Source organism: Polypterus senegalus, chromosome 6, assembly GCF_016835505.1.
Source record: "Polypterus senegalus isolate Bchr_013 chromosome 6, ASM1683550v1, whole genome shotgun sequence".
NCBI classification, from domain to species: Eukaryota; Metazoa; Chordata; class Cladistia; order Polypteriformes; family Polypteridae; genus Polypterus; species Polypterus senegalus.
This window is the reverse complement of record NC_053159.1, coordinates 152,395,583-152,510,060: the sequence shown is the minus strand read 5'-3', so window position 1 is coordinate 152,510,060 and position 114,478 is coordinate 152,395,583. Positions and strand designations below refer to the sequence as shown.

At 37.4% G+C, this 114,478-nt stretch overlaps 3 protein-coding genes across 3 annotated transcripts; all 3 read right to left on the bottom strand.

The window, feature by feature from the left end:
* Window positions 1-735: 735 nt before the first annotated feature.
* si:ch73-71c20.5 (DUF4748 domain-containing protein) lies at window positions 736-9,296 on the bottom strand. The gene is made up of 3 exons (XM_039757384.1): window positions 9,198-9,296; window positions 2,239-2,428; window positions 736-1,191 (listed from the first exon to the last, which is right to left on the bottom strand). Exons 1-3 carry the CDS (start codon window positions 9,244-9,246, stop codon window positions 1,017-1,019), a joined length of 414 nt encoding a protein of 137 aa, XP_039613318.1. The 5' UTR covers window positions 9,247-9,296; the 3' UTR covers window positions 736-1,016.
* A 10,296-nt stretch (window positions 9,297-19,592) lies between these two features.
* Window positions 19,593-40,921, bottom strand: mcm6 (minichromosome maintenance complex component 6). Its single transcript, XM_039757382.1, has 17 exons — window positions 40,735-40,921; window positions 40,218-40,364; window positions 35,803-35,913; window positions 35,389-35,638; window positions 35,086-35,251; window positions 33,929-34,074; window positions 33,315-33,465; window positions 32,928-33,069; window positions 31,682-31,823; window positions 27,656-27,763; window positions 27,189-27,344; window positions 26,973-27,101; window positions 26,074-26,235; window positions 23,053-23,200; window positions 22,601-22,747; window positions 20,430-20,569; window positions 19,593-20,296 (listed from the first exon to the last, which is right to left on the bottom strand). Exons 1-17 carry the CDS (start codon window positions 40,830-40,832, stop codon window positions 20,177-20,179), a joined length of 2,463 nt encoding a protein of 820 aa, XP_039613316.1. The 5' UTR covers window positions 40,833-40,921; the 3' UTR covers window positions 19,593-20,176.
* Window positions 40,922-48,869: 7,948 nt separating this feature from the next.
* On the bottom strand, window positions 48,870-111,422 carry dars1 (aspartyl-tRNA synthetase 1). The gene is made up of 18 exons (XM_039757383.1): window positions 111,226-111,422; window positions 95,492-95,591; window positions 92,074-92,103; window positions 90,245-90,302; window positions 84,754-84,846; window positions 80,237-80,339; window positions 65,470-65,572; window positions 64,484-64,564; window positions 62,881-62,940; window positions 59,660-59,771; window positions 55,349-55,483; window positions 54,375-54,522; window positions 53,996-54,142; window positions 53,333-53,375; window positions 50,205-50,285; window positions 50,003-50,114; window positions 49,540-49,611; window positions 48,870-49,319 (listed from the first exon to the last, which is right to left on the bottom strand). The coding sequence occupies exons 1-18, from the start codon at window positions 111,246-111,248 to the stop codon at window positions 49,228-49,230; spliced, it is 1,593 nt and encodes a 530-aa protein (XP_039613317.1). The 5' UTR covers window positions 111,249-111,422; the 3' UTR covers window positions 48,870-49,227.
* Window positions 111,423-114,478: the final 3,056 nt, after the last annotated feature.

The window sequence follows — 114,478 nt, the reverse complement described above, 5'->3', positions numbered from 1 at the left end:
CCTTAACCTGAAATTGCTGAGCGCTTTGAGTAGTGAGGAAAGTGCTATATAAATGCAAAGAATTATTATTAAGGTAGTCACCTTGGCACAACACTTTCTATTCAAAGTACTCCACTTATTTGTAAAATGCTGCCAAAAAAAAAAAAAACCACAACCACGATGGGCTGCTAGCAAGGACATGGGAGTATGTGGCTCGTCTTGTCTTATCCAGTGCTCTAGTGTAACTTCAGCACTTCCCCACTCGCCATATACAGATACAAAGTTTGCTAGTCTGCAGTATTTTGGTGAAGCTGTGCACTTTGCCACCTTTGTACAGAGCGAACAGTAAAAACGTGCTACGATGTCACGTGTAAGTCCTGCTATTCTTCTACCTGTCTTTAGCCATTCTGAACTAACTGCAGCATGTGAAATGTTTCACGGTATTTAAACCAACTCTTCATGGGTCTTCATGCTGTCATATGAAAAAGTTATAAATTTTTAGTTCTCCACACTTGTGAAGTTGACGTGGAAGTGAAATGGAGAGACCCTGCTGCGTGACGGATGATATTTCATCTGGTATTTTTTTTTTTCCTTCACCAAAACAATTTGAATAATATGAAATACAAAACACGTGAGCTGTGGCCTACACAAATAAACACGCGCCATTAAAAGAAAAGTCCGTTCATTAGCAAGAATTCCTAAATAAATAACAGTAAAACTATTTTAGGTTTGTCATAGAGTAAGTAAAATAAGAGATCCAATGGGAAAAATGTTTTATTGGAAGACATTTTGGTCACCCAAGCACACCCTTAGTGTAACATATAAAAACATTTCAAAACACTTTCACTGACATTTCAGATTGCATGTTTAAATGCGGACTTTACTGCCAGTTGCACATTCCAACAAAATGCATGAGAGATTTATGGGACATCAACAAAAGCCTTGACTTGATTCACTGTATTTTAATACCTTAGCTGTGTACCAGGAGAGTTATCTTAGGAAAAGTCATGAAGTTCAGCAGGGTCTCCAGGATATGCTCAAGGTCCAGTGGGCCGCTCACTCTGTAAGGGTGTCCTGTACTGGTTAGGATTATACAAGCCTTCATTGGCCTTCTTCATCCGCTGTCGTATTTTCAGCTGCTCTGCACGATTTTTATCTACTTGACGCTTTGCTAACAAAAATCCAATAATTCCAGAAGGAAATCCGATAATCCTGAGAAGAAAAGATGAAAGAAAAGCTTTTGAGTGTAAATACACTGGCTGAAGGATTAAAATAAAAAAAGCAAATGACCATTATACTCCAAACCACCAAGTGACAGACTAAACTATGGTTAACCCATCTGAAATGATCAGTTTTTATTATATTTGTTAATAAACTGCTGCAATAAAAACACAACTGTAAAACACCAAATAAGCAACGGCAGCGTTAGATGACAGGCATGGCAAAAGTGATCGGGGAGGAGACGTCAGTCAGCGGTCATGTGACGGCTCTCTAAGTTGCTTCATTTTATGTTTAATTAGATGGCCTGTCCAGCTGCTGCTGGAAAATTAATAATGAAACTTGGGTTTACAGCATTTCAAAATATTACTTTTCAAGGGAGGAAGATTTACTGTTCACAAGTTAAAAAAACAAAAATTGGTAACTTTTAGTGTTTACACAGAATATTAACACTTTCAGCAATAATTCAAAATACTGAACATCTATTTTTGAATTTTAACTGAATTGTGCCAGGAATAGAAATTAATCAGTTAAAAAAAAAAGATGACTGTGAAAACTGTTAGAACGTAGATGAGGTAACAAACACGTTGTATTTGCTTGTTCTGTATTTGGTGATTGGTTTCGTCTGTTCTTGCATTTTGCTTACACAGTAAGTTTTGGTGAGGACCGCTGTGCCAGAACAGTCACATGGCGTTATATTTCTGAGGTAGCCCTGGTAGACTGGCCGCCTGTCTCTGTGGAGAGGACTACTGGTTCTCCGTTTTGTGTGTTATTTACCCAGTTTCTTCACACCCCCTGCAAGGGAGCCACTCTTTCCAAGATTCCGTCCATTTTTCCTTGCAAGGTCATTTGTTTTTTTTTTTTCTTTTTTCTTGTCTTGTTAGAGAGTCAAGACTGGGGGGCACATGTAAACAGGCCTAACTGTTCATCACAAATGGGTATCCATTATTAAATGTAATTAATCTAATAAGGGATCACGGGACTGGCGTCTCTCACATCAAAATTAGGCAGAAAGATGCAATATATAAGAAGGTGCTTTACCAGGCCAGGGTGACTTTTCTCATTGGGTTTTTGGCTTTCCTTTTAGGTATATACTCTGGTCCTTCTGGTAATGATTGTCCTGCTTCTGCTCGAACACCTCCATGAGAACAGTGGAAAGATTTTAACTGTTGAGAAGCGTTACTTGAACTTGAAGTTCTGTGGGCTATATTGAAGCTTCTGTTCCACAGCCCTGCAGAGGAAAAAATATTATTTGCAAAATAATGTCTGGAGTATCGTACCTTTTTTCAATTTGCAGTAAACCAGTTTACAGTTTCAAGGTGCGGGGCAGGAAAACTTTTATGTAAGAAAGACACACATTTTTCCTGTATTACAAAAAAATGACTTTTTAGTCCATCCATTATGCTATATCCTAACTACAGGGTCACGGGGGTCTGCTGGAGCCAACACAGGGTGCAAGGCAGGAAACAAATCCTGGGCAGGAGACTTTTTAGTCTCCCACCATAGTGACCTGGTTAGGATGACATGGAGAACAAATATTAGACTTCATTTAAAAAGCCATGAGGTTCTGACATGGACTCCTTAACCATTGGAAACATCCCAATGGCCAGTAATGGTTTAGGAGACCATAAACTTCCCAGTTTCATCCTTAGTTCTCACTAACTCTGAACGTTTATGAAAGGTTTTTTTTTTTTTTTTTAGTATTGCTCAAATAAAATGTTTTGCCTTACTTATAACATGCCCTTTTATAGCGGTGTCAGCGTTTTCATCATAAACCCATCAGACTGGCGAATAGGTGGTTGTCACAGGGGGTCAGACCTGCCAAAGTGAGCTTAACAGAGATGACCAGCAGCTGTCCACTACTTTCCCGGCCTGTTAACAAATCAGTATAATACCAACAGGTTACAGTATTATGGCCTTTTGAGGCATGTAATCGGTATGCACCTCACCCACATCATCAAACGTTACGCACATGACTTTGCCAACACTGACTTGGGCCGTGAATTTTTCCGATGTTGGATTATTATTATGCCCCCATTGTTTTGAGTGTTGTTTAGACTTTGGGATACAGAGATGTATTATGAGTTTCATACACGTTATGAGACAGTTTAATTTTTTTCTAATATCAAGATTCTCTTTGAAACACAGATGGTGTGAGGCTTCATCTCAGAAGTTCATATGTTGAACAGCCAAAGTGCACAGACCTTGTTTGTGTGCAAATAAATGTTCATAAAGAGCAGATTTAACTGACATTACTAATCCTTAGTGTCTATTATCTCATTCACCATCACTCTTTGATTCTCCAATCACTCTTCTGTCATTGATGTTGAATACTGGGGCAGATCCTGGGTCATGTTCAAGAGACATCTTGCTAGCCATGACAGAATTCTGTACCTTAGCATCTCCTGGAACTCAATGACTTGACTAGGCAAGAAAGAATCACCAAGGGTTTATTCTTCTCCAACATTAGAAATTCAATGACTGCACCGCACTTGATTTTGTGTATTTCAGCATCCATGCTAACTTGGTTTTGAATCAAGAAGCTTACACTATAAATCACAAATGCTAAAAATTTGTAATTCACAAATTTTAGTACACAGAAGCAAATTTGTAGCCACTTATAAAATCAGCAATGTACCCTCTTTGTTTAAGTTTCAAAATATTTTGATCATCCTGTGTCGTGAATGTACCTAGTCAGATCCTAAACAACTGCAGTTAGTTCCCGTAAAGCTCCTTTGGATGACGCGTCTTCACTACAAAAAGACAATATGAATTTTTTTTTTTGTGGGCAGCGGATCTTGAAATGGTGCGTAACAGCTGCATTACATTTTTCACAGTGGCATACCAGAAGAAAACGGCTGTGCACCACTGCCTCTCACTCGGGAGTTTTCTGATGTATTTCATTGTGATCAAACCTCTGAGGGGGAGGACCTCCTCATAATTTGATTAAGTAATCGAGAAGTCAACAAAACTGGAGAGTACCGTTCAGGCACTGGTGGGTGGCCTAACGCTCAGCAAACTTGTGACAGTAGCCTAGTGCGAGTGTATGGGCGAGTAGCACTCCACCGATTGTTTGTTTCCAACCTTCCATCCACAAGTTACACGACACAACACGATATTAACAGGACACAGTATTACTGCTTTTTGAGATGCTGTTTCTCCATGGCCTTCAAGTCATTGTGCATGCCCTAGTCTTACGGTTATGTCAGGCTTGCCAAATGCAGTTGCTGATCTTGTTGGCAGACCATGTCCTTTTACATGACTGAAAAATCGCTGGGCATGGCAAATTATGGGACTGCATGACAACTTTCTACTACAGTCTTGCTCAACCGTTCTTCTGACAGCCAATAGTGTGCAGTTTAACAGAGTCGTACTGAAGCTATGGCGACTTAAGCTGCAATCTTGAGAAATCATGAGACATCAGACAGACAAGCTTCCCCTCTGCCCGAGAGGTCCAAAACTGCCACATTCCTTATTCCTTGTCACCACTATATGTGCATTGTACTTTTGAATGAGCATTCATTGATTGTCAGCTCTCATGCACACAGATCCCCCCAGCACGACTAAAGAATAATCAAACCTGTTGGATTCTATCAGGGTGAATTGCCAAATAGTTGGACTGAGTCGCTGGGTATGTCAGACTACACTACCGGCGTGCCCTGCTATCTGCCTCCGACTTGCTAAGACTACATAAATTAAGGCAAGACTGAAAATCGTTGGAATGGTCACGTAACGTGACAACACTAACCAGGCTTGTTATTTTTCAGTGAATAACCGCGTGGTTAGAGCCATCCAACACCAAGTGCAGACACAGTTACAGGACCCTGTGATAAATTCTCAGCCTGGCCACTGTGCATATTCCTGTTCTTATAGCAAAGTATCCAGCTTTTTCTCATCACTCAGCTATAAATCTGCCAAGAAGTAGCCTGGCATTTCCTTTACGACTGGTCTGCGCCATGTCCCTAACACTGTTTAAAGAAGCACCTGGCAAGTACTGCCAAGGTTGAGACATCATTGCACAGCAGAACAAAATTACATTACCTGGTCCAATTATGTGCAACAATAGACAACAAAAATAAACAGAAACAATACGATTAAACAACCGAGAATCGCCAATATATTGCACTGTATTAACGTACTAGCACTATATTACCAGACTGCTTATTGTTTAAGAGTCTAATAGCTTGTTTGAAATCTGGTAGTTCTGCGCCATATACTTCAATGCTGCTGCCAGAAAGCAAAAGGGTCAATCCACGTGAAATAAGCAGAGGCCAACTGAGTGATCATCTCCAATTTGTTTAGTATTTTTGTCTTTGGGTACAACACCGTTATTTCTATAGTGTGCACAATTTTAGGCTGGTGTCCTCATTAGTTTCTGAGATATGGACAAGTAAGGAAGTGTGGCCCTAATTCCACTAAAAATGAAAGCTACTAAAAAAAATTACAATTGAACTGTTAATTTTAGATGAATAAAAATTTCACAGATTGTTCTTAAGGATTAGACATTTTTACCTTCCACAGTGGCATATTTGCCAAGTTATGGCTTGCTGAAAAACTGTAGAAGTAAAAATTTAGACTGTGCTGTTGAGCAACTTTGGCCCTCCAGATCTCTACACCAAACCTCATCAGTGCCTGTTATTTATCAGGTGTCTCAGAGTAGCAACCCTGTCCTGACTGTCTGAAAATTCTCAGGGTGACGCAAGTGTGTCCCTACTCTTAATAAGGGCAGGAGTAAAAGCATTTTAGAGCTTGTGTGTTGCTGTGAATCACTTAGCGTGCCAAGAAGTTGGCATTCAGGTAGAGATCAGCACACACATCCCAGGAGAGGCCGCCTGTTTTGGGAACACAGAACAACAATGAACTTGACAAAGGATGGATTTTTACAGAGATGGAATAGTATTCATAGAAAGTCTTCTACATTATGTGATCACTCCATCTCTACAGAGAAGCCTCGTACTGCGAGCCAAAATGAAAGTGTAACGTGCCATGTAAAATACATCTTTGAAATAGCGATGATTTGATTAAGTCAATTGCTCACATTTTTCATCAAACTTTAAACTCTGTTTCAATGCATGGGGTAATACACAGATACTGTATATACTTTTCCCTAACACTCCACGTTATGTAACGTTAAAGCAAGGTGCATGCATTCGCACCGACACAGACATAACGGTCATTGCCCCAAGTGTGGATGGGCACGCATATGTGAATCACAGGCAATACTCACAGGTGGTCCATGGGTGCAAACTACTTTGTAGCGTCCTGAACATAAGCGAGTGGGTGACTGACAATGAAATGCCAAACAGGCATGCCAAGCTGTGCATTCCACAAACTTCTGGAACATTCCTGGTACATTTTTACAAGCCTGGGAAGGTTCAAGAAGGCAGGCAGAGAGTCCCGGGGCACTGGATAAATAAAGCCTTGCACAAGATAATGGGGGATCATGGTGGCTAGTTTCAGTAACTGTTTCTTTATGAGGAGTTTCAGTGCGAAGGTGAATCATCTGAAAGCACAGCTGTACATCATCCATCCATTTTCAAAACTGAGCAGGGTCAGGATAGGCAGAAAAGCAGGCTCAATCTCTGGAGCATTCCTAGTTACATAAATGTGTCCAATCTCATTCAGTACACACGTCCATCCCGGTACCCTTTACAGTATTATTCTTAATTGTTGTTGCAAAGTGGCAACTATTATGTGCATCTCTGAGTAATGCCCTAGCTTTGTACACTTTTCTTCTTCGACTACTACATTGAGTATTGTAATTATTATTATGTGTGCGGTGCAGCCATACCATTAGTATCAGAGAACTACAAAACATAATCATGACTTCCAGTTTGAAACTGGGGGTGTCATGAGGTTGTGACGTCACCCATTCTCTAAGAAACACAAACACTCACTCCTAGCTGGGAGTCATGGCAGGAAGGCTTCAGAAATCACTCTTACGTCCCACTCTGAGGAAGGACAAATTCTTATCCTGCTGTGACTTTTAGTGCAATTCCTAGGGATAAATCGGAGCTGCTTGATCAATACACATTTTGAGAGGTATTACTATGTTACAGCTCTGCTTCAGCAAATAGGTGCCCATCTGAAGAAAGACAAACAAAAAAAATCTAACTTTTGCTTTATGAGGCATTAATAATGGAAAAAAAATAATTTCATGTTGATATTTCAAAAGCATACTGGCCGTATATGACAAAGTCTGCCATTAAAATAAATACAGCAGTGGAAAGGGTTTGTTTTAATTAGCAAATGAACAAAACAGAAAGTCGGTACCTTCAACCAGAATACTTTTACAAAAGGTATCAGACATATTATGCTTTACTTCAAAAGGAAATATAAAGTACAGAAGAACTCTACTTAAAATATAATCACAGACCCGTGTTGTACAATTGTAAAAATGTATCACTGAATTCATATATGTACAGTATATTACGTCTAAATAGTCAATGTTTTTATTCTGCTGAACGCAGTTCTATAGTTTAACCAAACGGGAAAGATATATTGTCTGCTTTAAGAGTTTAAACAATGCACAGATGCCCTTTTCATGTCATTTAAATGTTTATACTGCCTGCCCGTTGATGTCAGCGGTGCATCGGTGATCTTCAGGGTATGCACAAGAGGGACCCCCACAGATACCCTCTCTCTTGTAAGCCTTAGAGGGACCATGAGGATGTAAATATAACTTGTACATCTTATTCCTCCTCTGATGTTGTGTGACTGTTGGCAGCCCACCATTGTTGGTTATAGGCACACATATACACTACTACCTTTAAAAAAAAAAATAAAATAAGACTTGAAAAGAACATTTCTGTTTGCAAGTAGTATAACTTGAATACCTTAGTAAATACAGTTTGGTGCAAGGTACCAACTTCATATTGTGTACATTTAAATATTAAACTATACACTTTCCAGGGGTATAATTCTTTCTGTGGTAGACTTTGTCAAACATGGGCAATATGGATTTGAAATATGGACACGAAATGATTTTTTTTCTGTTTTAACGCCTCATTTCTTTCGTGCCTTGATTCCTTTCAGACAGGCGCCGAGTTATTAAATAACAATTATAACAGGAGTAGCACTTAGCCAAATATGAAAGATCTGATGTAGTTTAGTGTGGAGATACAGAGAGCCAAAGTTGTTTCTAAAGCACAAAAGAAGATTCTGTTATACGATTGTCAGCGAGTCATACAGTACATTAGCACAAACGCCAGCCGTGTTAACTTGGAATTTAAAGGCATCTCGTGCTATGTCAAGCGTTAATTATTAACAGTTGAAAAGTTATGATTTCTGTAACATTGTCATTTTTAAGCGCCTTTTTTTTTGCAGTAATATTTGAGACACGCACCCTCTTTTAATACCTTTGTATCACAGACTCTAATGAAGACACAAGCCTGAAGTTCTGCACACTGCTGCACTTATTGGGTACAATGACATTATTTTCAGCAAGTATGAAGCACATTCTAAAATCTGTTGATCTGACACGGAATGACTCGAGCAGTACGTGGTGGGGAGGGGGGTCTCCTATTAATCTCGGTGGTCCTATTTTGGCAGCGCTTGCTGTAGAGTTCCTGCTTGGAAGAGACAGATGTCCCAGTGACATCTCAGCTGAAAATGTACCAACACCTTCGAGGCGGTAGTATTTGCTACTTCGTCACCTTTTAACAAGTCAGTAATAATAATAATAATAATAATAATAATAATAATAATGCACTTCATTTATAAAGTTGTTTGTTCAAAGATATCAAACAATACTGGTAAGACACAAGGCACTGGTACTGAAACGTTCACATATAATGACTTACATTGCACCTGTTTATTGCACAAGTATTCACGTTACAAGGGCATCGTCACATCACGCCTTAAACACTAAAGCACAGAATAGCCATGCATTACATTTAAATTTAAAACAAGTACCAAGTAGTAAGGTTTGCTTAAATGTTGTAATGCCAGAATTACGTATCTATTTAAAGCTGAACTCCGTTTTTCTGTCACTACTTTACCTTTCAAGCCAAGTAAGCTCACAACAGGAAGCCGACACAGTGTAGCCATGTCTACTCACGCGGAGGCACTCCCACAATCCCTGGCGGCACACGAGCAGCATTGTTTCTTGGGAATTGTAGTTCTGATGACTCAGCTTCCTTCCGTAACGAGATTTGCTGCTACATTGATTTGAGGCTTTAAATGCGCTTCGTCTAAACATAGCCTGTAATGGATAAATGGCAGCTGTAATACTTTAACAGAGTCTAATAACTCGCCTCTTCTGTCTTTGATTTTTAATCGGGTTTAATTGTAACTATTTGGGCATTCACGTGGTGTGTGACAGAATACAAGTTTTTCAGTGAAAAGTTTCAAGTGAAGGCGGCTCCAATCGAGGTAGGCGATCTGAGGCTTAATGTTTTTCTGTTTAAATGTTTCAGCGGTATAATATCGTAGAGCCAGCACCGAGTACAAGAGCGGATCCTTTTTCCCTGTAGACGACTATTTGGAGATGCTAGCAGAACGAATATGTTTTTCCCCAGTTGATTCAGGGGTTCGTCAGGTGTGTGTTTTTGCTGCTACTCTGTTCAGTGCTTGCATGGACTGTGTGTTGGGCAAGGTCATGGGGTCCAACATCTGTGGGGCATCTGTTGGTGAAGAGTCACTGATGTTGACCTTGCTGACGATGCTGTGATCTTTTCGGAGTCAATGGAGGCTCTAATTGGTGCTCTGGAGAGACTGAGCGAGGAGTCTGAGTGTCTGGGCTTGCAGGTGTCCTTGATAAAAACCAAAATCCAGGCCTTTAATGACCTCCTTGGCACAGCTATCAGCAGTGTGTCTGTCTGCGGAGAGAGTGTCAACCTTCTAGAGAAGCCTGAAGTTCTGCACACTGCTGCACTTACTGGGTACAATGACATTATTTTCAGCAAGTATGAAGCACATTCTAAAATCTGTTGATCTGACACGGAATGACTCGAGCAGTACGTGGTGGGGAGGGGGGTCTCCTATTAATCTCGGTGGTCCTATTTTGGCAGCGCTTGCTGTAGAGTTCCTGCTTGGAAGAGATAGATATCCCAGTGACATCTGAGCTGAAAATGTTCCAACACCTTACCTCAGCAGTGACATTCATGTCTATGGTGACACCTTCAATGAAGTCAGTAGATGAATTGGGAGAGCATGGAGGATCATGAGGTCACTGGAAAGGAGTGTGTGGCGCTCCTGCTATTTATGCAAAAGGATAAAGGTCCAAGTCTTTGGAGACCTGGGTCTTCCTGTTTTGCTATATGGTTGTGAGACATGGTTGCTATCCAGTGACCTGAGGAGGAGAGTGCACTCCTTTGGTGCAGTGTCTCTTCAGAGGATCCTTGGGTTCTGTTGGTTTGACTTTGTGTCGAATGAGCAGTTGCTCACGGTGTCCTGAATGGGGCACATTACCTGCATTGTGAGGGAGTGCATCAGTTACGGCACTACGGCCATGTCGCACAAGGGTGATCTGGCGCACAGGATCCTCGTTGTTGAGGACCTGAGCAGCTGGATGAAGCCAAGGGGATGCTTACATGACACCTGACTGCGGCAGATAGATGGTAATTTCCAGAGGGTGGGACTGCACCGTGTATCTGCCCGAGGGGTTGCCAACTAGGATCCCAAGCTGTTTTGTTGTTTGGTGGGTGTGGCAACGCCCTGTACCAGTGCATGCTCCCCAACCTAACCTGACCTGTGACACAGAGAAGAGCATTCCTGGTGCAGGTTTTAGATTTTGAGACTCTCCCTCCATTGCTGCTCTGCAACTGTTCTTTGATCTGCCTCGTCCATTGCTTGCTTAGTTTTACCACCAGCCCTGCTTCATATGGCTCACCTGTGGTCAGTGGAAGTCCATGGAGCTAGTGTTCACTCACCTTAACAGATGGAGAAGCATTGGTGGGGCTGCAGATGTAGCAGTCTCTCTACACTTCAGATCCTGGATCTCAGCCTCAAGACTCTCCAGCACCTTCTCCAAAGAGCCAAACCATCCACTGCCATCTCCATAATATACAATTGCTCCTTTTCATCCTGTTTCCCACACCCATATAGCACAGAGCTCCAGCATGGATCCTTTTGCTCTTTCTACGGCTCATTTAGGTGGCTTGATATCCTTAACAGGCCCGCTCACCGCTGCCACACTAGATGACATGCTGTGTCATTGCAGACTTGCCATTTTCATAGGTGTCCCTGCCATTGGTGATGGAATGACAGCTCATAGGATGGGCGACTCATCCCTGCCTAATACCATTTGTCTGCACTGTTTTTGCTACAATTAAATAAAGCTTAGCTGACACTTATATGTAGACTCAGGATTGTTTTCAAATATTCATAACAGAATTGACTCCTTGAATATTTAGTTATTTTGCTTTGAAATCTCAGCGGCACTTTATCCAGGCCCAATTGCTGATCTCTACCTGCTGGTTTCGGTGCAGGAAAACAAGGAACCACCGCTTACTCCAACAGCAGAGTCCCAGAACCTCCCCGAACTGCGTATTCAATTCCTGCCTTTCTCAGTCTCTGATGCTTGCTTATAGTCGTCAATGCCTACGGACTGTATACGGAGACACTTTGAGGTCCTCTGCTGCTTCTTCTTCCACACTATTCTTGCTGATGCACGACGTCTGGTGATGGCACCTCTGCGTGGCATCACATTTCACTGTGTCGCTCCTGGCTGCTGGACCAAGCTACCCACCTCTGTTCAAACATCCGGCTCCCTCACGGTGTTTAAGAAGCACAGGAAGGACTTATTTGGTGAATTTCTGTTTAACTGCTATTAGCAGAAGCTTTTTAGATCAGCTATTGTATTTTATTCTGAGCTCATTACTTGTTATGACCAATTCTGTAACTTTGGTCTGTAGCACTTGTTCCCAAACAGCCCCCCAGACTGATGTTTACTCGATTGCTTTGGCTAAAGGCTTCTGCTAAGCAAATAAATGTGTAGCACAATCAAGAAGTGTTGACGTGCATATCAGTTTCATACAACACACCACACATTCACGTGGCTTTTCCTCCCTCGTCTCAAGGACACCTTAGGTCAATTGCTGATTCTAAATTTACAGAGTACAAGTAAGTGTGAGTTGAGCGGAAACAGTGCTGTCGCCATAAGTGGTGTGCTCATCCAGAGGCCTAGCGCACTTTCCCTAAACCTCACCTATTAGTTCTCAATGCAGCCAGTCTCTTAACTGGAGGCCAGCGTAGGCCTTGTTGGGTTTAATCGTTTCATGGTTTATATTTCCTCAGCGTTACTTCAGTTCTAGAGTTTCAGCTCATGAAATTGTGTCTTGTGCCTGAAATTCCAGTTCTGTCAGAGGGCTGTTATTGTGTGCTATGGCCAGATGGGAAATTTAATGAGAACAATCTAGAAAGTGATTGCTGCCAGTGGGGCAATTCAGAGACAGCAAGCTACCTAAATTAGCCAAGTTGTGACGCATCATTAACGGCGTCTCTCACTAATATAAAATAAAACAAACTGCTCACTTAGAAATTGTATTTTTGTGGTTGCTTTTTATTTGTAGTGATGCAATACAAGCTAGATACATTTAGATTGCTTCTTATTCTCAAAAAATAAAAAAGTCAGAAGTGGTCTCCCATAGATTTTCTCGTATGCTCAGATATGGGGATGGATATCTGAAGAGTAAACCGCAAGACAATGATTATATTTTTATACTAGCAAAATACCCGCGCTTCGCAGCGGAGAAGTAGTGTGTTAAAGTAGTTATGAAAAAGAAAAGCAAACATTTTAAAAATAACGTAAGATGATTGTTAATGTAATTGTTTTGTTATTGATATGAGTGTTGTTGTTATATCTATCTATTTATATATATATATATATATATATATATATCTATATCTATCTATTTATATATTTATATATATATATATATATATATTATATATATATATATATATATATATATATATATATAGCAAAATACCTGCGATTGGCAGAGAAGTAAAAAGAAAAGGAAACATTTTAATAATAACGTAACATGATTGACAATGTAATTGTTTTGTCATTGTCATGTGTTGCTGGCATATATATATATATATGTGTGTATGTATATGTATATATATATATATATATATATATATACACACACACAGACACATATATAAACATATATATATAAAATATATATATATATATATATATATATATATACACATCTATACACATATATATATATATACAGTTATATATATACATATACACACATACATATATATACATATACATATATACACATACTGTATATATACACACACACATATATACATACTGTATATACAACATATACATATCTACATATATACTGTATATACACATATATATATACAAATCTACATATATATATCCATATATATATATATTAGGGGTGGGACTCGATTAAAAAATTAATCCAATTAATTAGAGGCTGTGTAAGAATTAATCTTGATTAATCGTATGTAATCGCACAAATTTGCCCCAAATCGCAAATGTTTTTTTTTTTAATTTAAAACGGTTTTAGTGGGCGACAGAATCAAATAATAGACATGGACATGAATATTGTAAACTGAAGCTGTTTTAATTTCTGAAAAAAAACCTTTAAACTGCATTTGAATTCAAAACAGAAACAAAAATATCATCCCTGGTTAAAATTGGGCAGACTTAAAAATAAAGTGGTAGTTTAAGTACTTTAAGTAGATTTTCAGAATAGTATTGTCTTTAAATAATAATAACCAAAATTTCAACATAAAGTGCAGTTTTTCTTCTTAAAAAATAAGTCAGAAACATAAAAGGTAATTTGACCAACTTAATCTTTAAACTCTGAGTAACATTAGCCAAAATTATTTTGTACATTAGGCTAAAACAGTGTGATCATTGAACATTTTGTAATTAGATGTATTTAGAATTACTAACGGTCACGGAAGTCCAATGATCCCCAGTAAGAGCCACAAAGTCCGCTTTCTGTAATGCATCTAATTTTGCTTGCTTTTCAGTGTGCACAAAACCATGCTTTTATCAAGGCTTCGGGTAGTCGAAATGATCAGTCGTAGGAACGCGCTTTATTCCGACTCTAACATTTTTGTAGCTGTGATGTGTGCATCAGTGTAATGGATGTACCAGGAAATCATGCATTGACAAAAGTTCCCGTTTGCTTGGAATTGAAAGTGTGATTAAATGCGTTATTTTTTTAACGCGTTATGGAGTACATGCATCGAAGCTTCTCAGCTGTGCTTGTGCTAAGAAAGGGAAACATTTTAAAAATAACGTAACATGATTCTCGTTAACCTAATATTTTTCATACGTCCCAAACCAAGGAGATGCGAAGGTAAAATGAATCGGTAGCGGCATACATAGTCAGTACATCCCTCTCGAATCGAACCTCGGCATTAGAGGCTTAAGACTCTACAATTAGCCACAGCGTGTGGCTTGTCTATGCTAGAGTATGTATGTAGATCGGGTATATATATACATTTATATATATATACCCGTATCGCAGTGGAGAAGTAGAAGTTATGAAAAAGGGAACATTTTAAAAATAACGTAACATGATTGTCAATATACAGTAATTGTTTTGTGAGTGTTATTGAATGTTGCTGTCATCAAGGATTTGATTATCATTATTTGTTTCAATCAGGTCGTATTTGTACGATGTGTTGTGTTCAAGTTACATTCCGTGTTTGTCAATCGTTGTAAAGATAAGAGGTTTCATTCATCGATTAGTTTCTTACTGCATCAATAAACAGCTTTTCTTCCTCTTTATCTGAGACGTGCAACACTGCATGCACGGGTTTGTTTTTTTACACTGTCTTCCTTTAGCAGGACATTCACTTTTTCCACCGTGTGCTTTGTTTCGCAGTAGCTGCACTTATGAATATGATTCTATGTATCAGACGCTTCATATTTTTTTGCTGCCTTCTCAATTGTGTAATTCGGTTTTTGTTCAGCACTCTTTGGAACTGTTGCTTTTGTCTGTGCACGCGCCAGTTCACGTGAGCCGCTTGGTGTTCTTGCATCGAAGGTTCCCAGCTGTGCTGGTGCCATCTCGTGTAATGTCAGCTAAGACCCGGCACTTAAAAGTTTCTCTCGCAGTGTTGCTGAGTTTGTGCCAAACACCACCCTGACCATCTCATCTTCCTCTGCATAAGCACAGTCCTTCACACGTGAATATTTACCGGCAGTGTTTGTATTGGATTGCCGCTGATGGACGGCCTTATATGGGCAGGCACTAAATTACAAACGCTAGTGGCAGCCTGTCTATGAACTTAATTTAATATAAACTTACGGTTCACGCCGTGCTTTGTTTCCGCAGTAGCTGTACTTATGAATATGCTTGTATGCATCATTTGCTTCATAATGTTTTTCTGCCTTCTCAATTGTGAAATGGCGTTTTGTGCTCATCGCTGTTTGGAGTTCTTCCTTGTTCTCTACATACTTACGTAGGAGGCGTGATGATGTCACATGAAACTCCGCCCCCTACGGCCATCTCCAACTCAACTCCATTACATTATATGTAGAAAAATAGGTTCCAGTTATGACCCTTACGCGTAGAATTTCGAAATGAAACCTGCCCAACTTTTGTAAGTAAGCTGTAAGGAATAAGCCTGCCAAATTTCAGCCTTCTACCTACACGGGAAGTTGGAGAATTAGTGATGAGTCAGTGAGTGAGTGAGTGAGTGAGTGAGGGCTTTGCCTTTTATTAGTATAGATTATGGACATTAATTTGTTGTTGATGGTCCTTTAAATTAATAATATATCAAACAATTATTATAAATGTGAAGTTGAATAAATCGGACTCTAGAGCTGCATGAATAAAAGGTAAAGTACCACTTCCAGTTAACGGAAATAACCCAAAAGTTGATAGAAATTAAGTTTTGTACCTAATTGTTGTATGCAAAATTTGGTTGACTGAAATGAAAGCATACTCAAGTTATCGTGTTTACATACACACACAATTCCAAAAATATTTTCGGACTCGGAGGTCTAAAACGTCAAGATTCATCAAAATCAAATCTTCAGCCGATTACAATACTTTCTCTATACTTCGTATACGAGAAAGTAAAAAGGAGGAAATTTTTGTATTTTTTTTTTTGTATCGACAAAATAGTAAAACAGCAGCTACCCCAGGTGTCTCCTAAAATGTCATACCAGAAATTCTCAGCAAGACGTCACAAGTGGCAAGTCAAAAATTCAGCAGAAATCTCAGTGTTTTAAACTTTCCAGTGAAACGAGCATAAAGTCAACGGTCAGCTAATCAGTAAAGGAAGCTCTGACCAGACAGTAAATGCCCAGTTGAGATCAATTTATCCCAACAGCACTGCAAAGACTCAAAGCTCTGCAAAATTAAAGTTTAAAGAATGGGAGAATCACATATTAACCTGATTATGAGGTCTGCATTTTTTCTCTTAAGGAACAGAGCACAAATTATATCCCTTATAATATCACAAGATTGTTTTTAGTGGTCTAGATTATCGTAATGGGCTTCTAACAGGACTACCCAAGAAATACGTCAATTATTTGTAATTAGTGCAGAAGGCAGTGGCCAAAATCTTTACTAGAAAAAGAAAATCTGAGCACATCTCACCGGTTTTAGCGTCGTTGCATTGGTTACCCGTATCATTCAGAACGGACTTTAAAATATTACTAACTAGCCAACCTGCGGCGTACCATATATACCAGTTTTTTAATGATTCTTAAGCACAGGGAGAAAATTAACATTTGAAAGATCGGTAACTTAATAAATCAGCAAGAAAAGCAACATTGTAACAATGCACGGAACGAACCAACACACAATCGTCCGTGGCTGAAAACTGGCGGACCGCCATCGCGCCTTCTCCTGCTAGACGGAGGGATAGTGGTGCACGGCGCTCAGGCGTGGAGGGTGGAACGGGAGGAGAGGAGGATGACGTCCATTCCGCTCCCTCCGTCATGCTAGTCTGCTGATTTCTCGTTCAGTATGCACTGCCCGCTCACGTGCCCACCTCCAACTCGTCACTTGAGTCGTTGTCGTCTTTGCACAGTCCAGATGCACCTGTGACTCGCGTAGACGTTTCATTGCTCTGTGCGTTTTTGGCTGCTTTTCTATATATAATCCACCAAGACACCCAACCACAGTAGTAGCGAGGTGGGAGAGGGCTGTGTACAAAGGGTAGGGACATAACCAGTGAGAGCATATGAGTCGCACTTAGTGGGAATTCCACGGTTTGCAGCCTGAATGGAATTCAATGTCTTACCCACGCCTCTCTGCGCCGGGTAGACACACGCTCAATCTCATGCATAATTATTTATTGAATGCTAAACACTTTTGGAAAGACACGGTTGTCTAAAACGGGTTGGTGTGAGAATACAACAGTAAGTGAATGAAAAGATGGAACTCTGGAGAGAGCAAAATACAACACAATAGTGAACCCGCATAACAAACGCGCATAATTATTTATTGATGGTTGAACACTTCTGGAAAGACACAGTTGTCTAAAAAGGGAGGGTTTGAGGATACAACAGAAAGTGAATGAAAAGATGGAACTCTGGAAAGAGCAACATATAATTGTCCGTGAGTGAAGAAGACGCAGGTTTGTCTCGGATGCAAATTGCTGTATGTAGCGTGTAAAACAATTTGCTATGGTGCACGCGGTCGTGCGTCGTAACCGAAAACTCGATTTTTAAAGACCGCTTACTTCATTGTGTTTTAACCTCAGTTGTAAAGGATTGTTTTAAGGATCCCACGGGATACCCCTCGCAAACCGTTTTACACGCTGCATATGGCGATTTACCTCCACGAGAAACATGCCTCTATGAACAGTCAACGTGGCTCGGAGGTACATGAGGCCTCTACGACAGAAGAATATAAATGACGCTGTTTTTTCTGTGTCGTCGCGTCCGAGTTGGTGGGCGTGGCTCTGTGAGTTGTCATCATATCCAATGATCTTGGAGTTGGTGGGCGTGGCTCCTTCCTGCGTGCGCCATAGGTGTCTCACTTGTCGGCGGCTTAGTGAATCCACACCCCTTCCGGCGTGCTTTCCATGGTTGTCTTGCCTTAGTGAATTATAGATAGATAGTGCCCCCAACACCCCAAGTTGTACCCTTAGATCTTCTAATGGTGGTCTGCTTATAATTTCAAGACTATAAGGGCATAGAATTATATTCTGCTGGGATCTGCATATCCGTACTAATCTTTTTACTACCTTCTGCTGTTTTTTTTTCCGTTTTTCTCTGTGCCACCACCACCCAATCAAATATCCATGCAGCCCCCTTGTATTAATAAACTGAAGGTGGGTATCCCAGCAATCCACAAGACCAGCATCATCAATGTCATCATATAGAGCCTGAAAACAAAGAGGACTGTTTTAAGAACATTTATGTTAGGTAGAATGCCCAGTGGCGGCTGGGTGGTCTTTGTGCCCTTGGAACTCCTGCAGGTTTTATTTTTTTCTCTGTCCCCCGAGCCATCTGACGTTACCTTTTTGCCTTTGTTACTTATTCCTTATCATTACCTAAACTTATTTGTTTTTCATTTCAAGTAACTTTCTTTTAGCTGTTTTGTAAAGCACTTTGAGCTACAATCTCCTATATGAAAATGTGCTATAAAAAGAAATGCGGTTGTTGTATGCGGCGTTCACAACTCGGAGATTTGTAGCTCACAGATTGGACGTGTCACCTTCCCACTCGGTGCATTCACGTCACACTATCGGGAGAAACGTGAGGATGCTCTCGATTTGTCTGCAAAACAAGCAATAAATGTTTCTGTGAAAATTAAGAGCAAACTAAACATATTCAATGCATGCTACAAAAATGGCATTTCTAATGGACTTGTGTTAGGTCTTTATTTATTTATTTTATACAACCGACTAACATAAAAGGTCAGTGTTACATTGCAAGTCTGAGAATTCAGGTCCCTTTGTTTCTTCCAAACTGTCTGACATGTCGCTTGAATTTCTCTGTCCAGTAGCACGTGAATGCAGCAATAGACAAAAAGGCAAGCGGACAATGGCGTCCAACTGCAATCAAGAGTCAGCCTCTGGTGAAGTGAAAACCTGCAGCCAATGCCTCTTACCATGGACTGGGGTGCAGCAGAGATACTGATTTACTACACTGGGACAACAACTTGAAGATTGTCACTATAAAGAATGAAATATCTGGATCTCCGGAAAAAAAAACAGTTTTCCAAAAAATTACACAACACACCTTCTGTTTAACACGTCGTTAATTCGTATTGTCTTCTGATATAAAAGTCACTGTACATGCATCACGTCTATCTGGGGCCTTAAACACACACAAACTCGCCATACCAAGCCCCATATTTTATGGTTTTCTTATCATGCTTCACACTTTAGGCCTCCACCAAAAGACACTTGTTGGCCAATTATAAGAAAACGGAGACTGAACCGGTCAAGCCAGCATGCAGGAACAGACAAAGTTGGAATCTTGGCAAGTTGAAATTTTATTGAGCATTTACTAAATGGAATATTAAAAACATCACCCAACATGATCTTCACCTGGCCACTGTGTTCAGGTGTGACCTATAAATAAGTCATTATTAGAAAAATACGTTTTACTTTTCTGTTCTGTGTAATCAGAAACAAGACTTGAGTGTAAATTTACGCAGTTTCAGCTCCTAAGTCAAAAACAGATTTTTGGTCAGTCTCGAACGAATATGAAGATTTTTTGCTGAGTTATATGACAAACAGTACTTTATTCTACAGTATTATGCTACATGATAGAAAACAGCTTTATTATGCGGATAAGGAACGCTTTGTAGAAAAATCAAAGCAAGAAACACAGGCAGCATGTAGTCTCCTCTTTTTCAAGGAAACAATCGATACCCAGCTTTTCTACTTGCATCAAAATACAACAAATGCAAAAAAAGTAAAGCGGTCAACTGCTGCACAAACACCAAAATGTCACTCCTTAATAAACGTAGAAATCTTTACAAGTCCAACTGTGTGGTCAGCAATAAGTCACTAAACATTCAAGGAATGAAAATCGGAAGGAAGTCCTCCCTTAATCTTCCAAAGTATAGTTTGGATTTACAACCAGGAATGGGTCTGCCTCCGCGCTGCCTTCCGATTCTTCTGAAGAGCCTTTCAAGCCACTCTGGGTCAGCTCAATCAGAATGTGATCCTGCAAAATAAAGAAGGAAGGCCAATGGAATTACCAGGCACAGTCCGCACCATCACAGGGTTTCTGCCGTTATCTGCAAGGCGTACTAAATCAAAGTAGAAGGAAAAAAAACAAAACAAAACTGACAACTTACATAATGGACAAGCCTATGAATCACTTTTTCAATAATTTTCTTCTTGTTAATAAGCTCTTCCTCCGAATCAATTTCAGCCTCAATTTCCTTCAGATACCAGTTAATAAGTGCATTTTTTCTCAACACTGAATCATCGTCCTCTGTTAAAAGAATCATGACATTTCAAAATTAGATCAGAATCGAGAAGAGTCACAGCAGCTCTAAAGTTCATTTTCAGGGACTAAAAGCCATGGAACTAATAGGCAGTCCTTCATTGGGAAACAGCTTACATGTATCTGAACCCAAAACCTTCACCCAACAACTAAAGCAAATCTTTCCTTTAATATTTTTTATATGAAAAAAATGAAGAGTGGGGTGATGTTCATTATTGAGTGTCTGGTGAGCCAAGAGCCCCAATTTGGTTCGGCCTAAAAAAAAAAAGTTGAGAGCCCACATGGAGGCTCCGCACAAACTCCAACGCAAAGGGTGGAAAGCCAGTCAAATGAAATTAAATCGTATGTGACATTAGGAATACATGCCTAGGTCTTGGTAAAAAGGAAATTAGAATAAATAACTACAAAAATGCACTATGGTAACATGTGATAAGAAAGGCACTATATAATAACAGTTCTCCATCGTACAGACTGCCAGCTACAGTCAGTCTTTATATTTATGTCAGCTAGTTATTTTCCAACCTGCTATATCCTAACACAGGGTCAGGGGTGTCTGCTGGAGCCAATCCCAGCCAACACAGGGTGCAAGGCTGGAACAAATACCGGGCAGGGTGCCAGCCCACTGTAGGGCACACACACACTATTTAGGATCACCAGTGCACCTGACCTGCATGTCTTTGGACGGTGGGAGGAAACCCAAGCAGACACGGGGAGAACATGCAAACTCCATGCAGGGAGGACCTGGGAAGCGAACTCGGGTCTCCTTACTGCGAGGCAGAAGCGCTACCACTGCACCACCATGCCACCCTTATATTTATGTGCTATATACAATTATCACTTGTATGGGGGTGTAGTCTGGGTATATCACTAGGACTCTCTGAACAAGACAGAGGAGTTAATTTTCTCATTTTCACAGGTTATAAAAACACAACATGGCTAGCTTCCAGCTGTTTGCACCCTGAACACTTTTTTGCTGTTTTGAGCTACATAATTTGTAAGAAAATGAGCTATATAAATAAATGTTGATGGTATCAGCAATGGCCATCAATTTTTTTTTATGATCCAATTTATTTGTTTCCTATGAAGCTCTCTGCTCTCTTCCCCCTCGATTTAAAGGGCACACTCTCCTATGAAGAGCTGCCTGCCACCAGGCCCAGTAACTAACTCCAGTAATTAGCTCCAAGACATTTATAACACTAAAGCATGTTTTCGAAATATAGTATTTTCAAGTGGTTGCATGGGGTTAATTAGGCAGTCACCAAAACCCATGGAACGGTAGTATTTTGCCACCAGGTCACAGTTCCTTGCTGAATCCACTTACACACCCATCCCCTGTGGGCAAAAATGGAGTCACCAAGTAACCTTAATCTGCATGTCTGTGAGGGCAATATAAAGCTTTATACGAGGTCTGACAATTAAGTTCACAAACTTGCCACCGTGTGCTTACATGGGCAGCATTGCATAAACAGCTCGGTAAGGTTTCAAAACGTTGGCATATCAGCGTCTCACAGCTGTGTTCGTGTCGACATGTGGCGGGGTCTTGCTGAGAGGCGTTCATTATTACCGTTGCGTGTTCTTGTGTGCCGTCGTGAGAATGTCGTAGCTTGCATTAGAGCAACGAACAAACACCAGCTCACAAGGCACTGTCTGTGAGGGGAGTTTTTGGCCAGTAAACACATAACTGTATTGGTACACCCTCCCTACTCTCCTGATCTGCCCCCCCCAAGGACTTTTTTTCTTTACCCGAAGATAAAGGAAATATTGAAAGAAGACATTTTGATGACATACAGGACATCCAGTGCAATATGACGACCGCTCTGATGGCCATTCCAGAAACAAAGAGTTCCAAAATTTCTTTGAAGGGTGGACTGGGCAGTGGCGTCTGTGCATAGCTTCCCAAGGGGAGTACTTCAGAGGCCACTCGTGCATCATGGAAAGTCCACAAACCCCATCCATAATGCTTAAATAAAATGTAACACTCGATTAACAGTTAAAAATCATAAATGTGAGTGCCCTAACCTTCTTCTGCCTGCCTAAGATGAAGAACAAGGAGGTTAGAAATCCGGCGGTACTCCGAGAAGGACAGTCTGAGAGCTGGCTTTGCTGTTTCCACAGTCATCTTTTCAGGGTGTCCATTAATATCGCCATTTGGAACATCAGCATGACCTAAAGATAGTGCAAATAAAGGATATCAATATCGACAATTTCTATAGAATATAAACATTACAAAGAATAAAGCTTTAAAATGGAAAGAAGGTCTCTGCCTTATTGCAAAACATTTATAGTCCTTCACCAAATGACGATTAAAGAAGATGTTGGACTTCAGGCTCTAAAAGCAAATAGCAGCAGACAGATGATAAACCAATCTGACAACACACACGCAGCATGAGTCTTCCTTAAGTGCGGTCTAAAAATTTTCTTATGGTAAAAAAACATTTTGATTAAATGTGATTTGCTTTAAAAATGAATACCATTTATGCCATTAACAACAGGTTGCTCTTCTGCCTCATTCTCTTCCTCCTCGTGGTCTTCTTGATCTAAGTTCACATCTGGAGTCTCCACCCGGATGATGGACTTGTTGAGCAATCGGAAAGCTTCTTTCACATGCTTTGGTTGTACCTGAACAGCAGCGCAAGACAAATTATAAAGTCACTTAGGTACAGTTCTCTGCAAATCTCAATGAACATTTAGGGGCCATGGAGGCCAAGAGCAGCACATAAAGTACACCAAGCGCTCAGTGGCTTTAAAAACAGGCCAGCAGCTCGAATTAAAGCCAAATGGCACTTGGACACCAATTAATGTGAAAGGATCTGTGACAGTTTCACACTTTATGAGCCAAAAAAACGGCAGGGTTCTGTAGAGGCGCCAATGCATATGCCCTTCCATCGATTTTTACTGGGAAGTATTAAAAAGATCAATGCATGCTGCAAGAAATCTTACTTTCCCCTCCCCAAAAAAACCATTCACTTTCAAAATAGGAAGATTACACGGTGAGGGGTGGTCTGCATTAACCAAAAAAAAAAAAAAGTGGAATCATGGGGGGAAAAAAAAAAAAAAAAATTCCATGCACCACATTCATCAAGTGCCAAGACGAACAGAGGTGCCATACACAATTCATCCCCCATTAAACAAATTGGGACAGAGTGCAGTAAAAATGAATTGTCTCAGGCACACCATTTTAAGCAGGTTGTGACGGTGCCGGTCCCCTCCAGACTCGCTCTTCACATATGGGAGTCTGTAGAAGCCAACACTGTTGATGGTTATGCCTGAGCTGAACTGGCAAATGGGGACAAATCTCAGATGAAGCATGGGATGGAGGAAAAAGTGCTCAGGTGCTTTTATTAAAAACAAAATCAAAACAAAAAAAGTGTCCACAGCGCCTTGTTCTAAAAGAAAAACCCTTAAATAAATCCATAAAACCAGGTGAAAAGTGGTTAGATAACCATGATAAATCCATTAAAATCAGAGGTTAAAATGCAGTCTTCTAAATCATCCCGATCTCAGCACTCCTCCATCTTTGTGTTCCCAACTCACTCACGTAGCCAATGGAGACTCAACAGCCATGAACTTCTTTGTGCCGACCCCCGTCTTGGCTGCCTACAGAACTGCGCACCCAGACCGTCTGAGGTTGGCTCTCCTCCAGTCTTCCTTTGCGCTCACTCAGTCGCACCTCGGATGCCTAGGCAGGTCATCTGCCTTGCTCACTCCACTCCACCCAAATATTCAGTGGGGTGAACTAGCCCCTAGAGCTCAACAGCGGACACTCCTTCACGGGGCCCCAAGCTAATACGACCTTCTCCTTCCAGGTGGCCAGCTTGTCCTCCCAAGCCTGCCTTTCACATCCTTTAACCTCCTTCTCTTTCTTTCAATCTTTTTTTTTTTTTCCTTTTTCCCCCTCCTGATGCCCCTGTTGCCGGCCCATACTTATACGTCTCCGTGGGCACAGCGCCTTAATCACACATCGCAGGAAGCCGATGTGGCAATCGAGAATGACCCCACCCGCATGTGCGACTCACCTCAATTACCTCATTAATTCCCTGTGATCGTGCAATTGAGCCCACAAAGACTGACACAGCTATCTGGATTTAAAACTGGCCATATTTTTGAAGCCGTGGACCCGTTATACCACACAGGTCATTGCCAAATTATTTTGAACCTAAGCCAGATTGTGAAACAGGAGGTCATGGGTAGGGTTAGGCAATGTGTAAAATTCTCAAGTCGTTCAACTGTCCACTTCAACACTGCCAAATGATATTATTGGTGATCGAAAAGTATCTCAATACAGAAAAGGACAGCTGGACTAAACAGTGGCCAAGAAGAAATCGACCTCGCCAATATAGCAACACTTTGGCTCACCATACTCACTTGGTCTGAAGCCAAAGAATTTAACCAATGGAATTTGTCAAGTAAACAAGAAGTGTGTTGCTGCATTTGATTTACAAATGATGTATCTGCATGGTCATTTGTGTATACACCATCTAGGCTGGCTATGCAGATTGAGGCAATGCTGCTATTTAGTGGTACATCTGGATTTGTTAAAAACACAAACTACAAGAATTTTAGTGCAAGATGGGCACAACGAACCACAGCCGTTTTGTGTTATTTATGTGAATATATGTTAGCAAATGTCGTCTGAATTTACGTGTTTACTGAAGAGTGTTTTAAGGTACAAGTATTTTTCTTTTCTTTGTCAGCCTTCAAATCCTCCCAAATGGCACACATACTGGCTATAGAAAGTGATCAGTTATACCCCAGCACAAAATTAGGTGGTATCCCTTTTGCTTGTAATAATCCTTGTCCAATCTTTGGAGACAGAGATGGCAACATGCAACTTATTAATTGCACTCCTTCATGGAGGAAGACTCCACTGTTACCTCAACCTCCAACTTCTTTTAAAGCCACCCATAATTACACCGAGTTGCTTCCCTTGTTTATGTACGTCACCCACAGAGCTGATCAGACAGCAGAACAAACTTCTCAAACACTCACATGCTCACTCACTGATGGGTTTATTTAAAAATAACTGGGCAAGGTGTTAAATCCTGGACTGGTGACACGATATAACTATGTTTATTTCTTGTTCTGTTCTTATTTTCATTATTTTGCACAGAATGATTTTAGAATTGAAAATTGATTACAATGGTCCTTATGAATAACTGTTAACCTATGAACCTGGGCCAACATAAAATACCTAAACTGGAAAGGTTTTTCTGAAAAGTACAGTACATACATTATACTGTGGATATAATACAAATGATCACGGTCACAATATATCTCTCTCCCTCAATATAAATTTCTGGCCATACTACCCATCCCTACAATGAGGCTGGTTATTTATTTTATATTCAACCTTTTCATTATGGGTTGCTTGTGCTTGTTGTTACTATGCAAAGTAAACTGACATTTACTGAATTCACAAAATGACTCAATAAAAAGCAAGATGCAGCAACAGTGTGCAGCTTCCCAGAGACAACGAAAAGCAGGAAACCTACCTCATCACAGCAGTGCATCCTGGCCATGGCCTCAGACAGACGAATCATGCTTTCCAGCTGTCTGACTGTGATCCTCCATGAGGATTTGCTAACTCCAGAGCCATCTCTCTGTCGCAGACGCTTATACTGTTCAACAATGAAGTCTTCAGATTCTTTAGATATCTAGGAAAAAGGATAGTAAGAAACATGTTAATGATTAATACAAGGTGCCTTCCAGGGTGGAGAGTCTGGTGCGTGGGACAGTAAGGAGATTGCTGATCGAGGACCTCAGAGAGTGACCAGGAGTGTAAGGAGCTGAGTAAGGTAGAGGGGGGCAAAATAGCACCATACTAGTGAGAATTTACCAGTAAGTAAATATTTCTTGAAGAGGCACAGTGGTTTGCCCTGCCGCTTCACATCCCTGCAGACCAAATTATGCTTTAGGTACTGCCTGCGTGGAGGCTCTACTTTCTCACTATGTTTATTTAGATTTTCAAAAACGTGAGGTAAATTAGCTGGAGACTCTAAAGTGGTCCAGTATGTGGGTGAGCTCTTGGATTAATACTCTGTTTGGAACCGATTGCTACTTTGCACTCAATAGTGCATGGACTTCACAGGACTGCAAAACTGATAAATGGAGTGGAAAATGGATTGACACATTTGTGTGTACATGTCTGAATTCTCATTTCAAGCTTTGCAAAGCATGTACTGTATTTCATAAAACGGATGTGCACTTCTGTTCAAGTTCCTAAACTATTTACCTGCTTAAACTGTCAAAACGGTTTGCTCTGTATTTTATTTAGCTGTGCAACACGCAGTGTATTTCTGAAAATGTCTCTCATAGAAAAGTGGGCTTGAGAAAGTTATGCTATTAAATAGGAGTACCAAAAGAATTATGGCAGTACAGAAATGGAACTCACTCTGGGTTTAAATTGTCTGGCAAAAAGCAAGTATCTGCGGATTTCATCCAGTGTGTACATTCTGTCAATAGATTCCTCAATTCTTGAATGGAGATCAACTATACGTCTGGCTATGGCGTAATCTGTGACCTAGAAAAATGGGAAAGACCATGTCAGAAAGCAAACCTAGACATTACAATTTTCCAAAACCAGGTGTACTTCATCAACAGCACATACCTCATTAGAATCATCTACAAGAATGAAGAAAAGATCAAATCTGGACATGATGGGTGCTGTCAGATTGACATTCTGCTTCAGTGATTTGGATCGGTCGTATCGCCCACCAATAGGATTGGCTGCTGCTAGGATGGACGTTCGTGCATTCAGAGTGGCCTAAAAGAAATTAAATGGGTTACAGTTATTTCATCACAGCCACTCTTGTTCCAGCTACTCTAAGTTTACTCTAAACTTGAAATAGCTGAGGTTTCTCACTTCATTCTCAAAATGTGAAGGCTATCACCTAATCCACAAATAATAAATGTCAAACCTTAAGTGTAGAACTAAGCAATCAAAACCAAACATTTAATTAAAAGAAGTCAAATTACAAGCAAATTTCTCAATAAGCAGTTAATTTAATGTACTGTACCTAGTAGGCATTTGCTTATAAGAGTAATTCCAATGCTAAGTCTAAAAAGCTTACTCACCTTGACACCTGCTTTGGTGATGGAAATAGTCTGTTGTTCCATGGCCTCATGGATAGCCACTTGATCCTTCATGTCCATTTTATCAAACTCATCAATGCAGCAGACACCCTATATACAGTATGCAGGAAAAAAATAAAGCAAATAAGATCATAAGGTAATTTAACACTAGTGGCCTCACTTAAGCTGCAACAAATTTTTCAACCCATGTATTAGCTCCGATGTACATCTGGTTTCCTGCTACACTTTACAAAAGCAAATTCATCCTTAGGTGATAAGAGAAAACTACAAGAGACATGCAACTAGAAGAACAAACATACATGTGTGAACACTGAATTAATACAATACAATTGCTGTCCAGGTTTAAAACAAACTAAATAAAATGTTAAAATGGATATGAAAGCTGAACATTTTTACTATGCAGGTATTTAGTTTTGTTTAATCATATACCCACTTGGTTTACTCCATGAAACCATATACCGTATATGCTCCAATAAACAATTGTCGTCAGTCTCTAATAAGCGCCAGGCTTCAGAGGGGACGCAGCCAAATAATAGCCGGGTCTTTGATATTTGCCAACTAGCGTACAATGTAAGCGTCTATCTTTATAGACGTGTGTAATACATGTGCATGTCAGCATGTTGCATATATAAGAAATACGGATATGCTGGTTTCTAAAACTGCTTAATTTTCGTGCCGAGTTGACCAAAATATGGACAAACCTGGAAGAGGAAGACGATAGTGAACTGGACAACAACGAAGCTGTCATTGAGGATTTGGATGACAATTAGCAGCGAAAGGTACAGAAAGACATTACCATTTATCTTTGAGAGTCTTATGCAGCATGTGAAATTCAAATAAAAATACCGGCAAATATTACAAACAGCTACTTTGCGTACCTACCTGTACCGACACACACAAAAAAAAAATATTGCGCTCTGAAGGTTTTCGTTAATAATGGCCAGTCTCTAATAGCAGCCGGTCTCTATTACGCGCCGGGAGCCGAGGCTAGTTTTGCAAATAAACGCCGGGGGCTTCTATTGGAGCATATACGGTATTTGAGCATGTCAACTCAAGCCTGACCGGCTGGGCAGGTGCCTTCATACTACAGAGTTTCAGTGCAGATTTCGCCAAACTTTATAAAGACTTTACTGCTACATGACCATTATAACAACATCTATTAACAAAATATGGTATAAATCATTGATAAAAATCGTTTTGAAGATGAAGGATGCAAGAGTATACAACACTGGTTCTCAATCAACTTTGGGGCACAAACAATTCTGTGCTGGGTCAGGAGTACAAGATGCTCATTAAAATTAATGTGCAACATAGAACTGCAGAGTCCTCTGCTGTCAGCTTTGTGCAACAAATGTCAGATTTAGAAAGGGATAACTAAAAAAAAACACAACCAGTGCAGGCCATAAAAAAAATAAAAATAAATAAATAAAAATGCTGGGAGAGGATGTTACTGGGCAATATCTTTATGTTAGCTACAGTACTTGCTCTGGGAAGGCTTATCTAGTTTGCCACCCTGTTATTCCACCACCCCTGAAAACTACGCCAATTAGATTTAAAAAAATGCACCCATTATTTAAAAAAAAAAACAAAAAAAAACCCACCAAGTATTTTATTAATGGGAGTAACAGGTTACTGGTTTAAATTAGAAATCCAATATTTTAAAAAGATGAAAGGCTTAAAGTATAAATTGTGCGTGCGTACAAAACTGTTGCATACTCTCATTTCCGGCCTCACTTTGAGATGTATAAAAACTGAACTTGGCCTAAAGCCATGCACATTTTCACGGCAGGGTCTTCCCCCTTGCATACGCACGTTTCTGCTCGGTTTTGCAAAATGGTGGCATCTAGTGTCAATGCAGTGCTACTGTTTCTGTGGTCTGCTTTTCTTTAGATTCACATCTATGATGTGGGTTTTATCAAACATACTGAAATTAACTGCATATCGCTTACAAATTTAATTCACTCAATTGTAATCATTCTGTAAAAATATAATGGTGCGCGGAATGGCCAAACTGTTCCAACTACCATGGCTGCTTTAGCGTTATTATTAGACATCACATATTGAAGAATTAGAAGAGTGCATGTATTTACAGATGATGACAATTGGTTTCCAAGTCAATATCGATTTCCAAGAGCTGTCCTCTGCAAGCTGTGTGTTGAAAAGGACCCACTTTACAAAGGCAGACTTTTAGGAACTGTGCTCTACCTGCTCCTTTAAAAGTTCTGTCCACGCTCAGCTTTTTAAGCACAGGAGCTTTTCAATGTGAACTTGCTGACCAAACAGATATTTCACAAACATCACTGAGTTGCACCAAGCCAACTGTATAGGAAGGTATTACCTGCTTATCACCCAGATAGATAAAAATTCCTTAAACTGTGGTTGAATTGGAAAACATAAATGCGCAATTCGCAGCAATGTTCGGTTTTCCCAAATGTAATTGGAGTGGTCAACTGCATGCACATTGCTATTGCAACAGCGCTGGACAAGTTACCTCAGCTAGGGATGAATCACTAAAAGAATGAGCTAAAATTACATTGTCTATAACTGGAGAACCTATAAAAAAAATGGCAGCTCCCCCCACTGCAGAAGATTTTTCCAACTAGTGAGGCAAAAGGCGAGCAGTAATTTTAAGGATAACGAGTCACTTCAAAGTAATGAGCAGAGAATCAATCTGTTGTGGCGGCTGGTGCCATCGCTACAACATAAAAGCACTAGCACCTTCAGAGAATTAATTTTCTTATGTAAAAAGAAAGCATTCCCACACAATTAATGTGCTGCTCTATAGTGCACAGAAAGTGTGTTGCAGTGTGCAAGCATGCACCCGAATGGATGCTCTATGATGAACCCGATCCACCAAATAATCAGCCAAGTAGGACAGCGTTACAACTTTGTTTGAATGTAATCAGCTGAACATAAAAACAGGTAGTCTGATGCAGCATATTATTTTTTTAACCAGTTAATTAAATTTGTGCTCAATATCACATAATACAGCCCTTATTTTCCTTAGTTTATTGGCCACATCTCTTACAGCACCCACTATTGCATTTTGTGACTCCATAACAGTCCATTTGCACACAGCTAGACAGCTTTCCTGCGGTTTCCAAAGCAGACATATGTGCGCAGCCAGTGCCCGAAGACGTGCTTGGCCCAGCAGCACCATCACCGCCTGAGCATTGCACAGGAGACAGCTTTTGTAATATTGTCTGAAACAGAAGACGGTGGGCTGTGACTCGCCATTTCATGCCGACTGTGATATCTGACCACTTCATTTTCTTTCGGGCACTGTGCGACTTTCTGAACTTCAACTTTCAAGTGTCTCCACCACACTTTTGTTGCTTATACCACTGCATAAAGCCAACAAATAGTATTCGTTGAAATTTTTTTTTTCATGTGCCTTTTTCATTGTTTTTTTAACCAAACACTGAACTGAAGGGGATAATATAAGATAAAATATGCAAAATTCTAGGAGGAGTTGGGTTGGGGCTGAAGGCACATGCATGTGTTTTAAGTTTCACATTCATTGGGATTTGTAAAGAGGAAGTGCGTGGAACTTAGCGTATGCACAGATTTATGTATCTGGATTTTTGTGTACGCACATACATTTCAACTTTTGTCTGAATGCCACGTTTTAGTGTGAATTTGGCATTATACATGAGGCCCCAGGTGTAAATGATGATGGTAATCCTCATTTGCCTTACTGTAGATGCTGAGTGGGTCACAACTGATATACTCTTACAAGAGCAGGTGCATAGTGGGTAAAAGGTTGAGAATCATTGGTATAAAGATTGCCCAGAAACATTTTAAATATAGAGAAAACACAATTTAAAAAGCAGACATTTTGAACACTTCTTCCCAATAATAAGAGGAAAGTATTTAAAAAAAAAAAAACCAAATAAATAAAAATAATCAGCCCCTAGAGAATTTGATACTAAGACATACAGTAAAATTTAGTATCAACAAGCACATACTGAAACAGTGAAATCAGTTTTGGAGGCACAGAAAACTCACATTGTCAGCCAACATAAGGGCACCGGCCTCAATAACAAACTCATGAGACTCCTCGTCTCTCACAACTGCAGCAGTCAGACCAGCAGCACTTGATGCTTTTCCACTTGTGTACACAGCTCGGGGGCTGAACTCCTCCACATGCCTGAAATAAAAGGACACAACTCACTGTAGAGATCGAGACACCCAGGACATCAACACTTGTGTTCAAAACGTCCCCAAGAAGATGTGGTAGATCTTTGTGTTCATTCAGCTTTTGGCAAGCACACAAATAACACAAAAATATGCAGTTTTGTATTCTCACTACTGCCTACAGCTATGAGTGTTTTTGAGATACACTTTTGGATTAAATCAACACGCTCTTCAAAGCAGTCACTTTGGCAGCAGAGTTCAGCAATACCAATATTTATAACGTGAAATGTATATTTCCACAATTCTGGATCGATAATGCATGAATACAAAGCACCAGCTCTTTATACTGCAATATGAAAAACACCTGCCTGCAAATGCAAAAATCAAGTAAAGAGGCTTTCTTGACATACCAAGTGAATATACAAGTGATAACTGTTCTCTTTAATATTCCTTCAAAATTAGCTTGTGCATTTAAAAATGATTAATTTTGTAGAAAATAGCCCAACATGCTAACAGATACTTAAGAAAAAAAATATATATGCCCAAACTGCATTTAAAAATAAATGTTTAAGGATATACTAGAATGTTTGGGAACATCTTATGTTACATTAAAACTGTCCTCTTTTTTCCTTTATTTATATACTGTATATAATGGCAACGTAAGCAAGCTTTAAAATGGTGTACATATACATGGTGAACATTTAGGTGTACTACGTTTAATATGAATCCCTGATCAATAAACTAACCTATAAAATAAAGAAATCCCTTGAGACTCTTTACACTAATGAAAGTCATGGCATATTTACTTTTGAATATTCATTTACATTAAAAATTGCTAAGCAGATGCTTTTACCCAATGTAATTTACAAAACAGGTCAACATAACTAAAATTAATTGCAAGGGGAGAGATCAGAACAAAATGCAAGAAAGTTACAGTTCCTACATAATACAAACCTAACAGCTAAAATAGCCAGACAGATACGCTCCCAAACAAGTTGAATGTTCTGTGAATTACAATCAAAATTACATAACTCTGAATGAGTTCAAATTTTGGCCTTTAATACAAAAGGTGTTCACTATGAAGAAATGCTTTTCAGCAATAGTTTTAATTACTTACTTAAGAAATTGACTCTTTGCCGTGCTAGGATCACCCACAACGCAAACATTAATGTCTCCTCGCAGAGAGGTGCCTTCCATAGTTGTTTTTGGAACACCTCCAAAAAGCATCAGTAAAATGCCTCTCTTTACCTCATCATTACCTAGTGTGTAGAATAACCAAATAGAAAATTCATCAGAAATTAAAAAAAAAAAAAAAAAGTATCTCAGTTAAAGGCACTTCATAATATCCCAGCCATTCCTCTTTATCCATTTGTTACATTATTCTAAAGTAAATTCTTGACCGATGGAGGTACTCCTATATAAGGTGTAAAAGGTTGTTAAAGTCTTTTTGGCTTCACTGGCTTTCATGAAAGACTTTGTGCTTGCAGTTTTAACTCACACTTACCATGGATGGTGGGGAAAAGGCTGGTGCAAAGGTTGTGGTAGAGATTCTTATCCTGACTCATCTCAAACACCTTTTCCCACTCCTTTACAGACATTTGGTTTTTAATACTCTCTGCTGTCTGCTCTTCATCTCTGAGCTCTTTGCCACCAAACTAAAAAAGCAAAAATATTTTTGTTTATTCACTAGACAAACATTCTCAGACATTTGGGAGCAATGAGCACAATGTAGGGAGTAACCATTAATAGAGCAATAGCCCATCACAGGGCATAAACCCACACAAGAAGGCAATTTTAACATACCAGCTAACTTAATACGCATCCATTGGTATACAGGAGATGAAAATAAGTGTACACAGAAAAAAATTCCAATCGGACACCAACAAAAGGTGGAGGCTCCATACTATCACTGTCCAGCTTAGAATTTGAACCCGGTACCATAGAGCTGTGAGGCTGCAGTGTTAACAATTGCACTTAACACAGTAAACTTTTTGTTTCGTTTTAAATGAGGGCTGCATATACTAAAAACTCAAAGCCCACTCAAAAAATACATCCATTATCCAACCCGCTATATCCTAACTACAGGATCACGGGAGTTCAAAAATTTCTTATACATACCCGTGGGCTTGTAGGAGCAACATGACATGCCAGGAAGGATAACTTGTAGGACAGTTCCCTCACACCCAAAGCTCGCAAACCCCGAACTCCTTCATTCTCATACCCTTCGGAGCCAGCGACGCGAGAGCTCGTTTCTGCCCGTGCACCTGAAAACACAAAAGTAAAAGTTACAGATTAGGTCATATTGCAGAACCCGTGTATTTCATAAATAAAATGTAGGAAGAAGGAAGTGGATGTGAAATTTGCATACTTTGTTAGCTTCTTCACCCTAACTCCCACCCAGAGAATTGACTAAATAAAAGAAGGTAAACAAACAGGAAATCAATACTGAAAAAGAATGGGGAACTTCTGATTGTAATTGTTTAATTTTGCTCCAGCTTTAAAACATTACAGTCACTGAGGAATTCATAATCTGTCTCGTAATTTTGATGGACACAGACAGCTATAAAAGCCTTGCCAGTTAAATATTTAAGAACTGGAGAGATGTGACAAACAGAAGAAACCGTTCAGTTCTTTAAGCTTATCTGGTTATCTAACAGGTAGTTTACGCCAATATGTATCTTATCAGATAATTTTAATAACTGCTAAGCCTTTCACTTCAACTATGTAACTTGGTACTTTACATTCCCATGGCTCCCTGTGTAATGAAGTGCTTCGTGGCTTCAGCCTTGTCCACTTAGGCTGCACTAGATGTCCACTATTTGGCTGGACCAACGTTACATATGCTTTGAAGATTTCTGAAGGCCTCAATAAGTCCCCTGCAGGGCCATTTTTGTTCAGTACTAAAAATGAGACAAGCTTACTTGCACCACAGGAAGTGTTTTAACATAACAGGTAATGAATAACATTACATTTAAAATAATATCAAGCTGTAATCATATATGAAGTATTTTTTAAGAAAGCAATTGTTTTCATTCTTGCCATTAAAAATACATACTTTGCTGAACCACAACACCACCAAATTTTTATTTTTATGAGTCTGAAATCAATGTTACTTAAACTATAAGTACCTTTATGCTTGCTTTGAATTCAGTAGCAAGCATAACTGACATGCTGAATGCTAAATTAAAGAAGAAAGTTGCATTTTGTAGTCTTCTCTATCGCTGTCTCACAATCAAAGTCACACCAAGAAAAATTAAACACTTTAACTAAAATACCTGGAGTGGTAAGCTGGGAAACATCTGGAACAACTATCAGACAGCCAATAAAATCACACTTGTCTCCAGCCTGGGCTGATTCAACTGCTTCAGCTCGCACAATCACCTCCATGCTACGAGGGATGCTGCCACGGGGCAATTCGGCTTGGGTCTCCTGAATTCGGACCTGCAAAAGACAGATGCAGGGTGTAGTAGTGAGCAGCAGGAACTTTTAGCATTTATAATTAGAACACCCTTCCTTTGCAAAGCAAAAAAAAAAAAAAAGTTAGGAAAACAATAACTGAACAGGAAAATTGACCTGACCTTCTGAAAGTCGACAAATCGGGACTTATTGGTGTCCAGCATGAAGCGCCTCCGGTTGTTGCAGACCGGGTTACGGCATATGTTGGGCTGGGTGTATTTGAACTGCTGTTCTACATCTTTAAGAACAGTCTGGCAATCCAGGCACAGGAAAGTGCCACTGACTAACTCTGGATGCACAGGGTGAGTTCGCACCACCTGGCCACTGATGCGAACTAAAGTGCCAACTCGGGCGGTTGTTAACTCTCGGATTCTGTATGGTGGGTAAAAGATGACAGAACGTGTTCATGTAATAAATTAAGTTTAACAATGAACTGACACACGTATTTAACTGGGAGCAGCAAAATAAGAAAGACTGACCATCAAATAAACAACAACAATGTCTGCACGCCCGACAGGAAGGTAAGAAATTCTTACTTGTGTCTGGAAGGGAGATCCTGGATGGCAACATAAAACTCCTTATTAGCAGGAATATTTCCATGGTCACGTGCAAAGTTCCTCACAGCTCGACAAAGATACGGATAGACTCTAGAAGAAGAAAACAAAACCAACCACATGATACAAACACCGATAGGACCTTGATGACATTTAGCATATTTGATGGGAAGTGGCCCTTACATACTGCAGGGCATGTCTTCTATCTTCAATACATGGTGTCATTTTAAAATTAAAAAGGAAAAAATAATTACTGCATATATACTGAAAAAAAAATGTCAGTCATGTCTAAAAAGAGTGAGAGTATCTACTAGGGAATGTTAATTAATTAAAAAAAATTAAAAAGGCAGTAAGTGCTACTAGTGAAGAGTGCCGTTAAAATGGTAGATAAGATTAAATGACCTGTCGCTAAACTAAGGCTACCTCAAACATCGTGCATTGTGCTCTATAATTCACATATTGGATCTGTTTATCAGTTTTTAAAACAGTCAAGTTGAAGAATGTGCGTACAATTCCATGAGGCACTGGCCAGAAATGACACTAAAGAATCTAAAAATACGACCAACTTATTTTTTTATATACGGACACAAAACCAATTCTCGTACACTCCACTTGCAAGTTCATGTTAAATGTCACAATGACTGCTGCTCTTTCAAGATGTTTTTAAAACTACTGTATATTCCCCATGCATGTGTTTGGGGTCACCTACAGGTTTTCATTCCTTGGACCTCCAATGATATGAGCCTTGCAGGATTGTTCGAGATGTGCTCTTCATGAAAGTTGCCATACAAAAGTGTTAGATGACTATAGTCAAGCAGCAAGCCACTTCATAATTAGTATGGAAAAGAGGCTGAGCAGAGTTATCTAGTGGTTGGAAGCACTGGACTTTAAAGCACAAGGACGTCAAAAAGAAGTGGCCCTGAGCAAAGTTACTTAGCCTGCCTGGGCCCCAGTAGTTGTTACATTTTCTAACCAGTCTGCACAGTTGGGAGTCGGAGTTATAAGAAGACAGTGCCTATTCGGACAGCTTTATGCATGAACACGATGTCTGGAGAGGATGCAATGTCCATTACAGGACACATCCATCAGCTCTCTCATATACAGGGCCAATTAAAACACAACTCAGTCTTGTGGGAAGAAAACTGGAGTAGACGGGAGAAAAAAAACCTACATAAAATCATGGGGATAATATGCAAACTCCACATGGATGATGAGGATGATAAGGTGTGAGATTCAAACCCTGAGTATATCTGCAAGGCACAACTGCACTAAGCTCTATTAACACATATGGAGCACACACAGTGGACTTACAAAGTATCCAGACCTGCTCACTTCCTACATATTTTGTGCTGTAGATTTACTTTAAATTAGATAAACCTGTTATTTCTGACCATCATTCTACAATTAATAACCCATAATGACAACATGAAAGCACGTTTTCCCTTGAAACATTCTTGTTAAGTATTCAGGCCCCTTGCTATGTTGCTCAAAGGTGAGTGATAAGGTGCATTGTGTTTGCTTAAATTCTCCTTCAGGTGCGTCTAGAACTTGACGGGAGTTCACCTATGGCATTTAAAAAAAGACAGACGCCTGTGTATTCAAGGTCTCACAATTCACAAAGCATGTCAAGGAAAAAAATAAATAAATAAATAAAAAACAAGGTATGAAGTCAGAGGAACACGCTGTAGACGTCTGCGGTCAAACTATGATGACGAATGGATCAGGATAGGGGGGATAAAACTACTTCTAAAGCTCTAGAGTGTTCTCTGGAGCACAGTGGCCTCAATAACTGAAATGGCAGGTGTTTGGAACGACCCGTAACCGGAAAGCCATGAGGAGAAATATTCTCTGATCTGACGAGACACAAACTGAACTGTTTGAGCAAAAAGTCAGATCAGGCACTGAACATCACCTGCTTCATAACATCAGTTAGGCGAAGCACGGTGGTGACACAATCATCCTATGTTGGAGCTTCTTAGCAGCAGTTAACAGGGAGACTGGTCAGAACGGAGGGAAGGATGTATACAGCCAAATACAGGGGTCTCTGGAGAGTAAAACAAAAAAAAAAAAACCCGCTCTAGAGTGCAAGCCACTTCAGACTGGGGCGATGGATCACCTTGCAGTGTGACAGAGTCCCATAGCATACAGTTAAGGCATCACTGGTGTGACTTTGGGACAAGCCTTCAACTCCCTTGAGTGGTCCAGCCAATGCCGACATAAACCTCATTGAACATCTGTGGAGAGACTGGAAGATGGCAGTTTGCAGACACTTCTTGACTAATCTAACAGTATGAAAAGATCTGCCAGGAAGAGTGGAGCAAACTGGCCAAATCCAGGTTTGCAAAGCTTCTAGAGACTTAACCCAAGAAGACACAAAGCTGCAATTACTGCCAAAGGGGTTTCTACAAAGTACTGAATTAAGAGTATGAATGCTTACATAAATGAGAGATATCAGATTATCTTTTAATAAATTTGAAAACGATTCCAAATGCATGCTTTCACTTTTTCATTATGAATCGAGTGTAACCCGATTGGCTGACATGTTAAATTTATCCATTTAAAATCTACAGCCCAATAAAATATGCACAAAGGGAAGGGGTCTGAATACTTTCTGAATCCACTGCAGATACACACAAAAACATAGGAGAAGCCATTAGCACAAGTACAAGCCATACACACAGTAGCAGAGAAGCAGTTTTCAGCTGAGAGGCCATTTTTGAACTGGTGCTACCTCTGTGAAGCAGCAAAACTAACTGTTGGTTCATCCACTATTGTACATGCTTATAAATAAATTATCACAATGGCATTCTGGGGTTTCAATTATTGACATCAGATCTGGACAAAGGTGCCTGTTAAACATACTGTATACCAATAATAGTCAAACTGCAGGAAAGGCTAGCTGCCACCTTTGTGAGAGTTGTTATCTGGGTCAGCATGTGACATATTACTTACAAATAGTGCTTCCCATCAACTGCATTTTTTCTCTCCTGCTGCCCTACTAGCTATGCTATTTCTAATATGAGCTGAAATCTAAGTAAGCAATATAAACCTCAGCATGTTCAGTGCTAATCTATTGGAATGCATTTTAAAATACATGTAGTAATAAAACACACTTCAGTTTTCATTCCAACAGATGGCACATCACAAACATTAGTACTGCTTTTATGAACCCATACCAAATGGCATATAACAGAGACAAGGCAAATCAGACAGATGCAAATATTTACAGACACACACAGACCCTTGTCCTTTCATTAAGGTGGATAGTTTTTATATATATATATAAATATGCTTCATGGTCCACTTTGACCTGCCATACACCTCACTATACATGCACACACAAAGCAAATTCTCTACAAATATAAACGCTTCATGGGGAGAGATATGTCTTTATATCTACAAACCGTGTACTACAATCTACATACTGTCCTCGCACGATCAATTCAAGGTTGTGAGCGATCACTGCTTATCCCAGCATCAACGGGCACAAGATAGGAAACAGCCCTGGGCTGGGTGTCCATTCATTAAAAGGACCCACTCAGTCACTCGCACGTTAGCTCAAACCTGGATTTGTAAACATAACCTGCACATCTATGGCTGCAGTTTGGTTCTCATCCAGACACTGCATGTTGAAACTGTGTTATTTGATGACACAACAGCTCTCATACAACAAGCCTTCAGCAGTTTGCATTGGGGATGGATGTTATTTACTTCACAGAACACAAAGGTCTAAATTTATTTATACAACTCAAAACAATGATCAAATCTGGTTGCATTTCTGGTCAGTTTCATTAAGGTTCATATGGGCTTGGGATTTAATAACAAGTGCTGGCCACTGAAATGTGCAGTTTCTCCATATAAACGAGATAAAGTCCCAAACTGCTTGTAGCACATTACAATTTGTAATAGATAACTATGGTAACATTTAATTACTTTTGTTAATAAGTAATATAACTTTCTTTTGAAAGTAATGTTGCCCAGCACTGCAGCAGAAACAGGAAGAAAGCACAAACTCGACATGGACAAAGCCGGGATTTAGGAAACACCAGTGTTATCCACAGCTGCTCCTTCGAAAACAGCAATGCATACCCCTACACACAAAATAACGAATTTGCATGAGCACAAGTACAAACCATACACACTTGCGTGGAGATACAGTTTTCAAGTCTCCTACCCGGGAATGGCAGGTGTCAGACTTGTTAAGTATAAAAGGCTGCACGCAGCCGCTTTATTTAGCGCATCCAGTCACTAATGTAACAACAGAAAGTTAGATTTCTCACTTATCGGAATTAAGGGAAATAAAACAAAGCCACTTTTGTGTCCTTGAATATTTCCTAATTAGGGGGTTTCCGAGCTTTGCAGGCTGCCACCTTGGTGCTCGTTAGTCGTCACCTTACCTGTAAAACTCCTCCTGGATGGTGGTTGAGAGCTCCTGGTTAAACTGCTCGAGATCGCCGAAACTGACGAGCAAAGTGTTTCTCTCGGGACGGATCAGCTCCTCCGCATCTTGCAAGTATTTGATGTCGCCATCACTATTCTGAAACCTGAAAGAAGTAATACAATAAAATGTCGAGGCGATGGCATTTATGAAATCACTCGGCCGACACAATGCCTAAAAAAGTATACACAAATATACGTAAGTTTAACGGAAATGCATTTTTTTGTTTCAATGCACATGCGAGAAAATATTAAAAGTGACGTCTTGTGAAGTAAAGGTAGCGCTTTGCGTGCAGCTTTTAAACTTCCATTTAAACTTTCCACTTTGAATTAGGAACACTCAAGAGTAAAACCGGGCTTTCTGCGAGAGTTTTGGGCTTTGCAGATAATCACTCAGAAGAAACAGCAACCCTCCTTCCCTCCCCGACAGTCTCCACGTTGCCGCTCAAGTAATAAGCGTTTACGTTTTCCACTTACTCTTCCAAAAAAGCTTGAAATAATTTCTGGCACTTTTCTGACAGCTCATCTTTTACTTGCTGGCCAGTGGCTCCCACAGCTGGTTCCGGAAGGTCCATACTTTAAATCTTGTAGTTAAACAGATACAGAAAGCTGCAGATCACTCACAGGCTCCCCCCTCGCCCGTACTACACTGAAAGAATTCGCGCCAATCCTAAAAGTCACATGTGCACTTTCGCGCCACTGGCGTCCAATCCATAGCTTCTTCGCTGCTCTGTGGCGTCATTAGGCGATCGGCACGCATGCGCTTCAGAAAGTGGGCGGAGCGGACTCTTAAAGGAAATGGACGACTGTGTCCTCGTGCTGCGCATTGGACTGTGCAGTAACTACAGTCAAAACAATGGAGAGAAATAAGAACTGAACTACTAACGGAAAAGTGTCGTTAGTTTAGACGAAATTTATTGACATACCTAATACTTCACGATAGACGGATGCATACATTCGGAAGCAGGATTAATTCTGCATAATAATGAAAAGTATAGCATTAAGACAAGGGATAGCGTGTTAAAAGGTGTATATACTAGAAAAATGCTTTCTCAGCACTCACGTAAATCCCCATACTTGCAAAACATTACTAAAAATGTGTTTTTAAAATCAAATAGCGGCGATGTTTTGTGTATTAGAAGTGATTATTGTTAGTCTTGATAATGCGTTCGTGGTACCCAACAAATGGATAACAAAACTTGAGTCTTCCCGGTAAAAAAATGTTCAGTTTTACAAGTGAGGCATCTTATACACACGAGAGGCGTTTTATCTTGTGACTTTTGTTTTACTGCCATCTAGTGGCTTTTAAAATGTATCACAATAATTTCTCCGGGATAAAATACAGTTCTACTTATCTGTCGACATCTGGATCTTGCATTTCAGCCAGCAGTGGCAGAAGGTTGAACGTTTAAAAAATACATAAATATTTGATTTCTTACCTTATCCCATTACACAAATATACCCATGCAACATAACAGCAGAAGTGGAAAATTCAGAAATATACACCCTGAATTAACACGGAAATATAAAAGTCCTCTTGTGCATACCTTTGGATTTTACAGCATTCGAAAAGCATACATGCAAGGAGACCAACCCCACATGCTAGGATTTTGCTGGCATTAGGAGAAAATAAACAGGCCTTTTGTGATTATAATGTATAAACTATGGTATAGTTTCGGTAGACATTCAAGTTTGGGTTACACACACACACACACATACTGCTGAAAAAAAATTAAAGGAACACTTTCCAATCAGAGTATAACATCAAGTCATTGAAACTTCTGAGCCCTGTGCTCATTGCCTGGCAGCATGGAGCTTGACGCAATTGGCAGGTCCACCACTGTGCCTTTCACGGGTGGGAGCAGAGTCACCCTGAGCACTTGACAGACGTGAAAAGGGTCTGGAGAAGCTGTGGAGAACGTTATGCTATCTGTAACATTGTTCAGCATGACTGGTTTGGTGGTGGGTCATTGATGGTCTGGGTAGGTATATCCATGGAGGGACGCACAGAATTGTACAGGGTAGACAACAGCACTTTGACTGCCATTAGGTATCAGCATGAAATCCTTGGACCCATTGTCAGACACTATGCTGGTGCAAAACAATGCTCAGCCTCATGTGGCGAGAGTATGCAGGCAGTTCCTGGAGGACGAAGGAATTGATACCACTGACTGGGCCCCACGCTTGCCTGACCTAAATCCAATAGAACACCTCTGGGACATTATGTTTCGGTTCATCCAATACCACCAGGTTGCAACTCAAACTGTCCAGGAGTTCAGTGATGCCCTGGCCCAGTTCCAGGAGATCCCCCCAGGACACCATCCGGCGTCTCATTAGGAGCAGGCCAAACCCAACCTCACCCCGATGTTGTAAGGCATGCATACAAGTACTGAGTACGATTTGGAGTTGCTGCAGTGAAATTTTGGCAAATTGGACTAGCTTGCCGTTTAATTTTTCACTTTGATTTTCAGGGTGTCTTTCAATTCAGCCCTCTGTATGTTGATAATTTTCATTTCCATTAAACGATGTAGCATCCTTTCGTTCCTAACACGTCACCCAGTCCATATCAGTATAGATATTCAGCAGGATTTTTTTGCCCATTGAGATCTGACATTTTCAAAGTGTTCCTTTAATTTTATATATATATATATATATATATATATATATATATATATATATATATATATATATATATATATATAGTGCATACACACATATATATGTAACTGTGAAAGGTTAAGTGAGCAGAAGATGAACTGATCACCAAAAGGCATAAAATTAAAGATGACACATTTCTTTAATATTTTAAGCAAGATTACATTTTTATTTCCATCATTCACAGGTTTCAAGAAAATGAAAGGGGCCTCAAGCAAAAGTTTGAGCACCCGAAATGGTCAGTACTTAGCAATGCCCTCTTTAGCAAAATATCACGGCTTGTAAATGCTCTTTGTAGCCAGCTAAGAGTCTTTCAGTTCTTACTTGGGGTATTTTCACTCATTTAACCTTACAAAAGGCCTATAATTTTGCAAGATTTTTGTGCTGCCTTGCAGGCACTGCTCTTTTGAGATCTATTCACAAATGTTCAATGATGTTTAGGTTGGGGGACTACTGTGAGGGCCATGGCATAACTGTCTGCTTGCGCCTCTTCAGGTATTCCATTGTAAATTTTAAGGTGTGTTACAGATCATTCATCTTGTTGCAGGCCCCACTTTCTTCTTAAGTTCTATTTTTTTTTTTTTACAGATGGTGTGATGGTTGCTTCCAGAATTTGCTGGTGTTTATTTGAATCTATTCTTCCCTCTACCAATGACATGTTCTTTGTGCCACAACAACACAAGTCCAAAGTATGATCGATCCACCCCCATTGCTTAGATACGTGTCCTTTTCCTGGAATTTGTTCTCCTTCTATCTTCAAACATACCTTTGCACAGTGTGACCAAAAATTTCTATTTTGACTTCATCAGTCCAGAGGACTTGATTTGAAAATGAATCAGGCTTGTTTAGATGCTCATTTGCAAACTTCAAGCATTGAATTTTGTGGCTAGGATGCAGGAACAGTTTTCTTCTGCTGTCTCTACCATGAAGGTCATGTGTGTTCTGCTGTTGCTGCACAGCAGAACAGTGCACCAACACTCCAGAGTCTGCTAAATGTTCCTGAAGGTCTTTTGCAGTCATAAGGGGTTTTTTATTTGCCTTTGTAGCAATCCAACAAGCAGTTCTTTCATAAAGTTTTCTTGGTCTTCTGAACTCAACCTGTCCTCCACTGTTCCTGTTAACTGCCTTTTCTTAACATTACGAGCTGAGGAAACTGCTACTTAAAAGCACTTTGCTATCTGCTTGTAGTTTTCTCCTGCTTTGTGAGCATCAATCATTTTACTTTACTTTTCAGAGTGCTAGGCAGCTATTTTAGGTCTGAGACCTCAAATATCTTGAGGTGCCCAAACTTTTGCATGATGCTTCTTTCCTAGTTTTCAGTGCACAACTATGAAAAACAAAAACAATACACTAATCCTGCATAAAATGCTGAAAAGAAATGTGTCATCTTTAACTGTATGCCTTTTGGTGATCAGTTCATCTTCTGCTCGCTTAACTATTCATAGTAACAGACATTTTAAGCAAGGAGGCCCAAACGTTTACATGCCACTGTATATACAGACATACACACCGTGGATTCAGAAAGTACTCAGACCACTTTACTTTTTACACATTTTGCTCTTCTTTTTTTCCTCCTCAAGCAACACTCAGAATGGCAAAGTGAAAACTGGATTTTAGAAATTTTCCAAATTAATTAAAAATAAAAACTGAAATGTCACATTGACACATGTATTTGAACCTTTGATTCAGCACTTTGTGGAAGCAGTTTTGGCAGCGATTACAGCCTGAAGTCTTCTTGGATATGATACAAGCAGCTTCCTGCACTTTTGATTTGGGATTTTCTGCCATTCTTCTCTGAAGATCATCTCAAGCTCAGTGAGGTTGCATGGAGGCCGTTGGTGGGCAGCTACTTTCAGTTCTCTCTGGAGATGTTTGATTGGATTTGAGTCCAGGCCCTGGTTGGGCCACTCAAGCACATTCACAGAGTTGTCCCTAAGCCACTCCTGTGTCATCTTTACTTCACGGTCATGTTGGAAGGCGAACCTTCAGCTCAGTTTTCACTAGGGATGCTTCTGTACTTTGCAGCATTTAGTTTTCTCTCAACCCTGCTTAGTCACAGAGTTACTGCAGCTGAAAAATAACATGATGCTGCCTCCACTGTGTTTCATCGATGGAGTGGTATCAAACATGATGCTAATCTTGGTATCATCAGAGCACAGAATCTTGTTTCTCACAGCCTTTTTGCAAACCCGAAGTGGGATTCCATGTGTCATTTTTACTGAGGAGAGACTTCAGTCTGGCCACCCTGTCACAAAGCCAAGATTGGTGGAGTGTTGCAGTGAGAGTTGCCCTTTTGAAAGTTTACCCCGCTCCACAGAGGTTCCCTGGAGCTCAGCAAGAGTTACCATTGGGTTCTTAGTTACCTCTCTCCCCATGGCGCTTTTCTCACAATTGCTTAGGTTGGCAGAGTGGCCAGGTTAGGAAAAGTCACGGTTGTTCCAATCTTCTTTTATTTAAGAATTATGAAATCAGCTGTGTTCTTGGGAACCTTCAATGCTGAAAAATTACTTATAGCCTTCTCAGAAGGTTGGCATCCTTCAACATCTGCAATAAGATGCTGCAGATGTTCTACCAGACGGTTGTAGCGAGTGCCCTCTTCTATGTGGTGGTGTGCTGGGGAGGCAGCATAACGATGAAAGACGCCGCACGCCTGGACAAACTTGTTAAGAAGGCAGGCTCTATTGTAGGAGTAAAGTTGGACAGTTTAACATCTGTGGCAGAGCGACGGGCACTAAGCAAACTCCTGTCAATCATGAAGAATACACAGCATCAACTGAACAGTGTCATCTCCAGGCAGAGGAGTAGCTTCAGTGATAGACTGTTGTCACTCTCCTGCTCCACTGACAGACTGAGGAGATCGTTCCTCCCCCACACTATGCGACTCTTCAATTCCACCCGGGGGAGTAAATGCTAATTGTCTTATTGTCTGCTTTTTTATTTATTTTATTTTTTTTTTTTCATTTTTATTACTATTTAATAAAATTTTTTTTTTTTTTTGTATCAGCAAACTGCTGCTGGATTATGTGAATTTCCCCTTAGGATTTATAAAGTATCTATCTATCAGATCTGTCTCTAAGCTGTGCAGGGAATTCCTGTAACCGAATGGCTTGGTTTTTGCTTTGATGCACATTGTGAACGCTGGCCCCGGCACAGACAGACGGACAACATAGTTCCACCACACACTGTTTATTTACACTATATTTACGTGCACTCACACAAACCCCAGTGCCTTCAGCACCGATTCCCCCAAGTCCAGGCCACACAGTCCTTTTGCCTTCCTGGCCACCTCCAGTCCTCTCCCCAGCTCCGTCAATACTGCCTCCCGACTTCCACCGCTGACTGGAGGGAGGCGGCCCCTTTTATGGGAACCCGGACGGGTTCCAGCTGCTTCCCGGCACTTAGCGATGGCCACACCCCTGTGTGACGGAAGTGCCGGCTGCGCACTCGGAAGCCGTCCGTGTCTCCCCGGTCGTCTTCCCCCCGGCACTTCCTGGTGTGGCGGAAGTGCCGGGCTCCCGGGATAAACAGGCACTGGGCGTCGCCTGGCGGTGGCCACGGGTCCCTACAGGGCTGGGCTTCCAAGCCCTGTACCCGAGGCCCCCTGCATAACCAGGATGGACGCCCCCACTCCGTCTGGAGAAGGCACATGCCCTCCTCTGGTCCTCCAAGGCGTCCCAGCCGGGCTCCATCCCCGGCCAAAGACCACACGGGGTAAACCGGCATCGGGGCGCCGCCTGGCGGTGACCACGGGCCCCTACAGGGTAGGGCTTCCATGCCCTCGACCCGTGGCTCCCAACAGAACCAGGATGGACGCCCCCTCACGGTCTGGAGGAGGCACAAGCCCTCCTCACGTCCTCCTGGGCGTCCCAGCCGGGCTCCAGCCCCAGCCGGGGGCCACAACATTTTCAGCTGGCGGCCCTTCTACACACAGATGTGTGCCTTTCGTAATCATGACCAATCAGTTGAAATGACCACAGGTAGACTCCAAACAAGGTACAGAAAAATGTCAATGATGGTCAACAGATGCGCCTGAGCCAAATTTCAAGTGCCATAGCAAAGGGCTGAAATACTTGTGTCAATGTGCTTTTTCCAAGTTTTTTTTTCTCATAAATTAAAAAAAAAAATAATAAATAAAATTCTGTTTCTGTTTTATCATTCTTAAGTATTAAGTGTTGCTTGATGAGGAAAAAAATGAATTTAAATTACTTTAGCACAAAGCTGCAACATAAAATGAGTAAAACATGATGGGATCTGAATACTTTCTGAATCCACTATGTGTGTGTTTGTATGTACACACACACATTATAGACGAGAATCTCCCCCTGTAAAAAATATTCACATTTTGTTGTTCTGCAGCCTGAAATGAAATCACAGCTTTATTTACTCAATGAAACCTTTAACATCAAAGGTAGATAAGCAACAGTTCATAAAAATAATTATAAACAATAAAACTGATAAAGTTTCAATTGATAAATAATCACTTATGCTTTAATTACAGAGTCTGATGGGATACTTCATTACCAACTTTGCACATCTAGAATGAGTAATTTTTAAAGAACTGTTCAAGCTCAGTCAAATTGGACGGTGACCGTTAGTGGACTACAAACTGCAAATCATTCCCAAGATTTTCAATAGGGTTTAGGTCTGAGCTCTGACTAGGCCTCACAAGGACATTCACTTTTATTCTCTTTCAAGCACTGTGTGGTCAGTTCTGCTGTGTTTTAAACTTTCTGGCAGAGAGCGCAGGTTTTCTTCAAGAATTTGACGATATCTTGCCCCATCCATTTTCCTTTCTACCCTTACAAGTGCTACAGTCTCTGCTGCAGAGAAACACCCCAACAACAAGATGCTACAGCCTCCATATTTTACTGTAGGCATGGTGTATTTCGGATGGTGAGCTTTATTGGCTTGTCCACCAGATGTACTGTTCATGGTGCTAAGGCCAAATAGTTCAATTTTGGTCTCATCTCACCATAACACCTTTTTCTACTTGGCCTCAGAATCTTCAAGTTGCATTTTGGCTAAGGTCAAACAAAATTTAATGTGGCTTCTTGAGGAATAGATTTTTTCTTGCAATCCTCCTATATAAGCCACATTTTTGGAGTGCTTGTGATATTGTCGTCACTGCACACAATGACCACTCTTTGCCATAAAGTCCTGTAAGTCCTTCTAAGTTGCCATTGGCCTCTTGGTAGCCTCTCTGACCAGTTTCCATCAAGTTTGGGGGGAGGGGGGTTGGCCTGATCCAGGGAGGGTCCTAGTAGTACCAAATACTTTCCCCTCCTTAATCATGAACTTTACTGTGCTCCTAGGGATTGGTAGACCTTTTGCAATCTTTTTGTACCCATCCCCTTGCTTGTGGCAGTCCACAGATTTATCCCTGCGATCTTCTGAGTCCATTGCTATCCATAGTGAATTGTTTGGTTTCAGTTTCAGTACCAAGCACTGGAATGCTCTAGAAATAGCTGTTTTTATGCTAAACTAATCACAATGATTAAAACAGATCATAGGTGGAAGCTAATTACCTTGGTATACAATGGAGGAAGCGATTACTTACACCTGACTGAGTTTACAGGTATTATTTGGGGTTGGTGGATTGGGAAGGGGTGATCCTTTATCAGTTTCCGTGATTCCTGTTTTTTTATTTATTATTATTTCTCTGAACTTTTGCTATTATATCTTTGACTTGAAAGTTACAGGTTGCATCATGTAAATTAAGCTGAAAAAATATTTTTGTGTGTATTTTAGAATGTAAAGCAACAAAATGAATATTTTCAAAGGGGGTGATTCTTTTTCTATACTCACTGTACATACACACACACACACACTGTATAAAACAGTATGATAATAAAAAGGAAAACTTAACATTTGATTCTGACAATGTTTTCTTTATAAATCATATAAAATATATTGGCAAAAGTTTACTGTATTTTGAAAATAATGAAGGGAACACAAAATAGCAGCATTTATTTTTATTGCAGTAAATCACACATTCATGCCAATTTTAATCACTTCCATGCTCTGCTGATGAAAGGCTTTAGGTTGCCTACTAAGTGTAAAAACAACAGTCAGCTTTTGTATTTTGAAAACATGGATAAAAATAAAAAATACATGTGTTAAAAAAGACTTTCATCCTTATAAACATTTAACACATATGCGGTTCCTTTTGCAATCTAGATTAGTTCACTGTAGAATTGTATATTAACATTTTAAGGTTTTTCTTTTAGAATTTGTCTATTTGCACTTGATTTGCTTGACTGTAGTTAAAAGTATTTACTGTATAAATACTGTAAAATATCAAACTAGTGCACTTCTCTATGGAGTCAAACGTTTTGGATCACGAGGGAACATGGACGTCTGGCGAACATTGTGAAGTCCAAGATACAGCATTGTCACACGCTCCAAACCTGAAAGAAACAACCTATTAGATTTGAAGGACCCAAGGCCACAGTCTAATTCCCAATGAAACAAGCAAACAATATTTGTTGTACTGGTTATCAGTGAAGCAGAATTTCTTAAACTGTCAATTTAATCTTTAAGATTGGCTAACACACACTAAAAAACCGTTTCACAATATGAAGAAGTACACCACGTGCATGACCAAAATAAAATATTAAAAATCATTACCTATTCCACCACCAGCATGGGGAGGAGCTCCATATCGAAAGGAGTCGATGTATGCTTTAATTTTCTCAAGATCTGAAAGTGTCAGACGGCAAGTTAATTTGCACATTATTTTTCTTTACTTGGCAAAAAGACACAATTTGCTCTATGAATCTCTTTGTAATGTGACCAGTTTTGAGCTGTTTTAGTACAGCTCACTTTAGAAGACACATGAAAAACAAAGAAATAATATGCTAGTGCCTAGTAAACCCAATTGCTCTATTGAAACAATGGGCATAGATGGGATGGGGCAACAAACTTCATGACAAATTGATTCATGATTCACAGACAGTGAAGAATTATAGACAATAAGCACTTCAAAAATAAAATGCTGAATTGCAAAATATTGGTCTCAAACTTATTAGATAATTATAATTATATTTATCTGGTTAAAAACCACTGACAATTGTAGAACATAAAAAATTACCAATATTGTGATGAATAGCCCTTTCTGTTAAAAGATCTGGATCGTGGATTCTTTGTGCTCCAGACAGGATTTCTTCTCCTCTCATGAACATGTCATATGAATTAGAATATTTCTGAAACATTACACATACTGCAGGTTACTCAGACGAAGGAAGCTGAAAGTAAAAAAAACAAAAAAGCCATGCAAAAGGATGTGGACTTACAGCATTACTGGGATCTGGCATAGTGTAAAAAGGTCTCACTGCCAGGGGATACTTATCAAGAATGTAGAAATCTGTATCATACTGAAAATGAAAAGAATTATTTATTTCCATGAATAATCTATCATTAAAATGTGCATTTCACTTTATTTTGCAAAACTGGACAATTCCTAAAGTAAAAGATTCTCTGGCATAAAAGACAGAGAACATGCATATCAAATATAACTTAATATTACACAAATCAGTTATATTAAGACCAAAAAAGAGCAACAACTGTTTAATTAGGCATTTTCTTTTTACTTAAAAGCAAAATTTAATATACAGGGTGGGCCATTTATATGGATACACCTTAATAAAATGGGAATGGTTGGTGATATTAACTTCCTGTTTGTGGCACATTAGTATATGTGAGGGGGAAAACTTTTCAAGATGGGTGGTGACCATGGTGGCCATTTTGAAGTCGGCCATTTTGGATCCAACTTTTGTTTTTTCAATAGGAAGAGGGCCATGTGACACATCAAACTTATTGGAAATTTCACAAGAAAAACAATGGTGTGCTTGGTTTTAACGTAACTTTATTCTTTCATGAGTTATTTACAAGTTTCTGACCACTTATAAAATGTGTTCAATGTGCTGCCCATTGTGTTGGATTGTCAATGCAACCCTCTTCTCCCACTCTTCACACACTGATAGCAACACCGCAGGAGAAATGCTAGCACAGGCTTCCAGTATCCGTAGTTTCAGGTGCTGCACATCTCGTATCTTCACAGCATAGACAATTGCCTTCAGATGACCCCAAAGATAAAAGTCTAAGGGGGTCAGATCGGGAGACCTTGGGGGCCATTCAACTGGCCCACGACCAATCCACTTTCCAGGAAACTGTTCATCTAGGAATGCTCGGACCTGACACCCATAATGTGGTGGTGCACCATCTTGCTGGAAAAACTCAGGGAGCGTGCCAGCTTCAGTGCATAAAGAGGGAAACACATCATCATGTAGCAATTTCGCATATCCAGTGGCCTTGAGGTTTCCATTGATGAAGAATGGCCCCACTATCTTTGTACCCCATATACCACACCATACCATCAATTTTTTTTCCAACAGTCTTGGAGGGATCTATCCAATGTGGGTTAGTGTCAGACCAATAGCGGTGGTTTTGTTTGTTAACTTCACCATTCACATAAAAGTTTGCCTCATCACTGAACAAAATCTTCTCGTAAACTGAGGGTCCTGTTCCAATTTTGTTTTGCCCATTCTGCAAATTCAGTGCGCCGATCTGGGTCATCCTCGTTGAGATGCTGCAGTAGCTGGAGTTTGTAAGGGTGCCATTTGTGAGTAGCTAATATCCGCCGAAGGGATGTTCGACTAATGCCACTCTCCAGTGACATGTGGCGAGTGCTACTCTGTGGGCTCTTGCTGAATGAAGCTAGGACAGCCACTGATGTTACTTCATTAGTGACAGTTTTCATGCGTCCACATTTTGGCAAATCCAACACTGAACCAGTTTCACGAAACTTAGCAAGCAGTTTGCTAACTGTAGCATGGGAGATGGGTGGTCTCATAGGGTGTCTTGCATTGAAATCTGCTGCAATGACCCGGTTACTGCATTCACCAGACATCAACACAATTTCTATCCGCTCCTCACGTGTTAACCTCTGCGACATGTCAATGGCTGTAAACAAAGAGAAACTTGTAAATAACTCATGAAAGAATAAAGTTATGTTAAAACCAAGCACACCATTGTTTTTCTTGTGAAATTCCCAATAAGTTTGATGTGTCACATGACCCTCTTCCTATTGAAAAAACAAAAGTTGGATCCAAAATGGCCGACTTCAAAATGGCCACCATGGTCACCACCCATCTTGAAAAGTTTTCCCCCTCACATATACTAATGTGCCACAAACAGGAAGTTAACATCACCAACCATTCCCATTTTTATTAAGGTGTATCCATATAAATGGCCCACCCTGTACTTCCACGTATAAGCTCAGAGTGCTGTACACATTTCCAAATACAGTTTCTTGAAAAAGTATTCAACACTAAACTATTTTCACATTTTAGTGTTCTTAGATTCTAAACTTTCAATATTTAAAAGTAAGGATTTTTTCCAGCTGTTCTACAAAAACGTGTTCATCATGACAAATCAAAAGAAACAAACTGAAAACCTTTAAGTAATTTAATTAAAATAAATTGTGAGATTCAAAAAGCATGTATCCCATTTGTAAATATAAGGCTACCTTTTGTTCAGATATGATTACTTTAACAACTCACCCAATTTATTGATGGTCTCCACATGTGTAGGAAGGTGTGAATGGGTGTTATGAGATGTTACTGATTAACTTTTTTAGGATAAATCTCCCCTTTTCTGACATCCAACAATATAGTAACGTTTCCAACGTGAAGATAAAACAGTGCTCAAGCAAGGCGGGAAAATAATTCTTGAGAAGCATATATCTGGGGATGGGCCCAGGACCATCTCAAAGGCTCTGAACACACCTCTGAGCTCAGGGCAGTCCACCATATGAAAATGGGAAAAAATTATATTACAGCCCTAGGTCAGGCCGTCTCTCTAAACTTAGTTGCTGTATAAGAACACCAATTGTCACTTTGAGTTAAAAACATCAGAGACTGCTTACAAGGTGAATTTAAATGATCAAAAACAAATAGATGCAGGGTGAATCAAGCTATTTCATTCTCTTTGCTCCTGCCATGCACTGCATGAGTAAGAGACTGTGCACCAACAGCGAGTGGGCAAAAAACAGAAAAAAAGACAGCAATACCAAGCAGGAGAACAGATGGTACACGTCTTAAACCCCAGCTCCAAATGTTTAACCGCCACACACCTGCATCAGCCTAAATATGGAATAAATTACACAGACTTTGTGGTCTATGTGACCTTCCAGTACAGTACTTACCAGAATTTGCTAATAAGAAGACAGACATTAAATGTGCATATTCTGAGTTTCTGTGATTTGACATTAATAAGTTCAGATTCAAAACATTTATCAAATTTCCTAACCTTAGTAAAGAGCTCTGTATGAGCAGTGCATCGAAAATTGTCACATTTCAGAGTTGAACATACCAAAGACATAAAGCGGACTCACTCTTTTAAATAAACTACTGTACATTACCTTTTCTTTCACAAGGCGACCCAGTAGCTTTTCATTAGGAGTGCTAAAAGAAAAAAAAAAGTCTCACATTTAATCAACAAAAATGCTTTTCATAATAATGACATTTATGTATTTATCATGCTAACACAAACATGGCATATTTCAAATAACTAATAAAAACGGAAATGAAGTAATTCTAACTCCCTTTTACATATTAGCATTGAGAACACACTGTTAATGGCACAGAAGTGATTGGACTGGTTTTTACGAAGACAGATTTGAAGTCTGTTTCTAAACCTTAGAATTAACAGAATAATTTTTTATATTACACAACTAAAACTAATTTAAAGTAACAGTCCACAACTGCCAGTATTACTACTTTGCAAAAGCAAGGAAAGTAAACCCAATTAAGCCTATACAGAGTTAATTCTGATAACATCTAGTATCAACTATATCAATATACAATTACAACCAAAATGAATTATTTACATTGTCAAAAACAAGACACATTTTGTCAAAAATTAAAATTAAAGTATTTTACAAAATCACTAAAATCAAAGCTGAATATTCAAGTTAATGTTTGTAAGATGAAAATGAAACTGTGCGACAGACTTTTTAAAAACATTCTGTTCAAATGTAAAGTTTAACTGATTAAAGTGATTAATTGCCAATAATGGTAGATACCTTAGGTCTTCCTCATCACCCATCTCTATTCCAGCTTCCCTCAGCATGGCAACACCTTCTTTATATTCAAGCCTCAAAGTGGGTTCCAAGAACTTGAATGGCTCACTTGGATACTGTTTATTTACTGTTTCAATCTCTGTTTTAAAACTTAAAATGACACAAAACAGAAACCACAGTAAGCAACGATAATCATACAAATCAAATGGAACAGTTTAAATATAGACACTTCACAAAGTAATTCAACAGAGCAAATTCAATAAACTGTAGCATTATTTGTCAATTTGTGAAGATTTCTTTCAAAATTTAAAAAATACTTATTTTAGTAATATTTTTATTCCTCCATTAAACATTTGTGAATGACATGTTAGCTGTTTCCTACTTGTCTCTGAGACCCTTGAAAATCTGCACCATAGTGTCTGCAATCTGGTCCACAACTTCATGATAATGATAATTAAAAGCCATCTCTATGTCCAAGCCTACAAATTCTGTAAGATGACGATGTGTGTTTGAATCCTCTGCACGGAAAACTGTATAAAAGAAAAATAAGAAATTAAATTATAAGACAATATAAAAAGTATGGTGGTTTACAACATGTTTAAAGTGTAATGTGGAGGCTAAGGCTAAGGTCTTTAAATTCCTGTCTGCCTTGCTCTTTGATCCAGTGTGCAATTAATTTAATCTGCTTGTGCACCAAATGTAAAAAAAAAACTATGGAACACTACTGTATATATGCTGTAAGATGCTTTGCATAAATGTGTCAGACAATTTTAAACAAAATAATAATACTGAAAGAAAAATTTGCTCAAAAACAAACTGAAGCAAAAGATTAAACACCAGGGCTTTGTATACTTGCATAAATTGATTTTGTACAGCTAACAATATTTTAACAACCTAAGACTAAGCCTATATTAAGCTTGCATAAATTATTAAATCAAAATATTGGAATCTTATGAAAATAAATATTAATAAAAAGCAATATATGAACCTTTGCTAGATACGATTAATAAATACCACTAGGGGCCACCACTGAGACAGTGAAACATTTTCTTCAGTTGATGAGCTAAGCATTCTGATGCTTGTCTTTGTTTTTTTTTTTTTTTCTTTCTTTCTACATTAACTACACCAAGGCAGAGAAGTAGTGGGTGGCAAAAAGTTTCACAAATCACACCCGAAACAGCCTAGGGAATTATCTGAAGTAAAACACGAGTATAAACTATATGCAATTAAAAGATGTGAGGATATTTCATTTTTTTGCATGGAAATAACTTTTATCAATTTTACCTTTCACATATGCACAATGTACAGTTTGCAAACTATACATTGAAACAAAACAAAAGTTAGATTAATTCTTACCAGGCCCGATGCAGAACACTTTTTCAAAGTCAGCACAGATGCACATCTGTTTGTAGAGCTGTGGAGACTGAGCTAAGTAGGCACTGGTCTTAAAGTAAGAAACAGTGAAGACATTGGCACCTCCTTCACTAGCAGCTAAAAATACAAAATTGTAAAAAGTCAGAAAAACATTAGTAGTAAAAATTAACAATTTATACATTCTCTAAGTACAGAAAATGACTGAATTTCAGCTATGAAAGCATTAAGGTTTCCCGATCAGCTAACTTGCATCATATAGAGTATCTGTGAATCATGTTGCACATTTTCAAAACACAAACCTGACATGCATATAAGTACATGACAAGTCAGTCATCACACTATCACATATTTGAATGTGGCCTGGTTACTACCAATATGGACGTGCAGAGCAAAGGATGCTTAACTTTGAAATTTTATGTAATATACAAAGGCAAGGCTGTTTGATTATATGTAAGTCTTGAAAGAACACAAATGTTCCTTGATGTTACACTTTGCATAATAGCATTTAATGATACAGCATGTAACAAATAGTTCAAATTAACAATAGCCAAGAGTTTTTTAAAAACATATAGTAATGATCACCTTTTCTGCAAACATTTGCTAAGTTTTTATAATATAAAAATTTTTCAGAAAATAATTAACTTTATTACTATACTTTGTACTATACATATATACGCACATATACACAGACTTGCATAAAGCTGAGGCCAAAAATATTGGCATCTTTGCAAGCACCTCACATTATATAAACTTACTCTGCAATAAGTTAATGTACTACAAAATGAGTCTGAAGCCAACAAAACCTAGTTTCCACAGTTTATGTATCTAACTATAAACTTTACAGAACTTTGTTATTCCTTTCAGAACTTAACAATTCTTTTCAGATCAGAAAAAAATTGCAATGACAAAATTAGACACCCTTGGTAAAATTAATAATACATTTTACTCATATAGCACCTTTCCCATGCCCAGGTAGCACAAACTTTGGAATGAATAACTATAATAAAATGATTCCTATAATCATGAATGAATTTTCTACATCTCTGGATTGATGGTTTAGACTGGAGATAATCCATGGTTTATTATAATTTTCTGTCTCATTTCTCTAATTTTCTTCCTTTCTCCATGTTCATTGTGGTACACTTTGACACAAAATTACAAAATGACAAAACACCTTTTCTCAGTTCAAAGTACTTGAACATGTGTAACACATCACAGGTGAGTTTATTTGCAAATTGGAGAAGAATCATCTGCTTGAAACCCAAATACTTTTTACAAATTCTAAAAGGAAAAAATAGTTTTGTTCACTTCAGGATTTCTATGTAGAATAACATTTGGTAGTTTTCTGGAACTTTGTTATGTTGCTTCATTGCAAGCCAAAAGTAAATACCAAACCATTTTTATATTCTAACCATTTTCTAGAATTGGTGCTTTTTTTTTTGAAAAATTTGTAATGGTGCCAATATTTCTGAACATGCCTCTGTGTGTGCATATTGTATATAGAATATACCAGACATCACCTCTTACAAATGCTTTGTGTTTATGGAATGGATAATTATCATTTGTTTAGTCTGCCGACATACCAAGCATCAGGTGGCTCATGAATTTTAATCCTGAGAAAACCTTCTATACTGAATTCCCAAATAAAATTCCAGTGTTGCTACTTTCCCACAGTTTTTATTTTTATTTAACTAATCAAAATAGACACATTTCCAACTGTTCACATAATTTTTTTTTAATATTTTTAATAATTACGTTGTTATATACCATACAGAATATTTCTTTAAGTATACTCTAAAACAAGGTTGGACAATTCAGATTTTGAAAGACTACAACAGCTTTAGGTTTTCATTGCAATCATTCTCTTAATTTATTGGCTGGTTTGTACCTTTTTTTGAGCTTCAGTTTTAAATTACCCAGTTTATTAGTTTCTGAACATACTAGGGGAGAGGTATTCAGTTGAAGTCCATTTGCTTCAAAATGTTTTAAATATAACCACAGTTGTGTAAGATAAATTTAACGTTTAACTTGTTGCTGAAATGTACAGGCATTGTAAAAATGTAAAATATACACAATCTTTTTCACATATTTTAATTGAACACATTAATTTAATACAGAAAAACAATGCAACTTTTTTAACATTGCAGTTTTTACATAACATTTTACACACTTGATTATCAGTTGCTCAGAGTCAGAAAATCCCCACAAAAGAATATGGATAACATTCAGAATTAGGTAGACACGTGGCAAATATAGTATAACAAAGTAAATATTTATTTATTTAGTACAAGTTATTTATCTATTATTTCTTATTACAAATTTACTGCCTCCATGGGGAAATCTACTCAAGAAACAACTATCCCTCTCAAACACACACACAAACAAGAATTACAAAAAAGAAAGGGAAAGAAAATTTCTGAGTTGGCCCTAATAGTGCCTTCTTGACACACTTCTGCTGAATAATCCATCCATCCATTTTCTAACCCGCTGAATCCGAATACAGGGTCACGGGGGTCTGCTGGAGCCAATCCCAGCCAACACAGGGCACAAGGCAGGAACCAATCCTGGGCAGGGTGCCAACCCACCGCAGGACACACACAAACACACACTAGGGCCAATTTAGAATCGCCAATCCACCTAACCTGCATGTCTTTGGATTGTGGGAGGAACCGGGCGCCGGAGGAAACCCGCGAGACACGGGGAGAACATGCAAACTCCGCAGGGAGGACCCGGGAAGCGAACCCGGGTCTCCTAACTGCGAGGCAGCAGCGCTACCACTGCGCCACCGTGCCGCCCGCTGAATAATCTGTAGGCTAAAATTACTTAATGATAGTGTGCCATAGAGAGAATATATGTTTGTATTGGCCATCAGTTTTGTCTTCAGTCTCTCCAGTAGGTTAAGTGTTTGTCTCATACCAGTGTCTGCATTCTAAATTAGCTTGTTGTTTCAGTGGGACTCTCTTGAAGTGATGTTACTAGCTCAGTACACCACGTAAAATCATACTGGCCGTCATAGGATGTCACTATCCACATTAAAGACACATTACCTGGTTAATGACGCCAACTGAAAATAATATTTATTGGACACATAGAGTAGATTCAAAATTCAATGTCGCACACCCCTAAAACTTTAATTTGCCAAACTTCTCTGTCATTTTTCTAGTAGTCCTAGCTTTAAGGCTACCTTTATGAAATCAAATTTGTAAAGTGAACATTAACAGATTATGTCAAAATTTCTGTAAAACAGCAACTGTTTTCTTGTTTTCATGGCGGTTCACATAAATGATATCAGTGTTGTATTTGTTGTGTACAAATCCATAATTAGCCACTGAATTGAACTAACCACAACTTTAGTAATGACCTGTAACTGTGGACTGCATCCTATTCACTTCCATATAATTCAAGCATATGTCTTATATTCTTTCACTACATTTGCTAAATTTTAATAGCTCTATTAATACACATTAATTTGCACTTCAAACGCCAATTGAACTACACAAGGTCAGTGTTTGCTGATTCATGAAACTGAAGATGTTGTCACTTCCTCAAGAGAAAGCAAAGTTTGGTTCTCTGACAGCTTTTAAAACATGTGGCAATGCATATTTTTTGGATGCATACAAGGCCTGGTATAGATACAGCCGCAGCGGTTGTGGCCATTTCTCTTGGCAATGCTGATATGTAAACTGGAGAGTAATAATAATTCAATCTGAGTCATGCCATAAGAGAACCTTTTTATTACTCATGCAATACTGTAACTTCTTAGAACCCAGTTCAGAAACAAGTGATAAAGCCTTGTCCTTTATCCACCATTTCATACCACCCCCCCAAACCCACCGCCGTTTAACCTTACCACTTCGTCGTACTACACTTGTGTCATTGCCAGCCTTAAACAACTTAATCAATTAATTCTCTAGTGGAGACTTTTGCATCATTATCACAGTATGCTTATGAAGACTGATACAAAGTGGGTTGCTGATGATAGATTAACACTCCACCCTACTTGCATATCATTAGTAATTACAAATATCCTATTACACAATATGCTAAAATATATCCAAAATAAAAAGGTCCTTTGCTGCATTTTTAGAGGATAGTTTTTTAATAAAAGTGGCACAATTGGGTTTGAATGTTTTTATTAATCTAAATGACCTATACTGTAAATCTGGAATGTTGTTAGAAAACTTTAAAGCCCTGCAGTGAGAAAGAAATTCAATAGTTATGTAACTGTTCAAAAAACAAAAGTACAAAGATCACATTTTTGAAGAAAAGATTAAAAAAAGTATCATAAATTACCAGAAATGATTTTTGGAGTCTGGATTTCCACAAATCCTTTTTTTATGAGAGTGTCCCTGAAGAGGTGGCATATTCCAGATTGCAACCGAAACACAGCCTGACTTGTTGTCGTCTATAGAAAAGCAAGCAAATAAACATAATTGGCTCCTCATACATATCAATTCTAAAACAAAGAGCAAGTGTGAATTGTTGTTTTATGTTTTATACTTGTAACTTTTTACAATCAAAGGATGTTGGAAGATGAAATTCATGGGATTTCCCAGTAAAAACAACTTCATTCTTTTCAAGTTGGAATACAATAAAAAATGAAACATACTTGAATACAAATATATCACAAATTATATGTGAATTAATGATGGAAAAAAACATGATAAAGTAGCAACAAATTGAAATAGAAGGTCAATACATATTAAGATCGAAACTCTGTGGTTTACTGACATTGGTGAAAATTTATGAACCCATACACATGTACTTTCTAATCAAAAACCTATTTAAAGTCTGCCAGAAAGAAAGAAAGAAAGAAAGAAAACCACAACATGATTTGAAGAATTTAAAACATGAATTGTATATTCATATCTTAGTATTAATAAGAATAATATTTATTTTTTTTATATATTTTACAAAATTGTCTGCCGTTTCTTTTATAGAATTTGCTAATGTTAAACAAATGTTATTCTTACAGAACTGCCTAGTGTTTAAATGAATACTGTTTTTTGTTTATAAGGTTGAAATCTTTCTCACAATCAGCACTTCATGCCTAAAATATATCCCTATAAAGTCCGGAAGAAACTACAGATCCTTCAGCCATTCCTGTTGCAAAGTACGGGAGTTCAAAAAACTTCATTTCATCAAATAGCTAAAGTCTGCACAAATCCTGAAAAATACCTACTGACCCGTTTTCTTTTTTAAACAAGAAATCCTGAACACTGTGTGAATTTTTTTGAAAAATAATACATTCTTCCAGATCACATTCAGTAAACCGGCTGTCAAAGAATCACATGTCTACTTTAAATGAAGACTGAAATTACATCATTAGTTTCTGGATTGATGAAAAAAAAAACCAGTTTTACTCAAAATGATAGCAGTAAATATGATGATCTGGTTTTATCTGTTTTTTTAAGCAGTTATCTATAAACTTGGCATAGGTACTGCCTTTTTCATTTTTTCTACAGTAGTTTCCAATATGACACAGTAACACATTAAAGCCATAATAAGAAAATCATCTTACTTCATTTAATAGAAGCAATGATGGGAAAAAAAAATACTCTCTTCAATCAGACTAACTGGTATGAAATATATATTGATCTTTAATCAAGCTTGACTGAACTCACAAAATTAAAACACTGTACACGCATGCACACACACGCACACACACACACACACAGTCATACAGCAGTTCTACAATTTAGGATAGCAGCATAATTTTACACTGAGAAAGCCATCTGGAATTCAAATGAAAAACAGTTTGAAAATAACATCTCATCAAAAACAATACATGTAATTATATTCATTATTTTATTTATAGTTATATGTATAAAATATGTTATTACAAATATTTTCTTAAATTACAATATCGAAACCTTTGTAAGCTAGACATTTAAAGGGGGGAAAAAAGACATAAGGCAAGATAAATAAATGGCCATGATGTGAACTTAAGAGTATATCAGAATATAATAAAAAGTATTTCCATAACAAATGCAATACTTTTTATCATGAAAACACACAATTTTTTTTTACCACCTTTAGCCACAATGTTTCAAGTACAACAAAAGCAAAGAAACAAAGTTTACTTATCAAGATGAGTTTCTGTTTACAGCTGGGTGGTAGACACAGATTACAGCATGGAAACTTGTGCATGACTATTTACGTCAGTTCTTTATTTACTTCTATGTTCTCTTTCTTCCCTTATTGAGCTGTGGTTTTTAGTCACAATGACAACCTGAGTGGTGTTACCAAAACTTTCACTACACACATTTCTTGCAAAGCTACTTTTGTTTTTACAAACACAGCTGTATCAAATCAGTGAAAATCCTGAAAAGAAAAAAAAAACACAAACCCTCTAGCAGTTTGCCCTTTCATCCTGCAGCACACACAGTCTTTGACAACAACCATTTACTGAAATGCATGTTTCTATTTTTTATCAGTCTATAATTACCAGTAAATATGTATTGCTATTTACTTCTTGCACAAGGCAATTATTCAACAAATGAATTATAAATATGGAATTATAAACGTGGCACTATACTCTTTTCACTGCAGACTACTGGTCACATATGACATTTTAGAGAGCCCAATATTTTACACAAGCCAAAATGACTGGGAGAATTTTAAAATTCCAACAATGTATTCTGTGCTACATGAAAAAGTACTTGTCCCTGGCATTTTAACTTTCCTGACTACAGTACGTAAAAGAGAAAATACACATATAATGTCTATCAAACTCTGAAGTGAGAAGCACAAATCAATCTCACAAAACTTACCATCACGCTGGAAAATGTCATGCTTTACTTTTAATAATTGGCTATTACCAGAATTGAGTGAAATAAGAAAGGCAACTACCTTAAGCATATCAACAGTCTCAAAAAATGCATACTAAATCCCAAGGTCAGAAATAGACAAAGAAGATTAATCAAAACTATATATGTGTTGGAGAACAGTGAAGCTGTCAATGGTTACCAAGAAGGCAGTCTGTAAATGCTTAAAATGTATAAACTATAACACACATGCAAAATTTTTGTACATTACAATAGTTACACATTACAGTATCTGGAAAAACCAACACATCCAAATCAAAAACCTTATAATTCTATATACAATATGCTAATTAAAAACCCCAAAATTCTTGAAACACTTTCTAACACTTATTTTTGAGATCAGTCTAACCCTAGGAATCTGAAAAAAATGATGACAATGTTTTATTTTAAAAATATTATTCTATTTGTTCATTAAACATTTCTGCATGAAATATGATTTAAATTGCACTGATTTTTTATTTTAAAATTGGCATAAAGTAAAGCATGCCACCAGATCTTACACACATGATGGTCAGTTTTTGCCTTCTGAATTATATTTTAATATATTCAAATTATATCTGAGTATTGAAACCAAAAAACAGCAATAATAATACTTTTATAGCACCTTTCCCCTGCTCAAAGCACTTGAATGTGGCTGCCCTATTGACTAGAAAGTTTATTCATAAACGTGCTGAGAGATCAGCTTACCCTAAGATCAATAACTCTGTTATCCAGTCGAGTGTCTTGGTTCACAGTAGCTCTTCCTTCCTTAAAGAGACAAAGCCATGTAAATTAGGTAAATTTTTGCATCTATCTACTATATAATAAAACACTAAAGTCTGTGTGTCTGTGTCCAGGAAGAGTGAAAGATGGAAAGAATGAAAGCAGACAGAAGGCAAGCAAGACACCTTGAATGACAGAGTCTGAGAAGCAGGCTTTATGGGTACACACTGAAGAGATAGAGCACCGAGCAAGAGAGGTTGAGGCACACAAAGATACAGAGGAAAGGCAATGAAGTACATGGGCAAGCCAAGAGATATCAAATATTTTCAAATTTATTCTATTACTTTTTTTATAAAGTGGCTAGTTAGCTCTAAAATCTGCACTATACTTAATACAGATACAGTGAAAGTAATGACAAATGTGAAGATTTAAGCAGTGGCTGCACGTAGTAAGCAGAAACAGCTTATGCTAGATTTGATATTATACTAGCCAGTTAATACATCAGTGAAAGAAAAAAATGTTTTAAGATTTTTTTTCCCCAAAAGGTGTGGAATTTTTAAACACAAAACAAGTGGGATATAAAAGATGAAATATGCTAATTTAACATTACAAATGTGTATGGCAAATTTCAGAATACAAATGAACAGCAGCAAGTAATTTGTTTCAGTGAAATCATCATTTAGTCAGTTATGTCTCCACCACTTTAGTCAGAACATATTTTATTTAATACTTAGTGTTCCCCATTGTGCTGCATGGAAATCTACCATCTCCACCTAATAAATATTTTGAAAACTGTCCATGATCTTAATTAAAAAGAATTTTCCTGCTCCCCCCAAAAGTGAAAAGTTTATCTACCTTTTTTATTTTTGCTATATCCATATAGAACATGAGAATGTATGGTTAAATCAAATGGAAGAAACCAGATTAACAGTAAATCAAGCCTTTTTTATATAGTACATTTGGAACAACTATTCTGAAGTGCTATACAGGACAAAAGTAATTTACCAAAAATACAATAAACCAGTAAATAATAAAAGGTAAAATTAGATAACACAAAATTACAACAGTACCAAAAGCCAAAAAGCAATTTAACAAAAATCAGTTTTTAAATGTATTTTGAAAACATTAACTATAAGGAGCAGATCTAACATTACAAAGCAAACTATTCCAGATTCTTGCACCATCTACAACAATGGAACAATCATCCTTGAACTTATAGGACACAGTTCAAAGACCTAAGTGACCTAGAGGTGGAGTGAGGAAAATGAAGATCAGAGGTATATGAGGGGGGCCAACCTATCAAAACAAACATTAAAATGAAAAAATCCACCCTATCGTTAATGGGGTGCCAGTGTAAAGAGGACATCACCGTAGAGAAACATAATCTGGTTATGAGGCAGTAAGTTGTGTATTAAAAAGAAGCAGACTGGAGTGCTTTGGGTGAGAAACAGAAATGACTATTTACTTGAAAGAGCTATCAGTAGAAATGGTGGCAAATGACTAGGTAAAAATAATCATTATGATTTGCAGTGAGTTGAAAGCTTATGTCCTTTTTTAAATAGCTAAGCATGCAAATGAAACAACTTACTTCATCACCAGCACCCTCAGGACGGACAGCATCCTCTAGCTGCAGGGGCAGACGTGGTTCAGCCAAGCTGATCACAAATATCTAATAAACATGAAACCAAAGAAATTTGTGAAAAAAAGTTTCCTTTCAAACATGTCATACATTGAACTTTACATGAACTCATTTAAAACCATACAGCAAACTATCAGTAATCATTTCTCTCCATTTTTGGACTCCCCTAGAATAAAGTGTGAAGAGCAACAGATTCTAAATTTCATTAGTCATTAGACACTAATGCTTACATTAATCAAACCACATTACAAGCACACAATGATGAAAGAACTTTAACAACTAATGAATTATATAAGAACATACTTTCCAAATATTTTCTTATGTAGTAAAATGATTGGCAACAAGCTAACCTATCCATCTATTGAAACCTAATGGTTAACAGTGTTGACTCACCATGTTTAGAAAATTAACCTAGCTTTTATAATATACAAAACTGAATAACATTAGCAGAAAAAATTGAAGGAACCCGTGCTTACACCTAACTAGTTCAAAATGCATGGGTAGCTGCATACATTCTACATAAACTGATTGTATGTTTAAATGCTCAAGCCACATTTAAACCATGTAATTTAAACACCACTTGACATCAGCTCAGATTTCTTCACTAATTTTGATTTGGGCCTTTACATCTAGTGATAAATCTGCTTCAATGTGTATTTATGAAAAAAAAGATGGGGTAAAGATTAAAGAGGCAGAGAAAAATTGGACAAATGTAATAAAGGCTAAAAAGCTAAAATGTTGAGTCTTTTGAATAAGTAAATACGCTTGACCTTGCATTTGCCATCTGTATTATGATGCAAGAAAGAATACCGATTCCTTTTTTTTTTGTTAATTTAGAAAACTTTTTTTAGGCTCTCAAAGACAAATAATTGTAATATTAGGTGCACAGTTTACTACTATTTCTACCCTAGACTTTTAAAGGATTAAACACTTACTTTTTCAATATGCAGCTCCACATCTTGCTGGGTGCAACTTTCAATCTTCTGATCAACCTTCCTCACCACTCCCTCTACATCAACAATGCTTTCCTTGTTAATACTATATCATTTAAAACAAGACAAAAATGTGTTATTTCCAACAGCTAACAAAAAATATAGCAAATAACACAGAATACATTTAACGATCAGTACAAGGTAGATTTAAATTTACTACTATCTAGATAGAATAAACACGCTGGAAATAAAATTGTTTAATTGTTTATCACTTCCACTTAAAAAAGGCTTTATTTAAATGACTTAAAATAACAATACAGGTATTCCCCAAGTTATGGACATCCGACATACGAACGGGGCCATAGCTGCTCCTTCATCTGTCTGGGGGACGCAACACAGGCTCCTCAGTAACTAATGCTCCGTCATCTCCAGCCTGGGGATGCTGCAAGCGGTGGCTGAACGGAGACTGGAGGGGGAAGGTTTTGCTGCTCACGCAGTGTAGTTACCCTCGGGCGGTTCCGGTTGATGAATGGGGCAGTGGGGGCCGTACTCCATTCATTCTCAGTGGGCGGCTGAGTGCATGGCAAGCACTCGTGTGCAAGACGGAGGCTTGATGGGGTGAAGGGGGGCTGTTCAATGCCCGCCCACCACGCCACCACAGCTACTGCTCCTGACTAGACGGAGGCTGGATGGGGCAGAGGGGGGCGTTTCACTGCCTGCCCACCACACAGCCTTACAGTTTCCTTTGAACGGCTGCACCGTTCGTTCTCGGTGGGCGGCTGGTGATGCTGCAAGCGGTGACCCGGTTGTGCTTGAACGGAGGTCATTGAGGGTGAATGGGGAGGCGGGGGGCAGCATTGTAGTGTGCCTCGGGTGGCTGTCTGTTGAATGGGGGAGGTGGTTGGCGATTCATTACCTGCCTTTGGCCGCACCCCGTTTGCTCTCGGTGGGCTGATGCTGCAGGCAGCATACTGCATGCAAGTGGAGGTGACTGTGAGGTGGGCTGGTGGAGAACCGCCCCTTGCTGCCCCCATTCATTCTCAATAGAAAGCCTGCTTGTACTGTTACATATATAGCAGGAAGTGGTCCCTCGTTCAGTACACCAGACGTGTTGACGACTGATGCCTTCCAGCTGTGATAGCGTGTACAGTGCTGTGCAGAAGAGCTCATCTTAACCTTTTGTCTTCACCCTTCAACAATGTCTCTGAAACACAAATCTGATGCAAGTGCCGGTGATACAGTAAAGAAGAGAAAAGCCAACACCATGGAAAATAAAGTGGAAATAATAAAAAGGTCAGGAGGGGGTGAAACTCCATCAGTCACTGGCAGAGCACTTGGTTACAGTTGGTCAAAAATAGCATTTATTAAAATAATGTACCTGTTCTGACTTACATACAAATTCAACTTAAGAACAAACCTACAGTCCCTATCTCGTACGTAACTTAGGGACTGTCTGTAATCAGGGTTGGGGTGGAATAATGGTAATTTATTGAGATATAAAACCATAGTTGATATTCTTTTACCCATAAGCAACTGTTTGGTCTGATTTATTGTCTACTGAAATGGAAGGAATCAGTAATAAAAACAAGAAATATAACTCTTGCGTACTATTATACGACAAACATTTAGAAACTAACATATTAAAAGTACTGAACACAAGACAGGGCATAATACAGTGCAAAGTGGTTTCTTCTTTCAGACTATCAATAACACAAGGGGAGTTCCAATTCAAAATCATACATATGTATTTTCAACCTGTGTGATTACATTCATTTTTAACACAGTATTTTAACTTTACATATTGCAGCATACTTTTAACATATCTATCTATCCAAAACACCTGTTTCTGCTAGGAATGTTAAAAATCCAAGAAATTTGGTAAACACTTATAATAAAGAATCAGAATTATGTAAACAATTACACTGAATTCTGAACTGTGTCAATTTACAGCAGCTCATAATTTGCACATTTAAATTTCAGCATGTTTTTGCATATTGTGCTCTGCTGTGGAAAGCTCTACTAGTTATTTTCTATTTTTCCTATTCATTATTTCTGTCTCTCGTCCCATCAATGCTAGTAGATGGTCAGTCTTTTTATATATAAAAAAAAAAAAAAAAAACACACCATCTGTTAGATTTGCATGCCTTTGGATGGGAAGTTTAGCTGCCATTTCATATACTATATGCCAGTATCAACTGAACAATTAAAGGAATTTTACACAGTACTGTAGCTTTGAGCCAGATCAGGAGATGATTAGCTGCTTTATTCCAATATTCAATTAATTTGGTTGTGTTTCACAAAGCAAACTTTCAAGTGAAGAAACATAACAATAAACACCCTGTGGATGTGTCATTGGCTTCTTTCTTTATTTATTTCATTTTTTTTCATTTAGAAATGATTTTTTCTAGGGAAAATTTACCAGGGATGACAAGAGTTGTACTTATGCATCACTGCATTTACAATAACTATGCGAGTTGTTTACCGAATATACCGTAGTTCTGTAAGCAGAATGTCTATTATCTGATCATTAGAAGAGTATAAGAAAATGATACACTACTTTGCATGCTACAGAATGGGCACATTTCATCTACATTATGTACGGCCACAAAAACAAGCCATATGAAGAATGAATATTCAGACTCACAATACTAAAGTAAAAAATCGGAAGTGGTCTCCCCTAGACTTTTTCGTATACTAAGAAATGTGGATGGATATTTGTGGAGTAAACTGCAGGACAATGATTATATTTTTATATTATTTACATTAAATGACCATCAACCACAAGTCAAATCAAACTAATAATATACTGAACAATTATTATAAAAGTAAAAGTTGAATAAATAGGACTCTGCAGCTGCATGAATAAAAGGTAAACTACCACTTCCAGTTAGCGGAAATACCCCAAAAATTGATAGAAAGCTACGTTTTGTATCTAATACTTGTATGACAAATTTGGTTGGCTGAAGTTAAAGCATATTCAAGTTTTCACATTCACACACACACACAATTCCAAAAATGGCATTTTAGGACTCAAGAAGGTCTACAACGTTGAGATTCATCAAATTTTTTTTTTAATTTTTGAAGGATTGCAATACTTCCCCTAAACTTTGCAAATGAAAAAAGTCAAGAAGGCTTAAAACATTGAGATTCATCAAAATATCAACATCGAATTTTTGGATGATTACAATATCTTCTCTATAGTTTGTATACATGAAAGTAAAAATGAACAATATATAAAAATAGGAACTTAGACTGCAATTATTTAATACAAGACAAAATCTGAACTGCGTAAGCTAACACTGAATAAAAAGGGGGCATCCAAGGCCTGAACTTTAAACAGTTTGGGACTATAACATTTTAAAACAAACCATAAAACTGCTAGGCATTTATTTAAACTCTAAATCTCTTGCACTTACAGTGGGATGCAAAAGTTTGGGCAACCTTGTTAATAGTCATTATTTTCCTGTATAAATCGTTGGTTGTTACGATAAAAAATGTCAGTTAAATATATCATATAGGAGACACACACAGTGATATTTGAGAAGTGAAATGAAGTTTATTGGATTTACAGAAAGTGTGCAATAATTGTTCAAACAAAATCAGGCAGGTGCATAAATTTGGGCACCACAAAAAAGAAATGAAATCAATATTTAGTAGATCCGCCTTTTGCAGAAATTACAGCCTCTAAACGCTTCCTGTAGGTTCCAATGAGAGTCTGGATTGTGGCTGAAGGTATTTTGGACCATTCCTCTTTACAAAACATCTCTAGTTCATTCAGGTTTGATGGCTTCCGAGCATGGACACCTCTCTTTAACTCACACCACAGAGTTTCAATTATATTCAGGTCTGGGGACTGAGATGGCCATTCCAGAACGTTGTACTTGTTCCTCTGCATGAATGCCTTAGTGGATTTTGAGCAGTGTTTCGGGTCGTTGTCTTGTTGAAAGATCCAGCCCCGGCGCAGCTTCAGCTTTGTCACTTATTCCTGGACATTGGTCTCCAGAATCTGCTGATACTGAGTGGAATCCATGCGTCTCTCAACTTTGACAAGATTCCCAGTCCCTGCACTGGTCACACAGCCCCACAGCATGATGGAACCACCACCATATTTTACTGTAGGTAGCAGGTGTTTTTCTTGGAATGCTGTGTTCTTTTTCCTCCATGCATAACGCCCCTTGTTATGCCCAAATAACTCAAATTTAGTTTCATCAGTCCACAGCACCTTATTCCAAAATGAAGCTGACTTGTCCAAATGTGCTTGAGCATACCTCAAGCGGCTCTGTTTGTGCTGTGGGCGGAGAAAAGGCTTCCTCTGCATCACTCTCGCATACAGCATCTCCTTGTATAAAGTGCGCCGAATGGTTGAACGATGCACAGTGACTCCATCTGCTGCAAGATGATGTTGTAGGTCTTTGGTGCTGGTCTGTGGGTTGACTCTGACTGTTCTCACCATTCGTCGCTTCTGTCTATCCGAAATCTTTCTTGGTCTGCCACTTCGAGCCTTAACTTGAACTGAGCCTGGTATCTTCCATTTCCTCAATATGTTCCTAACTGTGGAAACAGACAGCTTAAATCTCTGGGACAGCTTTCTGTATCCTTCCCCTAAACCATGATGGTGAACAATCTTTTTCTTCAGGTCATTTGAGAGTTGTTTTGTGACCCCCATGTTGCTACTCTTCAGAGAAAATTAAAGGAGGAGGGAAACTTACAACTGACCCCCTTAAACCCAGAGAGAGCTGAAGCAGAAAAGATTAAAAAAGAAAACGTAGGGTAGTAATGTGATAAACAAGTTCACAAGCCACAGCAAAAGCAACCTAATATGCGCCCAGTGGCTTCGGAACCCCTGCAGATTTTATTGTTTTTTTTGGCCAGATTTTTTTTTTCTATCGTCCTGGCCATCAGACCTTACTTTCTTCATCTTGTAAAACACTTTGAGCTACATAATTTGTATGAAAATGTGCTATATAGATAAATGTTGTTGTTGTCGTTGTTGGAAAATAACATTTTAAGTTCATTAGACTATTGGTATTCAGATTTATTGGAGGCAAGATAAAGAAGGTAGGAAAGTGAGGTGAGAAATCTCCTGGTAACAGAGCTGCTAATGAACTCAAGCACAAACAACGTGAACAGATTTTTAGTACCAAAGAGAATAATGTCACTCATGTGCTCTCTTTAACAACCCCAGAAAATCAAAAAAAAAATTGCTTAAGAAAGATATTGCCCAATATTAGCAATGTGCTTATGCATCCAAGACAGATGTGTACTTTATAACATTTACAAAATAGACTTGAGTGAAGAAACACATTTTATTAAAGTGTAAATGCAAAACCTTTAAAACAGTACATCAACAAAAATGTATAACTTACAACTTAGTGTCTGATCACAAAATTACAATATTTACAAATCAAATAAAAACAAAGTTGAATACTATTATAAGCACTGTGAATTTCTATTTTATTTAAAATGTATGCAAATAAAGAAACATACTACCTCTACAGAAGGCAAAATGTAACACTATTGAAATTGCAAAATTAATAAGACATGTATCAAAAGGTTACTAGTGAAATGAAAGAAATGTAAACATGAAATTTGTTCTTATTACAAAAAAAAAAAAAAAACAAAAAAAACACAACATGTTGTAATATATTGCTCAACCAAAAACCATAAAACCCTTTCTAAGGTTCTACATTTCTGTTCCTTTTCTAAAATCAACATATCATGGCTGGGCAAGGTAACCAAAATATTACATGTATAATACAATGTATACCGCCTTACTCATTTACCACAGGAAACTTTTCAAATCTCTACAAAAAATAGAGGTCAAAAAAATTTAATCAACTACAAGTTTAGTTACGTTAAAAAATGCCAAATTTCTAAGTCAGTAGCTAAATGTGTGCAGTTTCCAGCAATAACACCAAAAAACTGCTAAAAAAACAAAACATAGATGTAAGAGGCTAATGACAATGACTTTGGAAAAAAAAAGTCACCAGATCCTAGGGCTGCATTTACATGATGAGATGGTCAATTAGATTTTACTAAAAATTATCTTGAGAAGTACAAGAGCATCACGTTCAACTCATATGTTATCCACATATTCTGCAGTTATATGCACACTCAGCTCAACAATGCAATTACTGTTGACCATTACCACTAAGCATGATTACTCCCACTCCCCACTTCTGGATTCACACATCCAGTCTGTTTACATTCAGAAGCTCCACCATATCTGTACATTTTTCTGTGGTTAATGCTAAAATTTATAAACACAAACAAAAATCATCTCTAATCATTATCACAAAATGTTTATTGTAAGTGGTACTACTTTAAATCATGTATCTGGCTTATCAAGCATTTCAGCACTTTTAAATATATACTGTATTCAGTATTTTCAAGACAAAAATGTTTTTTTTTCTTTTCTAGAGCCTAAAACTAAATTGGACCCTGTTGATAACAAGCCAAAAAGGGTCGCTATGATGAAAATCTTGGTGTTCGCTAACAATACTCCTAGAATAAGGCAGATCAAAGTATTATTTTTCCATGTATATTATGCACTACCCATAGCCATGTATGAACTCTATGACAGCATATTCATTATTAGATTTTAGAACTTCATAAAACAATTTATTACATAAACAGTATTGGCAACATTTTTTGTTTTCAAACATGTAATTAAAGGAAAAAACATTAATAATGGAGTCAAAATAAAATGTATAGGTACAGTAAACATCATAACAATATCTTATCTATACAATTTTTATGCCTATAAACTAGTTCTGGTACTTTATTATTTCTCTTAATTATCTATGCTATCCCAGAATGAATACTTAATCACAATTGCAACCACAGCTATAATCTTAAAATAGTGGTTTCTTTCTAATAGTTGCCTCTGGTAACTTCATATAACCCTAAAACTGCAAGTAATAATGAAATATGAAAAGTAGTATGCCAGCTGTCAACAACTGGTGGCCTGTGTCTTTCTTCTAAGATTATGAATTTAAACAGTCAACTTTGTTTGATCTTTTGAGGCTTTGATGTGTCAACACTGGAATGAATGAAAAAAAAATTCTCAGTCAGGTCTTATATTTCTTAACCTACTTCAATGCTTTTAGTAAAACAGTATAAATGAGGGGTGATGATATATGAAAACTTAAACAAACAAAGTAAGGTCTTGATAGCCCAAATAAGATTTAAAATAACTCTTAAAATTATTTTATTTGTGTACTCATAATAAGACTCATATTTCTTAAGCATAATGCGTTAAAATAATTCATGACTGAAAACTAATGTGAAAAATAAGAATTTTAGGAATACAGTTTTGCTTTCTTTACAAACATTTTCTACAAAAGCAACCAAATGCAAACTCTGCTCAAGTATAATGATACGTCTAAATGCAAAATATGTCAGTAACTTTTTAAAGCTGCATATGAAAATACAGTTTCAGATTACAGTAGTCAACAAACTTTTTCAAAGGTTTCTTCTTGAAAATAGTACAACGGTTATGATAGAGAGCTTTAAGATCACAACTACAACTTCAGATTTACTCTATCATGTGTTAATTTGGATAAACATGTAATTTACTTTAATTAAATTTAGACTGTTTAATTGCTTAATGTTGTGAACACACTGCACTAATTGAACTGAACTAACGCATGTTTTGCTGCTGAATTTCATTTATATCTCATACTTCTAGTTTCAGTGTCTGACAACAGTGGTCAAGTACTGATAGATTCCACTTGCAATGCTAACACTTCCCACCAATGACATTTCCTGGTAATAACTTTCACCATGTTCATCTCAGACTGCACCAAAGCGAGCAGTGAAAAAGTCCAAGTGTATTGTAAGTGCAAGAAATTAATCTTTAGTGACATGCTGCACTTCATGGTTTTGTATGCTTGAAGCATACTGTCAACCAGCTAGACAAAGGTTGGTGCTCTTTAGCTACCAAGAAAATTCTCAACAACATCCTTGAATGCATTTCATGATTATCCCAGGCCCCACGAGCAGATTACTTGTTCCCTATTACATGTCTGACTTGTGGCCCAAAATTAATTCCTTACCTAATCCTAACATCAGTTATTTGTAGAAATATCCTCTGAGAGAAATATCAAAATTCTTGCAACATCCTTGTCCATCACTTTATTTATTTATTTTTTTAAATCAATTGAAGTTTTATATGGAAAGGAGGCAAACATATCTTTGCTGGGTCTGGTTTATGCACCATACTCTTCTGCTCTGGAACTAAATGCCTACAAAGCGGTCAATTCTTTTTAATGACATGAGACTCTTTAGCATGGCTGTCCCATTCACAAATAAAACAACAGTACTAGGTATATCTGAGCTGCCTTCCTAAGTAGCAGTGCCACTACCTTCAGATGTTCCAGTTGTAGTTGCTGTATATGTATACTTATAATATGAGAGGAAATCACAAAAAAGGCAATTATAATAAAACAGTACACGAAAGGAAAATTTAAAGGTGATTTTTGTTATCAGGTGAAAATCCATACAATATATCCAGAAGTGTTCAGGAAGGAAAATCTTTGTTATAACTGGCAGAAATAAACACGCTGAAAACTATTTTTCACAAATTTAGAAACACTACATAGAATTCTGTTTTGAAAGACAGATGTGTTATAAATACTTTACATTATATTTTTGTGTATGAACAATCCAACTGCCAGTATGACCACAAAGTTTTGCAACAGCATAAAATAAGGAACTTGTTTGTTTATCTGTAAGATACTGTACATTAAGCTTTAGCACCACATTATTTATATATTTGATTAAATATTCATTTAAAATGTTATTTAAAACATCAAGTAAATTCATTTTTACTTTCAAATATATAAATAGAATATACTTTTAATATAATTTTAGCAACTGAAAAATGCAGTTTGTCTGATTTTGAATATATGCCACTTTTAATGGAAACTAAATGGAACTATTTTTTAATTAAATTCTATATTTCAGCTCTGACAGTGATTTTTTTTAAAACTAAATTACAAGAATAATTCACTTAACATCACCGATATTTTTTCAGGTAGTGAACTTAATGCAACTTATAAACTAACTTCAAATTACCAAGTAGAACTAAAGTTTCTGTGGAATTTGGGGACTGTAATCAGGATAGATCTAAAGAAGACTTATTACAGAATTTCTATATTAATATCAATCTATAACTTAAATAGATATTTGCTGAAAGACACAATGGCCAGAATAAAAATGTTCAGATAATGAATAGTTAAATCTTAAATAAGTAAAACAAATGATAAGAAAGCAAAACAGAATTGAATTTTTTATGAATTGTATGACCAAAAGGACTTGAAGTTGCATGTCAGTAGGTTTTCTCATGGTGTTTCTGTAGACACTTCATCTTTAACAAATAAAACTCAACAAAGTCACGTCTACATTCTGGGACTAAATACATAGGAGTCTGCACAAGGAAAAAGACAGCTTAAAACTACACAGTAACTAAATTTAAGATTTTAGTTAAAATAGTGAAAATATATTTGAAAAAGGAAGTTTTGGCAACATGAATACAATTTAACAAAACAGTGGAGCAAAATAGCAGCTGTAGCCTTCCTAGACGCTGACATTAATCATAGCTATTTAACAAAAACGTGTTTGCAATTGTAACTTGTTCCAGTTACTTTTGGTAAAGCATTTTGAGATTCACTTCTTGTTTTAAAATATGCTATACAAATCAATGCTGTCTTTTTTTTTGTAGGGATAAAAGATTATATTAGGGCACCTTTGGCTATCTGCTTTAAATCCAGTTTGCTTTGGGAAACACTGCCATCTGCTGTCACAGCTATAAATGATAAATTTAAAAAAAATTTTCAAACGGACAATCATAATTCATAAAGTACTGTACTGTATTAATACATAACCTGTCCATCCAACTACCATTATCTGAAATGGTTTACTCAACAGGGCAAGCAATTGAAATGGAATTTGAAAATATGCCCATGTTTCTCTCAGAAGATATGGCTACATCTAACTCCAACTGACCTCTGCAAATCAACCCAAAATGCACATCTATGAAATGTGGGCAGAAAACCAAAAGAAAAATTAAGCAGATTTTGGATAAATGTGAAGTCTCAACACACCTAGAGTAACAAAGCTGGGAATCAAGAAGTATTCCAGAAGCCAACCTCATTCCTACAATGAAAATGCCTCCCACTTGTCAGAAAATGTGGAACTTGTTTTTGTACTAATAGATATATTTAAAAAAAAAAATCCTTAATTTTTGTATCTTCATTTGTGAAAAATTGTGTGTGTAGTATGTACTATACAAACAGTTAGCTTTTAAAATCTACTTATTAGAAATTAATCTGATCAGATACGTCAAAAGTACAGTATACACTTAATACAAAACACAACAAATAAACCCATTCATAAATTGTTTTTTTCCTAAAACTGACTGAAACTGATTTCATCATTCATGTTTTGACTAAGTTTTACAGCTGGATGCTCTTCTTGACACTAACCCTTTCTATTTATCTGGGATTGCGACTGGCATCAAGTTGGGTTTATATGTCCCTCTGGTGGCAAGAGTGAGGATGTGATAAAGGCTAAGAAGGAGACAAAGAAATGTATAGGCAAACGAACAAGGAGGCAAATAGGGCAGCAGCAAGAGCCAAGGCAAAAGCTTTGGAAGAAAAGCATAAATAACTGGAGACAAAAGAGGGAGAGAGAATGATTTTTAGAACAGAGAAGGCTAGGAACAAGACGGGAAACAAGACAGATAAAGCACATGAAAGATGAACAGAATGTGATTTTGGGTGAGCATGATAGGATCAAGAATAGATGGAAGAGGTACTTTGAAAAGCTGTTGAATGAAGAAAATCAAAGGGTAGTATTTGTGGATGGAGTCCCAAATGAAGGGCTAGTACCAAGAATAAGGAAGGAGGAAATAAAGGAGGTACTGAAAAGAATGAACAATGGAAAGGCAACAGGACTGAATGAAATACCTGCAGGGTGTGTAAAAGTGTGTATTGTGGGATCTAATGCAGAAAATCTATGGACAAGAGAGAATACAAGAGTAGTGGAGGAACAGTGTGATTGTATTTATTTATAAAGAGAAGGGCAATATTCAGGATGGTGGATACTATAAAGGGTAAAAGCTGATGTGAGAAACAATGAACATTTGGGAAAGGGTTATAGAAGAGAAGGCTTAAGGAAGAGACCACCATCGTGGAGGAACAATCTGGTTTTATATCAGGGAGAGGAACCACTGATAGAAACAAAGAAACATGGTTAAAAGCATCAAGAAAAACAGAAAAGATTACATATGGTGTTTATTGATTTTGAGAAGGTTTATAATAGAGCGCCGGTTCAAGAGGTCTGGAGGTGCATGAAAGAGAAAGTGGTACCAGAGATGCAGGGCTGGGTACTGGTACTGATGTTGATTTGATTTTGACTCAAAATGCCCCAATTCGATTTGATTTTATCTTAACTAAATTAACGTGCACTGACTGACATATTTGAAGTGCTGGCTTTTTTTTAGAGATCACTTAAGCATGCATTGAGAACAGTAATATAATGTGACAAATTGAAATAACACTTTATTTGAAAGGTGTCTACACAGTAGCTTCATAACCTATGCATAAGCATGGAATGACATTTAAGTAACAATACTTGATTAGTAATGAACAGTTAACATCAGTATCTGCAAGATGTGCAAATATCATTGCTCTTTTAAAATAAAGAACTTTTTCACAGCACTGCACTCATTTAAAATTCACCATAATTTAGCAAACATGTCTATTGCCACATCCAAGTCCACACATATTATGAGACTCCTTGTTTTACTAAAAGTAGTGGCATCTACTTGATAAAATACCTATATCATCTAGCAAATAATATTAGTAAAAAATAAATAAATATTGCTTCTGAAATAACTTGTTATTCAGTAACCTATTAGCCAAATTTATTCCCCTATTGGACGACATTTTAAACAAATCTTGAATTAGTCGAAATTAAAACATACAGTGGGAAGATTTGTAATTCTACAAATTCCACATACAGTTGCTGCCATGTAACTGTTGAATTAATCAGTCTTGAAAATGTTTCCTCACTTCCTCCTCAGACAAAAAGGGGAGTATTTAAAAATGAGGATCTAGTGCTGAGGTTTTTTGACAGCGGTACTAGATAAATGGAACATAAAAGAAACAGCCACCATGAATGACAACTCTGCTAACATGATCTAGGCCGTACAGCTTTTGCACCTACTTTAAACAAACTGCATTGTGCACATGCTCACTTCGGTATCACATGTTGCTCTGAAATTTCCAACAATTGCCCACTTGCTCAGCCGGGTGAGGTGCATTGCAAACATTTTACACCATAGCAGTAAAGCTACCGTAGCCACGTACTAAAAGAGAAGAAATGTTTATCACACATGATAACGCACAAACTTTAGACTGTTGTGGTTACACAAAGAAACAGCGCATTTGAGATGTTAGACAGGTTTTTGGAACAACTGCCAGTATCTCAGCAGCTCTGCATACTAGTATTGGTAGCAAGGTTGCTCCCAGTGTGACTGGCAGGCAGCTTGCTTCTCTGCAACATATCCACCACAGGCGCCCAGTCATGTTTATGTAATGACATGTGACTGCTACAGATTGTTATATTTTGTGAATGAGACAAATTGAGCTTAGAGTTAAGTTGTCTACAGTGTAGATTGCTTAGTCTCTACTAGTTTGGATGTCGACTAACCGAACGTTTCTGGGTGACGCTGGCATAAGTGATTTCTGAAATTTGTTGTGTTACCACAATATGTAAATTCTGAATTGCACAGCTTATATATGGCTTTGCTTTTATCCATCTGTGCCTTACCAGCGCATTGTTTGAATTCATAGTAAGTCCACACATCTAATTTATATGTTGAAGGCACTGACTGATTTTAGTAAAGTAGGACATGCCAGTTTGAGCAAAGTACTATATGTAGATTTTTGCTTATCTTCGTTCAGTGTTGAAGATGCTGACTTCAGGTAAGGGGTACATGCCACTCTGCAAAGCACAAGTAGAACAGCTCTTTTTTTGCAGAAAGCCTTAACAGGCACATTAGCGACATCTACTGGATCAGACAATAAAAATGAAAATGAGCAAAAAAATCTACATGTAGTAATAGAGCAGGATGGAAATCCACTAGATCGATCTTGAGACTTTAAAACCGAATTGTTAAAAGAAAAATAAAGTATCAGAAAATCAATATTTTTACCCAGGCCTACACAGACGTATGTGAGGATTGTCCAGGATATGTATAAGGGAGTGAAGAGACGGGTTTAAAGGTAGTGTTAGGGTAACAGACAAGATTAAAGTATGTGTGTACCAGGGATCTTCATTAAGTCTCTACCTCTTTGATCTGGTTAGGGATGTATTGTCATGGGATGATATAATTAAAAAAAAAACACAATCCTCACTGGTGTATGCTTTTTGATGATGACATTGTTTTGTATAGCACCATAAAAGAGGAAGTGGAGATGAAGTTAGAAGAATGTACAAGGGCTTTGTAAGATAAAGAATTGAAAATAAATAGGAAGAAGACAGAATATACAAGATTCAATGATGATCAGGATTCTGAAGTTAGCCTGCAGGCAGGGCTAATGGACACATTTAAATATCTAAGATCAGCCCACGATGGTTAATAAGAATCAAAAATAACCTATAGAGTGCAATGTGGATGGATAATTTGGAAGAAGATATCAGAGGTATTGTATGAGAGAAAAATTAAGGCAAATGTTAAAGGTAAGGTTTTTAAGACAGCTAAAAGACCAGTGATGACCAGCGCTGAGACATGGAAAGGAGCACAGGAGAAGTTGTTACATGTGGCAGAAATAAGAATGCTGATATGGATGTGTGGAGTTACAAAAAAGGACATAATGAGAAATGAGACAGAGTTACAACAAAAGTGTGAGAGACATATAAGAAAGTGTAGGAAAGTAGATTAAAGTAATGAGGAGATACAATGAATGCATGGGCAAAACAGTGATGGAAATGGAAGGGGAAGAGAAAGAAAGCAAGGGAGACCAAAGCTGAGGTTGATGGATAAAGTAAAAGAAGATATGAAGGAAAAGGGTCTGAATGAGGAGGAGGTGCAGGGCTGAGCTGTATGAAGGCGGCTGATGAAGCACTTTGACCCCACACAGAGGTGGGAAAGAAGAAAAGGAAGATGAAGATTAATTATTAGTTATATTTTGCTGTACTTCATTTCTTACATCTTCCTTAAAAATACTAGAGTCAAATCACATCAGATTAAGTTAATCACTTGACTACAACAAAACACAGCAAAGAACACTTCATTTTATTTTGACAATAATTTTTAAATATGGTGGTAATGGTATGCACCTATGACATAGACATTGCCAGAAGCAAAAAGTTAGCTGCATTTTCATCTTACATAAACAACACCATCCACCAAACAAAAAAAAAGTTTTACTTTTTACATTTAAACACATGCTTTAAAGCTAAATTAATTACCGGTTAAATACAATGTTTCTAAAACTTTCAATAATGCAAACTAGAAATTGTAGGAATATTTTTTACTGAGATTTTTAAAAGCCTTTAATGCTATTGTTTTTCTAATCGAAAAATAACATTTTGAAAGACAATCCTTGCTGGGGGTAAAGCTAGCATTTTGTTCCAGATTTTCTCTGTAAACTTCACAGGCCTTATTGAATGTGTAAAAATGGACACAACCACCAAATTTCAGGTATTCCCACAATTGTTCATTTAGACAACAGGATACAATGTTTTATTCCTTACTCACTTGGCAGCGAATTTCACCATCTGTTTACTTGCACGATCTCCCACAGCTACCAGGGCTTGCACATTGAACTGCTGGTGACGCAGAACTAAGAAACACTGCTTTCCTGGAAAATAAGATAAACTGCAGCTGTTAAGCTCCCGCTATTTTTTAACTTCAATCTAAATCAAATGAAAACAAATTAAGCAATATAACACCTCAACACAAAGAATCTGCTCTAGTAAACTATTTGTCAAACTGCACCAACAATTCACTTCAGCTTTCAAATAATGAAAAACAACAAATTATAGCTTTATAAGCCATTTACAGTTAACAGATTGATTCAAACGTATACAGTAATCCAGGAATTTCCTTGTTTAAATATCTAAGGAATGTACTTGGACTGGATTGTTTACACATCAGGGTGATCAAGTAATTTTCCAGATTGTCATGTGTCATATGAAATTCCCAAGTACATAGGCAGAGATCCTAAAAGGCGAGCAAAATGTCTATGACCAATGTGAAGGACAGAGGTACACTGCACTTTTATTGTACCATCTGGGAGCTGGGTTGGAGCACTTCCTGAACCGAGTGTCACGGAGACATCTGGGAGTTGGCAATACCATCTCAGATAATGTACTAAGGGTGGCCAGAATATGTTATGCAACCACCAATTAGTCCTCCAGATCACCCGAGTATTACCAGGACACCATGGCTATGTTCCAGCCAAATATAAGTGCACCTGGCCCTTTGAGAAGATGAATGCATGCCTCACAAGGGGCCTTTGATGACCTGAAAGAACCGGCCGGCAAATCAGTCATGAACCCGGTAGTGGTCTTGTGTTGCCCTTTAAAAGAAACCCTACCTTCAGCAAAGAGGCGGAGGAAGAAGAGAAAGAAATGGTAGTACTATTAGTGTGAAAAGAAAAAGGAGAAATGTAGGCTGGGGATGAACTGTTGTTTATTGTGGAGTCAGGCTGTGAAGTGGCTTAGAATTTATTGTATTTGTTTATGTAAACCTGTGCCCTGCACCCCTAAGAGACCTTTTTTTTTACTGTATTAAATCCATTGTTACTGGAATTTTGGTGTGTCTGCTGGTCATTCTGAGTGTGGAGTCTGCTTGTCATTCTGAGTATAGAGTCTAAGAATGCCCTGCAATAGTCACCCATCATGTTGCGTTTGTTTAAAGAATACTAGTCTGGTTGCATCAATAGTTAGCCGTTTTCTAGACAAATATATAATGAAGGAAAAAAGAAATACAAAAACTCTTTGTTGGACTGAAATTTCAACCTTCATGACTGAAACAATAATAACTGATATAAACAGGAAAATAAAACTGCACAACAACTAAAGTTACTTCTGTAACTTGTGCAAATACCTCTTGCAACCACTGTTCGACACTCTGGCACAAAAAAACAATGAATCTTTGAATCTACAGATATGTAATGTTAACCGATTTATGCAGAAGGCCCTGGTGAAGTTGCTGAACATTGGCTAGTGGGAGGCTCAGGGTATTCTAAAACTGCTCTATAGGGCTAAGGGTCAACAAGGAAGACAGACAAAGGCAGCAACTGCAAACAGAATTCATCTGGATGGTTGTGACCACAGTAGCCATGTGAATGGGCCAGCATTGTGCTGCTGTAGAGTGTGATGTCTTGGAGATTGTATAGATGGCCTCTACTAGATTGCTTTGCTTTGTCACTGATACAGAAATTCTATCTGCCTATAGTTTTAGTAGCAGCAAAGATGCTTGAGATGACCTCTCAAACACACCAGACTGATGCATCAATGCTACTCTGGTACGGTCAATCCAGACTTACCAAATCTTGAGTTGATTATCCTTTCTGTCTGTCTACCAAAATGATGCCTGCCGTCAGGACACAATGGAATGACTTAATCTACAGCATCTAGCAATGCTGGCACATGACAAGCTTGCATGCAACATGACAATGGCCCTCTTACATACTTTATTACTAAAGCACTGAAAACTGTTTCAATGTGGCCGTTGTCTTGTTGTGACCTGCATTTAGAAATAGGCCTTTCTACAGGTGACCTGATACAGCTTTGTTTCACTTGGATTCTGCTGTGTAAAATAATGCACCTAATGAACATTAATGTGCTTGGCAAGTTGCAATGTCTGAATGTACAAGCTTGTTGGTAGTCAAAAGGTCTAAAACAAATTACAGCTTTACAAAAGTTACAACTATAGTTTTTCCACTCAAGAAAATTAAAGTATTTTTATCTTCCAGAATTACAAGGTGCTGTGAAAAAGTATTGGCCCTCTTCCCAATACTCCCCTCACTTTTTATATATTTTACACAATAAAATGGTCTTAAGAAATTTAGATAAAAATACAGTTTTAGAGAAAGGAAAACTGATCGCACACACATTTCTATTTTTAAATCATTACATTTTATTTAAGTTATCCAACACTCTATCATTCATATGAAAAAGTAACTGTCCCCATAGTTTAACAACTTGTTGCAGCACCTTCACCAGCAATCATTTTAGTAAATGCTTTTTATTTGAGGTTTCACATTGTTGTTGTAGAATTTCAACATTTGCAGAACTGCTTTAATTCAAATATATTGATAGGTCTTCCAGCATGAACTGTTCATTTTAGGTCCTGCCATATAAACTCTATTAGAGTTAAGATTTTGATTAGGCCATATCAAAACTTTAAATTTGTTTCTTCTGAGCCATTCATTTGTACAGTTGCTTTGTGTTTTAGATCACTGTACTGCTGCATAGCCCAATTTTGCTTCTGGAATTTTCTTTTATTGAGGCATAGTGCTCTTCTACAAACCTTGCGGTGATGACCACTTATTTCATGGCAAGGGAATATGTGGTTAGGTTTAGATTCTACAAAGCTGGCAGCAGTTCAGTCAACTGAATTTACTCATCAATTAACTTTAGTCAGCTATTTGAGTAAATAACCAAGGGACAATAGCTTCTTCACATGGGCAATATAGGTGTTGGACAATTTTATTACTTAAATACATTAAGTATCAATTTGAAAATGGTGTTGCATGTTTAATTTGGTTGCCACATTATCAAATATTAAGTTTTGCATAATGATCTAAAGCCATTCACTGTGACAAATATACAAAAATAAAGGACTGACATCAGAAAGCGGTCAAATACGTTTTCACAGTAATGTATGTTTTGTATAATATATACAAGTGACAGAGGTGCATTAACATTAACAATGCTATACAAAATATGAAAATTAGTAGAACTAAAATGAAACCAGAAAGCCTTTATACATATAATTCTCAGGAATTATACTATATTGATGTGAGGAAATAGCTGGGTTCACAAATGCCCTTGGCTTTACGGTTTACTAATGAATTTTTGAGATTCCTGTGTGTGTGATAAGGGTTTATGATGAAATCTTTTTACATGCTTTTGCTCCTGAGCAAAATATAAATAAAAAAGAAGCAACAGCTGCTTAAATACTCTAAAATACTACTGAAGCCTAGCTTCTATTGTTAAAAATAAAATGTGTATTAATCAAGTTAGTTCAGTATGAAAATAAAACTACAAATCTTAGACTAACATATTCTACATTTAAGGCTAACACAACTTGACAACAACAAAAGACTTGCCAAGCAAGCAATTGCACACTTACATTAAGGATTGCAGTGTCAATGTAATGTCTCTAGAATAAAAATTGGTCTCATTACACTACGCTTTTCCAAGGTGTTATAAATGCATTTGCGGTACAGTTCTTCTGATTTACCAATTCACATTAGTTTTTCATTAAGTAAATACATTATTTTGCATAATGGAAATGGACAAATTACCAAATACAGTATGTCTCGTGGTCTTTCAAAAAAGGAAATAACTGCATTTGGCTGGGTATCTTACTTAAACTAGAAAAGGAGATACACTGCTTTTCAAAACAAAAGGTTAAAGAAGCTGAAGTATACTTGTTTGCACTTACACTTATAATCTACCTTTATCTGTATAATTGTATGAAGCAGGATATGCATGCCTTGCAGAAGTACAGTTGTGCTTAAAAGTTTGTGAACCCTTTAGAATTTTCTATATTTCTGCATAAATATGACCTAAAACATCATCAGATTTTCACTCAAATCCTAAAAGTAGATAAGGAGAAACCAGTCAAACAAATGAGACAAAAATATTATACTTGGTCATTTATTGGTACACCAGATACTGAAAGCAAAGGTTCACATACTTTTGCCACTCACAAATATGTAATATTTGATAATTTTCCTTAATAAATAAATGATCAAGTATAATATTTTTGTGTCATTTATTTAACTGGTTTCTCTTTATCTACTTTTAGGACTTGAATAAAAATCTGATGATGTTTTAGGTCATATTTATGCAGAAATATAGAAAATTCTAAAGGGGTCACAAACTTTCAAGCACAATTGTATACTAGAATAAAGGTAATAATGAATCACATTTGAGAAAAATATACACATTCTGAAAAGCACACAGCTTACTCACACTGATGTGGTAACAACTAGTATGTCAAAAATAGCACCCGGCGTGTGGTTTTTTTTTTTTTACCTTTAGCTCTGCTGGTGTGAATTCTCGCACGCACCCACACAAGTTGGTCAGCTTTTTCGGGAGTCAGATCCTGAATACGTACTAAAACCCTGTCTGTATTAAAAAAAGAAGTATTAATAATCATATTACATAAACATACAATACAAAGTAGCAAAACAATAATTTCATTCATGAATAATACTTCTCAAAAATTTTGTTTTGTTCATCATTTTCATAGTTAGCTTTAAATGAGCACCAGTAAATTGACATTATTGTTAGACTTCAGGTGCCTCTGAAATGAGCAAATGGACCTCTAATAAACTAATTTAGTAATTTAAGGTTTACTCATAGAACAAAAATGGTTGTTTTCCTTTAAAGCCACATATCAACTTATTTTTTAATGTAGTTGTTGTACTGAGTACAAGGTACTGTAGAAACTCATCATGGACAGTGCACCGTTTGCAAGACCAAATGTAAAACTATAAAGCTGGAATTCACCAACTTTAGAATCTCTGCTATTTAGTGTACACTGTGCAACACTCCTGAGTCTCAAGAGGCAGCAAATTAATATGCTTCCATATAAATAAAGGAATAAAACTGAAAAAATTAGCATAATACAACATTCATATGGATAGGTTACAATGTACTAAAATTTTAAAAGAACACACAAAATTCAATGTTTCAGTCACATTATAAAGCTGACAAAATAACTAAATACATTTTTGCATCTACTGTAGGAAGCAAGACTTTCGAAATAAAGGTTTGAACATTTAACTGATTTGTGTTCTTCCATTTATTTTCATATCCACTCATCCAACTCACTGTTACTCCTGTCCTAGAAATAATAACCAACCTTGGAGATGGCCAAGGACTGTTTCTTGGAAACCTGATTTATGTGGTATACAAAAGAAAAATCTCTTCATTGTATTCTACATGCAAAAATATTTAGTTTGTACAAATGTGTGAAAATTTACAAGATGAAACCACTGCATTCATCAGTTTATTTTTCACAAAGTTTAATATTTCTCCTTATATCTTAAGATCAACCACAAGATATCTTCTCCAAGTACATTTTCATGTAAAAAAGTTTTGGCATCTCAGTTCAAATTATGTGTTTTTTTGAATTTAGCACATCTGTAGGGAACAAATGTACAGTAAATATGATAAAATGAAAAATGCCTAACTTGGCAGTTACAGTCACAGTGAAAAATTATACAGGTATAATTTCTGGGGAATTTCCGTATAAATGAGCCCCAGCAGTGTTTCCACACACACTTGTGCTGAATAATTTGTTTGCCGAATGTCATCAGTGTTATTTGGTCAGAAAGAGTATGTCCAATAACTGTTTATAATGGCTATCAGTTTTGTTCTATGATAATTTGTTTAATGCTTTGCTACTACCTCCAGGGGATTCAAAGTGCATCCCATAACTGAGCTTGACCTTTTAATTAGTTTGTTGATTTGGTGGGTCTGTCCTGAAGTGATGTTAATGGCCCAGCGCACCACAGTGTAGAAAACTGCACTAGCCAGAACGGGTTTGTAGAATATGTAAAAGATGTCATTACTCACATTAAAGGAGCAAAGTCTCCTAAAAAAAAGGGCCCGCTCTGCACTTTCTTATATAGTTCCTCTGTGTTATGAGACCAGTCCACCCTGTCACTGATGTGGACACTCAAGTACTTATAGGTGTGGACCACCTCTACATCTACTCCTTGAATAGTGACCGGACAAAGATACTCTCTCCTGCAGTAAAAGTCAATAACCATTTCCTTAGTTTTATCGATTATATGCTGCAGACAATTCTTCCTACAACAAGGAAAAAAGTTCACCTTCTAACATTGTATTCTGTCTCATCCCACTTACCAATACACCCCAGAAGTGCAGAATCACCTGAGAATTTCTGAAAATGTCATGACCTGATGAAATGTTATAGTCGGAAGTGTACAGAGTAAAGAGAAAGGGTGACAGGACAGTTCCCTGTGGTGCTCCAGAGTTGCTCACATCCATATCAGAGAAGGAGTCTTTGAGCCTTATAAGTTACAGTCTGCCAAACACAATCCACTATCCAGGACACCGTAGGTTCATCCTTGCATATATCTGAGCGTATCCCTTAACAGGGATGACTTTGCAGTGCCTTCATTCAAATAAAAAATACACAATCCTCACAGTGCTGCTGGCTTTGTCCAGGTGAGAATAAGCCTTGTGGAGCAGATAATTGCATCCTCTACTCCAATCTTTGTCCGAAAAGCAAACTGTAGGGTCCATGTCATCTACCACAAGAAGACTCATATAGTTCAGGACCAGCCTTTCAAAGGTCTTCATGATGTGAGATGTGAGCATTATTTGTCTTTAGTCATCAAGTGAAGAGGTGCCTGCCTCTTTAGAACAGGAACAATGTAGGATGTTTTCCACAGCAGCAGGACTTTGTCTATCCTTAGGGACATAGGTGAATAGAATAGGTGACAGACGATACCACAAAGTAGGTCAGCACAGTTCTTAAGAATCTGAGGACTAGCTCCATGCGTGTCCTAAGTCTTTTCCTGTGTGTAGCATCTTCAGTTGTCTCTTCACTTGGTCTTCAGTTATGGACAGCTCATACTGATGATCAGAAGTGGACCTGTCACTAGTTATGCAGTTGAAGCAGTAGCAGTTGTATATGCATTAAGGATGGTATGAGGGGACTGGTCACTGGAAAAAGGTAACTGTGGGTGTGAAAATCTACAGTGAAACCTTGATTATCCATCACTCGATTAACCATCAGGGGCAAAAAAAACACCATTGCATACACCAGCGTTTACCTATTACTGTACACTGTGAGCTTTGAATATTGGAACAAGTTTCCCTTCTGTTAGTGCATAGTGTTTGTTCTTCCCCAGTACTACAGTGTCAGTTATGTACCTTTGGTTTTAATAGCGTCTCGCAACTTTCTCTTTTGTTATAATTAAACTACTATACATTGTCATGGCCAATAAATGTATGGGTGTGGTGTTGGAATTATCATAGAAAGTGAAATTATTAAAACATTTATGAAATGGTGAAAGTATTGCTTTGATTTATGGAGAAGGAAGAACAGTGAACAATATAAAGCATGATGCCAGCAAAATTGAAAATGTGTTGAAAATGGAAACCACTGATGGTAATGTTATTCTGTATTAGTGCTGTTCTGTATTGTAATTTTCTTTTTAAATTCTGTTTTGTTAATATATTTTGACATACAGGCACCTTGTGATGCAATGCACGGGAGCAGAAAGGGTGGAATGAATGCTATAAGTGATGGGACTAGGTGAAGAGCTTCTGTTTTTTAATGGTGGACATGCCTCTTAGGAGATGAGTGACAAGAGAAGTTAGAAGAAAAAGAAAGGTGCGGCATAACTAAGTTCTGAGAAGTAGTGGGGAGTCAAAATGCAGGAGTGCTTGCGATATAGGGAAAAAAAAAAGAATGTAAATGGAAGGAGATAAACTGATTGGTAGGGAAAGCTTTCTTTTATTGTTTTGGAGGTGTGCTCCATAACACATATTAAGGGGTATAAGACAGGGCACAGTTTATTACGGAATAAAGACTCCAAGTAAAATATAGAAAACCTCAGTACCACAGACTTTTTTTAATACACTGGTCATTACAATATTATAAGAATACATTAATAATGTTAAAACTAGATTTTGTTAATATAATTTTGCTTTGTAAATAAATAAAGACTATTCACTAAACTAATCTACTGTATATCATTTTTAAAGTTTGTGTTCCGTTATCTATCTTGGTCCCGACCCCTGACGGAGTAATTGAGGTTTTACTGTATTTAAAAATTGGTTCATAGTTTTGGCTTCTAGCACCTAAGCCTTGGATTATTTGAGTCCAGTAATCATGCTTTGCTCATTCCGGACATCCATCATGTTATTTTAAGTGTGTTTCTTTTTTATTTTAGCTCTGTAAGCTTCTTTTCCTTCACTCAGCTTTTTCCTTTGCACTCACTGTGCATCATTCAGAGCTTCTTTGTCACTGGATTTGAATGCTCTCTCTTCGTCATTCAGGAGACTTTTTAGCTCCTTACAAATCTAAGGCTTGCAGTTTGGAAAGCAAAACACTGTCTTTGTGAGTATTATAGTGTTGACACAAAATGTAATATAGTATTTAATGCAGTGATAGAGTCCATCAAACTCATCCCCATGTGACTCGCATCATTTCCCATTCTGTCATTTGGGAGTAGACATTAAGAGCCACTACTGTACCAGGACTCCATTTCTTTACTATCCTGGTGGTAACAGGCTGTCTTTCTAATAATAGACTTATAGCTGGAAATTAGATGATTCAGGTTGTGGTCAGATCTGCAGAAAGGTGCCAGAAGTTTACACTTAAAGGTATATCTTATATATGATTAGAGCAGGTCCAGCTTGTTATTTCTCTAAATGGCACATAACAAAAACTAATGGATGTCTGTCATTGTTCTTTCCAAATAACTGCAGAATCAGAATTAGTCATCATTAAAGTGCTGGTGAGAGAGTGAATCATTTCTGCTGTTGAGTCTCCATTTGAAGACACAGTAATATAACCATTAATAAGGACCATGCAACTTATCTCCATGGACAAATTTCATGGTCTGAATTATAAACTATAGATTTAACTGTAATACGCTCCCTTTTATAACATTCCTCATTCAAAAAGAAGACCAGTACCCCTCATGTCTTTTTTCCACACTGCACCCACTCTCTTTCTACATGAATAAGATTAAATTCGTCTAGCAGTTTAAAAGTGTCAAGTATACCAGGTTTAAGCCAGCTATACGTACAATACAAAATGCTACTGCACCTATATGCAGTGTGACCTGCTAGGACAACATAAAATTCATCCACCTTATTTGAGAGTGATAAAACAATTCACATTACAATGGACGGCAGGCTAGTTGTGAATCCTGTTCACTTAGCTTTTATTTTTGTGCCAGCAGGACACCCTCCCTGTCCTCGGACAAAGAACACTTGCAAAACCTTGAAAATCAGCTGCTCAGTTCTGCGCAATTGCAGTGCACGAAGCTGATAATGGGAGTATTTAATACATCTGGGTTTTATTTTCTCATTGTCTCTTATATTACCAGGTGCTGCAGACATAAAGCGTCCTCCTGGTGCTCTTTGTGATTCCTCCCAAATTTGGAGCCCATTCAATGGACAGTTGAGACGATCTAGTGCCTGGGTTTGCGTCGAGTGCAGATTAGTAGTAAATTTAAAATAAATTTATCGGATTTCTAGAGGCTACTATCATTGACAAGCCAGATCAAATCTAATTGTAATCAAGGCAGGTAACTAGTACAACAAAATGAAAAACAGAGAGATCACAGTGCATCTTGTGTATATAATACACTTAATACCATACATTCCCTATTCTGGCTTGATTGATAAATGTATTAAAAAAAAATTATGATATAACAGCAGTTTGACTTTGCAGGATTTCAGATATTACAGAACATTTGATCAAAAAAACACTAATATAACAAAATAATCTAAATTAAAGATAACTACTGACCCGGTTTTTGCTGTGACTGAACCATTGCTGGCTGGCCATATCGATCTTTTGCAAAATCCTAATGTTGAACAGAGGGACAAAAAACAAAACAGGGATTTTTCTGATTATTAGTATCATTTTGAAAATATGGTATATGAAGTCTTTCCACGAAACAAAAGCAAAAAGCAAATAAAATATGTAGATTAAAAAAAATCAAATAATAATAAAAGGGAACAATTTTAAACAATATGCATTCTTATTTCTATAAAAATAAAAAATATATTATCTTGCATATACAATACAATCTAACAAAATTATTTAGACATAGTATATTTTACAAGTTCACATTAGTAAGAATTTGTTTAAGAATATCTTCCTTGCAAAGCTAACAGTAGTACCTTAAAATATGAAACAATTCATTGCTTAAACAAAAATGTTAAATGATGTTATAATTTAAAAGGCATTGTAATTTTTAAGGCATCATGACAGCCCTGGCAAGTGTCAAAGAGGGTGAACCTTCTCTTAAATAATGCCTTAAATTACTTAACAAATACTCCCAACTACATCCAATCCTCACCTACTGTCATGAACTCTGACTATGTATTAAAAGAACAAGAACATATGAACACGTGAGAACATGTGGCTGAAATTAAGTTCCCATACAAGGCCCAGTTGTGGGCTCACTCTACTTGACAGCGTGAGGAGCTCAAGAAGATGGAAAAGTGGATTACAATCCTTGTGTTTGTGGAATGAGAAGAAATTGAGGTGTAACAGGGAGTGAAGGTAGGATTGCTTTTGATGGCACCTAAAGGAGGCATATAAGGCAAGATCCACTGGGAGAAGGCCCAAGGCAGACCTAGAACATGGCAGAGAAATTGCAAGTATCAAATGGCCTGGGAATGCCCCACAGTGAGCTCAAAAATATTACTGACGACACATGAATGTCCAAGTAAGCATGATGCAAATGTGACCTTCATGCAAAAAAGGGAACTGAAAAGTTTAGAAATTTCATTATTATACAGTCTTTGAAACATATATAATGCAACACTTTTTTCCACAGAATTAGATCTACTATAATATAAAGTACATTACTTTTGAGCATCTTTCTTTTTACATTACCCAAGCAATAAAATAATTATGTAATTGCTCAAATTAAGGCAAGTTATTTTCAATATATGGCACTGAACTGACACAAAACTGTGTTAGTATCTATAACATATTACAACAATTCAAAAAAAATATTTGTTGTAGCAAAACTTGGACCCAATGGCAAATCATAAAGTCATAGGGTTGAAAGATGATTAAGCACAAATTTGATATATTAAGCATGAACAATAAGAAGGAACATGTAAACTCCACACAGAGAACTCCTGGGACAATAACTCCAGTCTCCTCACTGCAAAGCAGCAGCACTACCACTGCTCCACTGTGCCTCCCAGATTATGTAGAAAGCCCATTTTTAGCTTTTTGGCACACATCTGATATCCAAGACAATGGTTTAAAAAAGAAAAGAAAAGAAAATAGCATAAAATTGCATTTATTACACTATTATTTTCAGATTTTTTTTTGTTGATAAGAAATACAAGCACAAACTGAACAACAAAATATTGAAACACAAAGACAGGACATAAAACATAAGTAACCAGATTCAGAATATACCAGGTTTTGACATTTATTGTACTTGATGAGTGGTTCCTAGCAATGCTACTTAAGACGTTACTGGAGATTTAGTGTCAATCTTCAGTGAGCAGAGGTTTAATTAGTTTAGTACTACAGGTCAATTATGAAAGACTTTCCTAATGATTTGCTCTCACATACCAAAACAAAGCAGTTTGTCCTGAGCCACTTACCTCTTCACTTGTGGTTTGCTGCTCTGCTGCCTTTGTACAATTGAAAAGAAAGAGGAGAAAAGGTCATTAAAATGAGTTAAAATAAATTATCATAATGTTACAAGTAAACAAGACAAAATTCCTAATAACATTATGTAAACAGTGTTATACATTACAAAATTAGTATACACATAAAATATCCTGAAGCATTTTAAAAGTACAACAATGTTGTTGCCTTTCAACACCAGATTTTACAGAATAAAATCTTTCACTCTCAAGTACTATGAAAAGTAATAAAACAAAGTCCACTTTAACACAGAGCCTTACCATTTATGCCACACAACTGATAAGCCTAAAGTACACAGATAAGCACCTAATTTATTTTTCCTTTGATATGAAATGCATTCAAAAAATTTCAGAGTTAACTTATAAGAGCATATGGCATCAAATTCTGTTATATTTAAATCCATTATTTCTATTTTCCAAAGAAAGATGCTATATACACACATATATACAGGTGTATCTCAATGAATTAGAATTTCATCCATCCACCCATTATCCAACACGCCTTATCCTAACTACAGGGACACGCGGTGGGGGGAGAGGGGTTGGTGGGGGGGTTATTTGGTGTCGGCTGGAGCCAATCCCAGCAAACACAGGGTGTAAGGCAGGAAACAAACCCCAGGCAGGGCGCATGCACACACCAAGCACACCCTAGGGACAATTTAGGATCGCCAATGCACCTAATCTGCATGTCTTTCGACTGTGGAAGGGAAACCAGAGCAGACAAGGGGAGAACATGCAACATCCACGCAGGGAGGACCCAGGAAGTGAACCTGGGTCTCCTAACTGCAAGGCAGCAGCACTTCCCACTGCGCCACCGTGCCGCCCTAGAATATCATTGAAAAGTTAATTTAGTTCAGTAATTCAATTCAAAAGTGAAACTCGTATATTATATAGATTTATTATACACAGAGTGATATATTTCAAGCGTTTATTTCTTTTCATTTTTATGATTATGGCTTACAGGTAATGAAAACTCAAAGGTGGCCAGACTGACTCATTTGCTTACTTACTCATCAACAAAAACACTATTTTACATTTAGTTAAAATGATGAAATTGTGTAGAATGGTACATCTAGGTCAGTAGGTATCCATTAAAGAGAGGACATTTCAATATACATTTAGGAGGTTAAAAAAAAAACAAAACCCTGTATAATAGAAAAACTAAGTACTGCAAAAATCTCAAAAATGCCATGTCAGATTTGATTGAAAATGCATATTTGTATTTGTCAGTAATAATTTTGTAGTCAGATGGCTATTCTAACACAAAGCATACATTTCTCTATACAGAGCTGAAAAGTGATTGCACAGAGTTATGGGGCTTGCAGTGTATGCAAATGAAGGTGGCTGACAAACAGCGGAACTAGCAATTAAGTGGAAGAAGGCAAAGTGTTCTGCATAAGAAAAAGAGAGGGGAACAAGGCTGCAGGGGCTCTTTGATGTCATATACCAACGTCAACACACTCTGATTTTTAATGATAACACTTCACCCCACTAATAACCTGCAGCCAACCACACTCCTCCAAATCGTATGCTAAAATAAACTAAAATTTATAACACAATGCAAGGAGGAACAATATGTCAGTAACAAAGTTCCTCCTGTTCTGTCACTTCAACCACAGGATGGGATAGTATGTTGCGTGAGCTATGAAGTGAAAGGAGAAAGGTTTACTAAGTTCAAGTAATACATGTTTAGCAATAAAGCTCGTGTTGTGTTACCAGGAAAAGAGGGAGAAATACAGGAGACAGGAGAAGTCTTCCCATATCCAACACAAGAAGCAATTGACTGCATCATTTTAAATAAAAGTGCAGCTCAGTTTACATGTGCATTTCAGACTCTCATGTTTTCTTTTCTCTACAAACAAAGGCATCACAACAATACATTAATGGGGAGAAAACCTGAGCTTGAAATGGGCCAGCACACACCCCCTAGCAATCATTTAAGACACCTCACAATAGTACAGGTGGTTATATTGTTCCACTTCTACCACTGCCTAAATGTACAACCCCATACTTATTACAAACAGCAATATCGTTTAAAGTACAACATGATTCAGAGTTATAAATTCATCGTCTGGCTTAGTGTTGGATTGGTACTAAAATTGTGAGTTTGGTATCAATTCCTGATTTCAGAGCCACAGTAAGTACCAGTACCAAAACAGAACTGAAGCAAATTAACAGATAACTCCCCATTAAACAACCCTAGAACTGGGTCACACCCTCACTAGCCTACCTGGAGCACCACATAAACGTGTGTTGCAAATGTTGCCCCACATAAATGCACACCACCCTACTTTGCTACAAGCTATGGTTTCCCTTTGAATTCACCACACACCTCACTGCCTTGCAACTAGCAGCAGGTCCCCTTTGAATTCGAAAATCAGTCTCAAGATGAGGATTATTATCATAATGACAAAGAAGTCATAAAGAGACAAATAACATGCAATAGAAAAGCACAGTACTACTAAAATAGAAAAGTGGGAAACAAATGCATTGTTAAAACACCCCCCCATCCTTTAAAACTTCTTATATTGAGACAAATATGAGATTTCTGGAATTATGAGGCAGCAACACTAATATTACGCCACTATGCAGATTATGTATGAATCTTTTAGACTCACTCAAGGAAAAGTATAATACAGAATTAATAGCTGCCTGCAGTTCAACTGCAGTATCAAAAAGCATGTAATATTTCAAGTTTGCTTTACTCATATTTTTGCAACCATAGCGACATTTTTAGATTTTCAAATAAAAGACAAGTATGGTTGCAATGTGAAATTCTGTTCGAAACCTGAGACACAAAAGTCTTCAAAATGCTACTGAAAATATTTTCTTAGCACTTAAAATTTTAGAACTGCTCACAGAGTTGACAGGTGCAGGAGTAAAGGATCAACAGTAATTTAAATGAACAACAGCGTCTCACAGTACTATTTAAAACAGGCAATAAGCAATATTAGGTTTACAATCTGAATATAAGATATGTTACAGACATATCAAATGACTATCAAACCCACTTCATAATGCATAATACATTGTAAATATACTGCTATAAAGTATCAAAAGTACAGAGAATGTGCTTGGATCCTATACTAATATTGTGTGTCCGTTAAAGAATGTTTTAAAATGTATGGACTCTAATAACCAAAGAGCTATGAGCTGGACAGTCTTATAACAGAAGTACGTGCACATATTAAACAATAAAAAATTGATTACTCTTAACAAGTGCTGTGTATTCAACAACCTGTATCTGCAAATTTCACAAGTTCAATTCCGGAACTGAAAAACAATAAGCATCCTTTTGAAGTATATTTATTTTCCTTTACGTGTGAACATCACGAAACAGCTGCTAAGAGCATGGAAGCTCCCACATACTAACCAGCTTTGCTTGCTTGTCTGCCTTTTTAGCAGCTTTCTCGGCTTCCTTCTGCTGTTTCTTGAGGGCTTTCTTTGATTGTATCTGCAGTTCCTCTGCAGCGCTGCAACAGGAAGATAGAAAGAAAACATACAGATGTAAACTTCCAGGTCTATTTCTTATACTTCCTAAAGGAAGTTTTTTACCTACTGGGAAAAAAGACTGGAAACTGCCATGAACCCAACATACAAGGGCATCTACCTTTGCAGACTGCTCAAGTACAATAGTTTTCATTTAATGTCTTCAAACGTGTGACATCTATTGTTAAATGCCTAAAAGTAACTAGGAAAAGTGTTGCAATGGGAAAAGGAGTCAGGATATTACTTTTCATGTGTGTATTAACTAAAAAGAAAAAGCAACAAGCTATTCACACAATATGAAAAATTTGTCATATGAATTAAAACAAACACCTTGATACAAATGTACATTAAAATTACCATTGCCTTTACAATGAATGAATAAACCAAATTAATTTTGCAAAAGGTAAAAAGTAAAAGTCAAAATGTACAGTAAAAGTTTCATTAAAAACACCTAAGCATCTGCATGTGGTAGCTAAGCTAGGAAATTATTTACAAAATTTAAAGGAATCTCTGTGATGATTTGCTTAGTTCGGAAAAGCATAGAATTCAAATGTTACTCAGGATTAATTACTGACGTACTGTAGTTTTCCGTTTTTACAGTTAAACTGTCTGAAAATACAAATTTGGGTAGAACACTGATGTCTGTACATGACAGGAAATCCTGCTTTTTTGTGGACAATACAAAAACAACATGTGACAATGCCTTATTAAATGGCAGATGAGCTGGACTTGTGTCCCCCACTGAAACATAACATATAGGAAATAATTTAATTACTCAAAGAAAAGTTATTGGAGACTGTTCAATTCAGTTCAGTTTTTTCCTATTATGTACTCTTTCACATATGAGCTTGGTGTCTATCATTGCACATCTAAGACAAGACTTGTATTAGCACTTGTGAATTTCTGTGTACATGTCCAATATGAGCTTAAACTGCTTAGGAGACAAGGGGACTTCATATAAAAAGATATTTACTGTATAATATAAAATTTCTAAACCCAAGAAGGAAAACTTTGTAGGTCTATACCAGACAGATGAAATCAAATTATACTATTCTGTTAACATTCTTTTCTGGCAAGTTACTTAATTAAAAAAAAAAAAACAATTAAAAGTATACAAAATATAAATTAAAGATGATATATAAAAGGTCTGAGAGCAATTTTCTAATAAATTAATTAATTTTAAACTGTATCAGTATTTACATTTGTGAAAAAAAAAAAAATCCCTTAACTTATAACTGGCATCTGTGATGAAAAACCTATTAGAGTATGCTGGAAACTTGTTTCAATAAGTCACCACTTCTAGGCAAAGCAAAAGCCTAATTATTATTGCCAGTCACAACGGCACAGGAAGACAAACATGCATAGCTTCTTTGTTTAGTTTATGTTGACTAAATGATTCCTGAAGGAAATATATGCATGTGAACTGCTTCAGAACAGCACTCCCAGGTGCAAGGAAGACAGACAGCACAATTACAATAACAGGTGCCTCTTCACAAATCTTTCTGCTGTATAATGGGTTAAAGCACCTGTTTTAAACAGTTTTAGGCAAACAAAATGCATATATACTTTACTGTATTTCATTCATTTTGAGGACATATGAATATAATTTAAAAGAACTACACTTCAGTTACGTCAGTTGATAGATACAAAAGAGTACATGGAAACAATTTGAACTTTAAGAAAAGTTCACCTCCAGATTTAAGGTTTATTTGTGAATACATTAAGAACTTAATGACTGCATACAGTATCTGAAACTAGCTAATAGCCTCATCAAAGTGCTATATTTGAGAAAAGAAGTGGCTTGGCTATAACATTACTGCCTAATTATTGGAAAATGTTTAATTTTTTCATGCATCAGTGACATTGATTTTGGATGCAACCATAATTATTCAAATTAGAAAACAAATTTCTGTATTGGGTTAATCTGTATTTTATACATAAACAAGTGCTTTTTCAACTACAGTATTTTATTAGACAAACAATACCACTATTAGATGTTATATACAGTGCCGTGTTAAAGTAGACACCAAAAAGGCTACTTCCTGACCAAGTGAATTCCTGCCTTCTCTATCCATTTTAGCTTAAGCCAGGAAGTCTTTTCTCACTTATTCATGCAAAAGTGCTTCAACTATACTACATTTCAGGGCTGCTTTCTTGTTTGTACAGCAATTCTCCAACCACTTTAGAATATACATGACCATGAAAATATCTTTATTCCGAGGACTATATTAACTTTAACCTCTATGTTTAAAACATCATCCACTAAACCATCTTTTGAACATGTTTAATCCAGTTTAGACCCGTGGGTGCTACTGTTCATTCTAAGAGCACTGGCTGCAGTGTAGAAACCAACACTATACCAGTACCAGTTTATCATAGGGCATATCCACATATATTTAAACAATCAAACAGGGACAACTTAAAGTCACCATATCAATCTGATCTGTAGAAAGATGTAGAAAGAAAACATATGTGAAAACAAGGGAAAAAAAAATCACTGCATACAAAGGGAACCATGCAAATTCCATGCAAAAACTGGGCTTGAATATTAGGGCTTGTCTCTGAAGGCATTGGGCAGCACTGCTAACCACTGTACCACCCTATTTTACACTCTATTATATAAATATGTATAAATACATACTGGCAATTTACATGGCAAAGGTGCAATTCATCTAAACCTTCTCTCTATATATGCCTATCATATGAGTGGCATCACACTACTTCCCTACCTTCACATGATAACTTGTTTGGACTGAGCTAAATTAGACAATGTGCAATGCTTGCTAACCAATGGCTCGTTAGCTAATGTTACCTCAGGGCCAGCGAGCTCATTTGGTTTTAATTAGGCCTATTAGTGGCATCAAGTTTTGGATCACTCCCTGTCCATTCTCTTTCTGTCATAATAATTTACCAAGATGTAACTCTACTAGGAAAAGAATGTTCCCCAAAAAAACATATCTTTTAAGTATACTTCAAGCAACAGGGGACTAAAAAACGTGTATGAGTGTGTATCTAACAACTACTCTGGTCCTTGAAGAAGTGGATGAGGTGCTAGTAAACGTGTCATCTGAACACTGAGCTGCTAAATCATCTACACTTAGTGGTGTGCTAACTCAAACAGTTGGATCATGGGCTGGATAACAGTGTGGTCTGCACTGCACCAGTAGCCACTTCCTCAACAAGTGAGGAGTTAAGTTTTAATACTTGGAGGTAAAAAAAAAGAAAGTTCTGTGCACCTTCACAGAATCAGAAGCAACTGCTAGATGTAGCCAAAATTGGTTAGTGCCTTTTACATCAGCCAAACCAAAACGGAAGGAACCATAAAAACCTCAGAAACATATATATTGTTCATGAAATACAGGTCTGAAATATATAAAGTTTTCAATGTTTGGTTAATATAATTACCTGAAATTTCTTTTAAGATAACTCTAGTTTAAGCATTTACAAATAGAATAATGAATAAGAAACAAACTTGTTTATAATTTTTTTTTTTTTTAAATACTAAAATTTTAAAAAAGCGTTGTCTGTGGTGTTGATGTATTTATGTTTTGGTACTTTGTTAATTTACACATCAGCAGTACACATGACAATATTATAGCTAGCAGATTTGACTGGAGGAAATAAACAACCTTTGTTATTATTGTGCCTAAATTAACTGTTCAAAATAGGAAATGCTCAATTTCCTAAACAAAAAAATCCTTTTGCATAGAGTAACAATTACCTTTTGTCAGCTGAAAGGAACTGTTCATTACATTATCACTGCTTTGAACTTTAATGGTGCCTAAAAGGCAACCATCCACGAAATAGGTTTCTAGTCATGCCTCCGTAGTATATTACAGTCTGCCCACCCTTTTCATATTTGCTTATTTCAATTCAGGATAATAGCACTAGATTCCTGTCAATGAAATTCAAATCAATATCCTGCAAAACAGTAAAAATAATCAACTTATAAAACAATGTGCTAATTAAAACAAATTAAGTTACTAAGGTAAATGCTACAGTCAGAATCTACAAGCAAAAAATCATGAATCATAAGGAAATCAAATTATTTAAATTTAACTTAAACATGGGTTATCCTTAATATTAGCATTTTAGCTGTATTATACACCAATGTTGAACTTTTGGTTTTTAAATACTGTACTAGATTTGTTCTCCTGTGAAATGAACACAGCACATTTTAAAGGTCTGAAAAAGTGAGTCAAAAAATATTCTTTTGCATACAGTTATCCTAACATGACATAGATTTGAAAAAAAAATACAATTGTTTTTCAAATCTATAATGGTTCTAGAACTTGCGATCTTGGGAAATCTACTTTAATGATTTATTTCACACATTTTCTTAAGAAAAACCTTTCAACATTACAGCCTTTCACATGGAAAATCTATTGTTTCGGCTGTTGAATAAACACTTCTGTTTTTTGTGAACTTTGGGTTTATGTTATCATTTGTATTTCTATTTTGTCCATTGCTATAAATTGCTATATGAAAATATGAGCATGCCAAAAAGCAGAAAAATTCCTATGCCAGAAAAATCAGATTTATAAAACCTGGTGTACACTAATTTCTATGCAACTTTCCCTTTATGAATCACATTCACTTCATAAACTTGAATTTGTGAACACGCCTCAATGCTAATCAACCTCATACATACAGTATGCAATCACAACGCTGCAGATGCACAACAGCCTGTTAATGTGAAGTTTAGATAGACCCTCTGATGTTCTCCTCTCAAATTTGCCACCTCTTTCAAAATCCATTTCCCTATTACAGTCAAAACCACTTATAAATTGGCTCATCGTACTGAATCACATGACATTAATTTTTATAATTTCGATTTAGCTTCACTTAAAATACTCTATATCAAAATGAAATATGGAAAGCACAGCATAAAATATATTACATTACTAGAAATTATGAGCACCCTGGCAAACCTCAGAGTAGTGGTCTCTCATTTCAAAAGCAAATCTCTTACTGAGGTTTAATGCTGCATCTTTTGAATTTTAAGCATTCACACTTCCTCTCAATTCATTATATTCATTTGTCCATCTGTTTTCCTAAGCATTTCTGACTTCTTGTCACCGTTCTGTCCTTCATACCTTATACAACTGGAGCTCGGTGCTTTGTGGTAATCTTTCTGGTTGCCAATTTCCCACTAATTTCATGGACTTTGAGAGATTTTTTTGATATCCTCACAAATGTAAATATTTACACTCATAAGCAGAAGTGTGACTGGAATGTCACTAATTTAAAAAATAAGCTAAGAGAATTCCTTTTAGAAGGCAGAATTACAGCCATTTGACAAACTTTACATGTTCTACAACTCTATGATGATAGCCAAAGAGATTTTCTATGTTGTGGTGTGCTGGGCTAGAAACATCACTTCAAGAGAGGCCCACCAAATCGACAAGCTAAGTAAAAAGTTATGTGACCACTTTTCTCCTGCTGGAGGTAGTAGCAAGAGAGACAATTAAAACAAAACTGAGGGCTATTATGAACAATGCTGCACATTCTTTCTCTGACACTAACACAGGTTGGATTCACCCAGAAATATATTTTGATAGAAAAAGATACCTTTTTTAATCTAGATATTCTTAAATTGATTTTAAAATATAGCCAAGGTCATTACTAGTGTGTATAATGGACATTACTGCTTTAAACATGACTTATTTTAATGTATTATTCACATATGGCTGCAAAGCTCCATTTTCAACAAAAATGGCTTCAGTGTCCTAAAGGTAAACTCTCTTAGCTTATCTTTAACTAGTCATTTTCACATGTTAATTGGTTATTAGAGAAACTTTTTTAATTGTATTAGTGTCGCTGAAACCTGTTTTTCTGTTCACATGTGTTTCAAGGTACTGGTATTCCCAAATTTCAGTTCTGGGTTCAGAAATGGACTAAATGAACCAGTTTTCTCAAGAAACATGCAAACATGCCATTGTACTGTTTTTTTTTTGGTTTTTTTTTTGCAGAACGAAGGCTATTTCATGTGACAGACTGCCACTCAACTAAAGATTTCATAAAAATGTGTCTATTACTGTCTTGAGAAAAAAGGGCAAACTGGATCTAACCAGTATAGAAAAAAGAAAGGGAAGGCCAAGATGGACAACTGTGTAAGAAGAGAAGGAGATCAGAATGTGTAGTTTGAGAAACAAATGATTTACTGGTCTTCAGGTGACTTCTTTAAATACATACCAAATATTAGTGTCATCTGAAACTGTTTTTTTCCCTTAACTCACAGTCAAAAATAATGAGGTACAAAATAAGCCATCAAATAACAGGCTTACTTGATTCCATTGGTACCTACTGTATTGGTTCACTATATAATATGTTCCAATAAAATGTTAGAAAAGAACAAAATGAAGGTCTGAAAATTCTGATCCTGTACACAAAAAATATACATGGTGCTCTCAGAAAAAAGAAAATACATTTTGAAAACGGCTCATGTGGTAGAATAAGAGCACTAACAAGCTAAAGAGTTACATAATGTGCACATCATTAACAAAAAGAATTGGCTTGTAATTAGTCAAGTGGCTGAAGTGAAAATTATGGCCCTCCAGGAACTGAATTTTAGACCCCTGAGTTAGAAAACCTGTCAGCTCACTCTGCCTCTCATTACTGTTTGGCTGAGATTTCCTCAAACTTACCAATGTGATTTGGGCTTAAATCGGTAAGTAGATTCTGATTAATAAATCTGGCTGTAAAAATCTGTGCATGATAATCCTAATGTGTATTTTTATCACAAATAATTGGTTTCAAAATTGCTGCTTTACTTAATTTTCCACATTCATATCTGAATGAATTAAATATTATAAATAGATTGCTGTGTACTTTATAAAAAAAAAAATCAAACAGCAACAACTGCAGATTAATAAAAAATAAATTATAAAGAGGTATTTTAAAAAAGTCAAAATATGCAACACAAAAAAGCCACATAACAAGTAACATGAAAATATCAGTTTTTAGTATTAAATGAATAAGGGGATTTTACACCTCATGCTAACTATAAATTACAGTTAATTCTGGGGAGTCAATAAATGCAGTAAATTCACGCTCAGAGCCAAAACCTTGTGTTAAGGATTACCACACAAAACAGTGAGGTCTGACATTTTTATAATAAATAAAATAAACGTTAACTTATTTTTCTTTTTTGCAGCTAAATACTGGAAAAAATTATCTGTCTAAATTCTCTAGATCATGGCTAAGCTCACAGTTACAAAAATACATGTAGCTGTAAGTAATGTAATTTATTTAAGTGTAAAGATATGTAATGGATCTCATAATGGTATGTAAGAAATATGTTAAGCAATGAGGAGAATGCAGCTAACAGCTTTGAAAACAGCTTATTATCTTGCCAAAAACAACAGGCAACATTACGATCTTACTTTATTTTAGTGAAACTCTAATTATAAATTCACTATGCCAACTGCCTTACTCCCCTCACAAAGAATCATGCTTCCCATCTAGCAACTCTGGTAATGGATGCTTCCTGTTTTAAATATTAATAGTTATAATAATTTTGCAACACATAGGGATCATCACCTTAAATGCCATTTATAATTTGCACCTGTACACATAAATAATTTTATTTCAACAGTTACTTTAGACTCCATTGTCAACTAAACTGAACCCCTTTCTTCTTGTCAACATTTCCTAGAAACCATTTTATTTCGTCTGTCTGGCAAATCTCTATAAATATGAAAGCAATAGAGTAGGAGTGTCAAACTCAATCTTACTCAAACTCAAAAACAAAACTATATATACACCCAATGAGGGCCAGAATCAGTGGCAGATTCTGAGGGCCTGGGGATCTATATGTACACTTTATTAGGTCCTTTTTTTAACCAAAAAATCACAGCTGATTTTAACAGGCCTGAAAAAGGACACTATGACCTAACAATGTTACATTAGATTTCAAATGCAATGTGTGGGATGTGGCAGCAAGGTTTTTATTCCAACCAATTTTTGTTTTTTAATGGACTCCTAGCCTAATAGAGAAAGCTCTTATTTCACGGGTTTTATGATATGGGGTCAAAGGGAAAATCAATCAAGTCTTGGACTTTTTTGTTACAATGTATCAAGCATTAAATGCTTTCCATTTAACATACTTTAAGTGTTCTTTTCTGTTTTAAATTTAGCTATTACAGTTTTTATTCTCCATTATTTACTAATGAGCATGTTAGTGGGGGTGACACTGAGGTAGCGGTCACCTTTCAGCATTCAGTGTTGTGGAACTAGTATTTTTGGGCACTTTCAGCCACAAGGAGTCACCAGGACCGAGTATGTGAACTACTGCAAAGAAATTTACCCTAATGTAACAGTTAATTAACTCGAATTCCAATCATGCAACCATTAAAAAACGTCCAGAATCACAGATAACTCTAATGTTCATATCAGCAAAATGAATAAAGCATCATCATCATTCTGTCATTACAGCACTGTATTACCATTAGATCGAACTATATCAATTAAAGCTTATTACTGGGCTAAGCTGATTATATTGGGTGAGTAGGCATTACTTTGAATTAAATCTAAAACATTAAAAGCAAAAATTTGTATAAATTGATTTTTTTATTTATACATGTATGTATTAAAATACTACAGTGTTCAGTATTTTTTACCCATGTATTACATTCCAAGTGTAAAAAACTCTGAATGAGGTTGGTCAAAACTTAAAGATATTAAAAGGATTCTATTTATTTTTTGTATTATATACATTATTTTTACAGACATTTTGTGTTTTATGTCAGCATCATTTTAGTCTAACAAATAAAACAATTATTCATTAAACATTCTTGCGCATTGAAAATTAATTGATACTGGTAACATCATGTAAATATACATCCTTTTGTTTAAAATGATTTGTAACCATTAACTATACTACAGTTATACTATTTTAGATATTCCTTTAATTTAGTGTATTTTACAGTAGTTTTTTTTACATGGTACTAGTAAAGTCATTCCTAATTCTTGAGGTCTGGAAAGTATTCACAGCGCATCACTTTTTCCACATTTTGTTATGTTACAGCCTTATTCCAAAATTGATTAAATTAATTTTTTTTCTCAGAATTCTACACACAACACCCCATAATGACAATGTGAAAAAAGTTTGAGATTTTTGCAAATTTATTAAAAATAAAAAAATTGGGAAAGCACATGTACATAAGTATTCACAACCTTTGCCATGAAGCTCCAATTTGAGCTCAGGTGCATCCTGTTTTCCCTGATCATCCTTGAGATGTTTCTGCAGCTTAATTGAAGTCCACTTGTGGTAAATTCAGTTGATTGGACATGATTTGGACAGGCACACACCTGTCTTTAGAAGGTCTCACAGTTGACAGTTCATGTCAGAGCACAAACCAAGCATGAAGTCAAAGGAATTGTCTGTAGACCTCTGAGACAGGATTGTCTCAAGGCACAAATCTGGGGAAGGTTACAGAAAAATGTCTGCTGCTTTGAAGGTCCCAATGAGCACAGTGGCCTCCATCATCCCCGTAAGTGGAAGAAGTTTGAAACCACCAGGACTCTTCCTAGAGCTGGCCGGCCATCTAAACTGAGCGATCGGGGGAGAAGGGCCTTAGTCAGGGAGGTGACCAAGAACCCGATGGTCACTCTGTCAGAGCTCCAGAGGTCCTTTTTGGAGAGAGGAGAACATTCCAGAAGGACAACCATCTCTGCAGCAACCTACCAATCAGGCCTGTATGGTAGAGTGGCCAGACAGAAGCCACTCCTTAGTAAAAGGCACATGGCAGCCCGCCTGGAGTTTGCCAAAAGGCATCTGAAGGACTCTCAGACCATGAGAAACAAAATTCTCTGGTCTGATGAGACAAAGATTGAACTCTTTGGTGTGAATGCCAGGCGTCACGTTTGGAGAAAACCAGGCACCACTCATCACCAGGCCAATACCATCCCTACAGTGAAGCATGGTGGTGGCAGCATCATGCTGTGGGGATGCTTTTCAACGGCAGGACCTGGGAGACTAGTCAGGATAAAAGGAAAGATGACTGCAGCAATGTACAGAGACATCCTGGATGAAAACCTGCTCCAGAGCGCTCTTGACCTCAGACTGGGGCGACGGTTCATCTTTCATCAAGACAACGACCCTAAGCACACAGCCAAGATATCAAAGGAATGGCTTCAGGTCAACTCTGTGAATGTCCTTGAGTGGCCCAGCCAGAGCCCAGACTTGAATCCGATTGAACATCTCTGGAGAGATCTTAAAATGGCTGTGCACCGATGCTTCCCATCCAACCTGATGGAGCTTGAGAGGTGCTGCAAAGAGGAATGGGGGAAACTGGCCAAGGATAGGTGTGCCAAGCTTGTGGCATCATATTGAAAAAGACTTGAGGCTGTAATTGCTGTCAAAGGTGCATCGACAAAATATTGAGCAAAGGCTGTGAATACTTATGTACATGTGATTTCTCAATTTTTTTTATTTTTAATAAATTTGCATAAACCTCAAGTAAACTTTTTTCACGTTGTCATTATGGGGTGTTGTGTGTAGAATTCTGAGGAAAAAACGAATTTAATCCATTGTGGAATAAGGCTGTCACATAACAAAATGTGGAAAAAGTGATGCGCTGTGAATACTTTCTGGTTGCACTGTAAGACCTGGATTCCTACCAGTCTTTTTTTGTAAGATACAGAATTATTAAACACAGTACAAACCCTTTTTCTACTTTATGAACAAGTTGTGACGGATGGCCAGGGCAAAAGAGACAATTAAAACAAAACTGAGGGCTATTATGAACAATGCTGCACATCCTTTCTCTGACACTAACACAGGTTGGATTCATCCAGAAATATATTTTGATAGAAAAAGATACCTTTTTTAATCTAGATATTCTTAAATTGATTTTAAAATATAGCCGGGATGCCGGCTGGATGGAAGGACCGAGGGAGAGACCATATTTAGGACATTATCTCCCCTGAGACACTACAGGGCAGCCGTCCGGCTTGCTATGCCACCACGGATCCCTGAAAGACATATCGGGACTTGTGGTTTGGAATAGCCCTGTTGGGTATTGTGGGTGCCGCAGGTGCGGGCGAGTCCTTGGAAGAACCACTTCCACCACACCTGGAAGTGCAGTCAGAAGAAGGTCAAGAAACACCTGGAGCACGTCTGGATGCAGTATAAAAGTAGCCGCCTCACACCACCAGTCAGGGAGCCAGAGTTGGGAGGTGGAGGAAAAAGCTTGCAAGGAGGAGTGGAGGTGACAGAGAAAGAGAGAAGTTTAAAAGGACTGTGATATATTAGTTGGTGTTATATGTACTGTGCTCTGTATTGGGGAGTAATGAAAACTGCTGCCCCACTTGAGTAAAATGTGTGTTGTTTTGAACTTGTGTCTCAATCGGTCTGTGTCAGGGTTTGGGTAGCAATATGCCCCCTGGTGGTCCACAATGTATATTTACAGAGCACAGCATTGAATCACTAGAATTGCTGCACTTGGCCAGCACCAACACCCGTTTAAGTTTTAAGAAGTCAACAGAGTGGAAACTTTCTATCCGTCTATTATCTTCATGAGGCTGTAACATCTTTGTCATCATGTTAAAACACTAACATTCTCATTTTCACATTTTTCTGTTGGGTCATTAGCAGTTTTAGTTCTAACAGTTAAGCAGCTGTGAAGCACTGTGTTGTGTAACTAAACACAATTAAACATTAAAGATGCATTCTAATGGCTGGTGTAAATGTAATCTGGCTAAACTATGCATGTATATGACTGATATATGAAATGACATTAAAGGAGAAAGCATTCTGTAAGCAAAAGTCTCTAATATTAGATTATCATATGTGAGAACATGATTTTTAACAATGAAACAATAGCTCTGTAATGGCCAGTGTACGACAGAACCACTAAATCAACTAGTTGATAATGAAGACAGGCTCAGATATAGGATACATTTTGATATACTGGAAGTAGTAGTACAGGAGAGAATGATGACAAAATTGATTGCCATTATGAACAATGCTGCTCATCGTCTCTTTGACACACTAACATCAAGGACTTTCAGACAGCAAACTATTCATCCGAGTTAAGTCAAGAAACATGACTGGGGCTCACAGACCCCAATGACAAGATACCTTTATAATGCCTCACTACAACTCTTACTTTTAGCCAAGTCAGAGGTTTTCTTCTTTTTAGTCATTCTGAGGTGTATTTGAGGGGTGGTGTTGCTGTTTATTACATTTCTTCATTTTTGAGCTTCTGTGAGTGCTAAATTTCCCCTTGGAACAAAGAAAATACTATGCATCTATCTAATCAAATTCAGTATTGTGGGGTCCTTAAACCTATTTTTGCAGAACTAGACCCAAGTCAGGAAACGTCCCTGGACAAGACCACGGACTCTGACACACACAGTCCACTGTGGAACCACAAAAGCACTTAATTAAGATGCCTTTGGGAAATGAAAGAAAAATACAGACATTCACTTGGAAAATGAGCAAAGTCCACAGAGGCAACAATGAGCACAGATTTGAATTCCAAATGCTCAATCATGAGGTACCAGTGCAACCAACTACACTATTAAACCACCCATATTATTTTAAAAACTAGAAATGTTTACATAACAACCAATGCTTTATTTAAAATGGTAATCAGAACTGGAAACAGAATTTTGTTTGTTATACACAAAGTATTACTTAAAAATAATTAATAAAACATTACTATTTCTTCTTTTCATAAAGATCAAATCAATTTAATTATTTTATTTCGTCCATTTCTCTTACCTAAACAGGTTATAGAACATTAGTTGAATAAAACGATACTTATGTGATTTGAGACTAAAAACTACATTTATGAAGTGCAAACTGTGTTGTTTACTTTTTATCTAACATAAGCACTTATGTCCCTTTGACATACCAAATTCTCTGCTTAGCCTTATGCTTGTGAAATTGTATTGAAATACTGTAATTAAATAACAAAGCTAAGAATTGCTTGAGGCTATAATAAAAACAAAAATGTAGGAAGTAAAAATTGTACTCATTTACTGTACTAACCAAAAATGTCACTATTTACTTACATTATTATGGGCAATATATGACAAACGGGGCCACAGAAATTTGAAGAATATAACAGAATTCCATATACAGCAATCAACTCAAAGTGGGGTGCCAGTCCACAACATGGCACAAAAAAAATGAAAATAAATAAATAAATAAATAAATAAATCATACGGCAACGCTCACTCATTCTAGACCAACTTGGGCTACCAATGAAGTTAATTTTAATGTCTACAACACACCATACACAACATTCTCAAATTTGTGTGAATGTGTGAAGAAAACCAGCATGCCTGTCACACTTGAGCTATGCAGCAATAAGCTCAGCTGCCTGATTCCAGTATCCTGGGTTAACAATTCACATGTAGTCATTGTCTGCGTAAAGTTTCCAAGTCTCCTCATGTCTGTGTAATTTTGCCTCTCACATCCCCAAACACATGCTGATTTAGTTAACTAGCTCCATGTGATTGTGTGTGATTGGACCATGTGACTGACTGTCACCCTGCCCAAGGCTGCTTCCTACCTTTCATCTGATGCAGATAATATACACCGCCTATAAAATAAAATGAATTAAACAGGTTTAAGAATTTTATGCCAGTCTACGCAGTGGTAGTGAAGAAGTTGTGAAGTCACCATTTGAAGTTTACAATTAATGGGTCAGTGTACATTGCCATCATTACTTATAATGAAAGGCTCTGGATAGTTACCAAAAGAATACGGTCACAAACTGAGATTCTTGTGCAAGGTTTCTGGCCTCATTCTCTGTTATGGGATAATGAACACAGCAATATGGGATAAACTTGGGAGTACAAATATACTGATGCAGATCAAGAACAGCCAGCAAGATAGTTTCGGCATATAATCAGGATGCACCCTGAGCACAACCCTATGGAGATATACAGTACCTGACGTGGCCAAATAAGAGAACATCCACAATACACTGTGTAGATTCTCTCTATTGACTGTCAAGTATCTAGGAACTCCCCAGCCATAGAGGAAGACTAGGTTGCCTGTTCTGTCCAGCTCAGCATTTTGCTACCATGACCACAGCATGATAAGCTAAACGAAAGTAAAGTTAAACACACTTATTTATTTTAAATTTCTGATGATTCTGCTCTAATGGGTGTATTGAAACAGAATATATAAAAATGTGCAGAACTTCATTTTCTTGGTGCAGAAGAAGGAAATGAAAGAACTGGTTACTGACTTTCATTACACCAAAGTGCCTCTAAGCCTGGTCACTATTCGGGAAGCAGATGTGGTGGTGGCACAGTGCTACAAGTGCTTGAGAGACTACATATATAATAGGCTAGACTGGTCTACGAACACAGTCCAACTATAAAGAAAAAGGGAAGGCGAGACTTTTTGTCTCAAGAGACTGCATTCCTTTAATGTGGGTAGTGACATCCTTTACAGTTCTACAACTTTATGATGGCCAGTGTGATTTTCTACACGGTGATGTGCTGGACTGATAACCCATTCAAGTGAGGCTCATTGTATCAGACAAACTAAAAGGGCTGGCTCAAATATGGGACACACACTCTGCCTACTGGAAGTTGTAGCAAAGGAGAGAATGCAAACAAAACTGAGTGCCATTATAAACAATGCTACACATCTCTCTCTGACACACTAACACTGAGGACTTTCACAGAATGCAAAATTCAGCAGAAGTGCGTCAAGAAATGCCACGGGGCTCCTTTATACCAACAGCAATACACTTGCATAATGCCTTACTTTGACTGTGGCTGCCAAGTCAGTTTTCTTTTTTGTAAACATTTTGGTGTACATTTAGGAGGGGCTGTTTATCAGGATATAATATTTATTGAGTTTCTGTAACAATCCAAATTTCTACTAGGGGCAAATAAAACGTATCCGTTATTAAAATCAAACGACCATATTATTAAGTAACGAACTACTTAATGTCATATCCATATTTTTAATATGTAAAACAACTACGTAAAATCAGGACAGACCTGTATTATATGGTGATTTTATGCAGAGCCCAAGTTATAATTTTGGAAAACTTAAACGTAAGGTCTTGTGTAGCGTTACACTGCAGTAGTGTTTTTACAGACACGCTTTAAGTTTTAAAATTGTAAAGGACAGTTGCCAGCAAATATATTAATGTAATGATTACTTTTCGTTTTAACGGTGTGAAGAGTTGTGTTTTTCATGTTGTACATACATTTAAGCCTGGCAAAATAAATGCAATATATCTCGAAATATGCCCTTTAAAAAAAGTTTGGTGAAAGTTTTTATAAAATGTTACATTGGTACTTTAGAATTAACTTAGCGAAGCATGCGTCTTCCCGTAAAACTGGACAATCACATATTTGAAGTCTTGAACTAAAAATAACTTAGGAGTGTTTCATTCACTCAACAGCTGTCACGATTATATTGCCAGCACGTGTTACGGAAACACGTGTTGTTAGAAATGTTATTAAAAACTACATTTTAATTGTAGAACGCCTTAATTTACACATCTTCACGAAACAAAATAATCAAAGAACACTTATTTCCAAGGAGCGTTATACATGAAACACTGTATGATGCAACAGACAGCAACAAAGACATAAGAATACCAGGAAACGACTTAAAGATTTAAATCTCCTTACCCATTATTCTCCTCTTTAGTCATTGTGTGCTCTTCAGTTTAGCTTGCTTTACTGTTAGATCTGCAACTGTAAAATGATCAGAATATAGTTTTTACAATAAGCCCACGTTTACGGATCCAAGCTTAGCGGCGAAAGGAAGGACTTATTTTCTTGAGCACAAAATCGAAAGCCGCTTCCGACTTTCCGGGAGGGTACGTGGATCTAACAGAAAACGTTCCGCTACGGAAAGGAAAATCACAAAACACAGCAAGGAAACCTGTGGCCATTTGAACCTTTATTATTTGTATTAATTGCTTACTTCTCTGTAAAAAGTGAACTTCACGAATATGTAGAATTAATAAGTAGAGGATATAAAGTAAAGTCTCATTAAAGCGTGCCCTCCTCTGCCATTTAATGGAATATTTGTCATTTATTCTCGCAATTGTTTTGTAGCTGTGCAGTCTAATTATGTAATTTTCGCGATCCGGTCGAGACAAAGCATATCCCTCTCTAACAGAGTTTTGGGTGGGGAGGTTTCTGACTTGGGCGACACGAATTGTCCATTTGCACCACCAGATTCCTGGATTCAATTCCAGGCATTGGGTTTTCGCTCACATCGCAGCAACGTTTAAATTCGGTTATCCGCCGAGTTTAAATTGATTTGTGGTGGGTGTGGTGCTGTGGGGTTAGTATTAGGTCCCTTGTGATCTTGTATCGCAATACTCCACTTAAGAGAATGGATGATTGGATAAAAATTATATACTGTACCTCAGAATATATACGTTTAGTTGGGAGGTATTTTCTAACCCCTCAGTACCTGGATTTGCATGATTTGCACATTTATGTGCTTAACAGGATCTTTTATCCAAAGCGACTTACAAAAGAGAGCGACATAAGTCAGTCATAACATCAGTCTGGGGACCTTTTGGGAGCAGGTGTTACATGAGAAATTTACAAAACGAAATGCAAGAAATTCCTAGGTTACGAAAATCTAACAGCTAATATCAGTTACACAGAAATGTATCAAACAGGAAAGTTTTCAAATGCCGATTAAGCACAGTGAGCAAGTTATTCCACCTGCTTTTAGATGTTAGGCAGAGGTGACATCATCAGATGCTGTTTGCCAGTAGACCTGAGTGGGCAAGAAAGAGCATAAGATCTCACAAGTGTCTCCATATACAGGCACCAACCTGTGCAATACTCTGTTGGCAAACATCAAGGATTTGAACTTAATATGTGCTGCTACAGGGAGCCAATGTAGTGATCTGAAAAGAGAAGGGACATGTGCCCACCTTGGCTGGTTGAACACTAGATGTGCTACTGCATTTTCAATCTTCTGCAATGGCTAGTTAATACATAGGCTACTGGTACTCCTGCAAGCAGAAAGTTATAGTAGTGCAGATGTGACTTGACCAAAGCTTGGGCCAGGAGTTGTGGTGTATATATAAAAAATATGAATTTCCCCTTGGTATTAATAAAGTATCTATCTATCTATCTATCTATCTATCTATCTATCTATCTATCTATCTATCTATCTATCTATCTATCTATCTATCTATCTATCTATCTATTCTGTCAGATACATTCTAATCTTGTGGATCCAATATAGAGTGAATCTGCATGACCAAGTGACAGTTGCAACATAGCCAGTGCAGTGCTTATCATCCATCACCACTCCAAGGCATGTACAGATTTGGCAGGTATTCAGCAAAGTGAGCCAAAATGAACCAATATGAGTTGCTCAATAGACAGACATGCTGGGATAACAAAGTTTGTCTTTGCCAGGCTGTACTGGAGATGGTGTTGGGCTGGGCAGTCTTGTGGCCTTGGAACCCCTGCAGATTTTGGTTTTTTTTTCTCCAGCCCTCTGAAGTTTTTTTTTGTCCTTCTGGCCATCGGACCTTACTTTATTCTTTGTTAATTAGTATTGCCTAATCTTATTTTTATATTTTTTATTTATATGAAAACATGCTATATAAATAAATGTTGTTGTTGTTGTGTTCTTTCATCACTGTAGACAAATATAACTAGACCAGAGAAAAAGTGTGACTGTGAATGAGTCTCAGGTCAGATTAAAAGATGACATTTAATGCTTTTTGAGTCATGTCATTTGTTTTTTTCTTTCCACGAAATATGGTATAAAAGCAACATTATTAACAGCATTGGGTGACAGTCCATTGGAGGCCACACTAATGCACTCACTTTAATTAGAAGAAGCATCTCTTAAATGGGCATACATTAAAACTTGTGTTAAAACACAGCAAATACCATCCACTATTATTCATCTCCATCAAAAACTTGATAATTATACTCTACTGTACACAAGTGCTGTGTCTGCGAACGGCATTCTTCAAGCTGATTTTTTGCCCTTGTCCTTTTGGACAGTTTAACACGTGTGTAGATTTAATGCATTTGTGGTTGGTAGAATCGTGGTGTGCCTTTGAATTTTTTGTGTTACAAAAAATGTGCCACCACAGAAAAATGGTTGGAAAACATTGCTATACCTACACCTTTGCTTCAGGCACACATAAAATTCTCAATAGCTGCTGTCTCACTTAAAAACAAACACGGTGCATTACTTGGATCGTTAATATTGTGTTCTTTGCATACATTAGTGAAGATAGTACAAAATACAATAATTGGTAGGGATAATCATTACACTTCTGTTTTGTAGAATTTTATATATATAGTGATATTTGGCCGGCTTATCATCCCGGCCAATACCCCCAGGCCGCCAGATGGAGCCCTCCCTGCAGTATGGAAGTGCCCCGAAGACCAGCAGGGAATCATGGACAATGTAGTTTTTATTCTCAGCCCTGCTGGATACCTCAGGGGCCGCAAAAGGGTGCTGCAGGGAGGACCGAGGACTCATTTGGGCCTTATGACCCGGAAGCTCGTCATAGGAAGAGCGACTGGCTTCCGGGGTGAAGAAAAGAACTTTTACCTGACCCGGAAGTGATTGAGGATCACATGGACTGGGGTTTGAGAACACTTCCGGGTCAGGGAATATAAAAGGACTGTAGGAGCTCCCAGACGGCGAGCTGAGCTGGGTGGAAGGGTGGCAACGCGTCTGGGAGCTGGAGGATTGTATTTGTGATTATAGTGATTGTTTATATGAGTATTGTGGTGGAGAGTGTGCTTTGTGCACTGTGGAGATTAAATAAAGTCAACTGTTGGACTTTTACCTGGTGTCTGGAGTCGTGGACAGGGGTTCAAGGGAGCGAGAGCGCCCCTATCTACCACTATATATATATATATATATATATATATATAT

What these genes read in the sequence shown, in the direction of transcription:
- si:ch73-71c20.5 (XM_039757384.1), bottom strand. Translation starts at nt 9,246, where the DNA reads ATGGCTACACTGTGTCGGCTTCCTGTTGTGAGCTTACTTGGCTTGAAA. An exon ending in GAGCTTACTTGGCTTGAAAG is followed by an intron (nt 2,429 to 9,197) that starts GTAAAGTAGTGA and finishes TTTCCTCTGCAG; the next exon opens with GGCTGTGGAACAGAAGCTTC. An exon ending in AGAAAAGTCACCCTGGCCTG is followed by an intron (nt 1,192 to 2,238) that starts GTAAAGCACCTT and finishes TTTTCTTCTCAG; the next exon opens with GATTATCGGATTTCCTTCTG.
- mcm6 (XM_039757382.1), bottom strand. Translation starts at nt 40,832, where the DNA reads ATGGACCTTCCGGAACCAGCTGTGGGAGCCACTGGCCAGCAAGTAAAA. An exon ending in GATCTCCCTTCCAGACACAA is followed by an intron (nt 35,639 to 35,802) that starts GTAAGAATTTCT and finishes CCCACCATACAG; the next exon opens with AATCCGAGAGTTAACAACCG. An exon ending in GATTTGTCGACTTTCAGAAG is followed by an intron (nt 35,252 to 35,388) that starts GTCAGGTCAATT and finishes TGTCTTTTGCAG; the next exon opens with GTCCGAATTCAGGAGACCCA.
- dars1 (XM_039757383.1), bottom strand. Translation starts at nt 111,248, where the DNA reads ATGACTAAAGAGGAGAATAATGG. An exon ending in ACAGAGTTATTGATCTTAGG is followed by an intron (nt 59,772 to 62,880) that starts GTAAGCTGATCT and finishes GCTTTTCTATAG; the next exon opens with ACGACAACAAGTCAGGCTGT. An exon ending in TTCAAGGGTCTCAGAGACAA is followed by an intron (nt 54,143 to 54,374) that starts GTAGGAAACAGC and finishes TGTCATTTTAAG; the next exon opens with TTTTAAAACAGAGATTGAAA.